This window comes from Triturus cristatus, chromosome 1_2 (genome assembly GCF_964204655.1).
Source record: "Triturus cristatus chromosome 1_2, aTriCri1.1, whole genome shotgun sequence".
Taxonomy (NCBI): Eukaryota; Metazoa; Chordata; class Amphibia; order Caudata; family Salamandridae; genus Triturus; species Triturus cristatus.
Genome location: NC_140580.1, coordinates 342,624,214 through 342,768,392, shown reverse-complemented (window position 1 = coordinate 342,768,392; position 144,179 = coordinate 342,624,214). Strand labels below are relative to the sequence as shown.

Genomic DNA, 144,179 nt, shown 5'->3' with positions numbered 1-144,179 from the left:
TGTGTTTTTCCCCTTTAAGCAGAATGAAGAAATTCCTGAGGAACACCATGATTGAGGAAAGGCTGAATGCTTTGGCAATGCTCTCTATAAAGAGAGTGTTGGAAAGGCGTTCGCCGGAGGGGGGTTCGAGGCCCGTCTTGCCCACCCCTTTGACCCACCTCTCCCACGTAGGCCGAGTTAGGCGCGCACACCCTGATATACACTACGAACAGAGTGACACCACACGTATTCTTTGTAGGACGATAGGTCTTTTTTATCGATGATTTTCAAGGGATCTTTATGATCCAAGATGCAAGTAGTACAGCAGTGGCACGAAGTACCACAAATCGGTCGTGGGGAATGGGGGTAGCGGGACAGTCTTTCAAGATAGTGTCTCTGCGAAATACCCTGCGGATAGCTCACAATCCTCGAGCTGGAGGGTGTCGATTCTCTGGGCGATCTCTTACCGAGTCGTCCTCAAGGGGAGCGCCGCGAGTCTCTCAGCAGGCACAGGTGGTCGGAGTTCGGGAGCCGCGATTCCGTCAGCAAGGCTCAGATGGTTCAATAGCTGGGGGCCGCGAGTCACTCAGCAGGCCCAGGTGGTTCAGTGCTCGGGAACCGCAACCTCGTCAGCAGGGCTCAGATGGTTCAATAGCTGGGGGCCGCGAGTCACTCAGCAGGCCCAGGTGGTTCAGTGCTCGGGAGCCGCGACCTCGTCAGCAGGGCTCAGATGGTTCAATAGCAAGAGGCCGCGAGTCACTCAGCAGGCCCAGGTGACTTCAGCGTTCAGGAGCCGCGACAGCGTCAGCAGGCTCGGATGGTTCCAGGTCTTCTCTCCCTTCGTTTCTCCGGCACCCCTTGTTATACTCCGCTTGCTCTTTGATGTCCGGGGTCCTCGCAGAGGGGGGACTGGGGTGACGGAGGGGGTTCGGCGGGATTTCCTGCCGCTCACTTCTTTGGTCTTTTCAGGTGGGTCTGGGAGGGACCCCAGACACTCGGCAGGGGAGGCGCCTGCTCCCCAGGGGCCTGGTGGCCGATCGAGTCTTCCCTGGGAAGGCGACCCGAGGTGTGACTGGGCTGGCGCCTTTGGGTCTGGCTCGAGGGTTCCCGCTCCCTCGGTCGGACATGCGTGGTAGGGTGTCGAGTCTGTCAGGGCTCTGGCCGGCCCTCGGATCTGGGTGGCTGGGGCGGCCGGAGTCGGAGATGTCGTGTCTTGAGGGTGGTTGCAGGTTGGCTGGATGATTGGGAGGGCAACGCCGTGAGGCCGGTCTCACACGCGTCCCCCCCAGCTGAAAGGCGGGGAGAACTACCCATCCACTGGGGGATTCTCCTCGCCGAAGCGGAAGAACCGGGACAGGCCGTCGGCGTTGGCATGATCCGCCCCGGGGCGATGTTCGACAGTGAAATCCATCCCTTGGAGAGAGATGGACCATCGTAGTAGCTTGGGGTTTTCCCCCCTCATCTGCATTAGCCACCGCAAGGGCCGGTGGTCCGTCTGTACTCGGAAATGGGTTCCGAACAAGTAGGGCCGTAGTTTCTTGAGGGCCCAGACTACGGCAAAGGTCTCTCGTTCTATAGTACTCCAACGCTGCTCTCGCGGCAGCAGCCTTCGGCTGATGAAGGCTATGGGCTGATCGATGCCCTTGTCGTCGAACTGCGAGAGGACGGCCCCGATGCCATGTTCGGATGCGTCGGTCTGGACCACAAACTCTTGGGAGTAGTCGGGGGCCTTGAGTACGGGGGCGGTGCACATGGCGGTTTTCAAGGCATCGAACGCCTGCTGGCACGGGGTGGTCCACTGCACCTTCTTCGGAAGCTTTTTGGAGGTCAACTCCGTGAGGGGCCCCGCGATACTACCATAGTTTTTAATGAACCTCCGGTAGTACCCTTTAAGGCCCAGGAAGGCCCGGACCTCCGTCTGCGTGGTGGGGGGCTCCCAGGACTTGATGGCGTCGATCTTCGGTTGGAGGGGGGCGACCTGGCCGCTGCCCACCTGATGCCCCAGGTAGACCACGGAGCCTTGCCCGAGCTGGCATTTGCTGGCTTTCACTGTTAGGCCGGCTTGGCGCAGGGCCATGAGTACTTGTCGGAGGTGCTGGAGATGCTCGTGCCATTGAGAGCTGAATACGGCGATGTCGTCAAGGTATGCTGCGCTGAACTCCTCAAGTCCGGCCAGGACCTTGTTCACCAACCGCTGGAACGTGGCCGGGCGTTCTTCATCCCGAACGGCATGACCCTGATGCGGTAGTGGCCATCTGGTGTGGAGAAGGCAGAGCGTTCTTTCGCTCCCTCCGTGAGAGCAATCTGCCAGTATCCGCAGGTCAGGTCGAAAGTGCTGAGGAACCGGGCAGCCCCCAGGCGGTCGATGAGCTCGTCGGCGCGGGGGATAGGGTGAGCGTCTGCTCGGGTGACCGCATTGAGCCCCCGGTAGTCCACACAGAATCTTAGTTCGGGGGCGACCCCCGGGGAAGCCGCCTTCGGGACCAGGACCACCGGGCTGGCCCAGGGGCTGTCGGAGGGTTCGATTACTCCAAGGGTGAGCATCTTCTGTACCTCGGTCTTGATGCAGGTGCGGACCCGGTCAGGCACCCGGTAGGCTCGGTGTCTCACAGGCGGGCTGTCGCCGGTGTCCACGTCGTGGACACACCAGTCGGTGACCCTCGGAATGAGGGAGAAGAGGTCTGCGAATTGTCTGAGCAGCTGGCGGCAGTCGTCGGACTGTTGGGGAGTGAGGGTGGTTGAAAGTCTTACTCCCTCCACGGAGTCATCCAGGTCTTTAGCGCACAGGGGGTCGGGCAGGGGTTCGGTGTCTTCTTCCGCCCCATCATCGGTGGCCAGTAGCAAACTTAATTCCGTTCTCACAAAGTGGGGCTTGAGACGGTTCACGCGGAGGACCCGGAGGGGGTTCCGTGGGGACTGTACAACGACCAGGTACGTGACCTGGCTCTTCCGCTCGATCACCTTGAAGGGACCAGTCCATTTGTCTTGTAGGGCGCAGGGCTTCACCGGGGCCATGACCCAAACCTGCTGGCCCGGCTGGAACTCGACCAGGGTTGCGTTCTGGTCATACCAGCGCTTCATTTCTTCTTGGCTGGCCTCGAGGTTAGCCTCTGCGAGTTCTCTGAACTTCCTCGTCTGGTTGCAGAGCGCCAGGATGTAGCGGAACACATCAGGGGGTGTCCCCCGGGGGCTTGTCTCCCAGCCCTCTTTGACCAGGCTCAGGGGCCCTCGGACGGGATGTCCGTATAGCAGTTCGAAGGGGCTGAACCCCAGAGACTTTTGGGGAACTTCTCGGTAGGCGAACAGGAGGCAAGGGAGGAGCACGTCCCATTTCCGGCGCAGGGGCTCTTCGAGGCCCAGGATCATTCCCTTTAGGGTTCGGTTGAAGCGTTCCACTAGGCCGTTGCCCTGGGGGTGGTAGGGGGTCGTGAACTTATACGTGACTCCGCACTGCTGCCACAGGGACTTCATGTAGCGGGATATAAAGTTAGTGCCGCGATCACTCACAACCTCGCGGGGAAATCCGACATGGGAGAAGATCCCCATGAGAGCTCGGCCCACCACGGGAGCCGTCACGGTGCGGAGGGGGAGGGCCTCGGGGTAGCGGGTGGTATGGTCCACCAGGACAAGGATGAATCTGTGGCCCTGGGCGGTCTTCGGATCCAGGGGTCCCACGATGTCGATGCCGACCCGCTCGAACGGGGTACTCACAACGGGGAACGGTTGTAAGGGAGCTTTGCGTTTTCCGCCACTCTTCCCACTGCCCTGGCACGTGAGGCAGGATTTGCAGTGTACTTCTACATTCGCTCGTATCTTGGGCCAATAGAAGTGGGTAACCAATCGCTGATATGTCTTGTCTTGGCCTAAGTGTCCTGCCAAGGGTACATCGTGGGCCAGGCCCAGGAGGAGGCTCCGGAAACGCAGGGGTACCACCAGTACCCGGGCTGCGCCTAGCTCGGCGGACTTTTGCTCGCTGTATAGGAGGCCATTGTCCCAATAGATCCAATGGGTTCCGGTTCGGTCACCGGCGGCCTGGGCTTCGGCTTGTTGTCTGAGTCCCACGAGGGAGGGGCAAGTGGCCTGTTCCTGGCAGAACTCTTCCCGGGAGGGCCCCCCCTCACAGCGCCACTGGCCTTTCTTGGGCAGTTCTCCGAGCTCAGTCAGGGCCTCCGGGGCGGAAGGTTCTGGCCCTTCTCCCGGGTTAGTGTCCTCTTCTCCCTCCGAAGGAGGGTTGTCCGCTTCTGGTAGAGTGTCCCTGCTCTCGGGGATAGTGTTCGGTAGGAGGGCCTCACTGCCCTCGGAGAGAGGCAATCGCGCGGTCATGGAGCGCGTGGTGGCGCAGACCCATTCTGGTAGGCCCATCATCTCCAGATGGGCTCTTCGTTCTACTTGCCCCCACGGGGAACTCTCCAGGTCGTTGCCCAGGAGGCAGTCTACGGGCTGTGATTTCCGGACCGCTACCTTCAGTTCTCCGGAGACCCCTCCCCACTCGAAGGGCACCAGCGCCATCTGGCAGAGGCTCTCAGAATTGTCGGAGGATACGACCGGGCAGAGGGCACCGGTTAGGATCTGGTCTTCGGAAATTAGGCTGCGGTGGACCGCGGTGACGCTCGCCCCGGTGTCGCGGAGGCCCTCGACTCGGTGGCCGTTGATGGTCACTTGCTGTCGGTATTTCTTTGTGTTGGCGGGCAAGGGTGTCCCGGGGACCATTTCTCGATCACCAAGGGAGACCAGGGCCATGGCCGCCGGTTCCCATTCTTCGGAGTCCTCCATCTCTTCCCCCAGAGCCACGGAGGCCATCTGCCGGGCCGGGGGGTTGGTCGTTGTGGTTCGCTGATACTGGGGACACTGGGGGTCATTGGCGTAGTGTCCGGGCCGTTGGCAGCGGAAGCAGGTGATCCTAGCTCGTGGACCTAGCCGTCCTGCGACTCCGGTGCTTGCTGGAGACGGGGCTGAACCCGCCGCTGGTGGGCTGCTGGGGGGGCTGGTTGAGGACCCCCCGGGGAAGTCTCTTGGTCGGCCGTGGTTCCCTCCGCCCCTCTGGCGGGGGGGGCCTTGATTGTGGCGGCCGAAGTCCCCCACGGGGCCTCGGGTGGCTCGGGTATTTACCCAACGATCAGCCTCAGCAGCCAGCTTCCGAGGGTCGGTGAGTTTGCTGTCCAGGAGATGCTGGCGCAGTTCTACAAAGCAATTGGCCGCTAAATGTTCCCAGGCAATCAGATCAAACAGTTCTTCGAAGGTGGAGACCTTGCTGCCCTTGATCCACCCGTCCAAGGCTCGGCTGTAAAAGTTCACGTATTCTACCCACGTGGTGCCCGGTATCTTCTTACAATCTCGGAACCGTTGTCGGTACATTTCGGGGGTGAGTCCATACCGGCCCACGAGGGCTTCCTTCATGTGGCTGTAGGAGTTCATGACCGTGGAGGGCAGATCTAGCAGGGTGTCTCTTCCTTCGCTTAAGAACCGGCCCCATAGGCCAGCCCCCCAATCCTTCTGCGGGACTCGGTGAGAGGTCATGGCGACTTCGTAGGCCTTAAACCACTGCTGGATATCGTCGTTCTTGTAATACTCTTTTACCACATCCTTGGGGATGTGGACTTTGGTTTCCCCGGTGGGAGTGGGCGGTGGATTCCCGGGTGGCTGTGACTTTTCGTTTTTAGCCCGCCACTCGATCTCCTTCAAGCTGCGTTCATGTTCTAGCTGGAGCTTCTTTTCGTCGTGCTCTCTTTGGCGTCTCTTCTCTTCGAGTTCCCCTTGTAGCCGTAACTGCTCGACGGCCAACTTTTTCTCTGCTAGTTTTAGTTCTCCCTCGATTTTTAGTTTTGCCAGTTCAAGTTCGTGGTTGCGGCTTCTCTCTCGGTCCGCTAGCTCCTCGGGGGACAGGTTCCCCTCTGGCCCGTTGTTTCTCGCCGGGATGCTTTGTGGTTCATGGGCAGAGTCTCCTTCCGTTTGGGTCGGGGGTGCCCCCGTCTCGACCCAGGTTTTCAATACTTTCTGGAAGTCTTCCTTTGTGCTTAATCCGGTGGTAGCGATGCCAAGGTCTTTGCAAAACTGTTTTAATTCTCTGTGTGTGTAATAGTCCAATTGATCCTCTCGGAACGGTGAGCTTATTTCGGTACCTGCGGCACCCAGGGAGGTTTCTCCTTCCATCTCTGTTTGGTAGCGTGTCAGTCGTTTACTGCGCGCTCTCTTTCGGTGTCGGCTCGGATCCCGTCGTCTGCCACCAAATGTTGGAAAGGCGTTCGCCGGAGGGGGGTTCGAGGCCCGTCTTGCCCACCCCTTTGACCCACCTCTCCCACATAGGCCGAGCTAGGCGCGCACACCCTGATATACACTACGAACAGAGTGACACCACACGTATTCTTTGTAGGACGATAGGTCTTTTTTATCGATGATTTTCAAGGGATCTTTATGATCCAAGATGCAAGTAGTACAGCAGTGGCACGAAGTACCACAAATTGGTCGTGGGGAATGGGGGTAGCGGGACAGTCTTTCAAGATAGTGTCTCTGCGAAATACCCTGCGGATAGCTCACAATCCTCGAGCTGGAGGGTGTCGATTCTCTGGGCGATCTCTTACCGAGTCGTCCTCAAGGGGAGCGCCGCGAGTCTCTCAGCAGGCACAGGTGGTCGGAGTTCGGGAGCCGCGATTCCGTCAGCAAGGCTCAGATGGTTCAATAGCTGGGGGCCGCGAGTCACTCAGCAGACCCAGGTGGTTCAGTGCTCGGGAGCCGCGACCTCGTCAGCAGTGCTCAGATGGTTCAATAGCTGGGGGCCGCGAGTCACTCAGCAGGCCCAGGTGGTTCAGTGCTCGGGAGCCGCGACCTCGTCAGCAGGGCTCAGATGGTTCAATAGCAAGAGGCCGCGAGTCACTCAGCAGGCCCAGGTGACTTCAGCGTTCAGGAGCCGCGACAGCGTCAGCAGGCTCGGATGGTTCCAGGTCTTCTCTGCCTTCGTTTCTCCGGCACCCCTTGTTATACTCCGCTTGCTCTTTGAAGTCCGGGGTCCTCGCAGAGGGGGGACTGGGGTGACAGAGGGGGTTCGGCGGGATTTCCTGCCGCTCACTTCTTTGGTCTTTTCAGGTGGGTCTGGGAGGGACCCCAGACGCTCGGCAGGGGAGGCGCCTGCTCCCCAGGGGCCTGGTGGCCGATCGAGTCTTCCCGGGGAAGGCGACCCGAGGTGTGACTGGGCTGGCGCCTTTGGGTCTGGCTCGAGGGTTCCCGCTCCCTCGGTCGGACATGCGTGGTAGGGTGTCGAGTCTGTCAGGGCTCTGGCCGGCCCTCGGATCTGGGTGGCTGGGGCGGCCGGAGTTGGAGATGTCGTGTCTTGAGGGTGGTTGCAGGTTGGCTGGATGATTGGGAGGGCAACGCCATGAGGCCGGTCTCACAGAGAGACCTTGTTAAAATAATCCCAGACTTTAATGTTCAAGTTATTGAGATGTTTGCAGCTATTAAAGAGAGGCATGATGATTTTCTCTACAAAAAGTGAGCAATATGTTAATCCTAAAGTTTCTTGAATAGTTTGTGACCATTTCCTGAATGCTGCTAGTTTGTGACAAGCTTAGTTGAGCTCGGCTGCGGCACAGATATTGGAGACACTGAAATTAATGGTGTATGCCTAACTTCAATTTGTCTATTGTTTACTTTATGGTTGATTGCTCTCAATGAGATGTACAGTACCTTGTAGGGTGCCCTACTACCAGTTAATGTTTATTCCTTGCTGTTTCACCATGTCCAGTCCGACAAATCGCAATAGTTTGTAATTCCTCAGTCTACTTAATTTCTAAAGGTATATCAATAAAGAAAGAAATCTGTGAGTTATGCAGCATTGTTATCTCGAAGTCTGTTATGAAGTTCTGTGGTTATTTTGATAATCAGCTAGCTACGTTATTTTCATATGAAACTCTTTATTGATGTCATAGCTACAGTTCCACAATTGCTTATTGCTTTCTCAAATTTGCTTGAAAATGCACCATTTGCATGCTCTTTTTTCAAATTTTTCTTGGATAGATAGATAGATATTTTTTTATTGTGCAGTTAATTAAAACTATTACAAAAAGATCATTTAAAAACAAAAAAGAAACGTAATACATCTTTAGTGCCCATCATAAGATAAGGATGGCTGTATATTTAAAAACTGCATTCAAAGTTTAAGAGTCCTAAAATCATTTCCAGCGCTGGGGGAGTATAAAGAGTGCCGAGCTAAAGCAATTCCCTCGTATCCTGTAGGCTTTTCATGCTTGACCTGGTTGGTATTACACTGTCAGGGTTCGGATTGTGTTGTATCAGTCCGTAATGACAGTATTGCGAGGGCGTGTTCTCCACACGTTATTATGTTCTATGCTAATTTGGTAGTCTCACTGCTCCGTAGTGGTCCTTAATGACCAAGTTTGGTTTTCACGCTGAGGGGTCAGATGTAGAGCTGGTTTCCTTTTGTGTATTTTCCTTTTATCTTCAGGATTATGCCTACTCCCTTCTTAGAAATTTGCCGGCTTAGGTATGTTGTAAGACCTGATTACAGTTTTTCTTGGTGTTCTTCCGTTTTGAATCTGATTTCTGCAATTTCCAGGAATTTTACAAGACGGCAACTCAGTTGGACATTGTCGCCCGAGAAGCATGCCAAGACAGCTTGCCTACAAGTTTTTATTCGTTTTTCATTAAAGATTGGCTTTAGAATTGTTCTGCGCTCTTGTAGCAGGACCTTGCAGTTGGTGATAAGGTGTAAGATTTTTCTGCACCATTGCCACAAAGGCGACACTTTGCTGGCAGGGCAGGGCGTAACCATGGCGCTATGTGGGTTGCCGACGGCAGTAAACCTAAACAACATTTTTAAAACTTTTCTTTTATTCTTTTGGTGAAGCAGGATTGCAGGTATTTTTGTGGTCTAAGACTGGTGTATGTTTGTATGGTTAACCAGCCATGCGCTCGCTCCGCCAGTTGAATCTTGTCCTGCAAAAGTGATTCCTTTTTAACTATGTTATTTACCGCTTTTTTGAGGCCCGCCACTGGTCCTCGTAGATTCCATAGTTGGTGCAGCCCCAGTGATTCTAATGCGTCCTCCAAAAAAAGCCTTGCTGGACAGTTTTCTCTGTATTGCAATTCCTTCCATAGAAGGGTGTTTAGTGTGTTTTCTTCACCCTTGGAAATTTTGTACCAGCTTTTTAGATATGCTCCTTTACGAGCCAGATCTTCCCTGGTAAGACCAAATTCAAGCCTAATTTGCGCTGGTGATGTATACCTTGGTAAGCTGAAGATCATACGCATTGCTTTAGTTACTGTTCCGTCTAAAACCTCTGCATCCCTTCCTCTCATAGCTTCACTGCCGTAGGAGATAGATGGTATCAGTTTTGCCTGTATCACCTTTAGTAGAGGAGAGAGGGTTGGTCCAGTGATCTTATTTTTGAGGTTTCTTAGGGATACTGCTGTCATTAGACCTCTCTTTTTTATTTCCTCGCGTTGAGGTATAAAGCTTCCCTTGGCGTCTACGATGACCCCCAAGTATCTGTATTTGGTAGTAATATCCAATTTTTTTTAATCCATAAACCAGTTGTTTTTTTCCTTGTTTGTTTAGTAATACACATAACTTTGGTTTTTTCGTAGTTGATTTTGAGTTTGTTTGTGATAGAATACTGAGATGTTATGTTTAATAGTCACTGTAGGCCTATCGGGGTCTGACTAATTAGCACCAGATCATCCGCATAGAGTAAGTTTGACATCTGTGTCCCTCCCAGTTTTGGCGCGTGAGAGTTGCTATTGTTCAGCAAGTTTGATAATTCGGCCAAAAAGAGATTAAATAACATCGGTGCTAGGACACATCCTTGTTTCACTCCAATGCTTGTGAGAATTTTTTTAGACAGAAAGTCTCCTTCACCTAATTTGACCTGTACCCAGGTGTTACTATGCATAAGGATTAGTTGGTTCAGTAGCAGTGAGGGGATTCTCATTTTCTTTATTTTTTGCCAGAGGATGTTCCTGTTTACATGATCGAAAGCGGAACTATAATCGATGAAGCACAGAAATAGTGGTTGTTTTGTGATGAGTGCATGGTCAATCAGAAGTGATAAAGAAAGTATGTTTGTGGTCGTGCCCATACTTTTACAAAAGCCAGTTTGATTGAATGGAATTGCTTTTGTGTAGCCCACCCATGCTGTTAGTTCCTCGAGTAAAAGGCCTGCATAATATTTTGCCTCATTGTCGAGCAGGGCTATGAGCCGATAACTTCCTGGGTTGCTCCTATCACCTTTTTTGAAAATTGGGGAGATTATTGCCCCCCTCCAAGACTCTGGAATTGTTGATGTCTGCAGGATTTTATCAAATATTGGTATAAGGACCTTAGCCCAGTGTTCAGGGTCTTGTTTGAAAACCATAGGGGGAATGCCGTTGGGACCTGGTGCACCTTCGCATCTCCTTTTAGAGATTCTTTTACGGATCTGTAAGTTGTTTATCACAATTCCTTCGTTTTGTCCAGAGCCGTCATTGTGTAGTAGTGCCCATTCTTCTATGTCCTTTTTAGGGGTGTGTGGTCCTTTCCACCCTTCCTGGTCTTCGTTTAGGTGTTTGCCGAGAAAGTTTGCCCAAGCTTCTTCTGTAGGGCAAGATTCAATCCCATTGTTTCGCTCGCCAATCCTGGTATTGATCTTTTGCCAGAATTGTACATTGTTATTTGTTTTGGCATCATAGAGGAGTTTTCCCCAAAAGGTTTTGTCTGCTTCTTTTCTTAGTCGCCAGATTAGTTTTCTGCGGATTTCTTTTTGCTGTTTTAGCTCGTGGCGTGCGGTGGATACCGTCCTCACTTTACGTAGGAGGTGGTTAATCTTACGCTTTAGGGTTTTGACCTGGATGTTGTTACTAAAGTTGTAATCGTTCTTATTTCTTGGTGTATTGATCTTGCATTTTTTCTGAGCATTTTTATCTATTCCGGCTCTTCCGCATAATGTTTTCGTGAACCGCACCCACCTCTCAATTGGATCTATGCATGCTATTTGTGCCTCTTCAAATGCTTGTTTTGCTTGCATTTGGAGTTTTTGCGGATTTATGGTTTTACATTTATCCTTCTGTCGTTGAGGGTGTATTCTGAGCCAAATGTGTTGACGGCCAATGGTTTTAATTTCGCTGGGATCCCAATGGTGATTTCCTGGGGGAGGTGGTCACTGTAATCCATCGTGCCGATTCGGTAATCACTCACCATTTGGTACATGTTCCGAGAGAGGAATGTGAAGTCTATTGTAGAACTGACCTTCGAATTATGAAATGTGGCCACTTGTGGGCGGTCTCCTGGAAATCTGCCGTTGAGGGCACGTAAGCCCAGCTCTTCTGAATTTTTCAACAGTCTTCCCGCTATTTTGGAGCTGCTGCCGCCAGAGGTGTTGTCTTGTTCACATGGTTCCCATGCAAAGGTGTCCTCACATACTGTAGGCACTGCAGCTGGGTTATTGAGCATGTTTAAATTAAAGTCTCCACTAACGATAAGGTTGTTGGAATTTTCAGTTTCCAGTAGTTTTCTTAATTCTTCCCTCAGTTGCTGTGCTCCCTTATTTTTCTCCTTAGGGTGTAAATAGAGATTTGTTAGGAGTATGTTTTCATTTTTTTGTTCACGGATTGTCAGAAGCAAAGTCAGTATTGCATTTGGGGGAGGTAAATTGTATGCCAGGGGTACTGCTGCAAAGAAGGTCTTGAGCGAGCAGTATATTGCAAGGCCTCCCTTCTTGTGGCCGAACAGTGAGCTCTGTGTGGCGAGCAGGAAGTTTAGATTATATCCCGGAATGGTCGGGGGCGAATCTGTCCATGTTTCTTGTAATATAATAATATCGAATTTGTGCAAGTATGTTGTTAGTTCTGCATCCAGGAATTTGTCACCTATGCCGTTAATGTTCCAGGAACACAGATTGAGGTTGTCGTGTTCGTTCCCCTCTATTGCATTATTGTGTCATTGGTTTTTAGCGTTAAGGGATTTGGAAAGCCAGCTCCAATTTTGCAAAGTTGGGCTGTTAGTGAAGGTTTTTTTTTTTTTTGGGCTGGTCTTGATGAATTGAGTTCTTGGGGGTTTTGCTCCGAGCTCCTCGAAGTACTGAGATCGTCAAGGGATATTCGTTAGTTTTGTTTTGTAAGCTGTCAAGGATCAGGGGGGCCGGGTATTTTGGTTTAGGGAGTTGACAAAGTTTTATGCCCCACGTGTTGAACTTTACTTCTTCTTTTAAGCTATCTTTCGGGAAATTTGGCCGTTGCCCATATTGTTTTTGTTGCTTCTACCCCTGGAGTTTCTAATGATTCTATGAACTCAACTGACTCCAAATCGCTGGAGCGGATGTCTTTTAAGCTATCAATGGTTTTAAGTAAACGGAGAATATTTCCCCTGTTTAAGGTGTTGGTTGTGCCCCTTGATTTGTACTCCGGGTAGAAGACTAGCATGGAGCTGCCTATTACCTCATCCGCTTCAGGTGGGTTATTATGCTGGAGGTTTGGTTCATCCCCTGAGCCGTCGATTTCTTCCTTTCCTCCAGCTTGTGTGAGAGCGCTCATTTCTGTATTTCTCTTTTTTCTCGTTGTTGCTAATCCTGTGGGGCTAGGTGTTTTTATTATGGTTCGGGTGCTTTGGGTACCCCATCGGCAGTTTGTATTCGTTGCTTTCTCTGTCGGGAGGGGTTTTCTTAAGGGGTCTCTTTCTGGAGGTTCTTTTCCATCGTGTTTTTTTCCTCCATCCATAATACCCCTTTCTTGGGGGTTGTGTTCCTCTTCCGATTCTTCTTTCAGTTTGATCTGGGTGGCTTGCAGTGAGAGAGGTGAAGTTTTCGTGCTGTTGTTGCTCTTTCCCCAGGCTAGTGCGATTATTTTCTTTTTTTGGTTTCTACCTTTTCTTTTCTGCTTCCTCCCATGTTTCCCAGATAGAGTGTCCTCCGTAGCAGGTTCTCGTTGTGGGTTTTTTCCTGGTAGCAAAGGTGTTAGGGTTAAGGGTGGTTGAACTCCCTGGTTTTGGTGGCTTCTGTTCGGCGCTTTGTTTTTCTCATCCATGCATGGATCGGAATCATGGGGCAGTTTTTTGATTTCATTTGTTAGGTGCTGGGGTTCCAGTAATGGAGGGATACGTACTTCTGCTCCCATATTTGTCAAAGTATCTGGACAGTTGTTTTTTACAACCAGCCTAATATCTGAGAGAAGATGATCCATAGCCGTTGGGAGTGTTGCCAGTTTGTCTACTATTGTTGCGCAGGAACAGTTGAGTTGTGTAAATTGGGTCTCGGTTTGAGCCCTTTTGACAAGGTTGTTTAGTTCAGCTAACTTGCCGTCGATGTTAGATACGAATATTGACAATGAATTAAGGACAGAGAGTTGAAGGTCCATTTTGTCTGACTGGTATTGAATGTCATTTACAGATAGTTGCATTGTGTGTAAGAGTGAGGACCAAATGTCTTCTTTTGTTTCGGTTGTTTCCCTTCTGGAGGTTCCCATATTAGAGAGACTGACCCCTCTTGACGGGTCCTCCAGCTTAGGGACCGAATATGAAACTACAAGCTCTTCCCATTCCTCAGGGGTGAGATATGAGGTTTCTGGGCCACTGTTCAGTGTTGATTTTGCCGGTGTACTAATTGAGGGACGTGGACTAGAAGGGACTGAGTTGGTGTCTTTTTGTTTTCTTCGCCCTACTATATCCTCAAACCGGAGGACGTCTGTATTAGTTGTTTTCTCTCCCCATCCGTTGTCATCTTGGTTGGGTGAGAGGTTTGGGTGCTTCGAGTCTACATTTTCTGTTTGTTTTCCGGTTATTCCTAGACTCTTCTGTCTCTTTACTTCTGGTGGCCCTAGCAAAGACTCCTCTATCGTTAATGTATGTTGACGGGCGGCTGATTCTATTTGCGTTGGTGGAACTTCGCAGTGCAAGTGTTCACCATTAAACATGTTGCCCTTGTTCTTGCCTTTAATGTTGCCTTCGCACTTTTGAGAGTGGTGCCAAGGTGGAGTTGTCATATTGCCTTCCGTTCTTTCATGTCTTTTTAGTACTCTGTTTACTTTTTGGCCACACTCTGCGGTTCCACAGAGATCGAAGAATTCAGCGTCAGAGGAATCTTTGTCTGTATTTATATGATGTCCACTCAAGGGCTTCTTCGAGTTTTTTGTCGTTATACTGAGATTTTGAGTTTTTGTCACTTCATGGTCCACCGCTCTATTCTCCTCTGGGTTTTTGGGGTCTCCCCCTTGTGGTTTGGTGTTCTGGCTTACGGGTGAGTTCTTCTGACTGCAACCTTGTTCCTGGGCCAAACTCATGGCCTGTGTGTTTTGATTCCCAGAGCCTCTCCTTCCAGTGCCCTTACTCGAATCTTCTCTCCTAGCAACTTTACTTTCTGCCGCGCTGTTCCGCTCTTTACTTGTGAGAGTTGCGTCATCGCCTGATCCTTCCCATGGTGGTTGTAGCAGGGAAACATCAATACTTGCCTTGCTTGGTTGCAATGGAGTTGGTAAATCGCTCATACTAGAGCTTTTAAAGCAGAGAATGGATCCGGGATCTTTAATAAATGAGAATTTCGTATAGATTTTAGGCCGAAGGCTGGATTTGGTCACAGAAAGTGCGCTTGTGGCTCCTTTTCTCTTGGAGTTTGGGGAGCTTATGGGGCTTGTAAACAGGGGTGATATCAGTGAGAATTCCCCATCTACTACGTTCCTCCTCCCCTCTGATGTCCCATCTCCCTCGCCGCCAACCTTCATTAGGTCGCCCTTTTGATTTTTTTTTCCCTTTCCTTGTTCTCCTCAGGCGATCGGCGGGTGCCGTATAACTCTGTGTATTCCCGGATCTCATTGCACAGCTTTGTTCTCCCTCCTTCCTTCTGTTCCTTCTTTCTTTCACTTCTCACTCGGTGTCCTTCTGGAGTGCGCCTTTCTCGTTTTCCTTTTTCCCTGTGTCTTTTCTGCATCTTTTCCTTCTTTTTTCCTTCTTTTCACCTTCCTCTCCTTCCTCTACTTTTAGAGGAGGGCAGTAGATTTTTTGTTTTTATTTTGATGGTTTATTTTTGACGGAGATGAAAAATATAGACAAACAGACGGGATCGGGAGGGATTTTCGGCAGCACCCCGGCCCCTGTTGCTAAAGCTCCCTAGTTTTGTCCTGAGTAAGTCCTCTCAGTAAGGAGTCACAGTGAGCGTACAAATGAGGTCCGTGCTCTCAGTGTTCCCAACACCAGGTTTTTTAAGACGCTTTTATGAGACCTCCGTACAGTCCAGGGCAGGTCCGAACCAGAGCAGACCAAGATCAAGTTCAAGACCGGGACAAGGCGTTCCTCCTGGACTCCTCCAAATTCCCAGTTCCTGGCTCCTGTGTGCGTGCGTTGCCTCTGGATGCCGGGGGGGGGGGTTGGGCGCTAGAGGCTTTCCTCTGTTTTTAGCATGCTGACCGAACAGCTCAGGTGGACCGCTACCTGCTGCCGGCAGCCCTTGCCGGGCTCAGCTGATCGGCCCCTCCCCTGAAGGCAGGCAAGGTGTTAATGCCCTTGGGCGACGCTTCGGGGGGAGCTGCAGAGAGTCACGAACAGAGGGGTGTAAGACTGGCAGACAGGAGGCAGCAGGGAGGCCAGGTGACCAGGACCGCAGTTGAACGTTGTGTTTAAAGGCAGTGACGCAGGTGAGGGCCGGGCGCAGAGGGTAAAGCACCGGCCGGCAGGCTGTCTTTTTGGAAAGGCAAGCAAGCGACCAAGGAAGGCAAGCGGAAAGCGTCGACCCCCTGCCACCGTCTCGCCGCCAAACTCTCACCTTACTCTCGCCTCGCCTCGCCTCGCTCGTTGTTCCCAGCTCCGCTCCGCGTCTGGCTCCTTCTGGCCCCCGTGGGCTCCGCTTCTGTCACGGCCGACGGCCGACGCTCCACGCAGCACCTCACAGCTGCACGGACTGCACGGACTGAACGGACTAATCGCACACAGTTTCGCTGCTGTAGCGCCACCTGCTGGCTCAATCTCGAGAATAGCATGAGATAGATTTGGCACTGCTTCTGATCTCTTCACTCTCCCGTTGCTACTTTGCAATTGAGATTTTTCTTGGGGGGAGAATCCCCCCATCACCCATTAGGGCAGACGAGCTCGCTCGCCACAGTGCACTCAGTCGCAACTTTTAAACCTCACCACTTTCAAATGTCACCAGCTGCCACTGCTGCAAAGAGACACACACACACAACCCAGCGAGACGAGAGAAGGAGAGTCAGTGCCTCAAATTAAGCCAAATCCAGATCCAAATGCACCAAGAGCGCCTCCCTAAGACAACACAGTAGGCCCGTTGCAAAACTGGGGGAAAACTAGGGCAATGGAAATTCAGAAAATACAAAAAAACAAAACTGCTACAAAATAAATCAATACTAAGATTAAATTGGCTCATAAATTTAGCGCTTTATCGCTGGCTGCCACAAGCAACTGTCGACGGTGCTTACTCTCCCCAGATGGGTCCCTGTTACCGGCTTCCGGTATCTCAATGCTCAATTCCGATGTTTGTGCCGGTGCAGTGTTCCAGCCGGCAAGAAGTTCAGCGGGTATCGGTGTAGCTGCCTTCCCAATTCGTCCCCTGCGTCCCAGAATGTAATTCCAGTGTTCAAGCCGGAGTGGCGCCCGAGCAAGCAAGAGAAGCAGAGATTCAGTGGCAAGAGATTCAGCAGCTAGGAGGACGAGTGTGAGGCCTGTGGGCGGACACAAGCATGACCGGCACCTTCCGTAGCAAATCTTCACTCATGTCATGATCCTTATGCACTGGAATCCGATGCAGTTCTTTGGTCACTGTCCACTTGACAGCAACTCTAAACCAGCTATCAATAGATGGCTCCTTTTCTTACAACCAATTTACCACAACCTGTCTTTTAGCCAGTACTAAACATAGGCAATAAAATGTATTCCTCATCTTCCCACTGTTAGGATTCCCAGATTACCTCTGAATACAGTGTTGAATTTGACATTATACAAGTGTTCCCACCACAGTTTGTAACTTTGATACCACATCTTTCCACTGTTCCTTCAGTACTTCAATGTTCCATAACATATGTTGTACTCGTCCCATCCCCACGATATCTTACACACATATCCTCACTGTAAGGTTATATTTATAGATGACATTCGGTGACAGGTAATGAACCAAGTGCGGGACAAAGAGTTATTTAGTGCATGAACTGACGGATCAGTGACTGTATTTTAAGGTGACAAATATGCATTCTAATATTGATACAACAGCACAGTGTAAATTCATATATTAACAAAAACATCATGTAATGATCTACTAACACATCACTTTCCCATTCATAAGAAAAACATTGAAATCCACTATTGATATAATGCTGGTTCTGGTATAATCTTCACAATAAAGTATATATTGTGGCTTTCTTAAATAGACAGAACAACTGGCTTTGCAAAAACTTGTTGTAAGAGCAGTGGTTCCTGTGGAATAATACAATGTATACTTCTGATACACAAGCACAATCACAATGCAGAGGGTTAGGTAATGGTAGAGGGTGACGGAAACGCTAACACAATGATTTCAGTATAGCTTATTTTATAGATTATCAAAGATAGATATATACATTTTCGTACATCACAGAAATAATTGTGCATTGTGTGCCAAGTGAAAACGGGAACCCAAATCTTCGTGACAAAGTGAATCTTATGTACAGGGTTTCCACAGTTTATACAAGTCGACCATTTATCAAAATAATTCTATGTGAACAGCAGCTATATACAGTGATACGCGCTGGAAAATGGTTTGCTTCTTCTGTTTGTCGACATCGTATCGACCCTTTACTCAGTGTGGGGTCTCTTCAGGACTGTAGATGAAGGGACATCTAATGAGGAGAATAAAAGGAGTATAAGGCCCATATACCGGCACAAATGCGAGAAATGAATAAAAAGGCCATTTGATGAGAGAGGTACCTCTACATTTAAATGTAAAAAAAAATGGATTTACCATTGCATATAATTTAACAGTACGGTGCTCCCTATCAGACAGGTGACGGAGAATTGGTTTACAGCCAGCTTTTAGGTTTAATGTAAAGCAAACAAAAGTAAATATATATAAATATATATATTTTTTAAGCATTTATTTTCATCAGCATGTTTCATTCATTACAGCGTTCAGTACAGTATTATTACGGTCACTGGAGTTATGCAGCAGGAGAGGGACAAATTATGTGGCAAGTTTAAGTAAATTATGCAGCAAGAAAAGGCAAATTATGTGACATAATGCAGCACAATTTGTAATAGTTTTACGTCATTATTTAGTCATTTTTAAACTTGGTAATGGTGCCTGGGCATTGGTGCACCTCACTAGTACCAGTTTAACACCCAAATATAGCATAGAGCGGTGACCAGTCCAGTTTTGCAAAGGGCCTTCCGGCACCTGGCAACAATTGTCGCTGCATTTTTAATAACTTTTGAATCGGTGGAGCTAGAAACAAAAGGTTTTCTGTTTTTAAATCAACAGATCATGTGCCCGATGATAGAATATGTGGCAAATTCAGCAGATCTATAACTATGCAAAAACTACTGCACAATCGCATAAATCCAGTGGCCCTGAGTATTATCCATATACAGTCACAGAATAATAAGTATAAGCATAGCATTATTAGATAAGAATAACATTCTCTTACCTGCCAAAGGACATAAACACCATGCAGGCAACTTCCAGTGAGCCTCAAAGTTACAAAGTGAAATATTAACTAGTAATTTTACAAAAAAGAGAAAACGACTCCCAACCCACTCCTCCCCTACCCCCGCCTTCCAGTGAATTACATAAATATCAGGAGTGGATATCAATTTATTTCAATCACAGTTTCGGTTCATGTAGTCATGTGATCAGACATTTAATGTTAAGAAAGCAAAGTCAAACTACGCTCCTCCCCCTCCCTCTCAATCCCGCCTAGGCCATCCACCTCAAGGGGTTCCAGTAGTGCCTGTGTCATAGCACCCCAGGCCAGCAAGGCATCAGTAGCCTTTGCATCCCTTCACATTCTTTTCATATGAGCCTAAGTCACTAGAGTTTGTGATGGGTCAGGGGCTTCAGAAAAGTCAGCCATAATGTATGCATTGTGGCTGCTACTTTGGTGTATTGCAAAAATTGCCCCCTCCTATAACAAACGATTCCATCACCTGTTGCTTGTTGATGAAAAGCCCTTCCGGATAGAGGTCAGATAACATAATGCATCCACCAGCCTGCCACTTATCGATTGCCGTGAGGTCAAAAGGCCCACATAATCCAAATATCTAAATCGGAGGCATAGGGCACCCGGTGGATTGTTTGTTTCACCGTCCTGTCCCAGAGCCTACCCATGAGATGAATCAGATGTGGGAAATGGTCTGGGATATCCTGGTCATGTAACATCACCTCTCCATGCTGGTGCTCATCGTGGGTACTCTCGAGTAAGGACCTTTCCCAATTTGGGTCATTATTGAGCCGCTGAACCACATGTTTCAGCTGGGCTGCCAAATAGTAAAGCTCCAGCTCAGGGACCTCCATACCCCCTTTCTCCTGTTGCCCCTTCAAGGGTGCATGGCCAACTCTACATCTTTTACCAGCCCAAAGGAGCTCCACCAACAGGGAGTCTAGCTGCCAGAATACTTCCAGTGGAATTTCATACATGGCCCCTTGCAAGACATAGAGACACCTAGGCAAAACCACCATTAGATTTAATGCTATATCAACCATCAACAACAATTTAAGAGTGTTCCAGATTGTATTTGAGGAGTGTAGGTTCTGAAGTGCTCCGCCCATGTTCAAGTCAAATAATCGCTGTACCCCAAATGCAATCTGCATGCCCAAAGACTTGACGTTATCCACCCTCCAGAGCAAACCTTCCTCTTGCAGCTGGTCAACCATGACTCTCGCCAGGAGTCCTAATGGGAACAGGGCCGATTTTGCACTACTAACCCTCAATCCTGAGTATTTCCAAAACTCCTGCATTACATTGAGTTATATTGGGTCTTAGATATCTGGTTGTCTAAGATAGATCATTGCATCGGTAGTGTAGAGAGAAACTATGTGTCCTGTAATACCAACTGATATTCTCCATCGATGCAGGACTTGTCTAAGTCTGCAGGCCAAGGGCTCCAATGTAATGGCAAAAAGCAATGGGGACAGAGGACACCCATGCCAAGTACCTCTTTGCAAGACAGACCGGTCCATTCTAACCCTGGCCATGGGGGATTTATGAAGCAGCTGGACTCATTTAATATAGGTACAGCTTAGTCCAACTCTTTCTAGCACTTTCTAGATATAATCCCATCTCACCGAGTTGAACGCCTGTTCAATATCAAGAAAGACAAGTGCATATGTAATGTAATGTAAAATGAATTTCTATAGCGCTATTCTCACTCCAAGGAGTATCAAAGCGCTCACCCAACCCAGGTGGACGGGGTTGGTGAGAGAAGACACACTTTACGCTAAACACTACATACTTAAACCATTGCTATGCATGCAACATCAGTCATCGAGAATAGCCAAGTTTTTAATGCCTTCCTGTATTGGGTTTCATGAGACATGGAGCGTAGAAAGAGGGGAAGTTTGTTCCACGCCTTGGTACCCAACACAAAAAGGGATTTACCACCTTTAGTTGTTAACTTGAATCTGGGGGTTACAAGCAGATTCTGCCCCACAGACCTTAGGCAGCGTGCCGGATGATAACGTTTAACTCCACTCTGTAAGTATTTGGGTCCTTGGTGGTGGAAGGCCCTAAAAGTAATTAAGAGGATCTTAAAAAGAATCCTCTTGGCAATGGGAAGCCAATGAAACGCGTTCAGTGCTGCTGAGGCTGATGACCTACGCGGCAGACGTAATACTAGGCGGGCCGCTGCATGTTGGACCATTTGCAATCTGTGGAGAACCGATTTATTTGCTCCAGCATATAAACTATTGCAATAATCCAACCTGGAGGTGATTAATGCCACAGCGACTGTTTTCCTAGCTGACAAAGGCAGGAGGTCAAAGAATTTTCTCAAAGCTTTTATTATGTGGAAGCAAGTGCCAGCTACAGCAACCGCTTGCTGTTTAAAAGACAGTTGGTTGTCAAATTTGATGCCTAAATTCCGAGCTGAGGTGATGGTATTAGGGGGAGCTGCTGCATCCTCAGGCCAGCAGAGTTTCGGGGAAAACAAATTATGCTTTCCAAATGGCAAAATCTCGGTCTTATCAGCATTACATTTAAGGTGATTGTCAGTCATCCACTTAAATGTTGCTGCTAGACATTCTTTGAGATTTTCCTCGGCACCAGGCTGCTCCCTATCCAGTACTAAAATGAGCTGAGTGTCATCAGCATACGAAATAGTACTGATCTGAAAGGAGGCGATCAGTTTTACCAGGGGAACCATATACAAATTAAAAAGTATAGGGCTCAAGCTTGATCCCTGGGGAACTCCGGAACTGAGAGCCTTAGCTTCAGATTGATAGGGGCCCAGCACTGTTATTTGACGCCTGTCCCTGAGAAAGTTTCTCAGCCAAGCCAGAGCCTTCCCAGTCACTCCTGCGGCAGCCAACCGGTCCACTAAGATGTAATGTGAAACCGTATCGAAGGCTGCCGACAGGTCAAGTAAAATTAAGACCGCCTCCTTTCCTCGGTCCATGGCCATGCGAAGGGTCTCTGCTGTGAACAGCAGGGCAGACTCGGTGGAATGGTTTGACCGAAACCCTGACTGATTTGGATGTAAGATATTATTTGCTTCCAGGAAACTCGTAAGTTGTTTATTCACGAATCTCTCAGTCAGCTTGGACATCACCATGAGTCTTCATTTAGTTCTGGAGCGCGCAGAACATGGGGCAGTCAGCGCAGGTTACACAGCATGTTCGTCCAAGGGATAAATCCCTGCTGATCCTTACAGATGTTTTTTCTGGTCCACATTTAACATGAAAAGTGATCTGTAAGAGGTTCTGTCCAGAGGGTCCCTACCTAGTTTTGGCAGCATTACAATCAGGGCCTCCCACATAGAATCTGAAAGGGTGGCTCTTTCACAGGTCTCAGCATATTCAGGCAGTAGTTTATCACACAGGGTGTCAGGGAAGAGTTTACAGAACTCCACTGGAAGTCCATCACCCCCTGACGCCTTAACCGACTTCAGTGACCTCACTGCGTTCAGTATTTCCTGTTTCTCAACAGGAACATCTACTTGCTCACAATCCTCAGGAGAGAAATGCAGCAATGAAAATTCTAGGAGATAAGTGGATAGTGTATTGTCTGCTGCCTCACACAGGGCCTCCTTACAGACCTCACGCAAATGTGATGCAAAGGTATTATTGATGGCCAACTGAGTGTTCACAGTCCATCCCCTAAGATCCTGAATTGCTAGTATGAGTTGTGGCTCTGGGTTTGACCCGATCAAGCATGCCAAAAAACAGCCTCCCTTATCACCCTCCAAATACCAGCATCGGCACCCTGTATTACGTGTGTGCTTTTCTAACTGCTCCCACAGTTCACATACCTTGCGGTGCAATTTTCTCAGTCTCCCAGCGTCTCCATATTAGCTGTCAGCGCTCTTTCAAGTGTTTCCAATCCAGCCTCCAACCACGTTAGGCCCTCTTCCAGGGTTCGCCGAAGAAAGACTGTGGTGGCCTTACAAACTCCTCTCAACACTACCTTCATTGTGTTCCACTTCACCGTTCTGCTGCCGGCACTATTCCAGTTATGCTCCAAAAATTGGGCAAGTTTCCCCCAGCGTGCCCACGAAAGTGTGATCTTTCAAACAAGTCAATAAAAAGCAAACACAAGGGCATCTTAGGTAAATGCTGCTTCAGGGAGTACACGACCAACAGCAGTGAACGATCTAAGATGTAGTGGGCCAGATAGTGTACATCCTGCATCTTATGTGCTGCAGCTTTAGGGACGAGGAAGTCATCAATGCGACTATGCATATCTGTCGCTGGTGCATGGCATGAGAATGCATGTATGTGTGGGTTATAAACACATCAGATATCAACCAGGGTTAAACTTTTCATAGTCTGGCAAAGAGCCAAAGTTATATGGGGTTTAGTGTCAGAACGGGGAGGAGCTCTGTCGAGCTGACCGTCCAATACACAATTAAAGTCCCCAGCCAGGATAAATTCCAAAGTCTGGGGGACTTGGGCAGCTGCAAGCACCTTAAAATAAAAGGCCCCGTTATTGGTATTAGGCACATAGATATTGACTAGATAGAGGTTGTGGGCATCTAAAGAACCTTCCATTATAACATATTTGCCTTCCTCATCAAGGGTTACTCAAGGTTCGCTTTAATGGCACCCGTGGAGCTACCCATATCAGGGCCCCCTTAGTGGAGCCAGAATAGGACATGGTATATATCTGCCCTCTTCAGTGCCTGTGCAGACTCTTAATACATAGGTGTGTCTCCTGGAGGAAGGCTACTGCTATATTGTATCTGCGTAGGTAAGCATGTACTCTATTCCTTTTCTCTGGACTATTCAGCCCCTGCACATCCCAAGTCAGCAGTTTATACATGCTCCCCAAACATGCTTTATAAGAAGGTGTGGTGTTACCCCATAAGTGTCTCTCCTGGAGGAAGGCTACTGCTATATTGTATCTGCGTAGGTAAGCATGTACTCTATTCCTTTTCTCTGGACTATTCAGCCCCTGCACATTCCAAGTTAACAGTTTATACATGCTCCCCCAGACATGCTTTATAAGAAGGCGTGGTGTGACTATCTCCTCTGGAAGCCGATATAACCTAGGAACTAACTGACCATTTCTGTAATATATGAAAGCTCTACCCTCCAAAAAACCAACAGTGCGAACATAGAAATAAACAATAGTACCATACACCCCCCAAGACCCCCATCGTACAGTAATTAACCACACTCCCAACACAACCCATACACAAGAGGAAGAAGACCCCGCCCCAAGTGCCCTCCCAACCCCCATGAGTTCAGCTAGTGAAAACAGATTTCACCAGTGGTCAATGTAACTTTTGTCCAGGGAGCCCAGACCCACACAGATTGCAAGCCCACAAGAAGCTCAGCAATCCACATCGGCCTAGTCCCCAGGCCAACCCAATCAAGGGTAGTAGTACGCTCACCTCAGCGACAGTGCAAAACCAGACAAACTGATTGCATATACGGTAAAACAGACAAACTGATAGCATTAATGGTATCATTATTAGTCTCCATACACACGTTAACTGAATTATACACCCCCAGGAGTCTGGTGTTCATTACGGCCCATAACAATATTTAACCCACAAGGAGCAACAGTGACCCTCAGACCACTACTCTTCACTCATTTTGTCCCAGCTCCATCACTTTGGGTCTCATGGACCAGGCATAGTGGTGAGAAGGAGTTTTACGTAGCCAAAGGTTCGATGTCTATCCGTAGGGTTCCGTCTGGGCAAACCAGGCTATGATCTCGTTCTGCTGATTCTTCAGACCTTGGTCGACTGGCAGGTGCGAGATATCCTCCAGCTGATGTACACCATCCTCGATATCTCGGCTACCTTTCATTTTGAAGATTGCTGCCCTAGTCCCATTCCCATGGATTCCAGCCGGTCCGCCTCCTCCCGGAGGATTTGTGGAAAAACACTTTGCCCTCATGTTGGACGTACAGCCGTGCAGGGAAAACCAGACTGTATTTGACATTGCGTTTGTGTAATTGTCTTTTAACAGCCAAGAATGATTTCACACTCTCCTGGTATAATCAGGGAATATTTGGATGGCCATGTCACCATATTGGGGAAGGGGGGGGGGGGGGGGGGGAGCATGCGCACAAACCTGCTGAGGAATGGAGTCCCTGTCACTGTGATTAAGAAATTGTACAATTAGGGCACGTGGTGGGACGCCCGGGTAGTGCACAAGGCCCGATGCACCTGTTCAATGTAGAAAAAGTTAGAGAGCCCCTTAGACTTCAGCTCTGTGATTATCCACCCCTCCAAGAATACATCCACGGCCAGGCCCTCCTCCTGCTCGGGAAACCCAAGACAGCGCAGGGTATTCCATCTGGAGCGCCCTTCTGCATCTTCCAGACGTTCCTTCACATGCGTCGCGCCACATTTTAGGCCCTCAACCATTGCCTCAATCTCTTTAATCTGCATCAGGAATGTAGTGCCCTCTCCCTCGGTAGAAGTAACTCTATTTGCCACTCTGCGCAGGTCTAATCGCAGGTGCTTGGTGTCCATGGCTATGGAATCCATTTTTGTTTCGAGCTCTACCCTAAAGCCTTGTATGGCTGGCAGAATATAAGAGGTGTTCTGCGCAGGGTCTCGGTGCCCATGACCCACCTGTTCCCCTTGCTCCTCTGGTAAGTGGCCAAGGACAGTATACTGTACTATCTTGTTGGACTGAGCATCCTTAGGAACTTTATCCCTGACCATTGTGGGGATTACAACAAGACACCACTCAGCTTGGGTGACTGGCAACTTCAGCAACACTCCTCTAGGGAGCATGTGTCCACCCCGGGTTACTTAGCCCTGAGTGAGCAGTTCAATAAGTCCCTAGACAACACCTTTGAGGCACCAGCCAGAAGCCCACCTGAATAAGTACGGCTTCACATGTTCGCAGGGAAAGGCCAGTCAAAGGGGGGGCACCACACTGGCATTCAGGGCCTGCCTCAGGCCTCAGGCCTCAGTCTGACGTCAGGTAAAGCATGCTCTTTCCAGTTTCAGAGCACACATGTGCAGCACGCATAGAAACAGCAAATCACCATGAATGATTATTCAAGTACAGGAAGGTGTCCCATCCTGAACATAAACAATCATTTTTAAAAATGATGATTTGCAACTTCCATCTGTGCAGCACAATGCAGCACAAATAGAAGTTACAATTTTCCATTCTGGATTGTTCATGTGCAGGAAGGGACACCTTCCTGCACATGAGCAATAATTCCCTCAACGCAGGCACCCTTCCACTAAGGTGCAAGGGGGCATGCGTTGGCGCTTGACAGCTGAGTTTACCACCAGTGCTAGGGAAAAGGCAGGGATGTGCCGTACCATTGTAAATAAAGCGCATCCCTATGTTTTCAGAATGGTGGAGCGAGGCATTAGCAATATTAGTTTAACACCAGGCTTCACCAATCCCTTGTAAATATGCCCCTAAGTGCTACTGTTCGTGAGCTCCGTCTGATCTTTTTGTAGTCTGTGTCCTGTGTGGAACAAGGCACTGGACAAAGATCTGAAATGGCAGAGACAAGGTCAGACGGGACTGAACCAAGAACACACATCACTGGCACAGGATAGTAGATTGGTGGTCCGAGATCACTCAGTGCTGACCTAAATCACAGCAGTTACAAAAGACAAGGTGGTCCTAATCAGAAACTTCGTTAAATTCAACATAAAGAACCCACAAATCTGAAACACACAAGACTCGAATTCACCATTTTTATGAATTATTTTATAAATTGGTCAATGTATTCAATACAAAATGAAAATAGTAGAATCTGTAGTGAATCAAAGGAAGTGAAAGGTAGAGTGCCTGTGATAGAGTACGAAAAATAAAAAATGGGAAAAGGAGAAGACAGTATTTGCTGTATTTACAATTTTTCACATGTACAACCTGTCCATATCATTTTTATACAATAAGGAACTCCACAGGATGCAGATGCAATAAATGTCCAATTTGTTTGCTCACAAGTGGATAAATGTATCAATGCAGGTCAAGGAATATTGAAAGTGTCGACGTTTCGACCCCACAAGGATGAACAGGGCTAGTTGTCGCTCCGGACGAGGTCTTCATCAGGACAGGGGAGCAACCTATGTGCCACCGTTGAATAATCAGTGGGGTCAACGCTGTGGACTTGGGAGACTCCTATATAGAGGAAGATCACGCCTCTCCAATGGGAGTGGCTGTGTTGCAATAGACTGAGCACCCTTGTAGGGCTTTGATTTGCTGCCTCTGACAGTGCAGCCTAGTCCAGGTTCAGCTGAGTATGTCCATATATAATGAATGAAACAAAAGTGGTTCAACTATGGTCTTGACAGAGGCTCTGTAGAATTCAGGCAGCGCTATACATCTAAGTGCATCTGCCGAGAGCTCGGGAATAAAGAATGAATCAAAAGTATCTCAATGTGGATCCTGGCAGATGCTCAGTGGTGTTCTGGCAATGCAACAAGGATGAATTTAAATCACACAGTGCTGAGCGGTGAGCACACATTACTGGCCAAAGACCAAACAGCATAGGTCAGGATCACTTCATGTGCAATGAGCTCCATACATATTTTAGTGGGTCGTAGCAGCAAACTGCCTATTAATTACTATTTTTGTTTTACCACATCTGCAGATGGAATCTGCACATATGGGAAATTAGAAACTACTAACAAGGACAATGCACGTGCAAAATGAATACTCAACAGATGGCAGAAGTGCCTTTGCATCATGTCTCACCCCTAGCCTCACCCACAGCTCAGCTCACTAGCCACATCCCTAGCTCAGTTTGATGAGTACCTGAACTTATTTTTCCCCGTTTACATTTTAAAGCACTGGCATGAGGTACTGCCAACTGTGCAAAATTCTGACATCCAGGTAAGTCCCATCTTGCTTCTTTTTAGCATGAATCTAACAAATTTAAGGGGAATGTGGTTAATGCGGATTTGATCAGGTTGCTCCTTTACATGATGTTGCTGGATAGAAAGGAAATCTGAATGAAGAGGCTACAAGAAGACAATCCCATTACCACCACCACCATGGATGACTGTCTTAGAGCGGTTATAGATGTGTATGCTATGAAGAAAGCAATGGATGCAGGGATGTCTAACAAGTTGTGGGTACCCTTTGAGAGATGGCTATATGTTACAGAACCAGCTAATGTGGTCCAATGATAATACCTGGCTCCCATGAAAAATACATTTGGTGGAGATGAGAACATTTGCACTGACTAAGTTGAGTATTACCTGGGGATGAAGCTCCGTGGTAGAACGTGTGGACTGGAAACAAGCATCCTAGGACCAGTTTCGGGATATCACCCTGGCTAGATTTAATCCAGTTGCAAGGAGAGCACGGGACCCACACCTGGGCATACCCGTCCCACTTGGAGTGACAAATACAAAAAGAACAATTGATGGATATAATGTTGAACAATGTCAAACATTCACCCCAGTACAGAAATTTAGGCCTAAATCCACTGTTTCTTTGCTCCCCATGCCATTCCAGTGTAAACCCAGCCATATGCAAATCAGTCTTAACTCTGCCCCCCCATGGGAACAGTCCAGCCCGAACTGCCAGGACAGGTCCTCCCTTGATCAGAAACAAGCATCCTGGGACCGGTTTGGGGGTTTCACCCCTCATCAGCCAGGCTAACTGGACTCCAGTGATGACTTTTTGCTTTTGTCGCCCTAGGTGGAATGGGTATGCCCAGACATGGGTCCCGTGTTCACTGTGCCACTGGATTCAAGCTAGCCTGGCTTATGAGGGGTGATACCTCAAAATCTGTACAACCGGACCAGGGAGGACCTGGCTTGGCAGTTGAAGCTGGAATGTTCTCTTGAGGAGCTGGGTCGAGACTGATTTGCATGTGGCTGGATCCAAACAGGGGTGTCGTGGTGAGCAAAAAAAACGATGGATTCAACCCAGATCTTTGTGACTTGGGGTGAATGTTGGCATTCTTTCAGCATTACGTTAATCAATCACTCTTTTTGCACTCACAGATGGATGTACGGCAGGGAAAGTTGATCAACTGACCATCAGACTCCTCTTTGAAATGTAAAAAATCATGATAGGAATGTCTTTGAAGCGCATTAGCAGTGGGTGTTGTACCACCTGTCAGTGCAAACAAAAAGATAGGCATTGGGGAAATCCCTGCCCGGGCCTTCATGCATGTGGAAGTATCAACTCCACTTAACAAATGTATTTTAAGTGCTCTTGTGTCCCACCTGGCACCTGTCACCTGAGCACGTGGGCACTGGCGGCCGCTATATGTCGCCCATCAGTGTCAACAAAGCCATCCTGGAACAGAACACAGGCCCCGACATTTACTTTGTTCTGGTCGCGTGAGGGGACGAGCAGACCTCTTCCGGGTCTTTTGCTTCCTGGTCATACAGAGGTACCCTGTTCACCGCCCGATGCACGTATGTTCCTCCTCGGTGCCTGTTGTTTGCTCAGGGTCTCTGATAACGTTCTTAGATGACGCCGCCACAGACTGTATTTAAACCCGGACAGCCTCTGCTGGCTGGAGCGCAGGCGGTCTGTCTCTTCACTGGTGACCAGAGAACTTGCTGTTGTCGCCGTCGACCCGGGCCTTTCAGCGATTTTCTCAAGATGAAGGCTGCCTTCCTCTTGGCCGTGTTCACAAGCTGCCGTGAGTACAGCCAGTAAACGCACGAATAGTATCAGCCCTAATAGAGCAGCTCTTCTGTGACGCTTCTGAAGAAATACAGGGCTCTCCAGAGAAAGGCAGTGTTTGCAGAAGGTTAGGCCTCTGTGTGGGAAACCAATATCCTGTAAAGTCCCCCTCTGCTGCGGCAGGCTGGCTCTGTGACGGGTAGGTGCCGATGGCTCTCAGTAGAGTGCCATGGCTCTGCAAACAAGCGCAGGTACGGCCCTGCAGGGGCTGGGGCTGGGGCTGGGGCTGGGGGGGGGGGGAGGGGGGGGGGAGTGCAATGGCTTCACGGGAGCCCACTAATCTCACCTGGAAGGCAAGGGCTAACATAATTAGGAGGGCAGGTCTCCTCTCTGCGCAGCGGGAAGGGGCTTCTTCGCCATGGCTCTCAGATGGTAGGACAGAGTTCAGTGCAGCAGCAGGGTACAGGAGCGCACGGATCTATCTCTAAAGCGACTCCTCGTCAGATTACTTGTGGCTCTCTGAATGCTCTTCACATCTCGAAATGGGCGGGAATGTTCAACTTTTAAAATATATAATCAACCCAATATTTTCTAAAATATTCTCTGGTTCGTGCTTTTTTTATGTTTATATTCCTAAAAGACGAATTCATCATTAACAGACAATACTGTTTGGGATATTTTCTTTTTACATTTTCTAAAAAATATTGTATCGGAGTACAGTACATTGTTTTACACTTTTCAACTCCCATCTCTTTCTGTACCTACCATGCATACCCACTAGGAGGACCCATGTCAAGTGGGCTGCATTCAGCTAGCCCCGGCATCAGGCCGGTTCTAGTGGGTGGGCCGGGTGGGCCAGGCCCACCCAAACATGCGCCTGGCCCACCCAAACAGGAGCCTTGGCCCTCGCAGTGAGGGCTTGAAGGCAGGCGCACAATGGCATTGGGCTCAAAGGGCTGTCTGTGCGTGTGTGTGTGTCAGCCCGGGCTGAGACAGCTTCCCCGGCGCGCACACACAGACTGCTTTTGAGGTTATCGCAGCCGCACCCGAGTGCTTCACAGGTCTTTAAAAGACCATTTACATGTTAACGAGGCTTTGTTTATTTTTTTCACCCCTTCATCTCCACATGGCGAAAGGCGACAAATCCTTTCTTTGACAAGGGTAACCTTTGCCTACTTGTCTGCTGCGTGGATATTTCTTTTTCTATGCAGCACAGGAGAAAATAAGTTTGTTTATTCCTATTCACCTTTCCTGACCCCTGCAGCAGCTTATCACATCAGGCTGTGACACAAAGTTTGACTAATGGAGTAGTAGGTAACAGAATGTGTGACTATTTATTTTTCTTTTAAAAATCTGCACAGGCCCAGCAGGACACATACTTCGTGTGCGCTTCATTTAAACAGTTTTTATCCAGAGACGTTTTAATGCATGGGCAAAGTGGGCTCTGGCCCAGGGCCCCAGCCTTTGAAGGGGCCCCCTGACAGAGGCAGCTCCATTCACCAGAGTTTTGCCCTAATGACCTTGAACATTTCTTAAACAGATTATTTTAAATACTGTTTTCCTTTAATTTATTTTTTAAGTACCTGATGTGTGAGAGTCTAGTACAACCATTTTGCTGAGATATGTTGTGTTTATGTTTCATGCAATATACATAAAAAAAGTTTCTTTTAGATCAAAACGAGGCCTAACACATAAGAAATGGGAGGGCGTCACAGAGATTATTTACAGTAATATTGGTGAGCTGCTGCTGTGTTACAATATTGAAAACACAATAACTATCCCTGAATATTAGATGTAAACACATTTAGGGCCTTATTTATGAGAAGTGATGCATCGCTGTGTGAAAACAGGGATGCATCACTTCTTAGTGCGCCCTCCTTGCGACATGATGGATGCGTCATATTGACTGTATGACGCATCATCTCGCAAGGAGTTACAGATACATCAGTTTTTCTGATGTATCTGTAGGTGCAAAAGTGATGCATTGCTGGAGTGTGTCTGAAAATCGATGCAATTCCAGCAGTGTGTCCTTTCACATGCCCCATGTGAAAGGGCCAGCATCAGTCTTATGCCTGCTGTAAGGCAGGTGTAAGATATTGAAGCAATGGCTTCCTAGAAGTGGCGCACTGAGTTCTCATAGATTTCAATGCGCCACTTCTACGAGGCTTTTTGCGGGGCAACACCTGGCAACACCTGGCGCAGGTATAATGGGTTTGGGTAGGTATGGGTTTACAAAGTGACGCATCTGCCTAAATGCGTCACTTTGATAATAGGGCGCAATATGGCACATTTTTTACGCTTCCAGTGCGTCACAAAAAGTGACGCACCAGCGGCATAAAAGTGAAGCAAGGCCTCATAAATAAGGCCCTTAGAATTTGGACAAGTGTTCCTTTGCACTGTCAGGGGCCTAATAAAATTAAATAGTGTATTTAATAAAGCACGCAGCTACTCAGACTAGAGTTTCCTGGCACGTGACAGCGCGAGGAAAACGTGCGTAAAAGACCCATCAGTTATTAAAAAGACAGGTTTTTAAGTTCTTCCTGAAAGTGAATACGTCTGTGGTTAGTCTCAGAGACTCAGGGAGGCTATTCCACAAATTTGTGCCTAGAAAGCCAAGGGATCTGCCTCCAGTGCGGGCACAGCATATTTTAGGCACGATGGCCAGGCTGAATTGAAAGATCTTAGGGGTCTAGATGTTGTGTAGCGATTAACGCGATTATTTAGGTAGCCGGCTCCTAAGCCCTGAAAAGCTTTAAAGAAGATGGTCATCGCTTTAAAATCGATCCAATATTTTATCCTGAGCCAGTATAGAGACTTAAGAATAGGGGTCATACTAGATCTGGGTTTAGGTCTCAGGATGGCTCTGCCCACCACGTTTTGTACCACTTGTAGGTGCTGGATAAGGGATTTGGGAACACCGAGGTACAGTCAAGCTTTGATGTCACCAGAGCCTATACCATGATCTTTCTGCTCTCAAGCGGTAACAGTGGCAGGACTTTTTTTAGCAGCCAGAGTATGCCAAAGCAAACGCCAGTTAGATTTTGGATTTGAAAGCTCATGAAGAGTGTCTTGTCTATGACAATTCCTAAGTTTTTGACTTTCATTTTTTCCGCGGGCAGGGGCGGCAGATCTTTTGGCCACCAAAAGCTCCAGTCAGGCGTTTCTGGATTATCAAAGAAAACAACTTCAGTTTTGTCAGGATTGTACCTCAGCTGATTGATCTTAGCCAGTTAAAAACCTTTCTTAGACAAGACCTAATCATTGCCCTGTCAAAGCTGGTTCCTTTCTCACACATAAAAATCAGCTGAGTGTCATCTGCATAGGAAACAATTTTGGCGCCCTCTTCCTCTACCAGAAATGCAAGGGGGGATAGATATATTTTAAAAAGGGTAGGACTGAGAATGGAGCCCTGAGGGACACCTACATTCATGGCCGGAACCGGGAATGAGAAAGGGGGGAGCCAAATGTCCTGAGATCTATTTACCAAGAAGGATGACATCCATGTTAAGACGGTCCCCCCCAGGCCGATGTTGGCAAGTCTCTCCAGGAGCCTCTCATGTGGGGCCGTATCGAAGGTCGCCGACAGATCGACCAGCATCAGAACAGCCTTGCCTCTCTGGTCCAGCTTACTCTTGAGAAATTCAGTCTCTTCCATACGAGCGGACTCCGTACTGTAATTAGCCCTAAACCGGATTGGGACTCATGAAGGAGCTTCCCATCTTCAATGTGTTTTTGGATGGCCTTGTTTACATGCTTCTCTAATACTTTGGAGAGAGCCGGAAGAAGAGAGATTGGATTGTAGTTGGCAGGGTCCACCGGTTTGGCGTTAGCCTTTTATCAGTGTAAGAATCTTAGCATTCTTCCATAATTTCGGCATGTTACCTGAGGAGAGGGAAGCATTAAAGAGCTGGTTTACTCTGGGGTTTAAGGTGGGAGCCAAATGGTTCTGGATATTCGCTGGACATGGGTCGGTATGAGAGCCAGACTTAATGCTTTGGAGAAGGGTCAGTGACTCTTCAAGCTGAAACTCAGGGAAAGCTAGTGAGATGGAGGATCCAAGAGGTGAAATTTGCTATTAGAACTAAGGTAGAAGGTCAGTTCTTCCTCTGAGATGTTAGTGAAGGCATGTTGGATCACAGAGATCCTATTGTGGAAAAATTGCGCTATCTGCTTAGACCATTATTCCGTGCATGGCCCTTCCTTTGTGCCGGCTTTCGGGCGGTAAAGGATTTAACTATGCTAAAGATTTCCTTACTCTTATTTTGGGAATTTTCTATCTTGGTTTGAAAGAAGCTTTTTTTGGCTGCCTTCATGAGAATGTAATGAGGTTTTGAGGGGTCTTTATACACCTTCCTGTCCTCAGGTAGATAGGATTTACGCCATTTCCATCCCATTTTTCTACAATTTCTTTTGCTAGATCTGAGGGAATCGTTAAACCATGGAGCTTGTGGGGCCGACCTCTTTGAGGAGCGGGAAACAACCAGTACCGCTGCATCAATGTTGGTTCAGAGCGATGAATCTATTGAGGGGGCGTCCGAGTCGGGCAGCCAGACAGCTCCGGTGAGGAATGACCAAGGGCGTCTCCTAACATCGGGATGGATATTTTATGGAACCTCCTGTAATTAGGGACCCTCTGCCCTGCGTTAGCCCAAGAGGCTGTGGCAGAGTTGGGAATGACAAATTTTAATAGGAGGTGGCCAGATCAGTTAATGGGAAGAGGTAGGCTTCTGATATGTCAAAGTTGTGAAAGATTTGATCTAGGGTATGGCCCTTCTCAGGGGTGGCCAAATATATAGATGGAAACATGTTGCAGGCCTGCAGCGTCTCCAACAAGGAAATTGTTTGAGGGTCTTTTCCATTGTCCATATGTATATTGAAATCTCCCAGAATTAGACAGTTGTTGTATTTTAAGGCCAGGGGGGTGGTGGCTGTATTAAGCGTAGTAATAAAATTTCCAAATGCACTGGGAGGTCTGTAAATCAGAAAAACAGCTATGCTCGGTTGGTCCCTCCTAAGGATTTTACAACCCATAGGGATGGCCGAGGTGATAGTAGAGTGGAGGCTTCAGACAGCCAGGTCTCAGTGAGAAATAAAAGATCAGGCTGTTCGTCAGAAAGTAGGCCATAAATGTGTGGTTAATGCGTTTGCATAGTGCGACAATTTAAAAGGGTGGCCTTTAAGTCCTCTATTTTCTTATTGTTTTTATACTTATTGTTGCGTGGGAGGATCTTAGGTGTGAGTTTCCTGGGCTGGAGGAGAGACCAGTTGCACTTATTGCATTGAAAGTCTACCGTCAAGCTCGGATCAGCCACTGAGCACTGACATAATGGTAGCCGCCTAAGGCTAAGCAGTTTTACCCTATTGTAATATAGTGGAAGAAACTCACCGGTGGGGAACTGGGCAGCATGGCCGGCGCCGGACGGCTCAAGGCACAGACGGGTTTGCCTTTGGCACGCCAGCGGCACGCCCTTTGCGCACGTCTGCTGCGCACGTCCGTTTGCATCTGGAATATATAGGCTAATGCCCATGATGCAAATTGGATCGCTAACGCAGCTGAGGAAGTGGAAACTGAGTGGGCGGAAGCGAGGAGCCAGATAGTAGCCCCAGCCCTTTGCACAATCGGCGTATCAGCCGCGGCGGACCAGGACTGGAGGAAAAGCGAGATGCGAATCGGAGCAGCTAAGGAGATCTAGGCATGCAGAATCAAGTAAAGTGCAAGTGCGTGTAGGTAGGAGAAATTGTTAAAAGGCGCAGAGTAATTCAGCCACACATATACAATTTAAAAAGTATTAAAAACCTGTTAGCAGGGCAGGAAACACTGAATCCTACCGTTGTCAACTGGATGCGTCCATTTGCATCAGGAATATATAGGCTAATGCCTATGATGCAAACTGGATCGCTAACGCAGCTGAGGAAGCGGAAACTGCGTGGGAAACAGGGGCTCAAATTGGATCATAAATTCAAAGCTGTTCTGAACAGGGGCCCCCAAAATATGTTTGGCCCAGGGCCCCCAAATTCCTTAAAATGTCCCTGTTTTTATCATTATCATGGCCGATGCAGGACAACAATAAGACAATACAAAATGCCCAGATAACGCTGGTGATGAATGATCCTGCTGGAGAGCAATCATTTGTCTGCTGGTAGTTTTTAAATGCAGATGAACTGTATTTTATGTGGAAGCTCAGTGGGTTACTGCCTTTGTCACAGAGATCCTTGTGTTACTTGCAGTTCAGAAGTTACAATCCCAACATAGGACAGTGACCAATGAACAGTCACCAAAGAGTTGCATACAAGCATGAATGGTATAGTTAGAACTTCGCTTTTTAGGTCTCGCCTGAGCTATCGCGTAAGCGATGCTCAGTGAGACTTATTGAGAGGGCTCCAAAAAGTGCTACCAGGCCAGCCTAGACCTACAGTGCAAGTGCGCGGGCGCGCGCACCGCGCTTGACGCGATTACTTTCACTTTTGCCGCTTTGATGGCGATTGCGATCACTTTCGCGGCCGCACGGCCGCTTGCCTTAATACATTTTAATTTTTCAATGTTGCCTTTACTTTATTGTGACCGTAATATATCGTGTTCGCTTTAGTCATGCTCTGAATGGAAGACTACTTTATTTAGAACATACATCTCCTTTTTTTTTTCTTTTTTTTTACCGGCTTCGCTCTAGTCTTTCTATTCAAGACGTGGCTCCGTCCCTATAGCCACGCCAATACCAGAAAACGCACACTATTTTAAGGGCAGCGCGGGAGTTCATTTCCTTCGGCACCCTAGACGTTGGTTCTCGGTCGTTCAGGTAAGCATTACGATGCGCTCTTCATTCCCTTTCTTATTTTACTTCCCTGACCTCGCTTTAACACTATCATTCGCTCGCAACAAAACCGTAGCGCTGTCCTTAAATTTTAACTAATTGCATTTTGATCTTATTTTTTGAATTGATACGCGACATAATGTGACACGCCCACTGATATCTTAAATGAAAGCAAGGACAGAGAAGCGGCTATACGCGCTTCCAATGCGCTTTTCTCCCCCATCTCTAACGTGCCTTATACGTGATGTAACACGCTGCGCCAAACGGGAACAGCCGTATTTGGCATTACTGTCTTCACATTTTGACAAGGGAAGTGGCCATACACGCCTCACCGTATTTAACCCATTGCTTTACATGGTTTCGTTATATATTATTTTATGATTGATATCTATTTTGACATTTACGTGGTGTAACGCACAGCCCATACTGTGACCAATATTGAATGCCTTTTTTATTTCCATGATAGTAACCACAGCGCATCCTTGGCATTGTAATCATTACCTATTTGCTTTATGGACATATATGCGATTTTAGGCACTACACCTACTGTGAGCAGCTTTCTCTGGCCTTTCTTTTAATCCCATGATACAGGCCACAGCGCTCCCAGGACATTACAATCTATTACAATTGTTTGAGGCGGAATTTACTTTTCTATAGCCATTTTCGTTTAGACTCCTGCATGATTGCTTTTTAGGTCTCGCCTGAGCTATCGCATAAGCGATGCTCTGCGAGACATTTGGTAGGTGGGTTTAAAAAGTGCTACCCACATTTTTATGCTGGCGACAAGCTACAGTGCACGATGGCGTGCACGCGCACAGCTGCTCCCCACATTCCCCTCTCCCTTCTCGCCCAGCCATCTGCATTTCCTGCGCCAGCCTTCAGCACCATACCCCTCCCCCCCGCTGCTGCACGCGCATCCCTAGCGTGCGTCATCGCGATCACTTTTGCTTTTAGAGTGATCGCGATGAGGGATTGTCAGTGTGTAAGTGCTTTCACTTTAGCCACGGCGGGCGCTCATGCACGCACCACCCCTCCCCTGCTGTGTCTCCATTAATTGAAAACATATGTGCTTTCACTCCATTCAGACTCCAAAAACTACACACACAACTTTCCGCTGAGTCAGAGGCAACACTCCAGATACCTCTCACAGCAGTTACCATGTATGAAGTTTAACTTATAGGTTCTCTATGCAGTCGTCTTTTTACGTGAGTTCAGTGTTCTATTGAATATATCCTTCAATAACTATTGATGGATAAGTATTCAAAAACTTTTTTTTTAAATTGAACATATGTTATTGGGTTTATCATGTCCTATTTATTTTGCAAATACTGAGGACCAGTGACGTAGGCATTGCCCCAGGGTCAGGAAGAACATATATGAGTCTGTCTCTGTTGCATTTCACTGTACACTGCTATCAACAAAGTCATGTGCTGGCCTAGTAAAGAGATCATACTTTCAAGACTTTAAAAAAAAAAAATATTTATTCAAAACCTATTTTTGATATAGCGGAGATTTCATTCAATTTTTCGTGAGACAGCTCTCTTTTTCTATCCAATTAATGACCCCTTGCCGAGTTCGATAGCTCAGATGAAGAAGGGCTTGCTTGCAAGTTTTATGTGTAGCCTACAGGTAACTCATTAAAACACAAGCAAATAGGTCTTTACCTTTTATCATTCTTAGGGTGACAAAATGAGTGGCACGCATTTGGGTAAAAATAACCAGCTTTTGACATTAGCGCAACATGCAATTTATTTTTTTGAGCTGAGTAGTTGAAATGCGGTGCTTTATGCTAATAATAACCATCACGTTTATTCCCTTCTTCATGTCTAGTGCCTCTCTCATTCTCACACTCCCTCCTTGCTCCAGAATCTCACTACAGACACACTCTGCAGAGATGAAACTAATAGTGCCTATGTACTGGCGTCTTTCCTCCCACCTCACTCCTAACTTGTTCTCCTTCTGTCCCCTTCGCTGCCCCTGTGATTCTGTGTCTTTCTCCTTCTGTCCCCTTCGCTGCCCCTGTGATTCTGTGCCTTTTTTCTCCTTCTGTCCCCCTCGCTGCCCCCGTGATTCTGTGCCTTTTTTCTCCTTCTGCTCCTTTAGTTGCCCCCCGTGATTCTGTGCCTTTTTTCTCCCGTCTCCTTCGCTGCCCCCGTGATTCTGTGCCTTTTTCTCCTTCTGTCCCCTTCTCTGCCCCCGTGATTCTGTGCATTTTTGCTCCTTTTGTCCCCTACGCTGCCCACGTGATTCTGTGCCTTTTTTTCTCCTGTCCCCTTCGCTGCCCCCGTGATTCTGTGCCTTTTTCTGCTTCTGTCCCCTTTGCTGCCCTGTGACACAACCACACACACAACCACACACACAACCACACACCAACCACACACACAAGCACACCACACACAAGCACACCACACACACTACCACAACACACACACACTACCACACACACTACCACAACACACACACACTACCACATCACACACACACTACCACAACACACACACACTACCACACACACACACTACCACACACACACACACACACACTACCACACACACACACAAAACCACACACACAAAACCACACACACAACCACACCATCAGTGCACACTTTCACCAGGCACAGACACCATCAGTCGTCAGTGCACACTTTCACCGGGCACAAACACCACCAGCCGTCAGTGCACGCTTCCACCAGGCACACACCACCAGACGTCAGTGCACGCTTTCACCAGGCACACACACCACCAGCCATCAGTGCACAATTTCTACAGGCACAAACACCACCAGCCATCAGTGCTCGCTTCCACCAGGCACACACCACCGGACATCAGTGCACGCTTTCACCAGGCACACACACCACCAGCCATCCGTGCATGCTTTCACCAGGCACACACACACCACCAGCCGTCCGTGCATGCTTTCACCAGGCACACACACACACCACCAGCCACCTGTGCATGCTTTCACCAGGCACACACACACCACCAGCCGTCAGTGCACGTTTTCACCAGGCACACACACACCACCAGCCGTCAGTGCACGCTTTCACCAGGCACACATGTAAGAATCCTGCAAAAAAAGGGTTGAGCGTGTAATAAAATATTCTTTATTTAAGTTATGGATAACACCTCAGCCTGCTAGTATCAGCTTCAGGAAATCCAACTGAATCACAGTTACACAAATCAAAGATATACATTCCATCTTGAAGCTTGGTAATGACAGTTCCAGAACTCTGAAGCATGAGAGATACAGATAAACCTACAATGGCTGACAATGTACATTAAAGCGATACACATAGAAAAAGTACAGAATATCACACATCTTCCTCTCAATGACTAAACATAAAACAGTAGAAATACCATTACAAGTGACAACTTAATATTGGACAAAGTCATCCAGATAGTTTGGCTTGAAACGTGTTCTCACACTTCTCCTAAGTAGCATATCTTATTCACCAATCATTTTGTTACCTTGTGAACCATTATCAGAGAACACATCAACAGGAACATTAGACAGTTTAGCAACCCTATTGAGGTTCCATACCCTATGGTCTTCTGTTCTTATGGCATTCTTGAACACCTTGATGACACGCATGGGGCGTAAAAACTTAGAACCTCCAGAGACAGATGTCTTACGAGGGTTGCGAATCTTAACAAAATCTCCAACCCTCACTATGGTTTTTTTAACCGCATTTCTCTTGTCTAAAATTCCTTTATTCATGTACATATTCTTCACCTCTTTCTCAATACGTTCTTTATTTTCATTCATGCACAAAGAATGAGAAGAACTCTGGGTACCCAAGAAGGACACAACAAGGTGTGAGGTTTATGCTTACGGAACAGTTCGAAGGGTGTCCTACCTGTAGAAGAATGAGGAGTTAATCTGTAATTTTTTACTTTATTATGGATTTCTACTTCCCAAGGGATATGACTGGAAAGAGCTCTCTGAATAGTCTCTTTGAGAACTCTGTTGAACCTTTCGACGATACCGTTAGTTTCTGGATGGTAAAGTGCTGAGCTTTTGTGTACAATTCCTTTAACATTCAAGAAACTAACCATATCCTTGGATGTAAACTGGACTCCATTATCCGAAAGTAAAGTCGAAGGAAAACCCTCTCTTTCGAATATCTTTTCAAGAAACTGTATAACATCCTTGGTTTCTATAGAATTAGTTATCTTTATCTCAGGCCACCTAGAATAGACATCAAGAAGAACTATAACAAACTTATCCACATTTGTGTGTTTGACAGGGCCCAAAATATCAATAACTACTTCCTCCCATACATCTTTAGGAATAGTTCTCACAGCCATTGGTTGTACACGTGGTTTTAAAATCTTATCACTTTTTTTGCAGTCAAAACAATCTCTAACCACTCTCTCCACAAAAGTGTCCATCCCAGGCCACCAATGGGTTTGCCTGAGAATCTCTTTTGTTTTTGAAATTCCAGGGTGACTCTCGTGAGCAAAATCTACAAGTTGAGATCTCAAAGAAGTTGGTGGAATGAGTCTTGTGCCTCTCATCAAAATTCCATTTTGACATGCTAATTCATCTTTGACACAAAAAAAACCACTAAGAGTTTTGTCAACCTTAGCATTCTTGACCCAATTTCCGGCAATACCCTTACATACAGATTGAAGTGTCCCATCATTTGCCAGCTCATTTTCCCACACTTCCTTCTTGATGATACTCTCATTAACAAGACATACAGCAAAGTTCTCTAAATCATCACTGTCCTCCTCAAACTCATCAACTTTGGTATTTTCAGTGTTTACCAAGCGTGAACAACAATCCGCTAAATTATTCTTTGCACCTGGGACATACTCAACAGTAAATTTAAACTCTTGTAGTGATACAACCCATTTTCTAATTCTAGAGGAGATGTTGTCCAGACCTTTTTTTGAGAAAATTTCTTTCAAAGGTTTGTGGTCCGTCTTTATAGTGAAATGGGTACCCCAGAGAAATTTGCGCAATTTCCTTATTGAACAGAATATACCCAGGGCCTCTTTCTCAACTACAGAATAGTTGTGTTCGGCTCCCCTTAGACCTCTGGATAAAAACAATATGGTTTTCTCTATACCTCCATGATTTTGTAACATAACTGCACCCAAACCAGCAGAGCTGGCATCAGTCCTGATTACAGTCTTGTGACTAGGCTCAAAGCTGCTCAAACAAGAAGTTTTGGACAATAAATGTTTAATCAACACAAATTCATTTTCACACTCATTGTTCCACGTGAAGATTGCTCCTTTCTTTAGAAGTAGTCTTATATTTTGTGTCTTGAGTGCAAAGTTAGGGATGAATTTTGCGTAGTATTCAGTCATACCTAAGAACTTCACCACTTGCTCTTTATCGCTGGGACTGGCTAAGTGACATATAGTGTCTACTAGTTCTTTCTTGGGCTCTATACCTGAACCAGAAATTTTGTGACCAAGATAATCTATTTCAGTGAGATTGAATTTACACTTCTTTGCTTTAAGAGTGAGACCATTGGACTCAAGTATGTTTAAAACCTGCCTCACTCTGTCATCATGTTCTTTCTTGTTGCACCCATAAACAAGCATGTCATCTTGGTATATTTTTATACCTTTGACCTTACCAAAAATGTGTTCCATCATCCTCTGGAAAACAGCAGCAGCAGATATTAGCCCAAAAGGCATCCTAAGGAACTTAAAAGTCCCAAAGAGTGTAATAAATGCCGTTAAATCTTGTGAGTCTGAGTGTAATTTCACCTGATGGTACGCTGAAGCCAGATCCAATGATGAAAAGAATTTGGCTCCTTCTAATAAGGACAACATTTCCGAGATATTTGGTAAAGGATAATGGTCAACCACAACACACCTATTAAGTTCCCTCAAGTCTATGCACAGCCTTGCCTCTCCACTGCTTTTAAGTGCCATGACAACTGGGGATAACCATTCTGTTGCTTCGACTTCTGTGATAATACCTGCATTGAGTAGTTTTTCTAACTCTAGCTTCATGTTGTCTTTTACTTTGATAGGAACACCTCTGACTTTACTGATGACAGGCACAGCATTTTTCTTCAAGATGATCTTGTGTGAATACCCTTTTAGATAACCCAAGCTTTCACTAAAAACTAGAGGAAATTCTTTTTCAAAAGAAAAATTAGAACAACACAACTTGACCTGATCCGTAGGAAGTTGTGAATCATTACTGTTAAAGGGTTTCAATAAGACTGAAGGTGTCTCATTAGGATGCAAGATAATTTTAAGATCTTTTTGATGAATCCAACTAACTAATGAATCCCCCCTTTCAGAAATATAAACTTTCCCAAAGGTACTGCGAACCTTGAATGCAATGACACCATTAAAATAACCAGAGAGTTTAATAGGTTCTCCCCCACAACCTTTGGCTTTGATGTCTGGTTCTTTTAAAACTACAAATCCCTTTACATGTTTATCAAAAATGTCCTTAGGAATGAGGGTAATCTTTGCCCCAGAGTCGAATAACATCCGTACAGGAGTTTTATTAATGTATACAGTTTCAAACGGACCGCTCTTTTCACCATCAGAAGTTCTGAGTATAATCTCTTCCACATCGCAATCTTCAGAGTAACCAATTTCCTGTACCTGTTTTTTGTTTATACTAGAGCGACAACATTTAGTTAAATGGCCCTTTTTTTTACATTTCATGCACGTTGCTTTTCATCCAATGCACCCTTTAAAATTGGCAACATGACCATGTTCCCCACATCTATAACATGTAACGTGAACCTTTTCAGTGTAAGGAGCATTTTTGTTGGAAGTACTCTTGTTGGACAATGATTTGTTTGAGTCATTTTTTTTTTGGTGAGTGTTCGTAAAATAGTTAGGTTTGTTCTTTGAATCATAGACTCTATCAACTTTATCTTCCTTATGTCCCTCTCCGTTTTCTTTCTTAAGTTCTGCAACACACGCCTGGGTGTGTTCGCACGATTAGGCTCTGGTAATTACTTCAGACAAAGAAGGGTTATCTTTATCCCAACAAGACTCCTTTGCTTTGTCTAAAGAACAACCTAGCATAAACTGATCTCTAAGCCTCTCCTCATAATTGGCTCCAAAATTACACGTGGAAGCTAGTTTCCTTAGCGTAGTAATATATTCTTCTACACTTTCACCAGGTCTTTGTTTACGATTGCCAACGTGATGTCTTTCTAAGACAGTTGAGACTTTAGGTAGAAAATGTAAATCTAATTTTTTTAGACAAATTTCATAGTCATTTAAATTATTAGCTTCTGATGTTGATAATTCTGGTAGATGTTGAAAGATCTCTTGTCCCTCAGGGCCTAAACAATGAAGGGGGAGTGACATTTTCCTTTCAGCGCTAAGTGACACCCCACAAACACGGGAATAGTGTATAAAAACATTCTTCCATTGTTTCCAAGGAATATTGGGTTCACCTGGACTCATTAGAAAAACGGAGGAGGAGGTACGTTTTGCATTTTGTCAATATTCACAACAGAATATCACAACACACCACCAGCCGTCAGTGCACGCTTCCACAAGGCACACACACCACCAGCCGTCAGTGCTTGCTTCCACCAGGCACACACACCACCAGCCGCAGTGCACACTTCCACCAGGCACACACACCACCAGCCATCAGTGCACAAGTTCTACCGGCACACACACCACCAGCCATCAGTGCACACATCAATTGTTGACGCATCCAGAATTAAATATTGTAGCAATCGCAGTATGGTGCACTTTACTTTTAAACATATTCATCTAAAGCGCAGCATGCCACCATTACTATAAAAATAAATACACATTTTTTGGGCCTACAATTTATAGACTTTGGTTGCAATTGGTGTTGCAATATTTAGCAATGCCAATAGCTCAAACTTAATTAATGCGAGACCTATTGGCTATGCCAATGCTTGTTTTGTTTTGTGATATAGTTAGAATTTCCTCAGTCTTTCATCTTTCTAATGTTGCTAAAATGAGTATGTTTGGGCAGATATACATTTTTGTCAGTAAAGCTGACCCCCATGGAATACTCTTTAAATCCTAAGGTTGTGTTTCCTCAGACCAAAACCTCTCAAAATATACTGCCCACCAGTATGGATGACATGTGATTCATACACCTTGTAATCCTCATTGGCTTATGTGACATTCCCTGTAGACTGATTTACATACTTGTATGATTCATTATCTCTGTATAATGTGTGCGTGGTGTAAAGTACTGACACACACTACACTGATATGAGTAGCGCTATACAACAAATGAAATGCATATGAGAGGGGGGCTACGGAGCGATGAGGGGCACTGGTGGAGGGTGGCAGTGAGGGGATCTGAGGAGGATGTAGTGGGAGGGGCTGTGGACCGATGAGGGGCACTGGTGGAGGGTGACAGCAGGGTTCGAGTCGGGGTACCATGCGGGTGGACGGCGTCCGCCCACTTATTTTACTGGGAGCTCGATAACTGAAGCAAATGGAGCCACACATTCACTCTTTGGCCTCTCTGGGGCAAGATCGGAGCTCATTCAGAACGCTGCTCACGCACTGGCTTCTCTGATGCAATGGCATCTAAGGGGTGTGGAGGGGGAGCTAGGGAGAGATGAGGGGCACTGGTGGAGGGTGGTAGTGAGGGAGTCTGAGGAGGAGGGGCTACAGAGAGATAAGGGGCACTGGTGGATGATGGCATTGAGGGAGTCCGAGGAGGAGGTCATGAGTGGGAGGGGCTATGGGGAGATGAGGGGCACTTGTGGCGTGAGGCAGTGTGGGAATCTGAGGAGGAGGTCAATACGGGTGCCATGGATGGATGAGGGGCACTGTTGGAAGGTGGTAGGAAAGGTATTTACAGAGAAAGAGGTTATTAGTGTGGCGCCAAAAAAGACTTTCGCATCAGCGCTAAACCCGGCCTTTCTGTTTTTGTTTATTTAATTAGCAGTCGGGTCATAAGGGTTACTGTGGAACATACTTTAAAGTGCATGCTAATTATATGTACTGCTATATTCAATGTTTTAAGTTTGAAGGTGATTTTACTAATGTTTTTACCGGGAAAAAGGAAAGTGGAGCCCGATGGTGGCTGATATGGGGCTGGGGTCCTAGGTCAGCTGTGAGATAAGGTGCACTGGTGAGGAGTAGTGGATAATCAAGCCTGTAAGGGAGTGCGTTGCAGAGTCCGGGGTCAGGTGGAGATAGTAATGAAGAGGGGTTCTCCCTAAAGGCTCGCACAGAGGGAGCCCAAGAAGTGTCACTTGCCTGATACTCCCACCTCAGAAACATCCTCTACCCATCAAGGGAATATTACATGGAAAAAACTTTTTGAGAGTGATAATATTTAGAAAGAGATTTGGAAAAGAGTGCGTTTTACTGGGCCTTGTAAGACTAAGAAGAGATAAAGGAGGGCCCTGAAGCAGGCCTGCCCAGACATATATGCGACAAATCGAGCCCGCAGTGGCTCACCCAAATGCACCCTTGGCCCACCCAAATAAAAATTCCTGGAGCCGGGCCTGCCTGGCATTGAAGCTAACTACACTTGGCTACAAAAATACAAAACTGGCACAGTAGTTGCTGTTGACTTAAAAGTGTTTACTAACGGAAAATGATGCACATGGTACAGTGCCACTTGGCTGCTAAGGACCCATGGCTTCTGCGCCTCCTGCGATGATCACAAGGCTCTGTTGACTCTCAAGCGGCATCCATCAATTAAAAAGTTCTAGTTGTTTTTGAGCTGCCTCCACGGAACGTGAAAGCAGGATCCAGGTTCATACCTCCACGGACATTATAAACTTTACTTTGCACCATCAATCTAAGAGCTAATGGCCTGTACATGATCACTCTGGTCTTCCTCAAAGACCACAATGCAGAGTCCACAGAGCCAGGCTTAGGGTGCATGTAACTGTGATGGCACAGAGACAGAGAGAGTAGTCCTGGAAGTAAAGCTTTACCCTCCTCCATCCTGCGCAAAGCTTCCAATCTCTCTCACTACGCATGTTTGCAGACTCCATGTCCAGTCAGGCCTGAGCGCCCAAGATTTGTGTCTCCCTGTGAGATAGAAGACGTTAGTCATGGTATGCCCGTGGATTCCTAAAATTTATTTATTTGTCGTAAAATGTTTTTTCATTATTTGAACTTTTTTAGGTCTAGCCTAGCCCAGCACGCATGTGCTGCTCTGCGTGACCTTTAGTATCCCCTCTCTGGGATTAATCACGCCTCTTGCCCCCCATTTGTTCCTTTGCGTGTTTGTATGAATTCATTTGGTTTCATTGGTCAATCATTACATTTGTCCCTCCTTTCTGTGGGTGGTTTCTCTCCCTGGCGACTGGCTGTGTTACAAGTATTATTGGTCCTTTGTTATTTGGTGTAAATTTTCTTTGCACTTTTTTTTGTGAGTTTCCGGTTGGTAAAACCCGACCGTGGGAGCTTTATGGAATGGGTTGCTTTACATTAAACCTTTGTTGCTGCATTCGTTTGATCCGCAAAATTACTGGGAAACAGACAGTGGGATGCTCCGCATTATACCTTCATCAGCGCGACACAGCGCTTTATCTTTAAACATGGTGGTTTCGCCATGACATACAGGGCTGTGCATACTGGTGCAGATTAAAGAATACGTCTCTCGCTGTTGGGGACAGTCCTGGTTAAATGGGTGTGTGTTTCATTCTACTCCCCCCGCACCCCCTACCCCCTTGCGAACTCTGATTTCCCAGTTGGTCAGGCTGGGGTGTATGAACAATTTTCGGACCTTCTCCCTCTAGTCCTCGAGATATGTGTATCCTTCTGGTACATTACCCATAAGAAGGTAAAACAGAAGTACGGTGCTACAATGTGGTTCGAAAGAGATACATTCTTCATGTTTATACTAAATAGCATTCTAAAGGCAACACGTAATGTTCACATTTGTCCAAGTTGGCCACTCTTACTTAGAATGTTCAGTTTTAAATAAACGTTCACTGCACTATCTTTAAGGCCCTGCACTCACCCTGGTTTCGCTCGGATATAGCCCCGGTCGCCAGTCTTCGAACCACAAACAAAACACTATCCTGGAACTGCTTCTTTCCCCTCTAGGATATGTTTGCACTAAAGTGGGGCTCTGTACATGGACACACCACAGCAGGATATGTTTGCCCATGGTGCCGCCACGCACTCTGGAGGGCCCGCCTGCTGTTGCACCATGTCATGGACAACTTTTCACCAGACTTTCCTGGGTCTGCTCTGACTAGCAGGGGAGGGCCGAGACCCCAATAGCACTCCCACAGTCTAAAGGCAGGTCATCAGCTGCCTGGCACTAGATTTAGGTTCCGGGCACAGCGTCAGGTGAGTGCTAAAATAAAAGTATTTGATAATGAATCCTCAAATAATGAAAATGATTATTGTAAAAATATCATTTGCAAATCGCCACATATTGAACTGGTTTACTGTTTTGTATTGTTAGAAATTTGCTTCCTAATTGACACCTGCGAGACAGAGGGCTTGCATATTGAAGTAAAAACTGGGCCCAGGTCATAGAAAGGTGACCGGTTTCTATAGAAACCGCCTTGGGCCCAGCAAAGTTGTTTTTAGGTCTCGGCTAGCGAAGGCTGCGCTTGCGCAGTCTCGCTCGCGAGATCTTATGACTTGGAGAAGAGGGGCTTGAACCCGCCCCTCTTCTCCCCTGTTCTCCATTGGCTGGCCTCGTAAATGCTGGCCAGCCATTGGAGAAGCGGCTTGTCGCGCAAAACAGGCCCCGTCTTTTTCGGATTGGGGGGCGTGTTTTTTCGTTGCTTTTCGCAGGGCGTGTTTTTCTCTCCTCCAGCCAATGGCAAGAGGAGAGAAAAAGAAACACGCCCCCCAATCCGAAAACGCCACTGCGTTTCTCCGAGGCATTTCTGCTTCACCTCGGAGAAAGGCAGTGGTGTTCAGGGCGATTCCCTTACGTCCCTGTTGCACATGCAGGAGCATTTAGAAAGAAATCCTCAACTCGGTACTCCCTGGTAATATGTTAACTAATCTACCTCTACTCTGACCCGTCCATCTTCGCTAACCTCCTTAACGTTCGCACAAGCGTCCTCTGTTATGAAAGGCCAATTGTCCCCTCAAAAGTAAAACGCTGGGAGACGCAAAGCCACGGAGCACCGGTAATCTCCTAGAGCCAAGATACTACCGAATATCAACCCGAGTAAGGTGAGATTCACAGAATATACCAAAACTGCATTGGTCAAATGCGCGAGGTTTAACTGTACCAGCACGACATAGAATATACAAAAATATCAACAAACGACTCGATGACATACGTTTGGCAGCCATATTGAAATGGTCATTTTTCCCATATTTTGCCGCTGCTGAAAGGAGAAACCCCCCAAAACATACATACTTGTTAAAACTATCAATTTAATTGTAACACTTTTGTTGAAAAGACGTAAACAGTCATTTTTTTATTTTTAGAGTTTATAATCACACGATATGGTTGTGCTATAATACCTCGAACAGAGTTATTTAAGACAATTAGAGCCACATATTCTAAAACAAAGTGGAATATTTGGTTTCAGGATTGGCGAATTAAGGTTGTAGTTCGTTGTTTTGTGTACTCTTTTCATGTCGTTTTACGATTTAGGTTTGTTTTTAGGGACGTTTCAGCTTGTTATGACTTGACGTGCCTACGCTGGAAACTGGGTTTCCGGTAGCCCCTGAAACCTGGGGCGAAATGGGGAGGCGGTAGTGTTGTTACCCCTCTCCCTACTCACCTCTGTCTGACCTCCTGAGACTGGGACAGACCGACAGAGCTGAGACTAGGACAGAGTAGGTGGAGGAAAGGCTGCAGGCATCGCCGGAAAGATGCGCGAAGGACGAGTGTGACGCGAAGGATGGAAGGAGTTCTATACAAATGGACCAATTACATGACAGGTACCTGCCTGCTTTTGTGTTTCAATGCTGTGCCCATCTCACTTACTTTAGTAACCACATTGTTTACCTCCACTGATCTAGAGTGACCTTTGAAATTTACCGGTTTCTGTTAACCTATGTGTTGAAGATTTCCGTAGATTTGGTAACAAATTGAGTTAAGAGATCGTTTGTATATTTTGCAGCCACCACACATGAGCTTCCGATGCAGTATAAACAGGAAGCAACTACAAGAATGATGTGTTGTAACAACAACAAACCAGCACACACGTTGCCAGCATTTGTGTGGTGCGTTCCTACCATTTATATGATTCTGCGGTGCTTTTGGAGTCTGTGCGCCCTTTACGCTTAGCGTTGACTATGGTCAAGATTGTCTGTAGCGGTGTTTAAATATGAGAAACTTATATTAGAATATTGGTTAGTAATGGTTTGTGTGCTCAATGGATCAAATAGGCAATGCGGTATCTTGTCGGGAATCTTTGTGAGGTTTGCTTATAAAGGTCTTTACTGAAGGACTTTTGCTCTTGATAATGATTCCCATGGGTACTCGATTATTCAACTTGGGGAGACCGTCGTTTTGAGATTCCTTTTTACGTGAGTATATTGCTTCGATAAAATAGTGTGCACATGCAGTGTGAAATGTTTGACAGACAGCGGACTTCTATATTTCCCAAAACTTAACCCACATGCCCAGTAGTATTGGCAGAGTGTACAAGCCAGCGACTTTGTTAAAAGTACGAATAGTATGAGGAGCAGAGTGCATACTTGCCTCATCCCCAAATTATGTTTATTGGGGAGCAAAAGCACACAATCAATCTGAAGTCTAGCTGTTGATTAGGTAGTTAACAGTCTAATCCAGACAAAAAAAATTCCCATTGATTCCGAGTTACTCCAAGGTTGCAAATAGAACTGCAATTCAGTGCAAAGTCTTTTGGGTTGTAAAGAAATAATGACACAAGCATTTACAATGCAACGGTCTCGGCATTGTTAAAGTTAGAGCTATTGCTATTGCTCAGGGCATTATTTTTGTTTGTTTTTGTTTTTAACAATGCTGTTTATTTAAATGTTTTGAAAACAAAAACATAAACAAAAATAATGCCATAAGCAATGCCAATAGCTCTAACTTTACCAATGCCGAGACCATTGCATTGTAAATGCTTGTTTCAGTTTCTGGTGAGCTTTCTCCTGGTCCAGCCAGCACTCGACTCTTTACTCCTTCTGAAGTGTATCAGCCCTGTGATTTTGGACACCCTCGTCTCTTTACTCCTCCTGAAGTGTATCAGCCCTGTGATTTTCGACACACTCGACTCTTTACTCCTCCTGAAGTGTATCAGCCTCCCTGTGGTTTTGGACACACTCGTCTCTTTACTCCTCCTGAAGCGTATCAGCCCTGTGATTTTGAACACACAGGTTAGCCCAGTGCAGGCGAATAGAGGCAAAACGTTTTCCTTGGTAACATGCTTTTCTCTTACAATTTTACATAGCATGACCTCAATACAAAGGCATTGAACCTCTTTACACGAGCACTAGTTACATTACACAGGCTCACATTACACAGGCTCACAGTCACATTATTATTTTTCGAACAAAAATTGGAACATAACCGCGACTGAAAACAGTGCCAGTCTGCAAAACTATCTGATCAGTGAAGTAGGAAAGGTAAGAGGCACACTTTAGTAAAGACTTTAATTCCCCAATTTGTAGATTAAGCTAGCATAGCCAGTCCCTTAGTAACCCTTCCGGTTCCTACAAAGCACACAACTTTATACACGCAATGCTCCTGGAGGCCGGCGTCTGACCTACCAGTCCTGAGCGAATGTTCTGGAGGCTTCGCCCAAGATCAGCGATGACAGCTGGTGCAACAGGCACCATTAGCATGAGGGACAGTCCGTCCCCCAAAGAGCCACATTTGTGGCTTGCCTGAGGTATGTCTGGCTATCAGTGACTACTGCCTTTACCAAAGAACCAGCCATTTGAAACAGTTTAAAGCCTTAGCAATATAAGGAGTCATTCTGTATTCACTACAGTAAGGATCACGTTGGAAATGCAAATTCAGTTAGCGGTCCTCCATTAAAGGGAATTTACAGCAGTTTTATAGGTCTTTTGTAGTGCTTTTCACTGCTGAGAAGTGGGTAGTTTCTGATATTTATCTCTGTATATGGAGCTTATTCCTCGGTTTCATTTGTGAGAAACTGTCACTCAAGGTGTCACACATTTGGAACTACAATGTCACTCATAAACACATTTAGTCCTTGGAAGTGTCACACATAATCTGAATACTTGGCAGCCATGTGGGTGTGATTTCTGATATTTATGTTTCCCTCATCTTCAGTACTTTGTTTTGCTTGCGACAAAGTGTCACTCATAGTCGTTGAATGTCACTCATAATTACTCAGAAATTATTAAAATGTAACACATAAGCAATCTGAAACCTTGGCACCTATTGGACTGGTTAGCTTTAGTCTATTAAACTCAACTGTTTGGCCACAAACCAGTCTGAACTTTGGTCATGTGTTTTAGGTGAACTCAGACCTGAACCAATTTGCTCCCAGAGTAGGTACGTGCAGTGTGCATCAAGGGAGTCAACCCTCTCTACTCGTTCAGCCTTTTGAACATGGAATTGCTCAGACTGTAATACCTTCCTATTGACTCCTGGTGCATTGCCTTTGTGGAAGTTGCTACCCTGTAGGAAGCCCCTCAAATGTGCTCCCGTGTTGACCAGCCATCTAATTTTTGTTGGGGTCTATGCTTGGCCTGATAGTCAGTACTATTTCTCTGTGCATGACCCTATTTTTAATTTGGCTTCTATTCTGTCTTCATGCATTGTGTGTCAGAACCAGGAGCTGGGTAAAGCAGTGTCTATCTTGAAAGAGAACACCATATTATTTTTGGGCCTTATATAATTCCTGGGAGTATATCTTGTGAGTTGAAATAATCCGGCACTGTGAGCTTTTTAGGTTTCAGGCAAGCATGTATTCCTGAATCACACTGCATCACCCAGTGTGTCGTAATTGCATAGCTCATCAATCCCTGGTGGGACAGCTCGCAGGATAATGTGCTGCAAGGCTAATCACTTACAAGGTCCCAAAGGCGAGACCTATTGGTTATGCCAGTGCTTGTTATTATTGGGGGTTCTTATCCCTTCGCCATGATCGAAATGTGTAAGTATGCCACACAGAGCCCCAGTACGAGCTCCCAGTTATCGCCACAGGGAGATAATTGGGCTGGAATTAATAATACCGCGTGGTAACTCTGGATGAGAACACGGAGATTACAAGCTATTTCCCCCAGAATGAAGAATAGCATGTCTACCCAGTAATAATGGGGTCCAATTTAACAATTTTTTCCCCCATTATGGGAAAATATTCGCTGAAATCTTCAAACACTTCCCAGTTGGGAAGAGAAAGTGTTAAATGTTATGAGGCTTTTTATTTTGTCCCATGGGGCAGAGTTGGGCATGCAGGGGCAGGAGGAAAGGATGGATTTTTCTTCAGCACAGGGAGTTTCTTAAGCCAGCCCCCCTCCCTCCCAGCCCACCCATTCTGAAAGATGCAGTAAGACGGGGGCTGGCACAATAGCAGCCTGAATCCCCCGCGGCTGGCCAGATGAACTGCTCGGCCGATGGGGGAGGGGGGGGGGGGGCGGGGGCTGCTAGCGGAAAGCACCACCACCATTTCACCGCTGCGGTTTTTGATATGGGACCGGGGAAAGATACCGACCCCTGTAATATAAACTTTCACTCCGGGGTCCAAAACCAGCCCCCACGCTGGCAGCCCACCAGAGAAATAACTGGTGCCCGTTTCTCCGGGCCTGTAATTGTAATGATCGGAGTGGAGTTTGAGGATCCGATAATGCTGATCCCTGTGACACAAGAAAACCTGCAGTTGACCCCTGGGGACTCTGCTTTGTGCAACTGGTAACTTCAATAGGCTATGTGTACAATGAGCACATTTTTAGGTCGAGCATTCGAGACCTCTTGTATGTACTTTAGTACATACTTATTATATACTTATATTAGTATTTACTTTGGGGGCTCTGGAGATCAGCCCTAGGACTTGTTTGCTTCCGCCTTGATAGAAAACGACAGCAGAGGTCAGTAATATACAGCATTCTCTAGATTCCAGTCCATAGAAATTGTCTTTCATGAGCACCCGTAGACAATAATATTTTTTCAAATCTTGTATTTTCAGTGATATGACCACCGAAGGCACTGATTTTATATTAAAAAAAAGAGCTTTGGACTCTACCATTTCGCGCTGAAAGGCAATATTTCTCTCCATGTGTTCCCATACCTGGCATGTCACGCAGTTTGGTGCTTACTTTCCCTCCATGTTAAAGAACAGTAGATGTTTCAGCACCCAAGCTAATGTGCTGCATAGCTAAATGCATATAAGGTCCCACAGGCGAGACCGATTGCATTGCAAATGCTTGTTCTAGATGAGTAAATAATGCCTTGTTGACGGTCTGGTAAATTTAGGGAGGCTTGAACGACTTTCAGTCTCTAATGGAAGAAAAAATGCAGGTTGAGGCACCCAGAGACTGAAATCTTGAAGTACAACTAGATGAAAATAGAGAAACAAGTAATTCTAACATATTTTCTGGACTGCAGTTTATTGTTCTAGTGAAAAAAGCACAAGTCACGGGAGAACCATAAACAATCCTCCTAGGACTGGGCCATCAGGACTGGTCTCCTCGTGAAGTAGACCAGTGAACCAGTTGTGACGCTCATGGACTCACATGTTGTAGGAAGTCTGCAGAAAGTACACCTCCAGCACTGGCCATGATGATGCTGAAACTCCACGATCATGTTGACCTGAGAGGCGCAGAACAAACCCGTATCTTAATAAAATGAGAATGAACCAGGCATAACCTGAATATCACTAAGACACTTATGCTAGAGGGTTGAAATCTTCACTGTTCCTCCTAACCTTTACTTCTCTTTTATTTTGAGATTTCACTTGCATAATCATTTCATTAGTCTTAATTGTCCATCCGAGATCAAATATCCATCTTCAGTAGGCTTACGCCTGATATTGCTCGGTGATTCCAACAATTTCAAGGATCTGGAGAAGAATGCCTCCCTAGCCAGTGACACAAATAAGGAATACAGATCAGCCACCACAACAAAATATTGGAATATCCACTACAGACAGACCTCAACATCTGCAGTCTGTCTGCAGACAGAATTTCGTTCCACAGCGACGAATGCATGTGATTCTTTGTGTATGCAAAACCATCAACAGTCACTTTTTATGATCCTGATCCTTGTTGGAGATTCTTGGGGTTTTGTGGGCTAGCTTACTGTATGTTTGGTGACTTACATACACACCCACCACTGTTCTAAACACCAAAGAAATCCCTTTTTTTGCCTTCATTTACACCTATGAAACAAATCTGCACGGTCACTATTACAGTCCTCATCACGGCCCCCCATTTCCTCCTAGAGTAAAGAGTACACTTTGGTGCATTCCATCTCTTTTTCTCCCTCCCACTTCAGTATAGCATTACAGGGGGCGACCTGGATTCCTCTAACATTGGCATGAGGGGTATTCACAAAGCTTCCTAAGACCATGGGTCACGCCCGGCATTACATTGTGGTGAACACAATGCAGATGAATTGACTGGAAAAAAGACCCATATGTCTTTGTTTAATGGGATCATAGAGCCATAGAGCTCCTTACTTGTGCCTCCTCCTCCCAGTTGGTCAGATAGATGAAAGACCATGTTCCTTACACTGAACTTTACACATTAATTCTTGAATTTGCACTGCTTTGTTGCATAACCCTATATTATGCACCGAGGATACACGACCCACTGGTCCTTTTATAGCCTCCATATTCCAGATTGTTTGATATGGCCCTGAAACTGACAAAATGGACTGGAGGGCTAATCTAGATGTTTGTCTCATGATCCATGCTTGTTGACACCATTCATTTCAGACACATGGCTCGATTGATAATTATGAAATTTGGTTGCCTTACTGTAGGCTAGGAGGCTACTCTCAGAGATTGAAAGATTTCCATAACCCAAAAATGACAGTTCCCTTAGAATAGCTGGTTTAGACAATTTTGTCAGGTAAGAGTTTAGTATCCATATCAGCACTGATGCCACAAGCCATGTCTTGTTGTACCCAGTTCACCTTCTGATCACCTGCTGATCCTCACCCATCCTAGCTCTAAATTCCTTTTCATACGGCACTCAAGCAAACCAAGAAAATTGACCTGTTGTTTTGGAATCACATCATTGAATATATGCATGTTCATGGTATTTGTATATATCAAATCTAGAAAAAATGCAGAGAAATGCTGTACAGGGTCAACGGCAAAGTTACAGTCAGCAAGTGATTGAAGAGGAGCTTGGGTTCTGTGAGCAAAAGTAGAACTACATTATGATGCAGTGTTCTGCTAAAACTGTCTCTTCAGCTCTTTCTTAAATTGGTGCATGGTTGAGGCAGTCCTGATGGGCACATGAATATTGTTTAAGATCTTGGATGACTAGACAGAGGAGACCTGTTGGCTTGTTTTTATTCTTACACCTTTTTGCCTCCAATCTGGTGGTGTATTGACTGTGAAAGTGACAACAGCCACTGGAAACAGTGAGCTTGTGGGCCAGAAGTGGAGGGTGCTCGTGGTGATGGTTTTGCAAATGATGCAGCTGAATTTGAAGATGGGGCAGGCAAGCAAGCGGAGCCAATGGAGATGCAACAGGATGAGGGTTGCTGATGGGTAATAGCAAATAAGTGTTGCTTGGCTGTTATATGTTATACCATATTTATCTTGTTTTATGTAAAGAGCCCTTCAGGACCTGTGACTAGGACTGCACTCTATAAATACCTGTAAAAATATGCAGTAATAAATAAGTAAATAATTAAAGGAGGTGGTGGTGTCATATTTCTTTAGGCCCTGTATGAGACCTCCTGCGGGGAGTAGGATTTCCTTAAGGGGGACAGTGTGGAGTTTTGGAGGATATAGAGCACAGTGTCACCATCATGCAGACGCAAGAGTACAAGGGCTAGAACTTCTGTTCTGAAATCTCTTTCTGGGACATTGGATTTACCAAAGTAGATTTAAATAATGTGACAGGCTATTCTAGGTAGCGTTTGTGGTGCACCCTTGCAAATGTTAGAAACCGGATGTCCAACATTGTATCATCATCTACTCCCTGTATGTCTATTTGTGCTTTACCTATCTAGAGTCCTCTTTGTCCATAGTTCCTTGTGTACCTACTTACATACCTCAACAAATTCTCCTTTCTCAATTCTTTCATTATTTTTAAGATCAAAGGTGAACCCAGTGTCTTTCTTCCCCCATGCATGGAATGATTGCTTCCTAAGCCATCAGCCACTGCATTCACCTCCAACGTTTCAGTCTCCCTAATTTTTTTTTACCTCTATGGTATCCCCCGCCCTCTCCTTTGCTTCACCTACACTACTCCAATCCACTATACTATTTCAATCCCCACTCCTCTCTCTACTGTCCTGATCAAGCCATTCAACCCAATATCCACATATAGTATAACATCCTTAACTACACCCTTACTCTCCTTGTTCACTAATCCACTGCTCTACTGCATCCTGCTGCACCTCCACATCCAACCCACCATCTGCCTTTATCTGCCACAACTTAGCCACCCACTGTCCATGCATCTCCACCCTTCTTGCTGACAGCCATCCATGCTGACTCTCCACTTCATCCTTGACTTCCATTGTTCCTGCTCCTCTTGACAGCAAATCACAATTGTTTGTATCCTGGTCCCATGTTCTGTGCCACCTAGATCTTCTCTGCCTCCTGCCATCAACCATTACTCTCACCGTTCACCCTACACCCTAGTGTCAACTTCTACCTCCCCCACCCCTCCTGTGCCTGATCTACCCCTCCATATCACTTTTGTTTCCCTCATGGCCTTCATAATCTAGCTCTTCTTTCTGCCATTCCCACTATCTGCCATCACTTTCTGCCACATCTGTTGCCCTCCTTACTATTTGTACCTGCAACATCCTGTCACCCACACACCTTTCAGAAACATCACAACATTCTCTCAACAATGCTGCGATCATGCAGGTCACACGGGGCCTATTGCTCTCTCCTTTTCATTGCCTTGAGTGGTACCATTCTTTACAGATATCTGAAAAGCTCTATGACTTCCAACATTGTCATGCTTATCCTCTCTCATGTCTTTCCCGTTCCCGATCAGATTCTCTTCTCTGCAGTCACTGCTCACCCCCTATTCACCTTCATGAAAAAAGAGACCCACAGCACCACTTGTCTATGTTCTGGAACACTGTTGCACTCAGCTCTGACGTCCATTCCATGGCACATGCATGTCTCGTACATGCTCGTAACACACGTAGATGCTGTTGTGACTATTGTCACTCCTTGCCACTACTCTTCTTGAAGCCACTTGCTTCTCCTTAAAATGTTTTCCACATTGCTGCACTAACCACCTGAGGTGAGACTGCGTCTTCTGTACCTCCCTCTAGGCCATAATTTACCATATGCTGTCTTCCCTCTGCAGACCTTTATCTCTTCATCCAGACATATGTTTCCCCTCTCCATTGAGCCATCTGAAAATATTTTTCTAATTTGATTAATACTGTAATATTATTCTTATATCAACCCAATTGTCGAAATTATATACATGAAATGAGTGTTTGATTACAGTTGTTTATTGAGAGACATTTAGATAGTGGAGCATATGTCTTCTCCTTCTCTGTGTTTCAAACTTTTGCCATGTAACAGTGCAGGCAGGATGCATCATAGATTTTTAGACACTTTGTATTAATGAAAGTATTTTTAACATCATTTCTTTGTGATCACTTAGCCTTTTTTAGCATCATGTTCCAATTATATTACATATGCAAATTAGAAAATAATTACCTAGGGATTTGTAATTTACAATTGTATTTTCCCTGCCCTAGGAATATGTATAAGTAGCTGGGGGTCTTTATATACATCCTCTCTCCATTTAGCCAGGCCTGAGGCCTCCATCTGCAGAATCTTTTCTCTTCTTCAGTCCTTGAACTCTCCAACACCTCCTCTCTCTGCCTCAATCCACACCGAAGATCTCCCTCTATTGACCTTCGCTGTCCCTCCAGGCTCATCCTCTGCCACCCCACTGTGTCTTCCAAGCAAGAGATCATCACACGTGGACCCAACTTTCAGACATGTTGGCTAAAGTTCTGACCGCGTAAACTCTTTTCCATATACACAGGTCCATGCACTGCCTCTCCAGACCCTCCCAATCCAACATCGTCCTAACAGACAACACTCCCTTCATCCCGGCTGGGAACCTCTATCTCCCCACACAACAGATTAATCTGAGATATTTTCTATACAAACCAGTCTCCCTTAGAAGAAAATTATGCAATAAAGAATAAGTGCTAAAAAAGCAAACTTTTTCAAAAATAAGTGAAAATCTAAGCTCATCTATTAAGCAAATGTACTCCTGTTTAGCAAAGATTTACCCTCAGCCTGCTTTCAAACTGACTTTGTTGTCTTCGTTTCTTTGCAGTTTGTCTTGTGGCTCACGGAAATATTTTTAACTTTGCTAACATGATTAAAAAGGTTACTGGGATGAATGCAAAACCTTTCTACACTACCTATGGGTGTTATTGTGGCCTGGGAGGAAGGGGATATCCAGTGGATGCCACAGACTGGTGAGTAACCACAGCATGCTGAAATAAGTTATATTTCTGAACTAAAACAACCAAAAGTTACTCCATAAGAAGGCCGTGTGTCAAATTCTTTGGAGATCATCAGATACCGCCTTTCTCGTTAATGGGTCATAAAAAGCATAGTACAGAGGACTGAGGCTTTGAGGACTCCATGTCATTTTGACACACAGAGGATGTCAATCTGTTGATGTGAACCTAATAGTCTTGATTTTAAATATGAGTGGCAGACCATTTAAGGACTGCACCTTTGATTCCTATAGGGTATTTTTTGAATGTACGTGGGTGCAAATACCCAAGGAGACTGAAAAGACTTGCCTCCCCTTTTTAGTTCTAGCTGTCACAGCCGTCTACAAGACTTATTACTACCAGTTCTCTAAAACATACATAGGCTGGGGTTTGGCTGCACCCAGAACACTGCTACTATCTCACCTCAAATTACTGACTTTTTGGTGTATCTTTCCTCCTTACAGGAAGTGCTTCTATTACAATGCATAAGGGGCTATTTTAGATCTGAAATGAACACCCAATCATCACACTGTTTGTCACATTCAGGTCTTTATCTCCTATGTGAGTTCTCTGCAGAAAGCAATCATGTTGCTGTTTTGTGTTCCAGCAACGGCAAAGCCAGCAGGGCAGGATTTAATTCGATAAACACCATTTGTGCATGCAATGCATGAAAATGCCTTTTGTACATGCCTGTGTTTGCATGCGTTTGCACATTGTAGCCAGACCTAAAGGCTTATCCAAAGCTTGTTTGAAAATGCAGGGTACAACAGCCAAGATATTAAAGGAACCACTTTCAATGCAGAGAAGCGTCCTTGGAAACTGTTGCTTGAAATATATATGATGAGTTGCCTGGAGAACACATTTTCAGTGACTTTGACCATGAGTGGCAAGGTAGTGATAGGGTAGGAATTGCTCAGTTTTGCATTTTAAGGCAAGGATTTTTTCAGAAAGTGGACGAACTGGCCATTTTTCTGGTGCAATGAAACTCTAGTTTTCTTTTTCACAACAAGTTTTTATGTCAACAGCCACAGCAGGCCTGGCAATGCCAGGTTTTCCAAACGATGTAGCATACATAATTGCAAGAGAGATGTTGACTTTTTGATGTCGATTAAACCGTTGAAAAACAAAAACAATAAAACATAGTATTCCAACATAGAATTGTTGTATCATGCTACCAAAACAAAACACAATACAATACATAGCAAGTTTAGCCATCTTGATCGAATAAAGATGCATTTACAATCATATTCAACACACCTCATTTCCATTTTATCCAATGCTAATCTATGGAGACATCTGAAATACATTCTAGGTATAATCCGCGATATTCAGCCCACCTCTTCCAAATCTTAGAATGCTTCAGGGGGCATCCTCTTGCTTTAAATATTGGTAGTTCCGACCCCATACAAAAATCCAGGCCCTTCTTCCACACGCCAACTAGTGGCGGAGAGGCTTCTTTCCATGCTTTCGCAATGTCCCGTTTTGCCAGTGTGAGGCCCAAGAGTAATAAGTGGCGCTTATATATGTTTCCCCGATGCCATCAGTGATGTGGAGCAGGGCCAGGCGTGGTGAGTGTGGGACATCCCAGCCAAAACCCTCTGACAGGCATGTGATAACTCTCCACCAAAACGTAGAAAGTGCTGTACACTGCCACACAGTGTGTATAAGGATACCATCAGTCATTTGGCAACGCAGACAGAGCGGGGATTCGATCAGCCCTGCTTGCCACAGCTTATATCAGGTGTAATAAACCCTGTGAAGGTATTTGAACTGTAGTTAGCATAGTCGCACCGCAATGGCAGCACCTTTTGGAGATTTCAGCAGCTCTGCCCATTCTTTATCATCTAGGGGACCCAAATCCTGCTGCCAAGCCTCATGCGTTTTACCTAATGTAGTGGAGCTATTTGTTACCAGCGTACGATATATCTTGGTGATTGTATGCTCTCCGAGTTGCCCCATAAATACTTTGGCTTCAATGGGATTAAAGTCTGGCACCGAACCCTAGTGTGTGAGACATGGGGAAAGGGCATGGCGAAACTGGAGGTATTTATAGAATTGCAATCTAGGCATCACATACACTTGTTGTAGTTCCTGGAAGGACTTAAGGGTCTGACCATGTAGAACAACTCCCACCGTAGATATGCGTATGGCCTTCCAGCCAGAGAAACCGGATAACCCAGCGCAGGGAGATAGGAGACCATTGTGCCAAAAGGGTGTTTCATTTGTTAATCTGCCCCACCATCCCATTTGTTGCAGTGATCTCTTCCAAATCCTAAATATCATGGCGGTAGCTGGAGGGAGCGCTTTCAGGGTCGGGCTGGCATAAAGGATTGTATGAAGTGCCATATTGCTCATCTGTAAGCATTCAACTGCATAGGCGGGATCTCCCCTGTCACCATACCACCAGTCATTTAGGACAAGAAGGTGCAAGGCCGCATAGTATGTTTGGATGTCTGGTGGTGCTATGCGTCCACAATACATAGACTGAAAGCATGTTTTCAGTGCCAACCGGGCTGTACCGCTGCCCCAGAGAAAGTTTCGAAGTATTGAGTTTAATTGTCTAAACCAGACTGGTGGTATCAGGTATGGGGGATTTTGAAGTTGGTACAATAGACAGGGCAGTAAGACCATCTTAAAGATGGCGGATCTGCCAAATAGGGAGATCTGTAAATATGACCAGGACCGGGTCTGCTCCTTGACCTGCGTCCACAATGGGGACAGATTCTTTTCCCAGGAGACGAGTTAGGATGATGACAAGAAGACCCAGAGATATTTAAAACTTTCTCGTACCGTCGTCATCTCCCATGCCCACTCGCCAAGGTGTAGTCCACTCTGAAGAGGCCACAAATATGATTTGCGGGGATTCATATGGAGCCCGGATGTCTCGCCAAAGATCTGCATGATCTTAAGTAGTCTGGGTACCGCCTGATCAGGTTGCATAAGAAAGAATAGTACATCGTCCACATAGAGTGCAATGCGGTCGGAGACTTCTCTGGACCATTTAAAACCACAGACTTGTGCATCTATCCACACCCAGGCTGCGAGAGGTTCCATGGACAATGCGAAGAGATATGGAGAGAGGGGGCAGCCCTGACGGGTACCCCGCCCTATAGGGAAGGTTGGTGATGTAGAGTCTGCGACACGGACAAAGGTGGTAATATCAGTATAAAGAAGTTGAATGTATTTAAGGAGGTGGGTGCCAAAATGTAAGTGATGCAGGAGTGCAAATAGGTAGGTCCAACTAAGGGAGGCGAACGCCCTGTCGATGTCGCCCAGCAAGAGTGCAACACGGTCCACTGACACAATGGCGCTGTGTGCACGGCGGATGTTATGCCATGTGGCATGCCCTGGCATGAAACCCGCTTGATCTGGGTGGACTAAATCTGTCATATGTGTTACTATGCAATTGACTATGACCCTGGCTAGGAGTTTGGCCTCCACATTAAGGAGTGATATCGGGCAGAATGAGGCATGTTGTTCAGGGAGACGACCTGGTTTTAAAAACACAACCATGTCAGCATCGCGCCAATCCCCTGGAAGGCTCCTTGTTTTCATGGCCGCATTAAGTGCTGCCAAATAGGGGGGTTTCAAAAGGGACTGATATTAGTTATAGAATTCACACAGGTGCCGTTTGGGCCTGGAGCCTTACCCGGGAGCATCTTGGATAATGCCTCCTAGAGTTCCTCAGCCGTTATTGGGACATCTAGCTCTTCCCTCACTGAATCTGTCAAAGCACATGGAGGCAGGTCATCAATGAATTGATGGACTAAGTGTGGCGAGATAATCTCTCTAGGGGCGTATAGATCCTCATAGTAGCAGGCAAAGCTTACTGCAATTTGTGAGGGATTCGTGACCTCTTCCCCGGTAGGTCCGCAAATGCTCGGAATGGTCATGGGACACAGAGTCCTCTGACAAAGGTGATGTAAAAGTGCACTAGATTTAACCCCCCACTGGTAGATTCTGCTGCGAGAGGCGAGTCACGCCACTTAGCCTCGTTCATCAATTCACTGGCATATAACTGTTGTGTATCAACTAATTGTCGACGCGCAACGTCTCATTTTCTCACCGACTTATGAATTCTAGTTCTATAAGTTGGGCTTCAATCTGTGTCAGTTTTTCCCGAAGTTGTCTGCGCTGTGCCGTACAGTATGCTATATCCACCCCCCTTAGCGTCAGCTTCATAGCCTCCCATAGGGTCACGGGGGACTCCACTGTCCCTATGTTGTGAAAAGGTAATCAGAGATGGCAGTATGTAAATGCATCCTATATTGTTCATCATGGAGATGCCATGGAGCTAATTGCCAGCGGAGAGGAGGGTGCATGGAGTCTACCTGCAGATCTAGCATGTGCAGGAGAGTGGTCGGAAAGGCCTCTAGGTAATATTTATGTCGCAACTAGTCTATGTATATGGGCAGCGGCACTGTTCTCCAGAACCTGCGCTTGTGGGCGCGCGCGCACTAGGGTCACACTGAGCGCGCAGTGTCCTCTATTTAGCGCGCACCGCACACAGCACATCCGATTGGACCGTTCACACCGCCCTTTTCAGAACGGAAGGAGAAAGGAATGCAGTAAATTTAAAGCACGATGTCTGCTTTCAGAGGGTTCTGAAAGCAGACATAGTGTTCGAAACTCTGCATTTCTTTTATTAATAGTGCAGAGCTGATTTTGTACCTTTGAGATAGAATTCATGTTAATTGCAGTGCCGTGTGCGCTGCAATTAACATGAATACTATCTCAAAGGACGATGTCTGCTTTCAGAGGATTCTGAAAACTAGTGGCAGCTGGTGTAACTTTACAAGTTGCAGGGTGTAAGACAAGACCTTATATTTGTCTGACACATCGAGCTCAACACACAATGGGCCTCATGTAGGTAGCCAAATACCGGTCGGTAACGGCCGATTTTCGGTAATTATACCGTTACCGACCGGTATTTTGGCTTTTGGTATGTAGGGGGAGAATTTCTGTATTCGAAATTTACCGAATCGGTAAAATTACCGAATCGGTAAAATTACCGATTCGGTAATTTTACCGATTCGGTAAATTCCGAATACAGAAATCAGATGTAGGGGGACTGTGTGGTGTGTGTGGGGATTCGTTATTTACCACCAACTAATAGTTGGTGGTAAATGACGAATATGTGTGTAAATGCATTATTTTGCACGTAGATGTGTGCAATGTGGCAGACACACATGCCCTCAGGGCATGTATGTGTGCCACATGTGCACACATGGCCGAATCAGGGGTGCAACAGGGTGTCAATGTGACACCCTGCCACCCTTGCATGTGCTCCCCCATTACCGAATCGGTATTTACCGATTCGGTAATGAGGCATACCTTCCCATCAATGGGAAGGTATGCCTCATTACCGATTCGGTAAATACCGATTCGGTAATTACCGAATTATTCCGAATCAGTAATATTTACCGACCAATTACCTACATAGCATTTACCACTTCATAAATACCGAATCGGTATGATTCGGTATTTATGAAGTGGTAAATGCAAGCCCACCTACATAAGGCCCCAAATATTGAATGCAGGACAGTGGGCACTCCAGAGTTTCACTTCAAATATGGAGAGGAAAACAGGATGTCATTTTTATTGTGTGCTGTCTTCAACCGAACTCTTGCTTTGCACTGTATTTCAGGGTGTAGGGAGTGGCGACATAATTTTTGACAAGTTTACTGTTCACTATCGCCTTGAAAACATGTTTAATATGATGTACACTCACAATGAATATAAATAGGGTTACATGGATACCACTTGCATTGAGCTATCGGGCAGCCTGAAAGCACATTTTTACAGAAAAAGAGTAGATGCAGAGACGATTCTGAATCTTGGGTTTGTTTGCTAGGGGGTGAAATGGAGGCACGCTGTCCGCTACTCTTGCTTGTAAAGTGGTGAGGTAACAGTTAAGTGTTGTGTCCTTGATGATTGTGAATGATGTTCTCTCAGCTGACAGCTACCCATATAAGGAATTTTATTCAAAACCATTTCCTACTTTTCAAGCGAGTGCTTCAGGTTATTCCATTTTGAACTTTTGTACAAAACCAGTGCTCCAAATATTCAACAAAGTAGTATCCATATTATCAACATTGAAGAACGGAAGAAAAAGCTGGTGCAGACAAAAATCAATCCTGTGATTCTGGGCAAATCACTTACTCTCCCCAGTTCCTAACAAAAATGAATGTGTCCATCTGTAACGAAACTGGTGCTGATGTAAAGGGCTCCGATACCTAATATCTTTGGGTCTAGTTTGCACTATATAAAACTCTAGAAAAAACAAAAAAAACTCTGACCTGCTTTTTTATGCATGTTTCTGACCCAGAATGATTATTGATGATGTCAGACAGGAGCACCCTCTCTGATTGACATCAGCCTCTGGCAGCACAGGGCTTAAGCTTAAAGCGAGGGTGTTCTGCGTCACAGGAGGGTGTGGCCACAGAAACCAGGGCTGGAAGTAGGTGTGCCCTGGATAGCCTGCAACATGGCACATGGGCACCAGTGCATGTGATCATCAAAAGTGCCCTGAATGCCTAACCTTCGGGCAGGATGAGGGTCCTGAAACTAAAATCAGAGTGATAACGAAGTCAAAAAACAGGAGGCAGGAAGGAGTGCGGGGGGCTGAGCCCCAAAGCCCAAATTAATGAACCGCCCATGCGTGAAAGCAGGCGTCGTGTTTGAGACTCTGCATTTCTTTTATTAATAGTGCGCGGCTGAGGGGCTGATCCTGGGCCTTTGAGATAGTATTCATCTAAATCGCAGCGCCTGTGTGCCCTGCAATTAACATGAATACTATCTCAAAGGGCCACATTCAGCCCGCAGCCGCGCACTATTAATAAAAGGAATGCAGAAAATCTGAAGCACGACGTGTGCTTCATAGCTGCCAAGGTTTCAGATTGGCATGTGTGAGATACAAGGTTTCCCATATAAACTGAATAAAAATAATACCTTAGTGAAGTACTATTCCATGCAGGTCCTGCTAGATTTACAGATAATTGTTATAGAGTGAGTGTTAATCGAAATCATTCACCTTGTCAGTGGTTAACTTGAAAACAGACATTGTTGCCTTAGAGAGGCTTTGGCTAGCATCTGTTTGTGAATATCAGGATTATGATGTAGTGGAGTTTTGACTATAGCACATGCCACCTCTACCATACTAGTAGGTCCCCACACAAATTTAAGAAAATTGTGCAAATAATTTCAAGACCTCTTCTTTTGGAACACTGTCACTTGACTTCAAACTGGAATGGATATGTAGCGCCCTCGATAGAGGGTTCCAGGCACAGCTACACAAAATTCCTGACATAGGCATTTTCTTGACCAATTTGTCGAGCGTCTACATTTTTGCAGTGAGTATCTCAATAGTCACTCCAGTCAACTTCCAGGAAAGAACACACAAACTCAGCTGTCAATATCAACGAATCCATGGTAAAAGAGCTTACATGCCCTTCACAACTGACAACATACAAGACCACCTTTCTGGCCTTCACACTTCTCACCAAACATCTTACATGTTCAGTAGCATATTTCTCAATCTACAACTAGCCTGGTATCATAGAGGTCTTCCAGAAGGCAGTCTCATATTGCACCTTGATACATGATTAAGCCTATATGTTTGAAACTAAATGGAGAGCCAATACTAACCGCAGGAACAACACAGAGTGCCAAGAAGGTGATCTACCTGTTACTACAAAAAAATATAAACTAGCCATCACTCAGCAAAAATTGATTTACTGAAATCATGTCAACAATAATTCAGGGAACTTTTAGCAGCTCTAAAATACACCTCTGTGGACATAATAATCTGCCCTACTTAGACACATTGGGCCCGATTCACAGAACTAACTTAAGACAAAATCCTAAACTTACTACTTTTGGTATTCACAGAAGGCATTTAGTAGTAGTAAAGTTAGGATTTTGTCTTAAGTCTTTCCTAAGACTGTCCTAAGTCTGTCCTAAGTCTGTCTTAAGTCTGTCTTAAGTCTGTCTTAAGTCAAGCTTAAGACACAATCCTAACTTTACTACTACTAAATGCCTTCTGTGAATACCAAAAGTAGAAGGACAGACTTAAGACAGACTTAAGACAGACTTAAGACAAAATCCTAACTTTACTACTACTAAATACCTTCTGTGAATACCAAAAGTAGTAAGTTTAGGATTTTGTCTTGTTAGGTGTGTGAATCGGGCTCTATGTGACCAAGTGCTCGCGTTGAGGATCTTTAGTAAAATCTTACTATGGTACCACCATTGGTGTCCTGTGCTTTTCTAAACCTAAAGTGTACTTGCTTGTGTAACTAATTCATGTCATGGCGTGTGTATCTAAATTGAAAACCTGCGTTAAGACTCTTCATGTGGCACTGCATGTGTGGAAATGCACCATCTTTTCACTTTTTTAAGCAAAACTTTGGAGTGATATTTGGCGCTGCATCCACACACGAGGTCTGGTTCCTGGCGCACAGAGCTTTGGTTGCAGCGCACAGAGCCCTTACACTGCCGCACACAGAGGAAAAACATTAGAGGGAACATTGGGCAGCGGATAAAAGAACATAATGAATGCGGGAGAAGGACCCGTGCATACTAGAGAAATATGTGTAACCCATATCACTTGGGTGTAGTCGTCGCCAGGTGTCCACCCAGTCCATCCCCTGCACCAGATGCCGCAGCTTCGACTCACGCGGTTCTACTGGCCTGCCCAGGCCGCGCCATCTTTCGGTATGGGGACATATAGTATCATTCCAGTCACCCCCAACTATTGTCAGGCATGAGGGAATATCTGCCCATAGTCTCATCAAGCGTTCTGTTAAATTCCAGGCTAATGGCGGAGGAGCATATACACTGCCCAGGGTGATCGTCTCACCGTACAGTATGCCAGTGATGATGATAAATCTACCTTGGGGATCGGGCCATGTTTTCTCATGAAGGAAGAGGATTCTACGGTGAATCAATATGGCCACCCCCTGAGAGCCCCGGGTGAATCCAGAATGGAACGTCTGCACATAACCAAAACGTTACAGGGATGGTGTCTTGTTACCCATTAAGTGTGTTTCCCTCAAAAATAAAAATCAGCTGCAAAGCGTTTTGCCTGGTGCAGCTAAGGCCCCCTTTTGTCCTTGTCTATTAGGCTTAGGACATTCCAACTAATAACACAAAGGAGCCTATCATATAGCCTGGACATATCTAGTGGTGTGGTAATCGGTAGTGTATACAGATGGAGAGCAATGCATGTGTAGCATATGTAGTTAAAACCATATATATGTACGGTGGGAGGAAGACACTAACTGCAACAAACATCATCTATCCTAAACCCCAACCCTCACCCCAATACCCCATAAACGTTGAAGCATCTGTTGCAGCAAGAAAGGCGTCCCGACTCCTACAGGGGCCAGGCATTACCTTCTGCCACTGGATCCCCAATAAGCGTACATACAAGTGTCTTTATTTAAAGTCAAGGGAAAACACTAATAAAAGTAGCCCCAGATGCCATGCTGTCGGCATTGCAAAGAGTGTTTGTGATAGCGAGGTGGAACTAGGATGCTGTCGCTCCTGCAGTGACCTCCGTAGATTGAATGCGTGATTTGCTGTGGGTCTTGGAGCGCCTCTTCGAGAGATGAATCTGAGTCTATTCTGGGTGGCGTGTGAGGCCGAAGCTTGACTACTTCATCTCTCCAATTGAAGACCTTTTCAGGTGATTCAGAGAAGTGTGTTCGCGATTTTTAGGACACCCGCAGCCTGGCTGGAAACAACAGGGAATACTGAATCTTAAGGGTCCACAGTCTAGCTTTGGCCTCCGTAAAGGATTGTCGGTGTTGTTGGACTAGCCGTGTGTAGTTTGGGAATATCATGATGTGGTGTGAGGCATAGTGGAGGGTTCCCCGAACCTTAGCTTGCTGTAGGATAACATCTTGGTCATTATAAAAAATCTGGCAATGAAGGGCCTGGGACGAGCGCCGGGTGGTGGGTTTTTTTAGCAAGGCCCAGTGTGGTTGCTCAATTATGAAGCTGGGGGAAATAGCACCAGGAGAAAGCCAGTCCATCAACCCTTTAACCAGGAAGCCCGCCATGTCGTTACCTTCACAACCCTCAGGAAATCCCACAAAGCGAAGGTTGTTTCTGCGTGTGCGCCCCTACGCGTCCTCAGCATGGAGCATGAGACCCTTTGTAATCGTCTCCAGAGAGGATACTTTCTTCTGGAGGGTAGAAACCGGTTCCTCCACTGTTGAAATTCTAGTTTCCGCCTCTGGTATTCGCTGGAGTGCATTGCGAAGATCTTGCCGCAGGAGAATAACATTGGAGCCGACCGCTCCGATCTTGGCCTCCAGTTAGGCGGGCAACTAGAGCCAAATTTCGGGGGGGGCTGAAAAAGATTTCGGGGGGGGGGGGCTAAGTCTTCCAGCCATAGTCAGAGTGGCTGTAAGAAGGGGTGAAAACACAACAAAAGCCTCATTAACGAGTAAATGGTCTTTTAAAGACCTGTGAAGTACTCGGGTGCAGCTGCAATTAGACGGACGCCAGCCCGCGAGGCTGTCTCAGCCGGGCTGACACACATGACGGGGGGGCTGAAGCCCGGTGAGCCCAATGGGTGTTGCGCGCCTGCCTCCAGTGCATCCCTGTACTGCATTATGGCAGCTAATATGGCAGAATTATCTAGCATAGATGGCGTCTGATCTCCTGAGTTAGGTGCCAGGGCTGCGGCGCCAGTATATTTGTCCATATGTCTTTGGTTTGTCTTTAGTCATGGTGTGATTATTTCCAATGGAGGAGCAGCAGGCACTGTAGTAGCGTCAATCGTGAAGCAAAGCAAGTTGGTCAGATCAAGGTGGCGACACAGCCACATATAGTATTTAAGGGCGTAAGGACTACCACCCCAGAACCCTGGGGTCCAACAGCAGCAAATTTATGAAGGATCTCAATGGACCCTAGCTGATGCGTTCAGCACGTCCTCTCTATTGGGCTATTCTAGGCGTATTCAGAGCAGGGCGTCTGAAGAGTGCAGCGATGATGACCAGGCCAGCAGCTGAGCCACCCCAGCTCTCTCAACCACAAGTAAAGCCTCCCTCAGTCCCAGAGGGCCAAATGTCTCAGGGGCCAAGGTCTGCTCCACCCAAGGACGGGACGGCGAGGGCCGCAGTACCAAAGCTCTACCTCACTTGCCACAACGCGGAAGAGTTATTAGGATATCTCGCCATATGTACCCCGGTGCCAGTCCAGTAAATAAGGGGTCTGATCACTGCTGAGCGTCCACACAATGCCCCCATAGCTAGAATTTATGGCGTAACACTTGCACTTCGCGGCCCGACATGGCTGCCGATGAGCTGGTGTGCACCTACGGCCCAGGCAGCCTCAGGAGTGCCCCTCACGGGGGAATACCCTGCTGGGTACGACGACAGACCCTGTTTGCCAGGAGGGGGGCTCCCAAAAATGCGCCCTCATCTGGATTCCTACACATGCCAACCCGAGTCGTGCACGCCAAAGGCGACCACACCGTGGCCCGATGTGGCCACCGAGCCCCAGGGAGCAGCCTCTCGGCACCTCATGCCTCGCTGCCAATCACGGCCTTACTGCCCAGATGACTCAGGGCGAAATTTCGGCCTCCGTGCCACATCAGCCCAGAGCTGCAGCTGCAGGTCACACGCTCCGGTAGTTGCTGCTCACTGGAGGCCGGGGATCCAGAGACGTTTTAATGCATGGGCAAAGTGGGCTCTGGCCCAGGGCCCCAGCCTTTGAAGGGGCCCCCTGACAGAGGCAGCTCCATTCACCAGAGTTTTGCCCTAATGACCTTGAACATTTCTTAAACAGATTGTTTTAAATACTGTTTTCCTTTAATTTATTTTTTAAGTACCTGATGTGTGAGAGTCTAGTACAACCATTTTGCTGAGATATGTTGTGTTTATGTTTCATGCAATATACATAAAAAAAGTTTCTTTTAGATCAAAACGAGGCCTAACACATAAGAAATGGGAGGGCGTCACAGAGATTATTTACAGTAATATTGGTGAGCTGCTGCTGTGTTACAATATTGAAAACACAATAACTATCCCTGAATATTAGATGTAAACACATTTAGGGCCTTATTTATGAGAAGTGATGCATCGCTGTGTGAAAACAGGGATGCATCACTTCTTAGTGCGCCCTCCTTGCGACATGATGGATGCGTCATATTGACTGTATGACGCATCATCTCGCAAGGAGTTACAGATACATCAGTTTTTCTGATGTATCTGTAGGTGCAAAAGTGATGCATTGCTGGAGTGTGTCTGAAAATCGATGCAATTCCAGCAGTGTGTCCTTTCACATGCCCCATGTGAAAGGGCCAGCATCAGTCTTATGCCTGCTGTAAGGCAGGTGTAAGATATTGAAGCAATGGCTTCCTAGAAGTGGCGCACTGAGTTCTCATAGATTTCAATGCGCCACTTCTACGAGGCTTTTTGCGGGGCAACACCTGGCAACACCTGGCGCAGGTATAATGGGTTTGGGTAGGTATGGGTTTACAAAGTGACGCATCTGCCTAAATGCGTCACTTTGATAATAGGGCGCAATATGGCACATTTTTTACGCTTCCAGTGCGTCACAAAAAGTGACGCACCAGCGGCATAAAAGTGAAGCAAGGCCTCATAAATAAGGCCCTTAGAATTTGGACAAGTGTTCCTTTGCACTGTCAGGGGCCTAATAAAATTAAATAGTGTATTTAATAAAGCACGCAGCTACTCAGACTAGAGTTTCCTGGCACGTGACAGCGCGAGGAAAACGTGCGTAAAAGACCCATCAGTTATTAAAAAGACAGGTTTTTAAGTTCTTCCTGAAAGTGAATACGTCTGTGGTTAGTCTCAGAAACTCAGGGAGGCTATTCCACAAATTTGTGCCTAGAAAGCCAAGGGATCTGCCTCCAGTGCGGGCACAGCATATTTTAGGCACGATGGCCAGGCTGAATTGAAAGATCTTAGGGGTCTAGATGTTGTGTAGCGATTAACGCGATTATTTAGGTAGCCGGCTCCTAAGCCCTGAAAAGCTTTAAAGAAGATGGTCATCGCTTTAAAATCGATCCAATATTTTATCCTGAGCCAGTATAGAGACTTAAGAATAGGGGTCATACTAGATCTGGGTTTAGGTCTCAGGATGGCTCTGCCCACCACGTTTTGTACCACTTGTAGGTGCTGGATAAGGGATTTGGGAACACCGAGGTACAGTCAAGCTTTGATGTCACCAGAGCCTATACCATGATCTTTCTGCTCTCAAGCGGTAACAGTGGCAGGACTTTTTTTAGCAGCCAGAGTATGCCAAAGCAAACGCCAGTTAGATTTTGGATTTGAAAGCTCATGAAGAGTGTCTTGTCTATGACAATTCCTAAGTTTTTGACTTTCATTTTTTCCGCGGGCAGGGGCGGCAGATCTTTTGGCCACCAAAAGCTCCAGTCAGGCGTTTCTGGATTATCAAAGAAAACAACTTCAGTTTTGTCAGGATTGTACCTCAGCTGATTGATCTTAGCCAGTTAAAAACCTTTCTTAGACAAGACCTAATCATTGCCCTGTCAAAGCTGGTTCCTTTCTCACACATAAAAATCAGCTGAGTGTCATCTGCATAGGAAACAATTTTGGCGCCCTCTTCCTCTACCAGAAATGCAAGGGGGGATAGATATATTTTAAAAAGGGTAGGACTGAGAATGGAGCCCTGAGGGACACCTACATTCATGGCCGGAACCGGGAATGAGAAAGGGGGGAGCCAAATGTCCTGAGATCTATTTACCAAGAAGGATGACATCCATGTTAAGACGGTCCCCCCCAGGCCGATGTTGGCAAGTCTCTCCAGGAGCCTCTCATGTGGGGCCGTATCGAAGGTCGCCGACAGATCGAGCAGCATCAGAACAGCCTTGCCTCTCTGGTCCAGCTTACTCTTGAGAAATTCAGTCTCTTCCATACGAGCGGACTCCGTACTGTAATTAGCCCTAAACCGGATTGGGACTCATGAAGGAGCTTCCCATCTTCAATGTGTTTTTGGATGGCCTTGTTTACATGCTTCTCTAATACTTTGGAGAGAGCCGGAAGAAGAGAGATTGGATTGTAGTTGGCAGGGTCCACCGGTTTGGCGTTAGCCTTTTATCAGTGTAAGAATCTTAGCATTCTTCCATAATTTCGGCATGTTACCTGAGGAGAGGGAAGCATTAAAGAGCTGGTTTACTCTGGGGTTTAAGGTGGGAGCCAAATGGTTCTGGATATTCGCTGGACATGGGTCGGTATGAGAGCCAGACTTAATGCTTTGGAGAAGGGTCAGTGACTCTTCAAGCTGAAACTCAGGGAAAGCTAGTGAGATGGAGGATCCAAGAGGTGAAATTTGCTATTAGAACTAAGGTAGAAGGTCAGTTCTTCCTCTGAGATGTTAGTGAAGGCATGTTGGATCACAGAGATCCTATTGTGGAAAAATTGCGCTATCTGCTTAGACCATTATTCCGTGCATGGCCCTTCCTTTGTGCCGGCTTTCGGGCGGTAAAGGATTTAACTAGGCTAAAGATTTCCTTACTCTTATTTTGGGAATTTTCTATCTTGGTTTGAAAGAAGCTTTTTTTGGCTGCCTTCATGAGAATGTAATGAGGTTTTGAGGGGTCTTTATACACCTTCCTGTCCTCAGGTAGATAGGATTTACGCCATTTCCATCCCATTTTTCTACAATTTCTTTTGCTAGATCTGAGGGAATCGTTAAACCATGGAGCTTGTGGGGCCGACCTCTTTGAGGAGCGGGAAACAACCAGTACCGCTGCATCAATGTTGGTTCAGAGCGATGAATCTATTGAGGGGGCGTCCGAGTTGGGCAGCCAGACAGCTCCGGTGAGGAATGACCAAGGGCGTCTCCTAACATCGGGATGGATATTTTATGGAACCTCCTGTAATTAGGGACCCTCTGCCCTGCGTTAGCCCAAGAGGCTGTGGCAGAGTTGGGAATGACAAATTTTAATAGGAGGTGGCCAGATCAGTTAATGGGAAGAGGTAGGCTTCTGATATGTCAAAGTTGTGAAAGATTTGATCTAGGGTATGGCCCTTCTCAGGGGTGGCCAAATATATAGATGGAAACATGTTGCAGGCCTGCAGCGTCTCCAACAAGGAAATTGTTTGAGGGTCTTTTCCATTGTCCATATGTATATTGAAATCTCCCAGAATTAGACAGTTGTTGTATTTTAAGGCCAGGGGGGTGGTGGCTGTATTAAGCGTAGTAATAAAATTTCCAAATGCACTGGGAGGTCTGTAAATCAGAAAAACAGCTATGCTCGGTTGGTCCCTCCTAAGGATTTTACAACCCGTAGGGATGGCCGAGGTGATAGTAGAGTGGAGGCTTCAGACAGCCAGGTCTCAGTGAGAAATAAAAGATCAGGCTGTTCGTCAGAAAGTAGGCCATAAATGTGTGGTTAATGCGTTTGCATAGTGCGACAATTTAAAAGGGTGGCCTTTAAGTCCTCTATTTTCTTATTGTTTTTATACTTATTGTTGCGTGGGAGGATCTTAGGTGTGAGTTTCCTGGGCTGGAGGAGAGACCAGTTGCACTTATTGCATTGAAAGTCTACCGTCAAGCTCGGATCAGCCACTGAGCACTGACATAATGGTAGCCGCCTAAGGCTAAGCAGTTTTACCCTATTGTAATATAGTGGAAGAAACTCACCGGTGGGGAACTGGGCAGCATGGCCGGCGCCGGACGGCTCAAGGCACAGACGGGTTTGCCTTTGGCACGCCAGCGGCACGCCCTTTGCGCACGTCTGCTGCGCACGTCCGTTTGCATCTGGAATATATAGGCTAATGCCCATGATGCAAATTGGATCGCTAACGCAGCTGAGGAAGTGGAAACTGAGTGGGCGGAAGCGAGGAGCCAGATAGTAGCCCCAGCCCTTTGCACAATCGGCGTATCAGCCGCGGCGGACCAGGACTGGAGGAAAAGCGAGATGCGAATCGGAGCAGCTAAGGAGATCTAGGCATGCAGAATCAAGTAAAGTGCAAGTGCGTGTAGGTAGGAGAAATTGTTAAAAGGCGCAGAGTAATTCAGCCACACATATACAATTTAAAAAGTATTAAAAACCTGTTAGCAGGGCAGGAAACACTGAATCCTACCGTTGTCAACTGGATGCGTCCATTTGCATCAGGAATATATAGGCTAATGCCTATGATGCAAACTGGATCGCTAACGCAGCTGAGGAAGCGGAAACTGCGTGGGAAACAGGGGCTCAAATTGGATCATAAATTCAAAGCTGTTCTGAACAGGGGCCCCCAAAATATGTTTGGCCCAGGGCCCCCAAATTCCTTAAAATGTCCCTGCGGGGATCTCTCAGCCTCCGCACCGTCCATACGCCGGATCTCTCTACCGACCCGGAGGGGAAACTCAGACAGAGCTCCAGGAGGCCGACGGGGCAAGGGCGTCACTCGCAGGAAACAGAGGAATCTCTTGCAGAGGCCAATACGGCAGGATAATTGGCGGATGAGGATGGGGCTACGGGAGCTCCTTTACAGCGCCTCCACTTTATTGGACCGTTTGACCACGGCCCCGGAACTCTACTTTTAGTGATTTTATTTATTTAAGTTAGTTTTGTTTAACGGTCAACAATTCTAACTGTAAAAAATGTACTAACTCCACAGTGGCCTATTATCAAATATAATACCGGTGTCAATTATTAAAGTGCTCAAAAGCATACTTACATTTATTCATCACATACATACTTGATGTGGAATACGTATTTCATTAATCCATTAATTCTCTTACTGGTTCCAGCCAAAAAGAGAAAGGAAATAATTACAAATTACGAAATCACTGAACACATCATTTTCTGATAACCAACCTTAAATAGGCGGCTAAATGTTCTCTATGCCTTCCTGTCTTGAAATTGTTCAAGCAGTGCAGTCTTTTCACATTCCTCAGACATTAGTACCAAACCGTAGAAAAAGGATCTCTGAGGATCGTAGACCCCAATCAAAAATCATACCGCTAACTGCTCTAAAGTGTTCTACACAGAGACAACATGGCGTCAAGTTCTCATAAGACCCTTTCCACCTGCTGTTCAAACTCGCAGAGGAAGTTGGACTAGCTATGACAGAAGAAGCATATGCTTGTCATCAATCAATGACCGATGGCTGATGTTATCATTTTAAGTGTTCTTTCGTAGCCCTAAATACTGCTTCACATGTGTTTGATCAGTAGATAATTCCTGCTGGTTAGCCTGGTCTATCTCCTTACTCAAAATGGTAAGGGACTGCTTCACTACATATTACCGTGGGGCTTGGAAACTTTCTTCAGTCCAACTACACTGCGGGAATCAATAAACATGCCATTGCAAAGTTCATAACCCAGCTAGCTGTAAAAAGCACCATCGATTTAGGGACTGGAGTTCTGGAGCGAACACTTTTATGATATCAATTTAGTAGTATGGAGTGGAAGTCCATTACATTACTAACTCTAGGTCTAGTTCTTGAATAGGCATTGAATTACAAAGGCCCAGAGCCTCCTTCCATATTGGACTTAATCAAGATTACATTTTCATATGGCCATATTTGAGCCCAGTATGTCACCAGACACATTACAATATTTTAAAAAGGTGTACCGTCAATCCTTCCGTTAAGACTTTTTAATCCACTAAAAACGCAATTGATTCTGCTCTACAGTTGTATGCATTTGTGTTTAGGTTATTATCTGTAGAAAGGCCTAAATATTTCAATGTTTCACCACTTCACCTTGAGTGCTTTCTGTGTTTCTTCGGACTGGAAATGTCCATGCATTTAGGTCTGAATAAATTAATTAATAAAAACAGTACCAAAGAGTACTTTGGGTGGTGTGGATGAATAATCAGTGGTATCTTAATATGTTAGACATTCTCAATCAACTTCAAATTAACCTTAAATTCTGCAAATTCATTTTCAATGTGCTTTAGAAAAGAAAGTTTTTTTTATTACATATTTACAAAAGTCTTCTATAATTAAAATTCATATAACATTTATGAGGCACTTCCTTATTACACATCATAAATATTTCAATCTATAAGTGCTGAACCTCTACCTAAAAGTTAATAATGGAGTGGGTGAGTTGGCTATGCCATTGATAACAATTTCTTGTATCACGTGGTTCCAAAATGTCCTTAGCCACAAGGTACTTTATGGTTTATTTTTGATTTTGTTTCTAAAAGAGCCACCATGTATCATGTATTCCATGGATGGTGGTCTCCGCTTCTTCAGTGCTGCACAGATGTTATCATAATCAAAACAGATCAACAGAACAGGTGTAAAGCAGGTGACATGAAAATAAAAAAAAAGAGGCACAGCCCTGCCCCGCTGACTCACTCCAGCATCACAAGGGAGCAATGGCCATCGCAATTCATTGTAATGACTTGCGCTGTAATACCCGCGTTGTAAAGGTATTGCGGTGTAAACACTGCGATGTAAACGATGTTTATCGCCACAGCCTTTCCGTTCGTATGCCCTCTTTGTCCCTTCTGCCTTCACACCACACCACCCTCACCCATCACGCCATCCCTAATTCCGCCCCACTCTCTCCCCACAGAGTGAAGGGGTAACTTAGAATGGGAGCCTTAGAGAAGTTCATGCATTCGGTCAGCTTCTCAAGATCAACATCATCATGAAGCTCTGCGTTGTTACTGATTTATTAAACGAAACAGTTGCTACACATTTTTTGACTAGATATTAAAAGATTTGCTTCTCATTGCTTTCAGGTAAGCCACATCCTTTGCTACTAGTATGATTCTTACTACTGGTAATAAATTACCATAATGAAATCATATATTCGGCTTCAGGGCAACAAACCAAATTTCCCAATTAGGCCTGTATTTAATGGCCTTCTTATGGTGCATTTTTAATTCTTTGTTCAATTTTCACATATGTTGCACTGGTGCCCACAGGGCCATATTTTAAGATGAACAAGGGGATCTAGTTGTTCATGGGATTTCTCGCCCCTTGGATGGAGTTTTGGGCGTTACACCGAAAATGTTGATTCCTCTCCAAATGCGAGGTTTGTCAGTTCTCTGAATTGTGAGTAATGCGGTAATTATAATTACAACATGCCCCAAAATGTTGCACATGTACATTTTGGCAGGTTAGTCCTGCTTAAATTTACTGTAGGAAAATGAGTGCTAAATGCTGATGCATATCGTATTTGGTCTGGAAAATATAGATTCCTATGGTAATTTTCTTTTTTTCTAAAGAAAAGCTTGGAATATGAGATATTTAACCATCCGGCAAATACCCCACGCTAAGGTATTAGCATTTACTGGGTGCAGTAAATACCTCTCCTTTTACACCCCACGATGCACACAGGGCCGAAATGCATACTTCCTTCTCAAACCTTTGTTAAATACAACTATGGAAAATGTAAAGAGAAAGTGCTCCTGGGATGGGAAAAACACAAGAAAAGAGAGGTAAACCTTTGAACATGGAACAATGGGCTGACAAGAAAGCCATTCAATCATGAGCAAGGTGCTGAGCCAAAGCCCACTCAGTACATTGTATTGTAGGCAATGCACCCATTTCACAAATGTAAATAAACATACATGTGGGCCTCATTTATGAGGCCCCTTGCACCGCCAGAGTGTCACTTTTTAGAACGTTCCGTGGCGCAGGAGCCTGCGCGATATTTATCAGGCAGCACTAAGCCATTTATTTTGGCTTAATGCTGCCTCGTAAATATCGTTCCCTTTAACACAGTTTTCTGCGTCAAAGGGGCGTGCAATGGGTGTTGCTGGGGGCATTCCCAGCAACATCCATGGTTTTTTGACACTGCCCCAGATTTATGAGAAATCGTAAATCTGAGGCAGCGCCAAATACTTACGCTTCCCCAGGGGAGGTGTAAAGAAGGCACGAGAAGAAATATCTTTATTTCTCCACGTTTTGACTCTTTCTATGTGTGTTGCATTCTGCAGCACACATAGAAAGAGGAAAAAGCCTCTTGTGATTGTTTTTGTGCACAAAGGTTTCCCTACCTGCACAAAAACAATCATCCCCTCAACTTAGACACCCTTGTACCATGGTGAAAAGGTGCCTGTGCTGGTGCACGGCAGCCCATTGTGTGCCGACACAGGGGAAAAGGGCAGGGATGCCCCGTATCTTATAGATACAGTGCATTTGTGCCCTTTTTTTTGCCATAGGGCAGCGCAGCAGCAAGGCCTGCAGATCAGCCCTACGGCAAAAATGTATAAATGTAGTCTCATGTATATTTATCATGTGTATAATTATTTCTCCTCTTAGATGGAATGCTTCACTTTTTTGCTATTCACCATTTTCTAGTGAAGATTTATACCACGGTGTAAACTTACACGTTTTCACACCCTCAAATTACAACGGAATTTGCTAGTGTAAAGTTACTACTATTGACCTTTCACCTATTGGTGAAGATCTCCGCCACTGAGGTGGAGATCACCCTATGGGAAAGTATAGGGAAAACTACGAAAGTTTAGCATTAAAACAAATGAAAATATTCTAATTCAGAATATTGATTTTCATAATTAAATATATTTATTATGAACCAGGAAATAATAAAACAAAACTGTACAGCACTTTCAATTACAATTTTAAATATGTAGTGTATAATAAAACAATTTAAATATATTAATTTAATGTATAGATATTCATTTTAAAACAATCAATAAAAAAATACAATTACTCACCCTTAAAATCTGCATTAACTGTTGGCCAGTACTCACATGGGATTACCATTCTCATTGCATCATTCCTAAGTTACATTAGTATAGTGGGATTTGTTTTTTGCTTTACATTGACTTTAACACTGATAATACTGTAACTATATAATATATACATGAAAGAGTAATATAAGGTTGTGTAAATACAGCCTTGTTTGCACAGTCGTACTTTATTGTGAGTGTAGTAGAGAGTTTGCATTACACCTAGAGCCATTCTTCAGTTTAGCCTCAGAATGTTTGTACACATCTGCCCAGGAAGTCAAGGATGCCTAGGTGAGATGCAGTACATATTTAGGGCTTATTACCTTGACCACTAATTACCAGTGATTCTGAGATTTCTTTCTGTAAGAGAGCCATATGACCCCTGTAATTTTCCTTTCTGGGAAATGCAGCCTGTGTGTAGCTACAGTAGGTTTCTGGAAAGTGATTTCTTCCAAGTGATCAGCATCTGAAATTTTGCATACTTCTTAAAATAGAATGTTTTTTTAAATGTTTAGTCTATACCAGTATATCAGATTTAGTTGAGAAGTGTGTATACTAGGCAGTAGCATCTTCCTTGATGCTGTTAAAAAAATGTTGAATGCCATGATGGCGTTGTTGTTAAAATTAATATATTGGGCTATGTTGGGAATTTGTTGCAAGGCCCACCAAAAGGCATTGGACTCTCAATGCCCTACCCAAGAGGCATTGAGAGCTTCAATATAATCAACATATCCATTAGCACGTGTTGCCCCTTAGTGGCTTGTGCTAAGATGAGTGTAGCTCCCCTAATCAAAAGGGGTATGCTGGTGTTAGGTTCAGTATATCAACATCAGTATGGAGTGTATGGATATGTATGATTGTTGTGCTCAATTCGTCATTTTTGGGTTTTCTTTTCTAAGGTGCTGTCGAGTTCATGAATGCTGCTATAAAAAATTAGAGGGAAGAGGATGCAGACCAAAGACTGACAGCTACAAATTCAACATGATCCGTGGGAACGTAGCATGTGGTGAGAACTTGTGTTTATTTATATCCCTCTAACATGAGGGGTTTTGGGACACTGAGCAGGAGCATGTTTAGAGATAAGGCGGTATAGGAAAAAGAGAAGCCTGATATAGAAAGGATTGGCTGGTTCAGAGAGTGGGCTTCCCAGGAAGTGACACATTTGATTGTAGTCCTAAATATTGACTACAAAAATATCAACTTAAAAGATACTGAGGTGAAAATGTCTACTGTCAAAATATCAATTTTCAATACTGATTATTCAAATCCCAGAAACATCTACTACCAATATATCAACATACAATAATATAGTCTTTAAAATATATGTTATCAAAATATTGACTACAACAACATACAGTTTAAATAATTTCTAAATTATGAAATATTGTTTATAATCTTTTTTTTGTTTGTAAATGTTTAATTAATATTTCCATGACAACAATACTTTCCCAAATCAGGCATTTTACAATTGTTACAGTATTCTTGATTCAAACAATCTGGATACATATTCTTGCAACATAGGCTGTTGTCGTATTGCGATTTTAATTCGAGAAAAAAAATACCTAATGGTTATGCTGGAATCACATTTATCCCTTAAAAGGTAACAGTAACTAAAAACTTACCCCCTTCCCCTCCCTATCCCTCCTTCCCCCATTGGTCATGGGTAGCAACATTCACTTCGGGGTTCGTAGACCATCTGAACAATTGGATGCCTCAACCGTCCATACAATCTCTGTTGTGGTAGGGGCTTCTCATAGGGACAACAAGACCATCTATTACAGGGTGGGGTGTAGGGAAAGCTCTTTCCATACTAAGGTATCCTTTTCTTTAGTCGAGTCAGGGGTCATTAGGCACCAAGCCCTTACGTTGTCCTCCAATTTATCATCCCTCCTAACCTTTTTCATCCTCACTGACTCTGCGGTGGCCCACTGTATCAGATCTTTAATCCGTTTCCCGTTCTGGGGTGGGGTCTGGACTCAGCCAGTGGATTGCAATTCACCTCTTTGCTACTATGAGCCCCAGTTGTATAAACCTCCTAGTAAATTGTTTTGCTTTAGGCGTGGGTAGTAATCCCAACACCACCCCTTTGAATGAAGCTGATATAATCCATTCTGTGACAGACTGCAAAGTATCAATGATCCCTCCCCAGAAAGGCACCTGCTCAGGGCAATCCCACAACATATGGATAAAGTGTGCGTCCGAGCACTTGCACCTGGGATATGTATCGCTTGTTCCGGGTATATTTTGTGCAGTGTTCGTGGAGTGAGATATGTCTGGTGCACCACATTGTATTGAATTAATTTGAAACGTGGCTTGGAACTAATTTGTTTTACCTCTTCATGCACTTTCTGCCATTGCGTCTCTGTAAGGGGCTTGCCAATTACATTGTCCCATATAGCCAGTAGTGGAAGGGGAGCTGCGGAGACTTCCTCACGCAGCACTCGGTATAAGTGGGAGATCAATCTTCGCCCCCCTGTTAGTGTGAGTAGCGTACTGATGTAACCTGTGGCTCTTGTGGAAAGGATGGCCACAACTCTCTGCCTACCGCTGAGATCTTAGCGTACTGCAAGACATGTTATCTGGGCACACTCGCCCTGGAGACATGTTTGCACCCCACAACCTGCCTTTCTGCTGACCTCTTTATGGCAGTGTCCCCGCCAGGAAACGGTCAACAGAATGGCAGGTCATGATACTGATGATGGTGCCTCACTATTGACTGCCACTATCCCCACTGCCGGTGGAGCTCAGCTCTTGACTGAGGCAGCGGTCTGGAGACGGTTTGATGGTGGTGTCACTGCCCCCATTGTAATCAAGCATTTGGACCGCCAGGTATGCTGGCAGTCAGACCGCCAAAAAGCGACGGGAGTTCCAGGACCACCAAAGTCGAAATCAGGCCCTGTGGCACTCACACACCCACTGACAGACCCACTCCGACACTAATATACCCACTCTCAGACCCACTCACACAAGCACTCACAGACCCACTCACACAGCTACACAGACACTCATGCACCCACTGAAAGACCCACTCAGATACTCACACCTATTCACAAACACATTCAGGTACTCATGCACCCACTCACAAACCCACACAGATGCTCATGTACCCACACACATACCCACTCAGACACATAAACTCACTTACAGACACACTCAGACACTCCTGCACCCACTTACAGAACCACTCAAACTCTCTCACACACCCACTCAGAAAGTCACGCACTGGCTCACAGACCCACTCAGAGACACACAAACCCACTTATAGACCCACTCAGAGACTTACACACCAATTCTTAGTCTCACTCAGGCTCATGCACCCCCTCACAGACTCATTCAGACACTCACATGCTGACTCATACACTCATGGAGGCACTCGCAAACCCACCAGACACTCTCACACCCACTCAGACACTCACTCATGCACAATCTCGGACACCCACTCAGACACTCACGCACCAACTCACAGACTCAATGAGGCACTCACACATACACTCGAAGAGCCATACAGCCAGTCCCACACCCACTCATAGACCCATATAGCTACCCACACTCACAAAACCACTCACACACCCAGACACAGACCCATCCACTCAAACGTTACAGGTTACAGCTAGAAAATACAATTTAAAAAACACCTTCAAAATTCACTTTAAAAACACAAAGGTTACTGGGATGTTATAGTTAGGAATTAACATAGAAAAAACCTCAGAACATCACTGAAAAAAACAAAGATTACAGGGAGTTTATAGTTATGAAATAGAATTTAAAAAACATAGAAATTCACTGAAAAAAAAGGTTGCAGAGACTTTATAATTAGCCTTTGATTTCACTTGTACAAAACCATAGAAATTTAGCAGTTATAGTTACCTGAGCTAACCACAACTTACACATCCACAGTGCACTGCTTATGACCTGAAATATTACATCAACTATGACATGGTAAATTACATCACTGATGACATCTCAAATGACATCACTGATGGCATCATCCAGTGATTGTTAGTGTTTCATAAGTGTTTGTGAGACGATAGATATTAAGCTACTGCATCAGTTAAATTACTATTTATGTACTACTAATGAGTGATACTAATTCATCACCTGTTAAGGGATCTGTTTTAGGGAAGTGTCCATCTGACCTCTTTCTTTAACATATTTTATTGACATTTTCCTTTAGAAACAGTATACAGTGACACAGAAGCATAATACTCGCATTGGCATATAGTAAAATAAATCGGGTAACATTTATGACGTTTATAGTATCCCCATATTCCAGGATTATTCACCTCATGCAGGAGAGAAAGGGGACTGCCCATTATTCATGAGTAAATTATACTGCCTTAGTTAATAGCCAATGTACAATCTTCGAAGTAACAAGTAAACCAATGCAAGTGTTTCCAAATTCCTACACCCCATAGCTTGGTCCAAAGAGAGTACCAGTATCATAGTGGCGCTGTGTGCAAGCACTGTGACCGGTCACCTGTGTGGGAGCATAGAGGGAAAAGGGAAGGGGAGTCAACCCTCATTGACTGTTGTTGCTCGGGCAGGCAAACCAGACAGAACAGCAGTGTATAAGCGGAGGGTCATGGTAAGTGTTCATGTTAATGCAGCCCATCTCATTGGGCGGAAGCGGAAAAAGTGGCCACTGAGTGGCTTTCTGAGTAGAGAAGGTCATCTGACAAGGAGTCGCAGGAAAAGGTCACCTCAAATGGTCACCACCCCCGTTTGGCATCCCTGAATAGAGTCACACTCTTGTAATCTGCCCACAGCAGCAACGCTCTTCTCCATTTCGATATGTGCAGGCCCCTGGTGCTTTTCCAATTGAGCGTAATTTTGTCACTTAGTCAGTATTAAGGAGAGGTCAGCATATTTATTAATAACTCTATGCTTAGCTGATCTAGGGAACACCTCCAATAGGCCTGTTGGGGGAGCAAGTAGCAAATTTTGTTCAGAAACCTCGTTGATAAGTGCCACCACAACCATCCAGCATTCTGTGAAGTGGGAGATGCTCCATACAATATGAAACATATCAGCCCCTACCATTCCACATCTGGGGCACCCTGATTATGAGTTTGGGTACTACTTCTTTATTCTATTAGGGGTAAGGGATGCCCTATGAACATTTTATCATTTTAAAGGGAGAATTCTGAGACACTCGGTGAATGCTAGCCAGCACTTTTACCCAATCTGTGCCGGATATAGGGATGCCTATCTCCGTCGACAATGTGTCCCTAAGGCTGTGGAGTGAGGTGTATGTGTCTGCTCGCAGTGTGTTATATAACCTTTTGTTTGAATTGTGTTTGCCGGAAGAGGTACAGAGAGTGAGGCATCCCAGTATCATTCTAGGTTTGGCCTGTTCATTCCCCCCATTTCTGCCTTAGAAGTGTAGTTACCATTTCAAAAAAGAGAAAGTGAACAACAGGCAGGTCATAAGCAGCTTGTAACTCCTCAAAGGTTCTCAATAGTCCAGCATCATAAAGATCTCTTCTGGTTTTCACACTGAGGGCCACCCAGTCCCTCAGTGTACGCAAAGCATCCTCCTGCAGGAATTGGTATGACCAACATAAGGGGAGGCTTGGGGAATAGGGGGTGGTTACCTCCACCTTCTGTAGATACCGCACCCAGCAATATTTACCAACTGGCTACAGGCTGCGAGATTACGCCTTAAGCCGTTTGGGCTCTAGTAAAAAGTACGTCAGCCATTGGAGGGGCAAGGTGTCCCACTCCTCCAGGGTGCCCCCCCGTATTCTATTACCGAACCACCTATTTACCAATTGAACTGAGCCGCTAGATAGTATTCCTCAAAGTCGGGAGTTGACAAACCACCATCCTGAATAGGCCGCTCTAACTTCCTAAGCGCTACTCAGCATCTGCCTGTGCTCCAAATGACATCAGTGAGGGATGTGTGCATTCCCTGGAATGTACTCCATGGGCAGCATGGTGAAATAAGGTAGTAATCCGGGCAAGGCTATCATTTTAAGTATTGCCATCCCCCTCCCCCCAAATATTTGGAGTGTTTCCCAGAATTCTATCCCACTGCAGAGCACCGTAAGCGCCCTGCCCACATTGCCTTACAGTAAGGCAGGTTCTGTTTGCGAAAGCTGGACCCTCAGATACTGAAAAGTTGTAGGCTTTCACTTAAGCCCTGCAGGGGAGGCTGCTCTGCAGGCAAAGGCGCAAGTGGAACACACTACTTTTCCTGCCAGTTGATGCGCAAGCCTTATATAATCCTGAATTCCTCAAGAGAGTGAGAGGCCCCGGGAATATCAACATGATGATCATGAAGGAAAACAGCATGCCATCGTTATAGACTACTATGTGATGTACAGCACCTCAGAGTGTGATACCCTCATAAGAAGTTGCCTTGTTCTACACATCATGGGCTTCACCATTATAGCAAACAGCAATGGGTACAAGGCACATTCCTTCTGTGCACCCCGCTCCACCCTGTAGGCATCCGAAATTACACCCCTCGTTGGAACTCTTGCAGTATGGTACACATAAGGGAGCCCATTTTATGCATCACTGCATGCAGATTCTCCCAGTCAAGCCTATCAAAGGCCTTTTCAGTATCGACGGAACTTACCTCTGCTTTCTCATTTATAGACGATGCATTAAGCAACATCGCCATAATTCGTCTAATATTCATTGCTGTGCTACTCTAAGGTATAAAACCAGTTAGGTCTGCCTGTATGAGATGACGCATATGTGACAGTAATCGTGTGGCTAGTATCTTGCCCAGGATCTTATAGAAGACTTTTAACATTGAGAGTGGACGGTATGATGCCATCTCCTGGGAGGGCCGGGTGAAATTAAGGAGGGGGGTTACCAATGCTTCTTGTGTAAGGGGGATTACCAACACCTTTTGTGGAAGGGGATAGGACACGTTCAGTGTGCATCCGCCGGTAGAGGTCAACCAGGCGAGGTGCCACTTGGTTAGCATAGGTGGCAAAAAACTCCACCAGGAGCCCGTCCAGGCCCAACACCTTGCCTCTGGTCATGTCCTTGATCGCTTGCCTTTACCTCCGCCAATGATATGTCTACACCCAATGCTTCTGCCCTATCTGGCAAGAGAGTCGGCAAGGGTAGGGGGTCAAGAGAAGAGGCATGGAAAGATGGGCCATAAGCAGGTGGAGAGAGTATAAGGGAGAGGTGTGGCTCACCGGTTAGAGGCAGCAGACCCGGAAGCAGAGGACGGCCCGGGACCAGGGTTCAATTCCCGACGCGGCAGGGTTGTGGACCAGGGCCAGCGGACTCGATAATTCTTGCCTCGATGCCTACTCTAACCAGGGATCACACTCGGCAACTCTGGGCATTAGCTTGCCTCATCTCCACAACGGCCCCCCACATTCGCTGGGGATGCCTGGTTTCACCTTGGAGATACCCAGGAGGGACCATCTCACAGGGATAGCCAGGACGGGTTCCCCAGCGGTCTACAGCGCCACGACGCCTCAGGGCAGCAGTGCGCTTTACAAGACACATACATTTACATTTATTACGTTCGGAACAGCATATTAATATTAGACGGATTGTAGACACGGGTACCAAATTCATCACTCAGCTCTAAGATCTGCGATCCCCGTTTAGTTTTGTTTGACAGCCAAGCGAGTAACACACCAGTTTTATCCTGTTCTGTATGATCATCCTCATGTACTCCCTGTAATCAAAACAAACAAGCTTCTCAACTAAGGCCTCTAGTTTTTCCTTCTTAGCAATAAGAGACTGGTGTACTGTGGGGTGTATGTGTCTACGGTGTTCTAGAGATTGAAGAATATGTGCTTATGCTCACCCGCTCCCTTTAAGGACTGCCAAACCCCTCCTGCATGTGCAATACAGTGCCCTCTAACTACTGTCTGAAAAGATTCCCATTATATCAAAACGGACGCAATGGACACCGGGTTTGTAGCAAAGTAATGTTGTATATCCTCCCCTATTGTATCTCGAAATGCTTGATCGTCCAGGTTTTCAACCTTGAGCTTTCAACTGGTAATACAGATTCGAGCTGATGCCCAAGAAATGTAATCCAAAACACACTGTCTGTGTATGGATTGTCGGGGTGCAAAGGAACATATCCAGTCTCACATGTAATTCATATGTAAGGGGGAAGGAAAAGAGTAGTGTCAATCAGTAGGATGCCTCACTCTCCAGGTGTCTACCAAGCCCCCATGCTGTATACAATTGCAAACCTTCTTTTGCAGCCCTTATGAACCCCTTAAAGGCGGGTGCGACCTATCCAATGCCAGATCAGCAATACAATTAAAGTCCCCGCCTATAATAATAGGGACAGTGATGTAAGGAGCCAGGACCAAGGAGATCTCATCTAAATATTTGGGGCTGGTCCATGTTAGGCACATAGATGTTGGCTATAGTTTTTATCCTCTAGTCATCTACTAAGCACCACATACCGCCCTCATCAACCTTTTCCTCTTAACTTTGAAATCGCATCCCCAGCCTGACCCCCATGAGGACCCCTCTGGCAAAGGCCGATTATGTGGTGTCGGTGAAATGTGTTTTCTTTAAGAGGGTAACATGAACCCACTTTTCTTCAGATACATCTGAATCTTGTAGCATTTAGACATACTGTTAAGGCCCCTGATATTCCAGGATATTACCTTATATCCATCCGGTTTACCTTTCATGATAATGTTCCTTGACATAGGGCAATCGGGAATCTGCCTCTCCACACCCTCCAGGCACCCTCCCCACTGTGCATTTATAAAGTTCTCTGGACCAAAGCATCAACTCCCGCCCCCCTTACAGAAACAAAACTAATGTGTGATTCACACAGAGAGCCAATATGAGGTGGTGGCTGTCTCTGAAGGGAATACGCCCTGGGGCCATGGCAGCCCCAGGGTCATGGCACGCTACCTGGGCCCTGCAGCAAAAGTTAAACAGACAGCACACCCCACCAGCCCCATGCAGTTACCATCAACATATTACTTAAAGGCCAGAGATTATTGTCACCCAAGTTTATCAGCTTTCTGTGGTGTGACCCACTGCAACTTGGTGCCAGAGGCAGTGTGAAGGGTAGAGGTAGGTCCTGGATCCAAATCAGTCGCAATGGATGACTTGCCCCTTTCATTGGGTCAGGTGTCCATTCGAAACACCCCAATCCTTGCTGCAGCACTCTTCACGCTCAGCCAGTCCTTCCGAGTATTCTCATTGATGGGAAAGTTGCTTGTTTCAGGTTCAGTTTGGGGTCAGGTGTTCGTTTGACTAGGATGTCACCCGGAAGTATATAGCATTTCATTGTCTCTCTGATGTGCCTCTTTCTAATGCCACACCTGTAGTGGGTCTGTGAAGAATCTGGTGCCAGCATCCCTAGTGAACCTCAGTTTAAACGGAAAAAGCATGGCATACTCGATCCACTGTTGCCTGAGTCATGCCCCGGCAGCCATGAAGGAGGAGCATTGTTTTTGAACTGCCAACGTAGAATCTGGGAATATCATCGCTGTGATTTTTGTTTAGAAGGTCCCCTTATTACCAGCCTTACTACATATAGTATATATAGATATAGTCCCTGTTGATGAGGTGGAGCAGTCAGGCCACCACCGGACGTGGCAAGGCACCTGGTGGGGGGGGGGCCATGCCAGCACCCTATTGGCCTGTTTCAATGCAAAGAATGGGGAGAGACCATTAGGAGCTATTTCCTCCTTGATCTGGGTCTCCAAGAAAGAGAGAATTTCCTGCCCCTCAATACATTCTAATAGACCCACTATGAGGACATTATTCCTGCATGCTCTACTCTCTGTATACTCCGGCCTATATTCTGGGCTACGCAGTCTCTCCATGGCATCCACCATATGAGTGATGAGGCCTCCCACTGTGGGCTACATGTCAGTGTTTGTTATGTGGTCCACCAATATACGCTGGTCATCCCAGAAGATACCCAGGTCAGCCGCCACAGTGTCCATCTTGTGCTCAAGGGCCTCCTTTTTGTCTATAATTGCCATTAGTATGGAACCCAGTGTGGCAGGGGACTCCCGAGCAGTTTTGGAAGGTCCCTCCTCTGTGTCGCTGTTTGGGCAAGAGGGTGGCTGATTGACCCCCTCTATCTAGTATTTCTGCCCATAGCAATGGGGCAATAGATAAGTCACTTTGCTAAGCAAACACTTGGACTGGGAGTTCCCCAGCTCCCACTTAATCAGAAACAGTACACGTGTGCCCATTATGTCCAGTCAGCGCTGCACAGCAGTCCTTCCAAGGTGGGCAGTTTTGAAATGTTCCTTCACTTGTCTCCTAGAGGAGGTAAGTCAACTTCCTTGGGGCAGCAATGTGTAGCAATACTTTCCGGGTCTCCCCAGCATGCCCTTCAGTGGTCTCTCGCCGCAGCCCCCGGGGGGCAAGAAGAACCTCTCACCCCATGCGCCCAGCTCTAGAGGCCCAGTCAGCTGGGCTATCCTTCCAACTGTGATGTACTCGTAGCCCGCATGAGGGCACTTTCAGGCAATTCAGGCATAGACAGCTGCTCCTCATGCCTCCTCCCCACTAACTGTTGCACACTAAACCACCAAAAACAAGAGCACCACCCACCCCCTCCTCCACGAAGCCTGGTTTCGAGCAAGGGCGCCCTTACAGCAGGCTGCTGCACACCAGCATGGGAGAGTGCTCCAGCTCCAGGTAGCTATGGTGTTTGCCAGCCAGGCACCGGGGAAGACACCCCCTCAGGTCCCAGTAGAGTCAGAGGGAGAGCCACAAGCAAGGGCAGTCGCCAAAAGAGCCGCCATCTTGATCGGCTGTATCTCATAGGCAAAGTCCAGAACCCGTGACTTGCTCTCAGCGACACTCAGTACGCGAATTGGGCACAAACAGCATGGGGATAAAATCAGAAGGCCCCTCTATACAGACTAGGTGCTGTTCAGGCAATTGTGATGCAGGATGGTGCCAAATGGCGGCTCACTCCCAGTAGCTTGCCGACATCGCAGCTCACTCCATTGTCTCAAAGTCACACCCCGTGTCCATCTGACCTCTTATAAATGCAACTATGAATACATATACTTCTTTTTCTGTATGTCTGAGGAAAACGCACTCTTTCCAGATAGAACACTACACTGAACGCAGACCAAACCTATCCTATAAACAAGGCCTCATATAGAGTTTGACGGACGAGTTACTGTGTCAAAAATGTGACAGATATCCTACTCACCTTATTAGAAGTGCATTATATCCTATGACATTTGTAATAAGAAGACGGGGTATCCGTCATGTTTGTAATGGAGGAAACTGTCTGCCAAACTCTAAATCAGGCCAATTATCTACCTTTTATAGAGGTGTAACTGAGACTGCATCAGACTCTTTGTGTCAATATACTATGTTGTAGGTAGCTCTGGTTTACTAAGTGAGCAAACAGTCACTTTGCATTACATGTCTTCGGTCACTGTGCCCTACCTACTGCCTTATTCACCTTCATCTGGAATCAACCTTTGATCATGTTGCCTAATTTGGTATCCTGTGAGTTCACCCATATAATGTGATTACAAGGTCCAGCTTTCATCGCACAGCCACACTTGAGCATAGGCATAGGTGCTATCGAATTGAGTAAACAATTCAGGACTCTGGAATCCCTCTCATAAGAGGGGCCCCTCGGAGATTTCTTAAATCAAAAATTTCCTCAGCACTACATGATCGGAGACTCTTTGTGAGATCTGATGGAACAGCTCCTAATTCTTCAGCTCACTCCCCTCTTCTGACTGACCTCCAACTGTGTAACATGCACACCTTTCAGTTAAATCATCCTATCATTCCTTGATGACATTACATATTCTCTGCAACTCTGACAGGCACTAGAATGTTGTCTGATTGAAAACACACGCGGCATTAACACTGACAAACCCTAGTCAAAAAGTAAAAACCAAGTATAGCAATCAGTTATGTGATTTAAACACATGCTCACACTCAAGTAAATTGTAAACACAGTCCAGCTTGGAAGCTCAATATCACTTCTTCCAAATGGGTCTGAAATGCATAAAGGCAAGTGTGCACCTTCCATGTGCTGCATCTATTTCTCACCATAACATTTTAGCTTAGTGAGCTCTTAAATATGAAGGGCCAGCCCTACAATGGAAGCTTATGGTTGCAAACCCTGTGAGTCGCAAAATCACAGGGCTTGCATTAGCCCCTTTTGTTATATAGTCACCCTACTTTCCAATATGGAAACATTTTTCAAAATCGCAAAATAGGGTTAGCGGCTTGTATCGAATCACGATTTGTATGGGCGTGGAATTAATGTTCCTTCCAGATTGTGAGCGGGTAGGGTGTGAATCAATGGTTTGCGACCACAGTTCCAATCTCAAACTATTGACCAAAGACTAATTCCAAAGTTGGGGTGGTAACTGATTTGCAAAAGAGAAGGGGTCCTTTTTTGACCACCGCCCCTTTGTGGATCGGGGTGGTAGCCATGGTGTGAGCAGGTAGTAGTCCAGGGGATCACTGTCTGTTCCCCCTGACGTTTTCTTCTAAAACAGCCACCGACCCTTTAAGCAGCATGGCCTGCTTTAAAATAAAGGTTCTCTCTTTTGGAATGTAATCATAGGGATCATAGTCTGTTGTTTCTGGCAACCCATCGTCCTTGAGATTGCAGCCGGTCACAGGGGGTGGTAAAAATAGAATTACCTAAAGAATACTAGCTATGTTGGTTTTTCTGCAACCCACTGCGATTTCTTATTTTGGAAACCGATCTACTAGTACATAGGTAGTTTGCATAATGTGATTTGATTTGCAAAAAGTCAGTGTGCAAAATGCGACAGCTATGTGCAAACCTAACCTTAATACATAAGACCATAAGTACTTTCTCATCCTGTTTTCCCATTCTATAGATAATTCTAGTCAGTTTAACTTTTGCCAGGAACTCGGACTGTCATAAGAAATCTATGTTTTTTAAAACGACAAGTTCTGAGTAAAACCTTCTTTGCTTCTCAAGGTGTATTTTGATCTTAAGCCAGTGTAACTACTATCCATACTTCGTGTAGTTGTCTACATTAACTACACCAATATTCCCCCAAGGAAAGCGACAAATATATTCTAGCACTCACTTTTCCCTTGCTTTTATTAGTATGTTTACGCTCAAATTATAACAGTCTCCTTAGGAGCCGCAAAGCGCCCTATTTGCTGATGTTTGCAATGACTTGAACTTTCGAGCAAGGTTCTGGAATGACTTCATGTTGTTTTCCTTTTCTGCAGGAGGCTCCTCAAATGACTGTGGACGACTAGCTTGTGAATGTGACAAGACAGCAGCGCTTTGCTTCAGGGCAAACAGGAAAAGCTATAATTCGAAATACACATTCAAGCCAAATTTTACCTGCAAGGGGAGCAGGCCTGTGTGCTGAATTCCAAAGCTCACTATTAATCAATATTTTAATGAACAAGGATAATCAACAGTAATCCGAAGATATAAATAAAATAATTCAAGCATTAAACTCCACCAGACTTTTTATTCTGTAAATCTTTGTCACAGTTATGCGTGTTTCCTCTTGTATGATGTGGGATGCAAGGCAGTAGAAGGTGGATCAAAGCCTTGAGAAGTACATTAAATGTTGCCTTTGCCACACCTCCTGCACCTCTCTTAGAAGATCCCAGACTTCCTCAAACAATTCTGTATAGCCGAATGAGAATCCCACTCTCACACCTACATCTTGTCATTCCTTAGTGACTCCCAACCGCATCTGAATGTTTTATTCCTATCCTGGCCATGTGAACGCAGGCTGGTGCCTTCCCACAGACAATTATGAACCACAAAAAGATAAGGCAGAATAGTGGAGGAGTGTGGCTCAATGGTTAGAGCGGCAGACCCTGAAACAGAGTTCTGGCCAGGGACCAGGGGTCGATTCCCACCTCGGCGGGGCTTGGGCTCAATTTCCTCAGACCTGTCTATTCTCACCTCGGTGCCTATTCTAATCACGGGCCCCACGCTGCAACTCAGGGCAATAGCTTGCTTAGCCTCCACACTGGTGCTAAGGGTGCCTGGCTTCACCCTGGGGGTGCCCAGGAGTGGACACTTCACAGGGAAAGCCAGGAGGGGTTCCACAGTGGTATGAGTATCAGCGCCAGGAAACTGTTAGGTGACACTGCAAGGTGGCTGTCTGGTGACAGTGCGCTCTATAAGTACCTTGACATTTACATTTACAAAATCTAACAACTGATATAACACAGGATATCCCCACAGTCAATATCTCCCAAGAATGCTTTTTCAATAAAAATGTGAATATTTGTTCCCTTACTCCACTAACAGACTCATATTTAGCCCGCAAACGATGAAATAACGGGCTGGAGAATATACTAGAACACACCAAAATTGTAATGGCCCCCTCAAATCTCCCTGGATGGGAATAATTAAGAAGAGCCAATCAGTTCCCCGCTGACCTCATAGGGACAGTTTGTCATGAATGGTCGGTTTCCCTCTCCAAAATCCCACACAATATTTTACAAGAAGTGCATAATCAACTTTTACTAGCTGCTTCGACTCTATTGAGAAGAATCGTGTGTGTTCTCTGTATTGCTGTTGTGTTACATTGGCGAGCCAGGGGTACTCCTAACTATTCATACCAATTAATATATGAAGACCTAAGACAAGTGGAAACTATACAAACTATCAATCAATGTAGGACATTAGCCAGTTTTAAATATATCCATGTGTGGTGGGGTCAGGATCGTGTCGGGAGACACATTCTTGCCTCCAAGACTGCTGAGGCAGCATGAACCCTTCGATCCTTTGTGCCAATACAAGCCTCTCCAGAACCATAGACACACAGTGGATAAGCACAAGGGGAATGGGGTCAGGCGTAAAGAGGCCACTAAAATAGGAAATTAAAAATAATTAATAAGAAGCCATCACCCATAACTGTAGGTCGCCGGAGCCTCCCTCGCTGATGGAGTGGCAGAGGGGCATGGGCTGGAGTGCTCACCAGGAAAAAAACAATCCGCAAGACACGGGGATGCCCCCAGACGCACAACAAGATCTGGAGCAATGGTAGACATTTTATGGACTGCGTGACCGTGATACTGTATCTACAGTGCTTGTACACCTTATGCATACTGATGTGATTTTGTGTAACTGTATGTGGAAATTGCTGAAAAAGAAGAAAACGAATACAATGGGGTGATATAAAAGAAATGTAAAAAGAAGAAGCATGGGGCACGTCTCCCTGTGGAAGAAGAATAGGTGTAATCACTCCTCTATTCCAGAGGGTCATTCTCGATTGTTCATTTACTTGTGCTAACTCTTTCCTTATCTAGGAAAGGGTATTCTTTGGATTTCTAGTACATCACTTTCCGTTTCAACAAAAATATCCAGAGATTATCACTTGGCTTACCTTTGATAATTCTCTTTACCTTTTCCCCCAGTGAATGTCTACTCGTCCAAGGACATGACAACTGAGTTCCATGAACATATTTCTTATTCCCTTTGCTATTTGTATTTTCTGACTTTACTCTTCCCTGGATGTTTCTTCATGCCAGTGTCTTCAATGTTGCTGAGAAATATTATAATAATACTTTGCGTACAGCTTTAAAATGACATACCTTTTCATAATTAACGTAGAATGGTCCATCATCCTCAATATTTTGCTTTTACATTTCCCAAATTCGTAAGGTAATTTTCGTCATTTAATCCCCACATGCAATGTTCAGCTTTCACTGCACACTACAATCTCAGGGTTAACCTTCTTCTGTGTTGTGATTTGTTATTGAGGAAAAAGTTTACAACAAGGTAGCAATGCAATAAAATCAGTAGTAAGCAACACTGAGTGGTACAGTAATTAATGGTGGGGAGGTGGGAACGGAACGGGACAAAAGGGGTAGCGGTGGGAGTGGCAATGGGAAGGGTGCAGGTCACTAGCAAAGAAGGTACGCGCAGCCCTTTGCCCTGTTGCTGGGCGCTGGGCCCCAGGCTGTGGCCACAGTATGGTGGGCCACAACTAATCCTCCCAGTGCAGTTAGCGATGGGGCCCATGGGCCGTGGTACCTCGGGGGGGGGAGTGAATGTCCGGAGGGGCCACTGGGTAGGAACGTTGGGGGGGTGGGCAGGGTGAGACGGGGAAGGCCGTCACCCATGCAGTGGGGGGGTGGGCAGCGGGTCCTGAACCATGATGAAAGAGCCACAGTGGGTGGGAATGGTTTGCAGTGGTGAGGCGTAGGGGTTTCGGGAGGCAGCCCGGCGGGAATCCTAAGCCACCGGTCTGTTGGGGCGTACAGTGTCCTCGATTCGGGAGAGCACGATGGATCGTGGATATGGGATGGCGGGAACCCATGCAGGGGGGTCCGTACGTCAGCGTGTCTGACGGGAAGGGGAGGGGAGAAGGGGGAGGGTGCATGGGTTGAAAAGGGGGAGGGAGGAAGACAGTGAGCTGAGAGGGGTGGCGGGGGCACCAAAGGTGGGGTGGAAGGGGTCAGCGGAGGAATAGGAATGGAGCAGGAGATGCAAAGAGTGAAAGAAAGGAAGGGGTAAATCAGAGCGGGCAGTGGAAGAGGGAAGAGGGGGAGGGAAGGGGGAAGGGAGGGAGGCTGTAGCGGGTATGGGGGGCCAGGAGTACTACTGGGGAGGAGGGGGCACCTTGACAGCACATGGGAGGCACAGCCGGTGCAGCTGTGTTGGGGACCATGGGGCAGAGTGTAGATAGCAGTCAATCACCCATGTCAGAGTTAATCTTATAGTATCACCATTGGCATCCTTTCCCACCCCTCCAACATAACATATATGCAAATAAATAAATACACAACACATTTTTTTTGTTTGGATAAAGTTGCTGCAGGTTTATTACATACACCGTTATGTAATAGGTGGGTTATCTGACAGGCGATCCAAGGGCAGGCAACCAACTGGGCCGCCTGCCCACCTGATGAGCCAGGCAGCACTGGGGCAAACCCCACCTGTGCTGCCCTTACTGGTGATCCTCTTCCCAGCATAATCTGTCTGAACCAATTCCATAGACCGTTTACGATTGAATGAGGCCATACTCAATTTTGATTATTGATTTGATCCCAAGTGATGACAAAGATCCCAGCCACCCTCATAAAACGTTCGTAGGTGCTGTTCTCTCGAACCCCTCAGCCTCACTTTGCGCATAGGGGTGTACAGAGCATACACATCGTTTGTGACAATGAGGTGTTGTTCGGAGATTTGGTTATCATTGCTTTGGGAATATGACAAAATGGATTGTGTACGAGATCTGCTTCTTACAAGTAAAGGAGGGACGAACTTTGCCATACCAGGGGTTCCCCACAGGGGGTCTCCTACAAACAAAGCTTTGCCATTTTATGATTGCATACAGAATGAATTCGCAATGATTTTATGTTTTCCCTTTTCTTTCTTTCTTTCCTTCCTCCCACAAACATTTTCAATCCATTGGTTTAAGATTGAATGTGCATTCAAAAGGAAAACTTTCCCGCACATCCACAAGGGAGCCCATAGTACGGGCCTCTGTTTTGCACCAGGTCCTGAAGAAAGCCCGCTAGACCCGTTTGGGCTGACGAGGGCTGAAACATGTCGACCTTTTTTGGACACAGTTTTTAACCAGTGCACTTGACCATAATCAGTCAGATACGTGCACAACGAGAATACATTTTTATCTTGGTCTCGAACCCAGTACCAATAAAAATATCTACGGGCTTTACGAGAATTTTAATACACATTTTTTCTTTATCACGATCACCTCACTCTTTTTTGATTCACGATCACTACTGTGATAACCAGTGGTTAAAGCCTCCGGGTGGAGGAAGCATTGGATTGACCCAATGATTATGCGATCACGTTGAAGACCACACTCAGCGGAGAATCAAGATATACCGCTAATCTCGATCCCAACTAAACGTGAATGAGGGTTTCTTATACGGTACAATCTACTGTCCATGCAATACCCTGGTTTCCCAGGACCAGTGATCCACTCTACAATTGATTTTTTTGATATTGAGATAAGGAAGCTGAGTGGATCTAAGCCCTTCTTTCTCCCTCCAAATTGATTTTTGAAGAAAGATCCTCTTCCCAGGTCATGTGACACTTGGTCCCTTATTACTCACGCCCCTTTCAAGGTAGAGCGTAGCAAAGCAAATCCCCGGTTGTTCAGGCCCACAACTGCCCGAAGGACTAACGGGGCACCAACACGGTTTTCCAGGAACCTCACATGAGGCTCCTAGGATTTGGCTCTGGCACCCCCTATGGTGCCGCGCAGAGGTACCTTTCTGTAACGCCTTGCTTCCAGATCGCCCTGTAATTCCGCCACAGCTCTGGAGGTGGGCACCGTCACCTCCAGAGCCCCCCACCAAAACAGCTATGTTCTTACCTGCAACCTCTCCTCTCTAGATTCTCCAGCAAACCTTAGAAGAAAGGGATGCATCCCTACCGGTGATAAATGAACCCCATCTATCACACGATAGCCCTTGACGTTAGCCTGAATCAACTAGTGTCTGATGAAAACAAGGCCCCTTTGGCCTGTGACTTGTGCAATTAACTATTCACCCTTCTGTGTGAAAGTTCCACTGACTCACATGACTCTACCCCGTGCCAACTCTGGGCGGAAATAATTCAGACACTATGGCACACATCGCCCCATCTATTTGCTGATCTCACCTAGCTGATGCCCTTCTAACACCGTGTGTGCCTGGACACCTGTGTCTCCCATCTCTAGGTCAGCAGCCCACTAGTTAGGATACTGCTCCTTCACCCGCCTGCCTGCTTTGGCTATTAGGGCGAGAAGGAATATACTTAACATTTGCACAGTCCCTTTGCTTGCTAAATCATGACACACATGAATGTTCATAGCTGGCGAATGTGACAATGAGCAAGGGTGACCTCCAGCACTTCCCTGGCATCCCTTATTCCTTATGGGAATTTTTGCCCGTTCAGCTCCCTCTGTGGTGAAACCCCCTAGGCATACCGCTAGTCAATCTGTCTGATTTGCACAGTGCGCACTGTCTGCAATATGGTGCCTAACATTCAAGAATGGCTAAGTCCTACTTTATCCCCTCTTAGGATATTTCCAAATGGGTGGGGGGGGTTCCCACTGCCAACCAAGAGCATCATCAGCGGTGGAAAATTACCTGCTCCGTCAAACTTTAGTTTTTGATGAACACTGGACGTGCCAAATGTTCTATTGACATAGTAACCCATTGTGCTCGACACCTTGTTACCCCATTTATTGGGACGGCAGCACACTATGTTGGCTAACCGCGCCCACCAAGCGTGGCTAATATAGCTGACCGTGCGGGGCTTTTGAACTTAATTGCAGCAACAGGTCTCCTACCCTTGTTTCTGGGGTGCACTTACTTCACCCCATTGACCAGACAATTGCACAGACCCCTTTGGGTGCTAGCCCTGGTGAACACCTTATTGGTGTGAAATTTGGTTTGACCATATATGTATTATGCCCGCTATTGGCAACACCTCACACTTTCGTGTAGTGACAACTTACGCAGTGCACCTCGCTTGCTTAACTGCTTTTGGAACACAGATGCCAGTACCTACTAACCATCTCTGACCCTGGATTCTTAAACTCGCAAAAGTGTCGGAATCCCAGATTCCCAATTTCGCGTTAGCTGCAGTACACTTTCAGTGGATACGCTGGGAGATACCACAAACCGCACTGGTCATGAGAACCTTGAGAAGCACCCAATTGTCGCCTGGGTGTACCTCAAACTGAGACTGGCTTCATACAGCTGTAAGGCCATAGACACCCATCTTGAACCTATTTACTGATTTTTGCCACTTGGCACCCTTCTGGTTGCAGCTCTGTGTTTTTGTGGAGCGCACGTGCCCCTGGGGCACGATGTCGCTGAATAGCCGGTGTATGTTACCCTCTTGCTGATACTTATCTATTGCTAACTGCCCTTACTTGGATTGAATGACTGTAGACTTAATGCTCCAACCTAGTTTGACCCCAAAACTTAGGGACAACCCAAGTAGCAATCATGCCCTCCATGGTACATCTACCCCAGCGTTGACTATCAATGTAATTGGGACACCGGTTGCAGAAGATGCCCCTTCCAGTCTCACGTTCTAGCCCATAGAAGGATAAGCCAGGGGGTAGACAAGTCTGTGGGAACCAGAGGTCAAAATTCTGTGCAAGTACCTGTCCTTTCCTGAATATTGGGAATGCTAAATGGTCTATAATACCCTGTCGCCATTTGGCTCTAACGCAGTGTTTACTAAACTGTTTTGCACCGCAGCACACTTGTTAGATGACAACCACCACTACTCGCCTGCTGCCCTGCCTAAAGTGCGGGTCAATATGTCTTAACTGAAGCGACATTAAACTTGCCCTTGGTTGCAGAGGAATGCCCACCCAGTGTACATGGTACCTGTTTCTATATGGTGCCAGCAGATGTTCCTCATAAAGGCCCTCGTAGCCAATTACACAATGCAGTCTCAGCATTTTGCAGCGCCTCTCTTTGTGCATATCATTCTGGGGTGACTAAGCCCTAATGAGCCCCCTACCTGGATGATCCCCAGTATGAGGGTACAGACTGATGACCAAGCGCTGCGCCAGCCAATAAACATGTAGTCATGGAGTGAATTTACACTATCTCATGCCCTACAAGGCCGCACGGTGTGCCACTTCGCCTAAACCAAGGCAAGGGTGGATCACCATGTCCGCGTAGCCTGTAAACCCATCCGTTATCTGCACTGACAGATGCTGTGTCGTTACGTCCTGGATGCATAGTCAATGCATATGTGTGTAGGTGACCCATACGCTGGTATTTTGTAAAAGCTTAGAGTGCCGCCGGCTGGCATTTCGCAGCTTCTGTCATTGCCTCCAGCTATATACTGCAAAACCACACTATACCTACAATACGTCACTACCCATGGTTTAAACAATGCTTGTTTAGTTGTATAAGGTAAATTAAGCCCGAATTTAAGCTTAGTTGCATAGCGTATTGAGAATGCTTCATTCTTAAATGGTGGGTCTGTCACTCTCAATGTGTTGACCATTGAATAAGATGTCTCAATTCACTCGAAAGCAAGTTGAACCGCAAATGAGACCAATACCACTAAGCAACATCACATCACGAATCAACTGAGATCCTGTGAAGCAGGCAAATGTGTACAAAAACCCAGCCGTAGCCAAACAAAATCTCTAGAAGCAGTTTATCAGGGAATCGTAGAGACCACCGGAGTCCCTCAGCGCCCTCTGTACTCCCGCAACAGCCTGACAGGTCACATGCACGCATGCCAGGTGCCGAAACCTGAAAGCGGCAGCCATTTTGAAAATGGAATGGCAGTGCACAATCCTCGCATCGGAGACAAAATTGGCTCGTGCCGGTATCCTCCCCACATTGGGCTAGCTATTTTATTGAACCATGGTGCTTTCAGCAAACTGCCCTTTTCCAGTGAACTGCAAAGTCATGGAGGAAGCTGCATCTATCCCTAACCTGGCAATTCTCAACGCACCACGGTACCCATGAACTGCGTGCCCCACAATGCATGAGTCAACAACCCTGGTGCTCCAAGTACCAAAAATGGTAAAACAAGGCCCACAACCAGAGCACTGTTAGCCTCTAGCGAAGACGCCCAGATCTATAATGCGTTTCTTGTAAATTACCTCCCATTCCAACATTCCACAAAACTACTGCTTTAGAGCTATATAAATATTGGCAACCTATCCAAGCACCACATAACTTAACTAAGAAATTGAGCCTCAACCTTGAAAAATAACAATCACTGGCCCTGAAACGAGGCAGACAATGCTTGAGCAACTGAGCAGCCTCACTTCCCAAAATTACTTGCAGGTTATTTGCTCACACGACTGGGCAGCTAATAGCTAAATGACCAGAAATTTAGATTATCTTAATATGCTCGTACCTACTCTTTGTCCATAAGGAGAACCGGGTCCATTTGATGGTGCACCGACAAATCCCACTTTGGACTGAGTCACCGCCTGCAGACAGCAAAATAGTGCGCTGGCCAGGCTCAGTGCTCCGAATCAGGTTGCCTATCTTGGCAAAGGCCTAGTTTGAGGATTCTGAATGAATATGCTAGCTCGGCCCCATCCATAGCTGCCATTGTTGCAGATTGCTATGTATGACGTTTGCATAATTCCAGTGCATCTGTGAGTGACACCAAGACTATGCCTGATATTTTCTAGCACTACACCTACAACAAGCCCGTTCATTGACTTAGTCAATGCTTATTAGTTGCCCGCACAACTACTAACCTTGCCACTCCTATGCGTGCAACAACTCAGACTGCTCGATGTAACTGAAGTGATTTGCCCCGCTTCACAGGATGCTTGAGCCTACTGACAGATGCTATGAACGATTTTGTAGCGGGCACTAGTTGTCTCCAATCCACATTGAACAACAAACAACTGCTGTGCTCATCTTTAACCACACAACAAACCACACAAACAGCGCTACCATGTGGCAGCGACCACAAGGGCTGGAGTCCGAGGCAAAGCCCCAGAAACCACCGGCACAAAGCAAACAACCGGTGAGGCAAACGCAGACCCCCCATCCATCCGATGGCCACAGCGAGCAGCACCGTGCTTGTGCGCATAGGCGCTTGACACTGGACTACATCCAAAAATAAATTTACAACGAATCACGCAACCGCGTCCCCATGTAGCAACCGCGGGAAGCTCCACTCTCCTTGGCCACCGGCCCAAATAAACGCTGCGACAATACCAGCGAGGCAAACTTAGAGCTTTATCCCTCCAATGGCGAAAAGTGGGCAGCACAGCTCTGAGTAAATAATATTGTTATTACTGTGCCAAAGCGTTTTAGCATTATATCAAAGTGAATTGAAAACACCTAGGCGCCATTCCACCAGAGCCCCTTGCCTTCTCCAGTGTGCTCTTAAGTTCAATGTCATCAAGAGGTTTGCTTCTCATCACGAAAAGCTAGACAGTGGTGCATGCGGCCACCACTGCCACCTGCCCCCCGGTTGGGGTCTGCCCATAAGATGGCCGCCTGTTATGGGCGCTGCAGAGTTCGCGCTGTGCCGGACATTTGCACACTTCATTGATAATTATACTTCAAAACAACAACCATTGAAGGAGTGGGGGGGGGATATGAGGCAACCGCTGCATTCCCAGCTCCAACAAGCAGGTGGACCCAATAACAACACTGCCCCCAAGCGGTGTTCACCTGGGCCCCGTGAGCAACGATCGCCAGACCCCCCCCTCTCCCCACCTCCAGGCACAAAAACAGCCCGAGAGGCAGCGACGCGCAGCCGACCCAGCCGGAAAATTAACGAAGTGGCATGGCATCGCCCACTGCGCCCTACACCAGCACCGGAGCTGCCCGTCCAACCCGTGCTTGAGTCTCGGATCCCCCGCAAACGCCGGCCGCGGCGGCGCATGGCTCCTCTTACCCAGGCAGAGGTAGGTGGCAACCAAGAAACACATTAAGCAACCTCATTGTGCGTGCTCCCGACATTCTCTATTGAGATGGGATCACACACAGACATCCCCAGACATATACATGTAGACATCAGCTCGTGCAGCGTGCAAACTGTGCTAGAATGAGTTTGGTAAGTTTGCAAGAAGGAGGGGGTCACGCTCTGCCTAACCTAACACGGCGCCTGTGTTAGAGAGCACGAGCTAACATTATAGCACGCGCATATGGTCCTACTCGCGGTGCTCCATCATTGCCAATGAGCCCCAGTTTGGTACGTTGCACCCCGACGACGTAAGCCAATGGACCATTGTGTTACTTAGCGAGGTAGGCCATGGGTCTCTGCCATAATAATGACAATGCTCAAAGTAATTAAGGCTGGCCAGCGCGCATCTGCCCTGAACCAGCACATCATAAGCAACAGTTCTTCCCTGACACTAATCTGCCACCTTCGCTTAGGCGCGAACCAGGGGGGAGGGGCGTTAGTTGCATAAGCTAATACGCAGTAACTATGGCTTGTATATCATATTGAGTCTCTGCGACCGGACCTGCACCACGACCACGCTGGGGGGGGCAAAACCAGAAAACATACCCGCCCCACGTGCGCCAGCACCAGCAGCCAGCACAACCTCGCAGCCGGAATTCACGCCACCCACTAGCATCGCCCGCCGGGCACCCTGGGTTATCAAGGGGGGAGCGCAACGCCTCCTGCCACCTCTAACACGCCCAACCGGAACAGTGGACTCGATGGTAGCACCCGCTACAGTAGCGCAGTGAAGCGGGCTATGAGCAACCGGCCGGGAGGCAGCAATCCTGCCCACGGATCCAGGATCCACGGATGCAAAAATGCAGTTACGCTCTACCCGCAAGACCTACTACTTCGAGACTACCATGCAGGCACCCACAGTGTAATCCAGCACCTGGCGGAGACAATGTGACAGCCAGGGGCGGCCCTTCCCACCTTGGGGCAGCGACACGCTCGTTGAGGGGTTGGAGGCGGCGGGACCGTGCGGATAACGATAGTGCCTCAAATACCCAATTGACCCAAAGCTTGAATCTGTGCATAGCATAGTGAGCAGGCCGACTTGTATTTCGCTGTTTCTGTCATTCAATCCAGATATATGATACACATAACATCATACCTACAACAAGTCAGCACTATTGTCTTTGTAAATGGTTGTTCGTTGCATAAGCTAAATAAGCAGTAACTATGGCTTGTATATAATATTGAAGCTGGGGGCAAAGAACGGTGGCCCACTCACCGCCCGCGCAAGCTGATGAATGAATGAAAGAATGAACCAGAATTGAGAGCGCACGGCCGCTCAGCAAAGAGTGTCCCAGCGCTAAGTTGCTCTGACATGCTCGAGTGCGCTCACTGCCGGTCTCCCCAATAGTACCATGCACCATGTGGGGGGGGGTCGCTACACGGGCCTCCCCACGCGGTGGAACGGGGCAGTGCCCACAAATAATATTCTCCCCCGGGACAGCGTAGGGCACAGGAAGGGAGTGATATAACCAGCAACAAAGCGTGTAGCGATTGCCGAGGCTTGGCCAGGTTCCACACTGCCTACGGTCAGCAGCCCTGGCCGCGAGGCTATGCCCCCTTCCGGGGACATGGTGACCAGGTTGAGTGGCAGACCCCACCCCGCACATACCCCTCTGGGTCCTGCTAAGCCCCGATGACCGTGCCTCCTCCCCCATGGCGGCGCTACCCGCCCGGGCTATTCCATGTTCCCTGGGGTACCGTTCAGCCCTTGCAGTTGGCCAAGAAAATTATGCCACTACCGCCGCAAGTGTGTGCAAGCTGTTTCCCCACTACTCCGCGCCAAGGGCTTATCGCCACCCTACCCTGATGTGCACCGGCTGGCTCTTGCCCGAGCCCCGAGTGGACATCCGCCTGGGCCGCTCTGGGTCAGACCGAAAGACAGCACCAGGTCAGTCACGCAGCGTAAAACCTAGCGGGGGGTTGGGGAGTGCCGTGACAAGGGCTGCTAACTGCAAAAGCCCGTGACCCCAAAGCGGAGTTGCAGGCCGCAGCTCACCAGCTGTTCAACCTTCCAGAGCTCGTGCCAGTGTCCCAAAGGCTACCTAGGGCGCCAGTGATACTTGGTATCACCCGGAAGTGGGGGGGGGGGGGTGGCTGTAACCTGGGCACTCACCGACAATCTCTTTCGGCGCTCCAGCAACCCGGTCCCAGGGGTCAAAACGCGCACGACGAGAGACGATAAGTCGCGACGGCGTGTCGGGCGCGCAAAAGAAGGTGCTAAAATGGTGGGAGACGCATATAACCCTCCCCCACATCCTGGCGCTAAGGAAGTGATGCCCCTAGCGCGCCCCGACCAGGCTGGGGGGACTCCACCCAGAGTCCCTGCCCCTGATGGGATTGCCCAGGTGACACTTGAGTGCTGACCTCTCTAGTGGCCTCGGCCAGCCGCAAATCTCTTGGATTGGCCTTTGCTGGTGATCACTAGCTAGTAGTTTTCAGGATTATTGATTTCATCAAGAGTCATCACTACTCTGGGTTAAAACTAACAATGCACGTTATGCATTCATGTTGTACTATTAAACACGCTATTTCACTGAGCTTCAGAAATGATTACCATCCTTTAGAGTGAAAAAATAAAGCCAACTAGAACCGACAACAGAGGGGGACTGCATCTGCCTCCGCTCTCCTCCAGGCCCTCAATGCAAAGCATCAAGAATGTGAATGGTACATATTTATAATGATTTCGAGTCTCACAAGACCTTCTAAATCTCAAGGACTTGAAATCAAAGAGGCAGGGTAGCCCCCATGCCATTAATCAACCCTCCTGACTGAAAGCAAGTTTTGCCGTGCAACAATGCCTGAATGCAATTTCATTTAAAGGAATTGGTATGTTTTAACTTGGCTGGCATTCTTAAAATGTTGAGTGAATGCTGGGAGCTTGGAACATTGGGGGAGGGCAGTTGGAGGAAAGGATTTCTGGCTGCTCTGCTGCTGCTCTGTACTGGTGTTTCAGGATGTGAAATAAAATTGTTCATTAAGTGTGTGGATTTACAATGCAAACTTGGCTATGAGTTGGGGACTGAAACACCGACAGCATACCTGCCAACTTGAAGAACAATCTCACGGAGCCACATGCCAAGAAGTACCTGCGAGGCAGTTTTGAGCTCCACCCTAGTCCCAAGCCCAGTTCTCCCAAATAGATAAAAAGCTCGCTGAGGCTGGTGCCGATGCCCTGGGGTGTTTTCACACCCCTTAACGTACGTTGGCAGTTAAAAGCCTTGGAAAACTGTCTGGAAGACCACTTCACGGGGGTATTCAGCTTGTTTTCCCTGCCACAGTGTGATGTTGGCTCCTTGCCGGGAGACCGTGTGATGGTAGCCGATAACGTGTGTCAGACGGTGGCACATTGTGTTTTGGCAGGTATGCTACGGTAATCTACGTATCAATCAACAATTTCATCTCGGACCCTGCAGGATTTTCCCCTTACTGGAAGAGTGCAGCATTTGCTGCTGGCCGAGGCACCCACAGGGGGCCACTAGAGAGGTCAGCACTCTAGTGTCGCCTGTGCACCCCATAGCCCCCGCCCCCATCAGGGGGCAGGGACAATAGGTGGAGTCCCCCCAGCCTGGTTTCGGTGCACGAGGGGCATCACTTCCTGGGCGTCAGGACTTGGGGAGGGTTTATATCCCTCCCCCACCATTTTGGCGCCTCTTTTGCTCGCCGCACACGCCGCCTGGTCAGCCCCTTGTCGCCGCTTCCGATTGCCCGGGATTTGACCACCTTGCTACGGACACGCCACCTTTGGTCTGCCCCTTGTCTCCGCTCGGACGTTTGGTGAGTGTGTTCACCCCCGTATTCACCACCCATTGGTGGGATGCTAGACCGGCCCTGACCAGTGCCAGCGCTGTGCTGACCGGGAAGGGGGCGCACAGCAGTAGGCACACATACGCTCCTCGGGGAGCTGTGCGGGGCTTTGGGTGCCGGTGCAACGGGGCTTAGGGGTAGTGCGGGTTTAGATCTTGCCCCACGTGCTGCCCCTGGTATCCTAGCGGAGGTGGGGGGCGGTCTCGGGCACGAGCCAGGAGAGCAGGCCTTGCCCCCCCTCCCCCTACCACTCCCGTCCACCTTGGCCACCCTCCGGTTGTGGGGGTGCTACAGGGTCCCGTGGGGGGCGCCTTTCACACATGGCGACCGCGGTCGCGGCGGCTAACATAGCTCCTGGTGTGCTTGCCTATGCGGGGGGTGATTTAATTTCCCAGCCCTCAGGGCCCATGTGAGGTTGTGGCAGACTATGGAGGTGCCGCTTGTGGTGCTGTTGGGCCTTTTGCACCAACGGTGCACGTTCCCTCACATGCGCGGTCATCTCAGCGGAGTAAGGCAAGCTCCGATAGGGATCCATAGCTGAGCTGCCCCATGCAGCATCCGTCGGGTGGTGGCAGAAATAAACTTCAGGGCGGGGGCACCCAAGCCCCCCCCATGGGGGTCAAGAGTCCTAGACATGCTGCTCCCTCGTTCCCCCTCCTCCCTGCCTTGACGATCACGCTGCTGATTCTGCCGAAAACCATGCCTCAGGGCGCTGGCTTGCACCTCCCATGCTTGTATGCCCTGATTTGTTGTTGTATTGCGGGGCACAGGCCGGTGTCTGCGACAGCCGGATTCAGGCACGTTCTCCTATTGTTACGCACAGAGACTTGCAGGTATGAGGGCCCACGGCCAGGCAGTGCACGGACGCAACGGGTTGGTGTGCTGCCAGGGGGGCTGCGGTGGAGCTGCCGGTGCCCCATAAGTCAGCGGGAGCAGTGTCTAACAGCAGGGGAACATCATTAGTCAATCAGCCCGAATCTCTGCTCACCCCCGGTTGAGAGTTAAGGGGAGGTTGGCTGTGCACAACTTGATGGGACTCTTTTCAAGCCGCACATTGCGGTGGCGGAGCCGGTAATGTGGGGGTGGTGGCGGTTAAGTTTTTTGAATCTGTGAGCCCTTGTCTATCTTGATTGTGCTGTGAACCGCGCATCTTAAGGGCTCCGCTTGAATTACCGTGATGGCTCTAAAATGAACCTCTTCTATTGTGCAGTGCTTGGATACATGAAATTGGATGGCAATTTTCCCACTTATTACATTGCCAATTTGGTCACAGTTTCCACGTAAAAGTATCTACTAATTTTCTAACCTCTGTTGAGTCCTTTTTGTGATGGTTTCACTTAGTTATTGTAGTCAAGTGTTGCACGAATACTTTACATATTGCCTACTAATAAAGCATGCCTGCTCTGTGCCAAACTACCATAGGGTAGCAGTTGGAACAATGTGGCAGGGTTATAAAAGCACATGCTTTGAATGGTTTCGATGTGAGGGGTATCATATTCTTGATGCAATGGCAGAAACAGCATTCATCACGTTGGCTGGCTCAACATGCTAGACACAATCCCGAGGTGTTGCGGTGGGTTTGCTGCCTCCCTTGCCTGTTTGCCATGCCTCACCCCACACTTTCTTTGTTTTTCAGCTGCTCCAATCGCCCCCCCCTGAGGCTCTTCGCTAGGTACTAGGGGAGAAGTGCAGGTCCGCACAGTTGGAGACGTGGTTTAAGGTAACAAGGCGTGGGGGCACAGAGGTTTAGGTGGCCTCCTGTGTGGGAAGCCACAACCGATAAGGGCGCTGGGGTTGTCAACCTCCAGATCCTTGTGTAAGGGAGTGGACACTGTCCAGCGGTCAGTATTGGAGGACAGTACTGTGCCAGAAAGTGCCTTATTCTTGGTTTTGTCTCCACAAGCAGGTCAGGATTGGACGCTCAGTGCAGATAGCACTGGATTTCACCGGGGACACACGCCCGCAGCAGGTATGGGGGCAGGGGGGGAATCTGGTTGAACAGGCAGCAACGTAAGAAAGGCTTAACGAGCAGGGAGAAGGATAAGCCCTGTTCCGTTCCGAGGGGTAGTAGAACAGGGTAACAGGTAGTGCCCGCGTTATTGGGGGTGATGGGCCTGGAGGGCTGGGTGCATAGGGAGGTATGGGGGAAGTTCCTTAACCTCTACCTTCATCTCTACACACAGAGACACCGAAGCACCTTCCGACCGTCACCAGCGATACGTTTGTTATCCCTCAGGGAGTAAGTAAGTACAGAGCCAAGGGTGGTCGAAGTGGGGTGCACCTGGACAGAAGCAGGGCAAGCCTGGCATCGTGGCCAAGGTTAAATGGCTAAAAAATTTACTTTCCTTCCAGATTGAGATCCAATCGCAGGAGACAGGATGGATAGTCAGGGATCCCCACCTCTATTTTCGCAGAGGACCCAAGTCGATGAGACACAGCCAGGCACCTCCCAAGATGCGCGGATCGCAGCCTTCCTCGACTTAGCCAAGACCAAGGGATTGGCTTGGGCCACAGAACTTTTGAAGGCCAATAACTTAGAGGACTTCGGATTCGCCAGTGACGTCCCGTCCACAGACCACGAGCCCAGTGAAGAGGCAGGCCCCACTAGGTCCAAGAGGACACGCAGACCCACGGTCAAAGTCTTTCTGGCAGAACCGCTGCCAACCAAGAGTCGGGCCATGGCCCCCCCTCGTAGTACCACCACACCTTTGCCTGTACCAACGCCCCCCGCACCTGGACCAGTAACCCCCACGGCCAGCAGCTCGCTCCCAGTGTGCTACGCGACAACTGAGGACTTGGGTAAGCTCACAGACACTTTGAGGAGCTTCATGGTGGAGGTCAGAGCAGGCCTAGCAGGGGCCAGCTCGCCCAGTGGGGGTGGAGGTGCCGTTTTAGCCCCTTCTGGGGGGAGCGCTTGGGGTACCGTCTATTACTCAAGTGTGGGGAAGGAGGGTCAGCATGGCTAGCGCATCTCTTCCTCAGGGTGGGGGATCATCCATGGGCAGCCCCCCAGAGGCGGGTAGGCAGCAACTGGTGGTGGCGGCCACTCCATTGCCAGCTAATGCCCCCACCCCCACGGTACCGCCACCGGTGTTGATCCCGCCCACAGCACCGCAGGTTGTCAATACGATCACGCGTCCTGCAGAGTTGCCCACTGCAGCAGTGGTGCCCAATCCACTGGTCACATTGGCGCCAATGGTTTCTGGATGATGCTGTTTGGGGTGGGAAGTTCCTTTGGCAGCCAAAGAGGGGATTTGGAGGAGAGAGTTCATCGGCATATTTACTCTGCTCATGCACGGGGCGGAGGGGGTCGATACAAGAAAGATGGGGGTAAGGATGAGGACAAGAAGGTGCATTTCCAAGCTTGGCCTGAGAAGAATATTGCCACATGGGGGCAAGATTTCGCCTACCTGGAGGCAGTGATAATGGAAAAATACCCGGACCAGGGGCCAAGGTTATTTCAGTACGCCAGCATTATCACCAATGAGGCAGAGACAAGCGGGGGGATGGGATAGTACCGCTATGATTGCAAATTCAGAAAAAAGATTCCCATGTATTCACAATTGTAGTGGGACTTAATGGAGGTTAGGCTCTGGGTCAAACACATGGGAAAGCGCACAGTTGAAGGGACAGACAAGCCAAGCACTACCAACAGTGGGGGTGACAAGCCCAAGGATCAGAAGCAGGAAGCGAAGGGTCATTTCAAGAAGTCCTTTCAGGGGGGTCGCGGAGGGGGCAGGAAGCAGGGAGCAAGAACAGTGTACAACGGGACCTGCAGGTTATACAACGCAGGGTCTTGCTCTTGGGGGAAATCGTGCAGGTTCTCCCACACCTGTAGCAAGTGTGGGGCCACACATCCAGCCACCTCCTGCATCAAGTGAGACAGTCCCTCGACGTTACCGGGAACGCGAGATAAATAGACCAGTCTCACCTTTCAGCCCCCCGAAACTCCCACCCTCACTCCCATTCCAACCCAGCAGCGATGTCCCCTCCTTGCTCTCTGGGAGTGGGTCTTCTACTTTACCCTTGGCTAAGGGTCCGTACCCCATTATCATCGCCAACCTCCTCCCCCTGATCCACGAGTATCCTAACCCCAAGGACAGACTGGCTAAGGGTCCATCCCCCATTATCATCGACAACCTCCTCCCCCTGATCCACGAGTATCCTAACACCAAGGACAGACTGCTCCTAGCAGAGGGGTTTGTGGAAGGATTCAGAATACTGTACCAGGGCCCACTAGTGAGCAGGGACGCTGAAAACCTCAAATCAGCCAGGGATCAACCTGAGGTCGTGCTGGCAAAGATCAAAAAGGAAGCTGCCCTGGGGAAGGTGGTTGGCCCCTTCCACCAGCCAACACCTAAGCACTTTGTTATCTCCCCGCTGGGGGTGGTACCCAAGAAATAGCCGGAGTCCTTTAGGTTGATCCAGCACCTGTCTTATGCAGAAGGGGATTCAGTGAACTCCTGGTTAGATGAGGGGACATGCTCTGTGTCTTACTGCTCCCTGGACATGGCGGTGGACATGGTCAGGAGGGCTGGGAAGGGAGCATGGTTGGCTAAGTCAGACATTGAGTCGGCTTTCCGCCTGCTGCCGGTCCACCCTGACAGCCAACACCTCCTGGGTTTCAAGTGGCAGGGCAAAGTCTTCTTTGATAAGTGTATTCCCATGGGATGCTCTGTGTCTTGTGCCTACTTTGAGGCATTCAGCTCTTTCCTGCAGTGGGTGCTGTTGAGGATGTTCAAGGTGGAGGGCGTAACCCACTACTTGGATGACTTCCTGTTCATCGGGGGGCAGATACGCAGGAGTGCAGTAGAGGGTTGCAGTGCTTTCAGGACATGGCTAGGCACCTGGGGGTTCCGTTAGCACCTGGCAAGACTGAGGGTCCGGCGCAAGGGGGAACAGCCATTACAACGTGGTTTTTACCACGCAGTGCAGTTACATCGCATGCGTTACAACGCATGCGATGTTACAACGCTATGCCATTACAACGCAAGTCTGTACATCGACTTGCGCTAGATGGCGTGCTAACATTACAAATAGTGTAGTTTACTATCCCAACACCTTCCCTACTGTTAAGTGTACTGGAGTTGGAATAGTAAATTACACTTTTTTAATGTTATCACGCCATCTAGCGCAAGTCGATGTAAAGACTTGCGTTGGAATGGCATAGCGTTGTAACATCGCATGTGTTGTAACGCATGCGATATAACTGCACGCGTGGTAAAAACCCACGTTGTAATGTCATACATCCGGCGCAAGTCATGACTTTTTTAGGCATCGAGCTGGACATGATCAAGGGCGAGTCCAGACTCCCTGCAGACAAGGTACAGGCGCTGCATCAGAACATTCAGGCATTGCTGGGGAAAGACAAGCCACACTGGGTGACATCCAATGCCTCTTGGTCAAGCTTAACTTTGCTGCCAAGGTGATCCCCACGGGGAGGGTGTTTGCCAGGAGACTAGTGAGGGCAACCACAAAGGTTAAGAAGAAGCACCATTGGGTCCGTTTGGGGACAGGCTTGAAGAAGGACCTCACTATGTGGTGCGATTTCCTCACGCAGTTCAATGGGACGGTGATCTGGAGGGCAACCTGGGAGGACAGTCCGAAGCTCTGCCTCTTTACGGATGCATTGGGTAGAGAGGGCTTTGGGGCAATTTTGGGTGCCGATTGGTGTGCCCAGGAGTGGCCCAATGCCTGGCGCAGGCAAAACATCACAGCTAACATCACTGTCCTTGAATTGTTCCCAATTGTCATTGCGCTACATCTATGGCCCGAGACACTATCAGACAGAAAGGTCCTATTCTGGTCTGATAACATGGCGGTAGTACAGGCCATCAATGGGCAGACAGCTAAATGCCTGTTGGTCCTCTGCCTGCTCAGAGAGTTGGTCAGGGCTTGCCTGCGCTGTAATGTTGAAGGCAGGGCAAGGCATATTGAGGGGGTCAAGAATGTGGCGGCTGATGCTCTTTCTCGTTTTCAGTGGCTCCGCTTCAGAGAGGCCTGGCCGTGGACAAAAGCAGAGAAGACCCCCTTCCCGGTACACCTCTGGAGGATCTTGCACTGGACCAACGATTGAGAGCAATGGGGGAACGCGCGCTGGCTCCAGGTACTAGGAAGCGTTATAGGGCACACCTGGCCACCTTCATGACAGTGTCACAATCCCTGGGACTTTCTTCTCTACCATTTGAGGGCAGAGTGCAGGCATTCGTATTATGGGCTAAGGAACAGGGGAGGAGCCACTCCTGGGTTTGTGGCCACCTGGCGGCCATGAGCCACGACGCCAAGCTGATGGGGGGGCTCGACCCAACTAATTCATTTATCATTTGGGCGGCCCTCAAGGGTTGGGCCAGGGACGAGCCCAGGGCCCCCGACAGTAGGGCCCTCATCGATTTTGACATTCTCAAGGGCGTGCTGGGCGTCTTAGACGGGGTCACCTAATCGAAGTTTGAGGCGACATTCTTTGCTGCAGCCTTCTGCTTGGCGTTCTTCGACGCCTTTCGGACTAGTGAACTGGTGGCAAGATCCAAGACCGACAGTTCGGGGGATGCCTTAAGCATTCAAGATGTTGCCCTCACAGACACCCTGTCCAACCGCTTCAGGAAATCCAAAATAGATCAGGCAGGACGGGGTGTTGATGTGGTGCTAAGGCCACTGGGGATCTCAGATATTGCCCGTTCACCAAGGTCAGGGAGTACCTTGCTTGCTGTCCCAACGCCCCCGGCTACCTACTGATACATGCTGACCAGGGCCCCTTGACTAGGTACCAGATGGAATGAATAATGAGGGCGAGCTTATCTCGGGCAGGCCTGTCTCAGCCAGATAAGAAATACTCTAGCCACTCCTTCAGGATAGGGGCGGCCACGGCTGCTTTCAAGGCGGGCATGGAGCCAGGGGGCATAAAGAAGGTGGGGCGGTGGGAGTCCGATTGCTACAAACGCTACGTCCGCCCTTGATGTACTTTGTGTATTAGTAGTGTGCAGTGAATTGCAGTGTACTTCATGTCATATTATGCGTGTTATGGTAAATCATTAAAAGAGCATAGTGTGTAAATCGTGTCTCTTGCTTTACTAGGGCTCCCGGTATGGGTGATCGGGCATTCATGCATCTCCAGGGTGGCTCAGTGGGCGTCGCACCGGAACTGGATGCGGGGATTTCCACAGACACAGTTTGAGTGGATGGGTTTCCATGGCATGAGATGGAGCAGCCTCAGGAACAAATTGGAGCAGAGACTGGCAGCTCAGGGGGATCCCCAAAAAACTTTAGTGATTCACTTGGGGGGGAACGACCTCTTTGCCATGGGTAGAAGGTTACTCTTGCAGGCCATGAAAAGCGATTTAGGTGAAATCAGCAAGAGCATGGGGCAATGTGAGGTTTACTGGTCAGAGATGATTCCACGTAGAATGTGGCTAGGGGCAAAATCTGGGGAGGCGGTCAAGCATTCACGGAAGCCAGTTAACGGGGCAATGTGCAAGTTTACTGACCAGAGGGGTCTGGGATTCATCAGACACAAGATTATTCAAGAGAAAGTGAAAGGGTACTTTGAGGCTGATGGCGTTCACTTATCGCCAGTAGGCGTGGACCTTTTTCTCTTAGACTTAAGTGAGATACTAGAGATAAGAGGTTGTAGGTAAGACCATAGCTGTGGTGGGGGGCTCTGGCGGTGATAGTGGCCATCTCCAGAGCTGTGGCGGAGTTACAGGGCGATCTGGAAGCAGGCTGGTACCGAAGGGTACCTCTGCGCGGCACTATAGAGGGTGCCAGAGCCAAATCCAATGAGCCTTATGGGAGGGTCCTGGAAACCATGTCGGTGCCCCGCTAGTCCTTTGGGCGGTTGTGGGCCTGACAACCGGGGTTTGCTATGCTATGCTCCACCCAGAAAGGGGCGTGAGTAAGAAGGTACCAAGAGTCACGTGATCCAGGGAAGAGGATCACTAGTAAGGGCAGCACAGGTGGGGTTCGCCCCAGTGCTGCCTGGCTCATCAGGCGGCCCAGTTGGTTGCCTGCCCTTGGATCGCCCGTAAGATAACCCACCTATTACATAACGGTGTATGTAATAAACCTGCAGCAACTTTACCCAAACAAGAAAATTGTGTTGTGTGTTTATTTATTGGAATGTATGTTATGTTGGAGGGGTGGGAAAGGATGCCAATGGCGATACTATGCTGCTGGCCGAGGCACCCACAGGGGGCCACTAAAGAGGTCAGCACTCTAGAGTTGCCTGGGCACCCCACAACCCCCACCCCCATCAGGGGCAGGGACTCTGGGTGGAGTCCCCACAGCCTGGTTGCGGCGCACGAGGGGTGTCACTTCCTGGGCGCCAGGACTTGGGGAGGGTATATATCCCTCCCCACCATTTTGGCGCCATCTCTTGCTCGCCGCACACGCCGTCTCCCTCCCTACTGCTTACCTGGCGTGGTGGTGGCAGTCAGGAGGCAGAGAATATTGTAATGTTTTTCTTTTTCGTTGCAGGAGGAGTTACAGGGCGATCTGGAAGCAGGCCGGTACCGAAGGGTACCTCTGCGCGGCACCATAGAGGGTGCCAGAGCCAAATCCTAGGAGCCTCATGGGAGGGTCCTGGAAACCGCGTCGGCACCCCGCTAGTCCTTTGGGCGGTTGTGGGCCTGAACAAACGGGGGGTTTGCTATGCTACGCTCCACCCTGAAAGGGGCGTGAGTAAGAAGGTACCAAGTGTCACGTGATCTGGGAAGAGGATCACTAGTAAGGGCAGCACAGGTGGTGTTCGCCCCAGTGCTGCCTGGCTCATCAGGCGGGCAGGCGGCCCAGTTGGTTGCCTGCCCTTGGATCGCCCATAAGATAACCCACCTATTACATAACGGTATATGTAATAAACCTGCAGCAACTTTACCCAAACAAGAAAATTGTGTTTTGTGTTTATTTATTGGAATGTATGTTGTGTTGGAGGGGTGGGAAAGGATGCCAATGGCGATACTATCCTTACTGCTTGAAGGCAAATTTACACAACATGGTCTGGAAGAGTATTTTACCTACTATTTGCTGCAGAATGTACTACATCTTCAATTGGTGATTTTATATTTACCATTAATTGCATCTTTTGTTCTGCGACATTCCAGCTCTTCTTCCTTTGATGGTGTGTTACGTGTATCATGCTACGTCTATTATGAGTACACGTACCTAAGTCGCCATTTTGCCTTGGGGAATTTTGCAAAAGTGTTCGACTCCATCTCATTACGGCTGCAATTTTGTGTCGCCAGTTTGCCTTGGAGAATTTTGCAAGTCTGTGACCAACACCATCACATTATGCGTACCACCATTTTAACATCGGAAATAGTCCTCTGGTGCAATTTAAGGAGCACATTACATCACAAGCATCATATTGGATTATCTATTACTAAATAAAACGTTTGAAGGAGCTATTTTATAAGGTCAGCCTTTGAGGATATCTTTACAACATCCTTCTTCGCATTTTGACATTGTCAGAACTCTACAACGGCAGATACCTGGAATTTGTTTTCATCATATAGTAGTCAGTTGTAAAGCATGAACAATGAACTAGTTCCTTGCAGTGAAGTTGGGACACTGAACTAGACCACTGCTATTTACCGTTACGTTTTTGTTTATTTATTTCATTGTTTTTCTTACAGGTTAAGATGTTATCACAGAATTATTCACTTATTCTCCCCAACCCTTCTGGCCTGCTGGTTGTGGACCGTGTATGAAATGGGCTGAAAGGAAATAATATTTTCTTAATTATATAAAAACTATTGATGAAGAGGACAAATTATCAGCAAACCAAAGAAAACAATATTTTTGCATGCAGTTGCTCTTGAACTGTTAAAAGGTGTATGAGGGAGAGGTAGGCAGTCACGTGACGGGAAACATGGCGGCTGGTTGACGCCGGTCGCGGGAGCAAAGGAGTGAGGGATTTCAACCTTCGGGGAAAGCATGAAGCGTGAAGCGTGAATCGGGGAACTCTGATGTCATGATTTAGAACGCAGTGGTGAGGATTGGAGACTAGGGGCCTCATGTAGGTAAATAAATTTTACCGGTTCTAAAATACCGAGCCGTACCGAATCGGTAAATTAGAATCGGTAAGTTATATGTAGGTAAAAATTCGGTAACAGTTACCGATTCGGTAACATTCGGTAAATACGAATCGGAATTCACCGAATCGGTAAATACCGAGGTGATAATTACCGAATCGGAAAATACCGAGGTGGTATCTACCGATTCGGAAAATACCGAGGTGGTATCCACCGAATCGGAAAATACCGAATCGGTATGTACGGATTCGGTAAATAACATCACATGACTTGACGAAACAGCTAATCCTGTGCAACTACAGCCCACCCAACCAGGAACTGCCCACACCCAGGCAGGTGTACACAATTAGCCGACGTGGCCACACCCAGGCAGGTGTACATAATTAGCCGACCCTGGAGAGGCTTGGAGTGCAGAGGAGAGGCAGGGAGCAGTTGCATGTGCGAGCGGGAAACGAACAGCATGTCCAGCCAGAGAACACAGAAATACGGAGGGGAAAGGAGGAGGAAGCTCAAATTCAGCCCCAAGGAACTCCAGGTGCTGGTGGAGGAGGTGGTGAAGCAGCACCAGAAGCTGTTTGGGAGGCAATCCCTGCAAGTGCCTGAGGCCGAAAAGCGCAACATATGGCTGGCCATCCAGGCGCAGGTCAATGCTGTGGGAGTGACCCACAGGGACATTGAGGTCCTCAAAAAGCGCTGGTATGACCTGAGGATTGTGACCAAGAGGAAGATGGGCGACATCCAGAAGGAGGCCAGCCAGACCGGAGGTGGAACCAACAGGGCACCTGCCCTCACCGAACTGGAGGAGCTGGTGGCGGCCACAATCGAGCAAGAGAGCGTCGTGGGTCTTGGGGACGCCGACAGCTCTGCCAGAGCCGCAACACACCAAGGTAAGACGAAAGCACAGCAATGTAGCCCCCCCTACCCCTATCCCACATCCCCCATTGTGAAACGAGAATCACACTGCAGTCCACACGTGTCAGTGCAGACAGGCAATGCATTCCGGGAGATGTAGTCAGGGCAACACTAACCATGACGTAAATGTCACAGGGCAACAGGGCATGTCACGCACTCGAGGCACAAGGAGACAGAGGACAGATTGGAATGTGAAATGATTTATTGTGACGCTTGCAATGCAGCCCTTCGGGGACACTGAGCCAATGTTGTTTTTCTGTCCACAGATGTGACATCATGCAGTACAGGGCATGCTGCAGGGGAGACGGCACACCTGCCACAAAAATCACCTCTAGCCAGCACGAGTTCAGACCAGGGAGCAGGCCCACTGGCAGCCGCACCACCAACACAGCCAGCCTCGCCGCACACAGAGCCAGCATCACCTCACCGAGAGCCAGCATAACCACAACCACAGCCAGCATCGCCACTCATGTTCGAATCACCGGCCACATCTCCGCTTGCAGGTGTGAGAATGAGGAGGCATCCAGCAGCCAGGCTACGAGCCTTCGACACCTCGTCAGACGACAGCATGGGCCCAGAAGACCGCACCGGGCACCAGGAAGGGAGCCATCCCACTGTGCCCCACACCTCACAGGCAGCACAGACGGGAGCAAGAGGGCGCCGCAGGTCGCGTGTCCAGAGTCCACCAGCACCCACTGACGGCCATGGTGTCTTCTTGGGGCTCGAGGGCCAAATGTTGAAGCAACAGCGCCTGCAATCAAAGGCAGTTATGTCAGTCCAGAGGCACATGCGGGTGATGAAGACAAGCTTAGTCAACATGGACACAAACATTGGCGGCATGGCTGCGGGCATTCGGGACATGTCCCAGTCAATCCAGCAGTTGTGCAGCAAATTAGATGCTGACATCGAAGCACAGCGCCGGGAACGCCAGAGAAGGGACACTACCAGCAGGGCACTCAACCGTCTGGCAACTGCGACTTCCCTACTTTGCCGGCGCTCTGTGACGATGCAGGAGGGCCTAACACAGTGCTGCAGCGACCTGTCTCGGGGGATGGTGCAGGTGACAAGTGCACTAGGGGTGCTATTGACTAGTCAGGCGTCGACAACTGCTGCAGGGGATGCTGCGGAGCGCATCGACACCAGCAGCAGCATCACACCCCCCGTCCCAGAAGCACGCAGGAGCAGCAGGCGGCTTGGGGTTGGCTCTAGTGAGGATGCACAGGCCGTGCAATCCACCACTGCAGCGCGTATGCGCAAACATTGATGTGGCCCTGCTTAGCCACTTCCCATTGGGTGACGTAACCCTGGACATACTCCTTGTATAGATGGTATATTGCCAGATTGGCCTGTTCATGTGTTCATGGCGTGGTGCCACATTAAACTACGTCATGACTTCTCACAACTCGCTGTGTCCCCTCACTTACTCAGAAATAGTTGCATGTGATCTCTGCCCGTCTCTCTCTCCCATCGATTGCAGTTGGCACTCTAGCTGCGCTGCCCTCTGGCTGGCCTGACTCATCCTCGTTGTCCTCAACATATGTTAGTTCCACATCTGTACCTTTTTTCGTGGCAAGGTTGTGCAGCATTGCACAAGTGGCAATAATCTTGCAGCAGGTGATGGGTTTGTACTGGCGTGCGCCTCCGCTCTTGTGGAGGCAGCGGAACCTGCTCTTCAGTAGTCCAAACGTGCGCTCCACCACATTGCGTGTTGTTTTGTGGGCCACGTTGTATCGTCTCTCACTCTGGGTTGCTGGGTGTAGGTAGGGAGTGAGGATGAATGAACGGCATGCATATGCACTGTCGCCTGGATGAGTAAGAGGGAACCATCAGTTACATGCCTCTATACACTCTGATTTGCAGGTTTCAAGGGGCGTCACTGTTACTTACCCAGCAGGTATCCCTCTCCGAATTCTCCGGCACTCAGTCGTGTGTAGATCCCACTATTCTGGAAGATGTAAGAGTCGTGGGTGCTCCCAGGAAACTTTGCAACAATATCTGTGATGATGTTCCCTGCATCACAGATCACCTGCACATTGATGGAGTGGGTGGACTTCCTGTTCCTGTAGATGTGCTCTGTATCAGCTGGTGGACAGATTGGGATGTGTGTACCATCAATACAGCCGATGACATGGGGGAACTGTGCCATGTGATAAAAGTCTGTTTTTGTTTTCTGCAGTGCAGCCTGTGTGTTTGGGAAGCTTATGTAGTGGTGCATTCTCTGCATCATGGCATCCAGGAACTTCCTGAAGAAATGGGACAGGCAACTCTGGGATACACCACCCACCGCAGCTATCACCACCTGATAACTGCCGGATGCCAGTAGATGTAGGCTGCAGAGCACCTGCACATGTGGTGGTATGGCGTGCGCCCTTCTTGTTGGCTGGTCCAGGAGTGGGTGCAGGTCCCTTATCAGGTCCATGATGGTTTCGGGGTGTAGCCTGTACCTCTCATGTATCTCTGCATCAGTCAGCTGTAGTAGTGTGATGCGCTGTCTGTAGATTTGTTCCTCCCGTCGCCACACCCTCAGTCCTGCTGCCTGTAGACGTAGGCGCCTTGCAATGACGTACATGGCGGCCATGTTGTCCACGCTGTTGCATTTTGGGATTGCTTATGTGCATTGTTGATGGTTACCACCTGCTTTCAATCCGTGTTAATTACCGACTCTTATTTACCGATTTTCCTGGATTTCTTAATTACCGCCTGCTCCTACATGTCATTTTAAATTTTTACCACTTCATATTTACCACTTCATATTTACCGATTCGTTAATTATGTATTCGGTAAACATGAATCGGTATTTTGGAATTCGGTAACTATGAATCGGTATTTACCGCCTCATATTTACCGAAAAGTGGTTTTTGGACTCCTACATCTCACTTGTCTGAATACCGGTCGGTAACGGCATATTTACCGAAAATCGGCCGTTACCGACCGGTATTTCGCTACCTACATGAGGCCCTAAATCTGGCAATTTGTTCCGACTCAGAGGGGCATATGGGTAGAGGTAACTGGCTCCGCCCTACTGGGGATTTGGAGTTGGGTGGCGGTATCACTCTGGAGACTTCGCGCGGTGACGGCGTTGGCCGGGTTCAGCTCCAGGAGGGGCAGATTCAGCACAGTCTGTGCGGGATCAGCATGTCTGGAGGCAAGGCATAGCAGACACAGCAATGCAGCTAGCAAGAGTCCAGCAGCAAGTCGAGGTGTTTCGAAGCTGAGTGCAGGGGCGGCTCTAGGCTCATGGTGGCCCTGTGCAGGGAGCGTAGGCAGGGGGCCCCTGAAGAGGGGGTCCAGGCGGGGCAGAGCTCAGGAAGGTGTTTTAATAAAATGTCCAGAAAAGGCGCTAGATGTCCAGTGCCTGCGGCTGCTCCTACCCTTCCGAATTCGTCTCAGAACGATTACATTTAGGAGGAGGAGGAGGGCATTGTGACACACGACGTGAGGGACTGGCACAGACGGCTGCAGGGCCATGACAGGGGGGCCCCGGACCCACAGCCCCCCCAGAGAAAGAATCTGTGGCTCTTTGCCCGGAAACAGTAATATCGATACCATATCGAATATGGGGTCTTACGCATGGCCATGTCCATTGCAGACACTGCACAGCCGCCTCGTGACATAAGCGTTTAACTTTTGCCAAAATTTGCCGCTGCGTTTTGCCAGCTTTCGCTGTTTCCACCAGGCACCACGTGGAGGTAGCAGCAATACCCAGCTTTTTTTTTCTTTGTTTGTTTTTTATGTTATGTTTTTTAACTTTTTCTTTTACTTTTTGACCTTTTTGTGTTTTACTGTTTGCTATTTCTTCTATATTGTTTCCATTTTTCCAATTCCATTTTCCTTCTTTAGTTATCTTACCACCTGTTTTTTTCATTTCTGCATACTTAGTGAGTAGCTATATAGCGAGTCCGATTAAAACCATGGAAAACATCTTGCGTACTTCTTTATGAGAGGAAGTCAACTTTGCGAGCCTTCTGTGCTGCAAATTCCCTGATAAGCTGTCCATAATCCAGAGATCTAGCAATGTCATGTTCAATTGATAACAGGGCCAAATGATTCAGTATCTCGAGTCATTGATGTCCTCAAACAATTTTTAATCAATTTCAGTTTTGAAAAAGTTCTTTCCCCTGAAGCCACTGTAACTGGGATTGTCAACGCAATGCGTAAAGCCACTGCAAGATTTGGAACTGCAGTGTTCAGTTTGTTTACATAAATGAATTGTAATGTTTCCAAAGCTGTTGCATTATTTGGCACCAAGGAGAACATTCGCAGCTCGGTATGTAAATCTCCGGGATCAACATCTGAGTCAGAACTGTCGGTTAACATGATGCTTAAATCTGCACAGCTTTTCATCAATTCATTATCGTTCATGCTAGCAATTTTCCCCCAGTCGTGAAGGAATCCAAAGAAATCATAGTGATGTTTCATCTGAGTGAACCTTTCAGTCATGGACATATTTGCTTGATCCATCAAGACGTTGAAGAACTCAATGCGATATTTCTCTTTTGGTTCTAAGATTCCCTCATCACGACTCTCGTATTGAAATTGTCTCCTAATCGTTCTTCTTCGCAAACTTGTAGATGCAGGAAAACTTATCATCTGAGCTCATCTCCAGTTCTTCCGCCAACTCCTTAGCTGAAACTTGTGCAGATTTGAAACCACTCTCCTTATACGTTTCCAGAAACTGGACAGTCTTTTCAAGGCATTTCAATGCAATGTCAAGTTGCATATCCTTACTTTGCATGATTTTGCTAACGAGATTTATTTGCTGCAAAAGGTCATACCAAATCACCAGCGATACTAGAAATGCATAACTCCTCAATTGCTTAGCCAACCCAGCTGCCTCAGTTCCAGCCTTTGGGTCATTCGCTTCCTCTGATACTTCAACCACGGTGTCATAAACGGCGGCCACTTGGAAACGGACAGCCATGACGCTATCAATACGGCATTCCCATTGAGTTTCGGATATGGGCTTTACTGTCAGATCTTTAACGTGCTCAATTAGTATTTGCCATCTCTGTGTTGAGACAGAAAACAGTATGTAAATTTGATGCAAGATTCCAAAATCTCAGCATTTAATAAATTTACATGCAATGACTCAATGGAACTGATAAACATAAGGGCATGACCTCATGCTCCTAGAATTAGGTTGGACTCTCCAGCCTTGCATCAATGGTAACCAAAGTGGACTGCTTGTGAAATGAGCCACAATGGCCAGGTGTGATGCTGTGGCGTGGGAGGTGGCAAACGCAACAAGATGATGGACGGAGTGTTGAAACCTTTCAGTCACTCACCCCCAGTCACAGATCTGGGTTTAATCTATCGTTCTTCAGCTCACTGCGCCACCCCAGTTTGGACCTAGCCATATACAAATCAGTCTTGACCCTGTTCCTGATGGGAACAGTCCAGCCGAACTGCCAGACCAGGTCATCCCTAGACCGGAAACAAGCATTATGGACCGGGCTCGGGGTATTACACTGCATCAGCCAGGCTAGCTTGAATCCAGTGGCACAGTGAGCAAGGGACCCATGTCTGGGCATACCCGTGGCAAACATCACAACCCACTAATAGGAAACTGGATTGAGGAAACAAGGCCTACTTTAGTCAGGCCACTCTCCATTTGGGCCAGCCTCTATTCAGAATACTGCTGTAGAGGTAAACTTTTACCAAACTCTGAGCTTCAAACATGGTGCCATCCAGATACAAACTAAAGCAGAGTTCTCCAAAGTCAGTCCTGGAGGGCCGGAACCATGCCAGATTTTTAAGACAACTACATTTATCTAAATGGGGATATGCTAAAAATCTGGCATGGATCTGGCCTTCCAGGACGGACTTTGGAGAACCCTGGCCTAAAGGATGCGGCTTAGTGCCATAGCAGGAGAGTCATAGGACCTAGTGCAATCATGAAACCTTGGTCTCCTGATCACTGACTGGGTAGCAAAGTACAGCAAAGTACAGCAATAATCTGGTTTTATCGGGTCCATCAAAGCTCTGGGCTCTGGTGTCACTGCACCTGCTGCACCATTCATAGCTTCAGCTCTGATAATGCTGTTTATGAATAACCCTATTGGTTCCTTTAGTGTAATTCATCACATTAACACACAAGGAATCAAAATAGTGTGGCTAATGCAAGTATTGGCAATTTGTAGTTAATGAACACAGGCAAAGTGGGCAGTGTTTACAGTTCTAATATCTGGGTAATCTTAAACCATTGTTTCCATTCACAAAATAAATAACAAATCGCTTACTGAGCATGCCGCATATTCACCCCTGAGGTTCAAGTGTATGAATACATTGCTGCATTTTCATTTAATCCGCAAAAAAACGAATTGACATGCATTGAACCCCCACACACAATGGACCAGGCCTCTCCCTCTCAGCCACGTGTGGAGCAGACAGCTGTTCACATCACTCAAACTTCAACAATAGCTGAACACTGGTATAATACTCAGTCCTAGCAAAAAATGTGCTTGATGAACAAGCATGGAAGCTGAGAACTCCTCAGTCCAAAGTAGTTCTGGCTGAATTGTGTCAATTACCGACAGCGAGACTTTCATATGCAACCCAATGCTATCCTTTTCGAAGCCATACTCCGAATAGAACTGCCTGAAGTACTGACATATTTAATAGTTGTCTATATAAAATATTTGAAAAGATACTTTTAACAGGAACAATCAATTAGAGCTAAATGGGCACTTTTATGAACATGCATTTTTGAATACGGTTATTCTGCAGTTCCGAAGCATTTAAATTTAATATGTTCAGATTTTGCTAAACTCTTTTGGTAGAAAGTTTATACACAATCGACAAGTTCCAGCGTGTAAAGTTTTTACACCACAGATTAGTTTGCTTGCTTACAAATAACATAATTCAATTTATGGCAATGTTGTCAAATTACATTCCTCATATCCCACCGACTATATAGTACAGTGTACACGTGCATATATTTTTGGTAACTCATATGACATATGTCCGCCAAATATTCCATTATAGGATCGGTATTTCATTCTTAATTAGCTTAAAGTGAATCCTCTAGATATATTTTATTTGAAACCTAAACCCTCGGGTGGCCCTACTAGTGACAGTCGTCTTCTTTAACCCTTTACTGACTAAAAAGCCCTCCCACCGCTGGATTATTGTGAAGGAATGAAAAAGTGAAAGTCATTTGACTTGCAACCACTGCATTGGGCCTGTGTGTACTCCTTCCAGCGTCAGAATCTTTAAAGATGACGTAATCACAGTAATCAAACTTTCCCTTAACGTTCTCAAAGAATTCCCTCCTACCCTTGATTAACCCAGATTCCACTCGGTAAATAGTTTTAACAGTACCTCGCTCCCAGGTCCTGGAGACCTTCTGAAAACTCCTCTCCAATGCTCAGTGTTGCAGACACCTTAAGAATGTTCACACTTGTCAAGGCGCAGCGCCCACTTTGCTGATCGGTGGTTTAAGCACATATCTTCATACCGCAGCCCACTTAGAAATTGACCACCTCGAACCTCAAAGGCATCACTGCTTTTGAAGCCCCCAGCAGAAGTCCAAAGATAACTGCACTTTGTAACTTAAGAAACGAACTGACTCAGGGTGTTTAGTTAGTGGAAGCCGCCCGGAGGCCGCCAAATGCCTGCCAGGGGCCCCCACGAATTTGTATTGTATCCGATTCCTCGTGGCGGCCCCTGGGGTTTGGCGGCCCTGTGCAGGTGCACAGCTTGCACATGCCTAAGGCCGCCCCTGCTGAGTGTGCCTAGACAGACGGCAACACGGTTACAGCAACAGAAGCAGCATTTGAGGAGCAAGGCTACGGTAAAGAAGGGGTGGATGGAATATGACCTCCCCTCTCAGGTGCTCTCTCCCCCTATGAGTTTGGTGAATGAGGAGGTGGGGGGTGAAACTATTAGAGAAGTTCTTGCAAAGACTGTTACAGGGGGGAAAGCTCCCCGTTGCTAGAGAGGCGCAAGTTCCATCTGCAAGGAATAGGTATCTTTTACGCTCAGCACCTGAGAGGAAAAGTGTTGGTGGGAGAGTAAAGGACTCTATAGCCAGAGCGCCCCTGGCAGTATCCCCGTTAAAAAAGTGACTAGAGAGTCCGGGTGAACCAAGAGGTGTGGGCCAAATGAAGGGCGTTTTGTTACCTCCCAAACCTCCCCCTCCCTTAGGTCCTTTTTTAAAATCATGGAGCAGGTTGCTGCTTCCACATAGGGGGTGGTAAGTAAGGCTGTGGAGATGCTACCCCAGGCTGAACCGCTGCCGTTGGAAAATCGCTTTTTCCTACTGGCAGAAAAGCAAGATGACACTCAAGCTCATACACAAGTAACCCAGGAAAGTATAATGGGTAGTGGGGCTGTGGGTAACAGTCCTAGCCTGATACCGGATAACGGTGGGAGTCCTGGGCCAGATCATCACCCCCAAGAGGAGTCTTCCTTAGAAAATCAGGTAGAGAATCTACTCCTTACCTTGAGAAGAGATATCCTGGTTAAATTTGAGATTTCTGAACATAATAAAAAGAGCATTCAAGAAAAATGCGGGATACTCGAAGAGAAAATAGACGGAATTGCCCAACGTACCTCAGTTTTAGAAGGAGAGGTTTAGTCTCTGTCAACTGCTCTGGCCGAGAATACCAGTGATATTGTAGGTCTCAAAACCCAAAATAAATTGTTGCAAGAGAACCTGGAGAGGCTTGAACTACATGCTAGGCGCAATAATGTGAGACTTCTTAATATTCCTGAAAATTCTGAAAATAAAGACATCAAAGCCTTTATCTGTAAGCTTCTGGGGGAAGGCATGCTTCAGGATAGGCCTGACATTGATTGGGATAGAGAAATTCAAAGGGTGCATAATGACCCATTCAGGCTAAACCCCATGAGGAAGACTCCAAGGAAAATATTGATAAACTTCCTTTAGTACTCGGTTAAGGAGTTAGTGCTGGGACGTGCCCTGAAGGAACGCTCTCTGAAGTTTGGAGACTTTAGCCATCAAATACGATCGGATGTCGGTAAGAGAACAGCGCAGAAGCAATGGGAGCTGGGCACAAAAATGAATGATCCACGCAGTAAGGGGGCCCAGGTACAGATGAAGTACCCTGCAATGCTGAGGATAATGTGGCAGGACAAAATGCACAATATTAGAGACCCAGAAGAAGTGAATCCTTTTTGGTGCAGATGGAAGGGTCAGAATAGTAGAGCAGAGGATACATCTATGCATTGATATCACTTTTGACCCGTAGTCACGCCTTTCCTCGTCTACTATTATTTTTTTTTTTTGTATTCTGGATTCCCTCCCTAAGCTCGGGGGGTCCCGAGAGATGATCATCTCGCCTAGGGATAGGAAGGGGGGGTTCCCCAAGGTGGGTGGGTGGTGGGGTGCACTGGTTGGTGGGAGTATGGGGGAAAAATAGAAAAATTGTCCTTGTTCTGTCATATGCCCAGATGGTCTTAGTATTGGTGGGTCTTTTGACTCTTTTTAGGGGGGTAGCCGACTATGAGGAAAGGTTAAGATGGGTTTACGGGAGCCGTGGGCCTAGACTTAAAGATAAGTAGATTAAACCTGGTTTATTTTAGATCATGGAATGTGAATGATTTGAGGTCCAGGAAGAAGTTGGCCCGGGTTTCCGAATTACTCAAGAATAGCGAGGCTAGTGTTATCTTGCTCCAGGAAACTCATTTGGACGGGAGGAGTGTAGGTCCTCTTTTATAAAATTGGGTTGGGTTCACAAAGCAGTCTGTTCAGACCAGAGAGGCAACTCAAGAGGTGTGGCGGTCATTATTTGAAACAATTCAGGCATAAAGTGGTTGCCAACTTGATGACACAGGGGATGCCTGTAGTCTGTGCCAATTATTATGGCCCAAATGAGGATGCTCCAGATGCTTTAATTAAGCTTGAATTATGCCTTTTACAGGCTCCTGCCCCGGTAATAATTGGAGGAGATTTCAATATAGTGCAAAATATGGACCTGAATAGAACTTCCAAAGTTAAGTATGTTAGTCCCCCTAAAACATTGGCAGTGCTGAAGACCATGATCCAGGAGCATAATCTGATAGATATTTGGTGGAGTAAGATGGGGAGACTAAGGATTTAACTTTTTTCAGCAAAAAATATGGTCACCACTCCCGCATCGACTATTTCTTGGTTGACCAGGAGATATTAGCATTGGTTGAAGAGGTTAAACCTCTGCCTGCTATTCTTTCAGACCATTCGGCAGTTCTCCTGTCCCTTAGGCACCACTACAAACCCGGTAATAAAAGGTGGACCCTAGATAGGACTATATTGTTAGACAGAGGGGTGGTTTTATGTATAAGAGAGGAGGCCTCGGTCTTTTTACAAGCTAATTTGGGTTCGGCTAGAATTCAGGTTACCTGGGATGCCTTCAACGCGGCCCTGCCCCTTTCTTTAGACATGGCTCGTCTAAAGAAAAGGACGCGGCCTCCATTAACCTGTAAGTGCAGCATGAGGAGCTTTAAAAAAAAAACACATTTGCAATACAATAGCTTAAACTCACGTAAATGGGAGTCCTGTTGTATTGCTAATGCTTGTGTTTATTATTTGAGTCTTCAGTCTCATGCACTGCAGGGTAATAGATTAGTTAACCAATTCCAGTAAATTCTACTGACTCAAACTTTGATCATCACAGCAGTAGGTGTTTTTGAGGCTTGTCTTTAATTGTTTTGCACCTGACCGTGAAAATATTTATCAAGATTTTATATAATTTATTTAATCTTCCAGACAGAAATCGTGACTATATGCTGCCCCGGTTACTTATAGCACCAGTGCCCTGATGGAGAAGACAGTGTCCTTCGTCTAAACACGGGATTGAAAGTCTCAGGCTCATTTGGGGGTGAAAGAAATATGTTTTTGCGGTTGTATATCCAATTTTGCTGGGGTCTTCACTCCTAAGCACATTAGGGCTGAAACATGATGGATTAACCGGTTCACGTAAACGCTGCCATTTCAAACTTTAATCACCACAGCATGGGTGTTTTTGAAGATTGTATATGCTTGTTTTATACCTTACTAGGAGCATCGAGTGGGTAGCGCATGTCGCTAATGGAGGAAGGAATTGTAGCTTAATAGTTTCATAGGACACCAGCCCTGCCAAGTACCAAGCATCAGGTGTAACGCTTTTCAGTGTGGTGGTCCGCATCACCGCACTGAAATGCAAAATCACGTATTATAACGCCTTCTCTGCTGCCAAGTAGAGCGCTTCTATAATGCATAATTAAACTGCATTCTGGTAGAGCGTGGTGCTCCTGGCAGGCTAGGAGACTGGCTCAAGATCTGCTTGCATTCTGCTTGCTACAATGTATTTAGTTGCAAACGGACACACCGACATGCAGGAATTGGCATGCGCATAACCTTCGTCCTCACAGGAGTCAGTGGTGTGCCCATGGCTCGATTACTAGTGAGGGAATCAGAAACACAGGATAAGGTGGGGGATGAGTCATAGGTCCCGGTGTCCTGCTGAGCTCAGCTTCTGCATGCGGTGCAAGCTGGTGGCATTTCACAAACTTTTGGCCGCACTTTAGCCGCAATTCAGAACTGCGCCCCAGCTTCAAGCTATTCGACCTTGCCACGGTGGGGATCATAAGGAATGGATTGATTCCCTCCGAACCACATCACCCCAGGCTAACAGGGCCTAAACAATGCCGGCAGCGGCTAATGTCTCTGTAAACAGCCTGCTAAGTGCTGGGCAAGGCTAAGAGCTGCTCAAAACAGCATGATTGAATCAGAATGGGATCCCTCCCGCATGGCGACTCGACCCATGACCTCAGGCCCACCTGGGGCATACTGATACACGAGTGAGGCAGGCCTCTTGAGTCACCGAACCTCTCTGCAATACAGGAGCTGAGCTGCTTGCATCTCACGTCACGGCACCGGCGCGGAGGCAGTACAGTCACATTTATGCGGGACACATTCCCAGCACACGGGTCGCAGCATAGGCAGCAGGGCTCAGCTGTCACAAGTCATTTGTCATAACGATCATGATTAAGCAAGTGCCTGAGCGCGAGTGAGAGAGCCGGTATGTCTTAAAGTAAACATTTCTGTGGCATATGTGATTTTAAACTAGTCTTAGATCCTGCTTCATGACAAACCTTGGTGCAAGCACTCTTAGCTTATAGCGCTGGCGACATGCCGATCCCAGGCGGCATGTCTCCAAAAGTGTTTTTTTTAAATAATACAGCATGCAGCCGGGCTACAACTTAGAGTATGTGTGCCCCAGTCATCTTCTTCCACTAAGGCTTACTCTGCCTCCCCCCCATCATGCCTTATTGTGTTGTAATGTTAGTTGCTTAGACTAGTTATGCAACTTACTCTCAGGCTCAGTTTAATAATAAATAGCGGGCGTTGCCACGTGTTGTGCTGTAATCGCTAATTGATTTTTATCAAACTGATCAGTGTGTGATCCCTAGGCTGTGTGGGTGCCGTTACCTTTCCTGTGCTTTGCAGCAGTTTAAAGATCTTCTTAGAGTTTCTTGTTGCTTAAATGGGTTTAATTTCTGATATTTAAGTGTTTCCCTCATCTTCTTTGCTTGATTTTGCTTGCGACAAAGTGCCACTCATAGTTGTTGAACTGTCACTCATAATTACACTGAAACTATGAAAATGTCACACATAGCAATCTGAAACCTTGGCAGCTATGAGACTCATTTGCAGGATTTAGTATATATATCTTTTTTTAGTTTAAAGAAAGGTTTATTGGATATAAAAAAGAAGTATAACAATTCAAAATACATCATATAACGTAATATAAATCCAAAATTGGTTATAGAACAAGAGAGATGAAAGAAAGAAAAGGAAAGAAAGAAAAGAAAGAAAGAAAGGGAGAAGTGGGAAAGAGGGGGGAAATCATAAGATAAACAGCGGTATCATAACTAGAATACAGCATGTAAACATTTCGGCGAATGATAAAAATAGTATGAATAACAAACGTGCATTGTATACTAAAATATTAACAATAGATAGATTAAATTTTTTCTATTAAATTCACGGAGGCTTGGATACTTCTTCATTACAAGGAATATGTAAAGGTATAGCACGAGCAGAAGCATTTAGGAAATTAGTGACTGGTAACCACAACAGATCTCGTTTAATGGCCAAGGCAATTGGGTAAACATAAGCTCGGTCTAATCTGTGGTTATAGCAGACGCCATACCACCAGGCTTGAAATGAAATGTTAGAGGCACTTTTCCACGATTTTGTGATTTGTTGAAATGCAACGGCTAAAAGTAAGTCCACAATAGAGGTGGAAGATTTGAGAGAAGACCATACCTCTGAGATACTACCTAGGAAAATATGAGCATAAGAAAAAGGGATATGTGTGTGAAAAATTTTGTTAATTTGCTGCCAAACTTTGATCCAAAAAGTGTGAACAGGAGGGCAAGTAAAGAGCATGTGATAAAGATCTGCATTAGGGGCAGGGCATGACCAGCAAGTAGAGGGAACAGTAGGGTCTATGCGATGCAATTTGGCCGGAGTAATTAGGAGTCTATTGTAAAGAAAAAATAAAGTTTGTGTGATATTAGCTGCTCTTGACGACTTCCTTATTTTATTCCAAATCTTTTCCCATGTTAAAACGGAAAAAGATATACCCAAATCCACCTCCCAACTGCATTCCGTTGTAGACTTAGTACGGGAAAGAGATGTAGATCTTAATTTTTTATAAATAGTGGATGCCGAGGATGGGGTACGTAGAGAAGAAAGTGTGAGAGGAGAAGTTGTTGTATGAATATGGACTGAGGATAAGATATTGAAAGAATTTAAAGCAGTAGAAGTCAATATTCGATACTTCGATAGATAGGAAGGGGGAAGAGAAAAGCGGGTGCGAAGTACAGAGAAGGGAACACAAGCATCTTCTTGAAACAATTGATGGGTCCACTTAAGGTCAAGTGCTAGCCAATCCTTCCAAAAAAGGGTCCTATTTTTGATTTTAATATGTTTATTATACCAAATTGGGGAGTTTAGAAAGCGGGTACGATCATCAAGACCTCCAAACAAAAGAGGCTGAAAAATTTTGCGGGCATTCTTAAGAATGGGAAGTGACATTTTCAATGGGATGTGAGTTAAGGACAAAAATTCCTCAAAGGAGAATGGATGGAAAAAGGAAGATTCTAACTCTACCCATAAGGGACGAGGATTAAAAGTGTCGAGATCTGTAGATAATAGAAACGAAGAGTGTTTGAGAAAAAATGATGTGTGATAAGAAGAAAAGTCAGGGAAATTGACTCCACCCACATGCTTAGGTTGTTTAAGTTTGGAGAGAGACATCCGAGGATGTTTATTTTGCCATAAAAATTTTGATAAGATGCCATAGATTTTTTTGAAGCAAGATTTAGGAATATTAACAGGGAGATTGGCTAAGTAAAATAAGATTATCGGAACTAACATCATTTTAATCGAATCTAATCTGCCCCACCAAGATAAGAATAAAGGATGCCATCTTGATGTAGAGTTACTCAAAGTGAGCTGTAAGTTTTTTAAGTTTAGAGCCACAGTATCTTTAAGGGAGGGAGTGAACCATAGACCCAGATATTTAATTTTAGAAGTGTTCCAATGAAAGGAAGAATCTACAAAATCAGCGTGAAAACAATATTTGTTTAGAGGGAGAATTTCACATTTGTCAATGTTGAGTTTGTATCCCGAAACTAGAGCAAAAGCAGAGACTTCTGATAAAAAGGCTGGAATGGATGATTGAGGACTTGAAATGAATAAAAGAATGTCATCAGCATACGCCGAAAGTTTTAAATTGTTGTCTGCATAAGGGAAGCCTGTAATGTTAGAATTCAAACGGATTTTTGATAAAAAGGGTTCTAACGCTAAAATAAATAAAAGTGGAGAAAGGGGACAACCCTGTCGAACCCCTCTATGGAGGGGAAAAGAAGAGGATATAAGGCCATTAGCTAAAATAAACGATCTAGGAAAAGAATATAATAATGAGATATATGAAATAAATTTGGGACCAAAACCAAACCAACGGAGTGTGGAAAAAATAAATTGCCAGTTGACTCTGTCGAAAGCTTTTTCAGCGTCTAATGCAATGGCCGCTAAAGAACCTGGATGAGAATGGGATTTACTAAGAACATTAAAAAAGAGACGAGTATTATCTGATAAATAACGACCTTTAATAAAACCAGATTGTTCTCTGCCAATTAACCGTGGTAAGATATTGTCTAGGCGAAGAGCTAGAATCTTTGCAAAAATTTTATAATCCAAATTAATCAAAGAAATGGGTCTATAGTTTTTACACAGAGTAGGGTCTTTGTTGTCCTTAGGAAGAAGACATATTAGAGCCTCTTGAAAAGAGCCTGCAGATTTTCCAGAAGAAATGAAAGATAAAAACAATTGGTGTAATTTAGGAACAAGGAAAGAAGCAAAGTGTGCGTAGAATTCCATGGTAAAGCCATCTGGCCCTGGAGCTTTGCCCTTTTTGAGTGAGTGAATAGCTTTAAGAATGTCACTGGGGAGTATATCTGAGTCCAAAGAGGAGAAATCAACATCCGGGGGAGACGGGGAGGGAATAGTAGATAAATAATGGGAGATGTCAGCCAAAGAGGGCGAAAACTCAGGAGTATAGAGCGTTTGATAGAAATTAACAAATTCTGAGAGAATATCTTTATCTATATGAACAGTTGTGTTATTAGAGGTGACAATAGAATCGATCTTTGTGCGTTCTTTTTTAACCTTAAGATAATTGGCAAGGAGATTGCCAGATTTATTCTGAGCGTTATAATATTTAGCACTGGACTTTAAAAGAATTAAGTTTGCAAATTCTGTAGAGAGTTTATTAAAAGAGAGTTTGGCTTTAATAAGATCATTCAGCGTAGATTGATTTTCTGTTATATAATAAGAATGTTCCAATTTCTTAATTTGTGAATTAAGTGTTTGAATAGACTGCATAGATGTTCGACGTTTACGAGCCACGAATGAAATAATGAAGTCTCTTGAGGCAGCTTTAAAAGTATCCCAAATGAGTTGGGGGGATATATGGGGAGTGTCATTTTCAGCAAAAAATAAGGTTGCAAATTCCAGAAATGATGATGAAAATTTGGGATCTAATAGTAGAGAGTTATTAAATCTCCAACGTTTAGTGCCTTTGTTGGGGGGAAGTAAATCTAAACTTAAAGTAACTGGAGCATGGTCCGAAATTAGAATGGATCCTATATCAGAGTGGGAAATATGTTGTGTGAGAGGTTTGGAAATAAAAATATAATCAATTCGGGATTGGGAAGAATGTGCTGGGGAAAAGTATGTGTATTCCTGAATTGTAGGATGACAAAGTCTCCAGGAGTCTACCAGAGATCTTTGTTGAATAGTAGAAGTGAACTGGTTGTGCATGGAAGAAGGAGAAAATCGGGATTTGGATCGCCTGTCTAAAAAGGGGTCTAAAATCATATTACAGTCTCCGCCCAATATTAAGTAATCATCAGTATATTGCATTAAAGAAGAAAGAAGGTGAGGCCAAAACGTTTTGTCTAAGGTTGTGGGAGCATAAATATTGAAAATGGTTAAGGGGATTTTGTTAATCAATAATGATACAACAACCCACCTACCCTCAGAATCATTCTCTTGCTTCACAAGTTGAATGTCTAAACGTTTGTGACATAGTATAGTTACACCATTTCGTTTCCCTGAACCAGGCGAAGCATAAACATGGCCTACCCATTGACGACGTAATTTAGTTAATTCACCTTCAGTTACATGAGTTTCTTGCAATAACGCAATATCTCCTTTTAAATTAGCAATATGAGATAAAACCCTTTGGCGTTTAATGGGGGAACCCAAGCCTTTGACATTCCACGATACAATATTTAAAGTCATCTAAATATAAATACTAACTCTTCAATTACCGTAGAAACAGTCATATGTAATGTTTACTAACTGTACAGTGCACGTTAAATTAATACAAGAAGGAAATATCATAAAAAATTGTTGAGAGAAGATAGACATACTTAAACAAATAAAAGAGAAATTATAACACCAAAGAGAGAGGTAAAGGTATAAAATAGAAACTGAGAAGCTAGGAAATAGAGTATAATGGGGAAAGGAAGAACAAGAGAAGAAGTTATAGATTATTACAGGAATGTAAGTAGAAAAAAGAAAGGAGAAAAAGAGGCAGGACTGAGGTACAAAATACAAGATATGAGAGAAATAACAGAGAGCCCAGCATAGGAAATAGGATAGGGAAGCGAGGGCAAAAACAAAAGAGAAAGGGGGAAAGACAAGGAAGATAGAAGTAGAGGAGAACAAGATGAAATAATAAATAAAGCACATACCACAAAAAGACATGGACAGATGGGGATGGTGGAAGCACATGAGGAAAACAGCACACCAAACGCGGGATACCCCAGTACAGAACGGAAAACGAAGACACCATCCAGGCAGTGGAGATAGGATCACGGAAGGACGACGATATAATTGCTGCTTCTAAAATAAAGAAAGGGAAAGGAAGACCAATTACAAAGGGTATACGAAACTTATGATCACATACAATGACAAAAAACAGAAGAACAAAATTAGTATAAGCCAACAACATTTAGAATAGTTAAAGCAATACGTTAAGCTATAAGTTATAGGTTATAAGTCTTAAGTAGCCTCAGGTCTTTGAAGTACGAGGAATTTCCATGCTGTCTTCAACACAAGAGTCAAGAAAGACTTGTAGACGTGCTGGGTCTTCATAGGTCGTAGTTTTGTTGTTAAAGGTGACTTTCATAAGACATGGGTGAAACAAGCCATAACGAGCATTGAGATTCCGTAACGCAGGCCTCATATCCAAAAATTGTTTCCGCCGGTCAGCAGTTGCTTTCGCATAATCCTGAGCAAAAAATAAACTATTACCTTGCCAAGACACTCTCCCTTTACTTTTGGCTGCGTGAAGAACTTTAAGTAAGTCTGTGTATTCTAAAAAATAAAGAATAACACCACGAGGCTTGGAAGTAGAGGAAGCAAACTTAGAATTTTGACCTAGTCGGTGAGCTCTTTGAATGTTCAATTTTGGAGATTCAGGAATGTCCAGCAGGGTTGGTAGAAATGATTGAAAGAAAGAAGGCGCATCCGAGCCCTCAATTCCTTCCACAAGGCCATAAATGCGTAGATTGTTGCGCCTATTTCGATTCTCCAAATTCTCAATCTGAGTCTTGAGATGAGCGACCTCTAACTGTAATGGAGGTATTTGAGACGTGACAGACTGAATGGAATCAACGCGTTGAGAAAGCAGTGAGGACTGTTGCTCCATTTGAAACCATTTATCTTCAAGATTCTGGAGACGAATGTTGGTCTCTTCCATATGAGGTTTAAGCTCGCGAATTTCTTGAAGAAGAAGTTCCATGGATAATGTCGTTGTAGAGCCTGTTGGAGACGGTGGGTCTTTTTTGACACGCTTTGTAGAAGTGGTAGATGAATTTTTAGGTAATTGTTTAGGATTACCACGAGGTAAGTTGGACTGAGTAGTAGTGGCATTGAACTGCGTAGTTTCAGGGTCTTCCGTATTGTCTTGTAGTACACTGAAGGGGTTAGGGTCACTCATCGTAGTGTTGTCACCCAGAGCAGAGCCAGTACGGAGTGCACGGGCTTTTGCCATAGTAAACCACACAATAAGATGTAAAACGCGTGGAGAAATGTGGATACGCAAATGATTAAACGCAGAAGTCCAGCCAAGAATGACGAAAGTCAGTGAAAAAAGGAAAGAGATGAGGCAAAAAGCATTTAGAAAAATACGCTGCACAGGTTGTTTGTAAAAAGCAAGTCTTCAGAAAAACAAAGAGAGCGACCCTGCATAGGTAGAAAGCAAAAAAGCCATGTCCTTGAGCCAAATCTGAGGAGATAGCATTCTGCGCCGAGGTAAAAAACAAAATGGCGGCCACAGAAACGAGCGCGAACGAAAGTGCGCTGAAAGAGTGTGAAACAGCTCACCCTGAAGGTCGAAAATGGGTTCAAATGAAAGCGCTATGTTTCATATCATCTTGCCAGCATCAGCACCGTCCCAAAGATAGAGAAAAGATGCCTGGTGGAAGCTCCGGTCTTCACGTCAGTAAGGAGCTCCGCGATCCGGCGGCCATCTTCTTTGGCTCCCAAGCCACGCCCCTAGTATATATATCTTAACAATTAGGAATAAAACATCCCTGAGCTCCTCCCTCTCAGAGAGAGAGTTGTAGCTCGTGGCGGGACTAGGCTTCCCCGTCACGAGGAAAATCCCAGATGATGAAGCATGCCACCTATGGTGGGTGAGGGATTCCGTCCTAACAAAAGGATTCCCCCACAAGCACCTTGAAACAATCTCTAGTGTCTCCTTCTTGTTCAGTTTGGCATTCTAGTCCCGATGATTCTTTGTGTTTACTATTAATTATTTAGGGATTTAATCCTTGCATATCATAAAAATTCCCTTGGACTTCTTCCTCTATTTGTATAAAAGGAAATTAATAATACCCAGGTATTAATTTTAATACTCTGGTATTTTTATAGTACCTATCCATTAAAATACCTGGGTACTAACAGTAAAATCTAAAAAAATGTTCGAAAAGACGGGCGAAACTAAACATATATAGTCAAACAAAGATTATACATACACTCTTTTTCAAGCACAAAAAATGTCTGTCCTTCAACTATTTTTATTAAAACTCCTGAGCCAGCAACTTCTCAAAATGGCTAACATTCCAAAAAGGAACGTCTAAACGAAAAAAAAATTGCATGACGAAATAGATATACATTCAGTCAGGTTGTAAATCATGCGAAAAAACTGTTTCCAAAACATATTTTCTTTTAAATTCTCATTTACCCCCCAGAAACGTATAAAAGAAGATATCTACCATTTTGTGCTCAATGGTAAACTGACTTCCAAGGTGACCAAGCACAGCAGGAGTAGCAGGAGAAGTTTGCAGTTTTTCAAGTTGAACACTGCCATCTATAGACTGAAGTAAGTATAAGTTTTACTAAAACAGCTTCAAAATAATTACACCTAAATCACAAGTACTTCCGATATATTTTAATATTATTTACAGTATTTACTGATTTTGAAAACCAGCCACCAATCTAAAGCAGATATTTGTGAAATTATGTTTCCTTTGAAAAGTAAGTGAATAAAAGAGCAAAATGCATGTAGAAGTAAAAATCCCATAATCCCCCCAAAAATATTAATACAACATTTCTTTTGATATTAACAGAGATTGGACATAAATCAACACCAAATACCTAGCAAGAACAAACAAAGCTTTACACAATCAAATGTAAGTAAAATGTAAAAACTTATCTGAACGGAAAAAAAAAACCTTTAGAGATATCAGAAATAATACATTAGCAGATACGGCTCAGTTATATGTTGTAAGAATTACTAATTTAACACCTTCATGACTTTGCCTCAGGGAACAGAAAGTGTTGGATGGTGGTGGGGGCAAATCTTCTATTCTTACTCCTACCGGTGCTTGCCTCAGGGAAAGTGCTGGATGGTGGTGGGGGCAAATTTACTATTTCTACTCCAACTGGTGATTGCCTCAGGGAAAGTGCTGGATGGTGGTGTGAGCAAATTTACTATTCCTATTTTAACAGGTGCTTGCCTCAGGGAAAGTGCTGGATGGTGGTGGGAGAAAATTGATTTTACTTAAATTAAAAATTAAAAGATTGAACTGTAAATTTCACATTTTCATTTCTGTTATTTGTCAAGCGTACAATCAAATAGTTTTTTTTCTTAAAAATTCTCAACAGATTAAACCATATAAACCAACCAGAGTAGAGGAACACACCCTCTACCAAAGTAATCAAAACAAGCCCATCAACACTGAGTAAGCCAAACTATACAAGGTAAAAATTATCAAAAACCACAATAATTTTTTTTATTTGCAGGTTTTAAGTACAGAAGCATCTTATTTAAAAATGTATCATTGCATTAAAAATTTGAGCCTCACAAACAAAAGCAAAAATACTTTTTTTCTATTACAAAAGAACTAATCTATTTCTTTGCCGACTATTTGCAAAACTAAAAATATCCAAACTAAAAACTAATAACATTTCTTCACTTTTTTCAGAACCAAAGAATCAAAAGCACCAAACACAACATAGAGCAGAAGTGAAAGAAAAAAACCAACAAAAACCGGCATCTACACCAGGACTTGCCAACCACACAACAGAAAAACCTAACAAAGGTAACCTTTTTCATTCTGTCAAGTCTATCCAAAATGAACCTTTTTTTCACAAAGGTATAATAGCAGCAAACAATTCCAAACAAACATTATCAAGGAAATGCAATTAAATCCTGGTACAATTTTTTAAAAAACGCTAAAGAATAAACAATTTGCGCTAACTTTTCACTTGCAGGAAAAATATTTTGAAAAGAAACCACACTTAAAATCACTTAAACAATGTTTTTCTCTTTTTCTTCTTTCTACAGAGAATGGCAGCAAGAAAACAAGCCAAATATATACAATAAAGCCGTGGAAATAGACTGTTAAGTCACATTGGCTACGTTTATTGTAAGGAGAGATTACCTGAGCCCAGGTGTCATTGGAGGTGTGTGCATTATTACTCAGCCCATTGCACAGGCAGAGAAGTTACTCTTGGTGACACTGTTGAAAGGACCACCGATCATAACCACTCTGCCTCTGCGATGGAGATAGAGGTAAGAGAAAATATAAATTAAATCAAAGCCCTGGCATCCACCTCCAATTAACCCTGTGGCTCAGTTTTGAGGGAGGTGTCTCAAAACATTCCAATACATGTAGCAGGTTGTATGCCCACAATCCCCAACCTACGCAGAATTATTCAGCGTTAAAAACAGGCAAGTAACCCCCTATGTGTAACACCACAAACCTCTGATATTAACATTCCACTTGATCTTTCTGTAACCGTTACTAATGAAACCTTTCTTTTGCATGACAAAAAAACCCTCTTAAAAGAATACTAATCTTCAGCACACCCCATAATCGTGTTAAGTTAGAAAGTAGTGATTTTTGGATGATGGACGGGACGTTTAATTCCACACCCATTCCATTCACCCAAATGTACACTATTCACTCCTACATTAATCATTCAGTAGTGCCCTTAGTGTACAGTTTTCTACCTGATAAACAAACCTCAACATACACTGAATTTTTATCAGTGATAAAACCTAAAACAATGAACAAAATGATCACGGATACCCAAATTCAAGGATGTTTTTTTCACTTTTCACAGGCTTATTGGAGAAAAATAGAAAAAACATCCTCAGTTGAGGATTTTATATCAGACCATAAACTACAATTTAATTTGAAGAAACTAACAGCACTTTGCTTTGTTCCTCCTGACAGTGTACATGAATACTTTTTAATTAATTTTTTTATTTTATAGAGTGCGAACTTGACCCGAATCGGGTATCAGAACGCTTTACATAGCACCAGTTGCATTACATGAGGACACATTCATTTTTGTTAGGCATGGGGAGATTAAGTGATTTGCCCAGAATCACAGGATGTTCAGCGTCATTGCCGAGACTCAAACCCAGTTCCCCAGATTCGAGGTCGACCGCCCTAGCCGTTAGGCCAACTCCTCTCCCAATCTTCACATCTATTACTGAATCTGCCTATTTTACAGCAAACAAGGACAAACTGGCACCCATTCAAAATTACTTTGAAGACACATGGATTGGCCAACTAAGCAGATCAGGTCGAAGGAGGAAGCCACATTTCCATGTGAAGTGGTGGAACTGCTACTCGACCTGCTTAGAGGGAGGAACAAAAACAAATAATGCCATAGAGGGATGGCACAACTCTTTCAACAAATCTATAGGTAAACCACATCCTAACTTCTATCATTTTGGGGAAAATTTTGGAGAAGGAGCAAAACGTCTGTGTATTAAAGTATATACGTATGTCAACCTGAGCACTCTGTGCAATTAACGTGCTATGTGTGAAAATAAATACTTCGTAGGAAAAAATGCCGCAATGCAAACGTGCTTAACCACCCTGTGTTTTTAGTGGTAACCATGTCTGAAATCATGCCCCCATGTGATAAACCTCAATGCGCCTACCTAATCTTGTCCAACAGGATACTTATAATGTCCTTGTTAAATCCTGAGCAAGCCACTACTCAAAACTGCTGCAAACCAAAACCAATAGTCAGTTTCACTGCTCGTGTGAAAATCACATTTATACCACCAAACATGCCCCTCGACGTTGGCTTACCTCCAAGTAATATCAGTGTTTCCTTCCCGTGGACCGGACGTACCACTATAACTATAATTTTGGTGTGTGTCGCCTAGTTTGTGATTGTGATTGTTTATTTGTCTTCCAGATGATGTTTTACCTTTCACAGAAGGCAGAAAGGTTGTCATACCGTAAGTACACAGCATGGTTGATATGTGACCCAGGGACGGGTGCACCTTAGCATGTGCATACCGCTCGGGTCCTTTCATAGGTCCTGAAGAAAACCTAGTAATATCCTTGAAAGGTTGAAACATGTAGACCATCACTTTTCACAGATACCTTAGGTCAAATTAACCTGTTCAGGTTTCACACCTTGTTTTTAATCTTGTCTTATTGCTCCTTATTAAACTTTAGGGAGAACAATAAAGACATTTTTTACTCACTTTCTCACTCACTTGCACTATTGTTGCGCAAAAAACCTGCTCCACTGTAATCAGGCATTGAAGCACACCCGGGTAGAATTCGGCTACTTGGTTGGGACCCCAATGATGAAGCATGTCACCAACTAGGTTGGTGAGTGAGGGGTCTTCTTAAAAAGGAATAATTTTTCCTTTTTTTCTTCCACCCAAAACTCTTGTTTTCCATACAACCCGTCCCAAAGGATAGGTGCCTAACCTTTATGCAATAATTACAAAAATATATTATTAAAATGTTCTATCACTAGAAATAAATATCAATTAATATCAATTAATTCCCAAGTATTAAAATCAATACTGGAGTATTAATACACTCCCCCACCCAAACCCATGTTTTCCATGCCACCCAACCAAGAGGATAAGTGTCTGAGCCTTTTTTTATTAATTTTAGAAAAATACCGATATTTAAATTTTTCTATTACTATAACTAAATATCCATTAATTCTCAAGTATTAAAATTATACCTGAGTATTAATACACTCCCCTACCCAAAACCCCAGTTTCCCATACATCCCGTCCCAGGGAATGAGTGCAAAATAAATTTAATAGATTTTAAATAAATGTATTGTATCAAAGATATATATATATATATATATATTTTTTTTATATATTAACTAATCTAATTTTTTAATAATACTCCAGAATTAAAAATAAAACGAGTATTAATACACTACCCAACCCAAAACCTATCCTTTCTTTTTTTTTTTTGATAAACAAATTTTTATTTTTTTGCACATAAGCAGCAAAATCAACAAGGATATACAACAATTCGAGTAACTCAGCATCCACAAGACCTGTCCCATAAGCATTGATAAATAGTCGTATGATCCTTCTCCCCCACCCCCCCCTTCCGTTCCCACCCACTGCAATCTCCCTCCTAAACTAGGCCCCCAAGCCACTTTCCCCATATTCTGCGAAACTTTTTGGGGCAGCATACAAAGCCCATTCCTGCCCGGCGCACCAGTCCACCCCTCTCCGCCATTTAGCCTCACTGGGCGGATCCGCCTGCTTCCAGGCAGCCGCGATGTCCCTTTTGGCCACCACCAGAGCCGTAGTTAGGAAGTATTTCTCATTACAGGAACCATCTAGGCCTTCCGTTAGTCCCAACAGCGCCAACCTAGGGTCATGGGGAACCTCCCACCCCAGGACTTCAGTTAATTCAGCTTCGATCTCAGCCCAGAAGTTTTCCAGGCGGGGGCAAGACCAGACCATATGAAAGAAGTCTGCCGGTTCCCCCCCGCATCGCGCGCATGAAGCAACTGGGCACAATCCCGCCCGATACAGACGTTCCGGGGTCAGGTATGCCGCGTGGAGATAATAAAGCAGGATAAGCCGCAATCTCGCCGATGCGGTGATGGTCCTGGGTGCCATAAGGGCATCCCTCTAGTCACTTTCGTCTGGAGAGCCCACCCATGTCTCCCACCGTTGCCTCAACCCGCTCCGATCCACTGGGGTATTATTAATCAGGGACCGATAGATACGGGATATGCCCCCCCTCCTAAGCCACCCCAGCATCACCTGAGCCTCAGGCGGGCTATGGTCGGGGGGCCTAGAGTCCAGAGGAACGTGGGACTGGAGCGCGTGGTGCAGCTGGAGATACCTATAGAATTGTGAGGGATGCAAAGAAAATCGGCTCTGGAGCTCCTGGAAGGAACACATACGGCCCCCCCGCCAGACATCTCCCAGACAGGATATCCCCAGAAGGTCCCAGGTGCGGATTCCCTCAAGCCCCGACACTTCCCGCATCCAAGTGCCATGCCAGAGCGGTGTAGTCCGGGTCAGCACCTTTGACCAATGAGTGTGGCGCAGGGCTGCCCGCCATGCCAGAAAGGGAGCCCGCACGATCTCCGGCAGCGACCGAGGGACCGTCGCTCCATAGAGCATGTTTTGAATAGAGGGGAACCCGGTGAACCGCACCTCCAGTGTATAAGCCGGATCATCCCAACCACCCGAAAACCAGTCATGGACCACCACCAGCCGCGTAGCGAGATAATACAGGTAAAGATTTGTCATGCTCAAGCCGCCATCATAAGAAGGAACCCGGCAGCGGTCTAAGGCTAATCGGGACCTACCGCCACCCCAGAGGAATTTAGTCGCAGTTTTATCCAGTCCCGAAACCAAGAACGGGGAAAGGAGCAGGGCGTGTTTTGTAGCATGTAAAGAAACCTAGGGAGAATCATCATCTTATAAAGAACAATCCTCCCCAGCGGATTCAACGGGAGTGACTGCCGTTTTGCCATGTCCGATCTGGCCTTGTTAACCACGGGGGCCACATTAAGCGCCCAGCATAGTTCCGGGAGAAGGGTAACCCAGATCCCCAGATATTTAAAGGACAGTCTTCGGATGGGAATGTCAGACTGCCAGACAAAACACTCCCTCGATGGGTGTAGCGGAACCAATACAGATTTCCCAGAATTCAGACGGAGACCAGATGCCTGCCCGAACCGGTGGAGAATCCGGCGCACCCGCGGACCCGAAACAGCCGGGTCTGAGAGATAAAGAAGGACATCGTCCGCATAGAGGGCAATTTTATCTGGAGCCATACCCGGCCAGTTCCAGCCATGGAGAACAGGGTCCGATCGGATTAACACAGCCAGAGGCTCCATCGCCAGGGCGAAGAGGAGGGGCGAGAGCGGGCAGCCCTGCCGAGTCCCCCGTCCTATGGAAAATGCATGGGATAACGTCCCATTGACCAGCACTCGGGCCCGTGGGGCCGCGTAGAGAACCCCAACCAAGGCGCGGAACTGAGGGCCGAACCCCATTCGCTCCAATGTTGCTCCTAGATACTCCCACCCCACTGAGTCGAAGGCCTTCTCAAAGTCAACCAGCAGAAGGGCCAGATAAGCAGAAAGGCGCTCTCGGTGGGCCAGGGCAAGGTGTAAGCGCCTCAGGCAATGTCTGGTTCCGCGGTTCGGCATGAATCCGCATTGGTCCGGATGGACCAGCGAGACAAGAAGCGGGCGCAGCCGTTGTGCGAGAATGGTAGCGTACACTTTAAGCTCGGTGTTGATGAGGGATATCGGCCTATAATCGGAGCAGGACTGCGATGGGGGCTGAGTCTTCGGAAGGACTACTATAGTGGCAGTATCTGTCTCCCGAGGGAATGAACCCTTCTCGACCACCTCCGCGAAGAGGTTGAGAAGCCGCGGCGCCAGGGTCTCACGGAAATGGGCGTAATATTCCTGTGGGAAACCGTCTGGTCCCGGGGTTTTCCCCGGCGCCAAGTGGCCGTTACAACCTCCTGCAGGGTGATGGGCAGGTCCAAGGTCTCACTGGCCTCCCGCCCCAGCCGCCCGAGGGCCGCCCCACTCTCCCCCAAGAAGTCCGCAAGGGAGATCTCCGGCGCTTGCGCCCGGTAAAGCTGGGAGTAGTAATCCGCAAAGGTTTGGGCTAT

The 144,179-nt window shown here is 46.4% G+C and overlaps 1 protein-coding gene across 1 annotated transcript; it reads left to right on the top strand.

Annotated features, from left to right (window-relative positions):
- The first annotated feature begins 29,018 nt into the window (after positions 1 to 29,018).
- Positions 29,019 to 92,536, top strand: LOC146867292 (phospholipase A2, membrane associated-like). Its single transcript, XM_085604052.1, has 4 exons — positions 29,019 to 29,175; positions 58,303 to 58,447; positions 80,024 to 80,130; positions 92,301 to 92,536. Exons 1-4 carry the CDS (start codon positions 29,136 to 29,138, stop codon positions 92,444 to 92,446), a joined length of 438 nt encoding a protein of 145 aa, XP_085460178.1. The 5' UTR covers positions 29,019 to 29,135; the 3' UTR covers positions 92,447 to 92,536.
- Positions 92,537 to 144,179: the final 51,643 nt, after the last annotated feature.

Coding starts and splice junctions, on each gene's coding strand:
- LOC146867292 (XM_085604052.1), top strand. CDS start 29,136: ATGAAGGCTGCCTTCCTCTTGGCCGTGTTCACAAGCTGCC. Junction 58,448..80,023: donor CCAGTGGATGCCACAGACTG/GTGAGTAACCAC, acceptor TTCTTTTCTAAG/GTGCTGTCGAGTTCATGAAT. Junction 80,131..92,300: donor CCGTGGGAACGTAGCATGTG/GTGAGAACTTGT, acceptor CCTTTTCTGCAG/GAGGCTCCTCAAATGACTGT.